Genomic DNA, 144,179 nt, shown 5'->3' with positions numbered 1-144,179 from the left:
ATTAAAAATAATTATTGATATATATATATATATATATATATATATATATATATATATATATATATATATATATATATATATATATATCTCCATCCATCCATCCATCTTCCCAAGAAATAGATCAAATGACACTGAGGGAAAAAACTGTGGTTATTTTGGAGAGGGTGCTGGCTGCAAAACCACAAAGGCGGAGCTGCACCCCGCCCATTCACGCAAACTCAGCCTAGCCCACTGACTTCCGTTTTTGTTTTCAACTTTATCGCAAACTGACCTGACCCACATGAATTACGGCTGTTACTAGTTTACAGTCATTAATGCTATGTTCTATACTCCAATTAAACAAGATAAATATAACTTGCTACATGACAAAGACTGAATATATCTCGAAATGAAAAGGTTTCTTTTAGCGAATATCTGCCTACAGCTGGTCTAATAAGAGTGGTGTACAACAGCACTTCAGTCTATTGAATGGCTTCTGGTAGTCTAGTGGTAAAATCGTCTGAGTTGGTTTTTGCTTTCCCCTCAGCTGATGCTGGTTCGATTCTCGGTGGGGTCATCAGCAGTCTATTTAGCCACATTCAATTTGTTTATATTTTAGTTGTAATGTTTCTTTTCAGCAAAATATTTATGTCGCTAAAAGTTCTTTGAATTTGGTCGTTCCTAAACAGCATTTAGTTGAAACTCTGCTCACAAATGGACTCACACTGGCTAAATAAACAAATAAATAAATAAATAAACAGATTATATGTTAAACGGTATACCAGTAAATTGTTGTAAACATAGTACTGGCAAGTGTAGCTAGAAATGAAGAAAAGAGGTTGTAAACTACCTAAAACTTACACTACTGGGAGGCGAAACAGCATGTCAACCTGACTCCATAACCACTACACCACCACATCTGTTATAAATCAAGTGGCGTTACATGTAATTGTGCTGCCCAGTGTGTCTCTGAGATGGGATGTATGGTTTATTGGCGGTGTCTCAGTAGAAGTCATTTCAGAAATAATTTGTCAGAAAATTCACAGAATATCCAGATTTGAGAACCAAGACCAGACCCGCTTCGGGGGAGGAGACCAAATTGAAGCTGAGATGGGAGGAAAATGCATGAATGAGGCTAAAAATGGCTTTGGCGTGTTTCTTATGAGGAAATGACAATATAACATGATTAAAAGTTCCAAAAGTTAGATTTTTAATTATATGGAACCTTTACAAAAACTGTTCAATTAACTTCTCAACTCCGTCCTCAATCTCGCATTTTTTAGCTACAACACCCTCTTTGGTTCCAGAATGCTATCAAGTCTGACAACTGGAAGGAATTAGACTGACTCTAATGGAATGGGCGGGGCTGATTCTGGAATGGGCGGCGCTGACTCTGGTGCAGCTCCACCTTCTGGTGCAGCTCCGCCTTTGTGGTTCTGCAGCGAGCACCACTTGTTATTTTGAGCTAGTACCAGAAGACAGTGTAACCTTTTTTAGTTCTCTCCAGTCAAAACAAAACTTTAGACTTTTTTCTTTTTTAAATTTAACAGGGAACAGCAATCAATTGAACAGGGAACTGCAACCAGTAGTCACACAACAAAATAAAATCACACAAACAAAATAAAGTTACTCTCCTTTTTTCTTGGTGTCTGAAAAGGGCAGGGAAAACCATCAGACTCCAGTCACCCATCGAATGGACTCTTCACCCTCCTGCCCTCTGGGAAGCGCTACAGGAGCCTATGGACTAAGACTACCAGGTCCCGAAACAGTTTCTTCCCCACAGCTGTCAGACTCCTAAACTCTGCCTGCTGACATAACACCCCAAACCAGCAGCACCCTACATAAACTCTGTAGAAACAAGAAAGCCCTGGAAATCGATGCAGAGCGTCGCGGGATATGCCTGACTGGTCATATATATTACCTCTCATGACACTGACCTCTGACCCTATGAACTTGTGTATGTGATGAGTTTATTTACCTTTGATAGGGAGTTATGACCTCTGATTTTGTCAAAATCCTTCAACCCGTTCAGGAGATATTGCACACAAAAGCCAAATTTTCATATATACGGCCTCACACAACCTTGACCTTTGACCCTATGAGGTTTTGTACCTCATGAGTTTATTTACCTTAGATAGGGAGTTCTCACCTGCGATTTGGTCAAAGTATTTCAACCTGTTCAGAAGATATTGCACACAAAAACCAATTTTTCATATATACGGCCTCACACGACCTTTACCTTTGACCCTATGAGGTTGTGACCTGATCAGTTTATCTACCTTTGATAGGGAGCTATCACCTCTGATTTGGTCAAAATCATTCAACCCGTTCAGGCAATTTTTGATATATATATGACCTCACACAACCTTGACCTTTGACCCTATGACATTGTGTTCCTAATCAGTTCATGTACCCTTCATAGTAATAAAATACACAGGCGAGGGTCCGACTCTCTGGAGGACGCCATGTTGGATTTTATGTTTATTTAGCTGTATTTATGGTTTTGCTGGTGGTTTTTGACTCCTTTGAAAACTGTGCAACAACACTCTTCTTCTTCCTTTTCTCGTGTGTTATTTGGCGGATGGCACTCAACATAAAAATATGCATTTCTCAAACAATTAATGTATTGGAGCGTGAACCTGAGTCATTAATCTCATATCCTAATTTGAGAGTTACAGCTAGAGTCCAGAGAGTTTTGTTGGCTTTATGAGCATTAGTTAGTAAGGTCCTCACTTGAACAAAAAATACAGCTTGTTTGCAGTGACTTTGGTATTTACTACCCCCTATTGCCAGAAATCTACACACTTTCCCTTTAAGCGCGTTGTCTCTTTAAGACTGGTCCTGGGTGACATTGGAGTTTACAGGAGGCCGTAGAAATTCTCTGTCTGGATATTTATTGTGGAGATTAATGGACTAAAATGGGTTGCTGCACCGTGACTGTCTTCTCCTTTTTTTGGAGAGTAAAAACTATATTTTGGTTTTTAAATGCTGCCGCTGCACCGTATTAAGAAATCATATTACTGGTTGGTTCGAAATGGGTTGAAATGTTCACATTTCTTCTTTGCTTTACATGCTGATCACTAAAGCGTGCTTTAATTAATATTGCGTTTTCGTAAAACGTAAGAGCAAACAAGGGGGATTTTAATTGACAAAAATAATAAAATCAGCACATTTCCAAGCCAACTGCGGTTAACATTGGCACGTCGGCTTGAAAAATATCTCCTTTTTGCCGTAAATAACACACATTTCATAGCTGTTGTGGGTTATGTATGTGTTCATCAGTGCTTGAGAACTGTAACTTTGGGGAGCGGGTCGTAATTGTGGGCTTTTAATGCGGTGCTGTCTGTGGCGAGGTGTTGGTAGGGTCTGATCGGAGCTGCAGCCAGAGCGTTTCTCCCGACCAGCGGCTGCTGGGAGCTGGTCCACGGTGAAGCAGCCCACGCAGCCGAACGAGGGCTTCCCGGCTAAGAGCTGACCGCAGCGGCCCCGACGACCGCGGGCCAGCGACCCGAGAAATAACATGGGGAGTCCTGCTGCTGCCTGCTGTTGTTTGTTTTCCGTAGTAAATACCTGAATATGCAGAGACTCAACAGGTCATTCAGTCGTGTGGTATCATTCAGATGATCAAATGAAATGTTGCAACATTAATATCAGTTTACCTGATCTTGATCAATAATCACATTGATGAATTGGTGCATGAATAACTACAGACCCTGCTTCCTGCAGCAGCTTTTTCTGCTCTAGATTTATGATCTGCTATTTGTATATTTCAACGAAAAAGACGGAAATGGCATTAATTATTTAGATTTATTTGTGGATTTTTTTGTCGATGTTAACCCTGTTGTGTCTCAGTTCATGAAGCTGTTTTCAATGTTTCCCGCGATGCGAGCAGCTGATTGTGCAGCAGATGGCCGCGGACATGATCAATTTCGAAGTGCTAGTTCTGGATCAAGAGAAAGCCTGCTGTGCTGTGCCGATGATTTTATTTTGCGAGGATGGATTGAGGAAGGGGGACACACATGCTTAAATATCGACTGTCGGCAATAATCAGATTCATACTCATAAAATACTTGTTTACATGTTTTGTGTGTGTGTGTGTGTGTGTGTGTGTGTGTGTAACTCTGCCCACTAATCCGTTACGTATTTTGTTTCTTGTTGACATAAATACAAAAATTATGCAAAAGAAAAGAAGTGAAATAATGTACACAACTAAAGTGTATGATCCAGTATCAAACCCGCAACCTTCACCATTGCAGGCAAACGCGTTAGTCACTAGACCACCAGCACTAGGTGCTACATCTCCTTGCAAATTCATAGCTTTAAAACACTATGAGTGCTGGCAGGCTTTACAGCAACGTATGTAAAATAGAGCCTTTTTTATTATTATAAACTTGTCGCTTCCGTACAAATGTGAAACAATATATCTGACGGAGATTTCTGCGGAGTTTCTGCACTTTCCTGTCAACAGAAACAGACATGCTGTCTGCCGCTGCCTTCCGCCTCCAGGCTTTTTCAGACTAATAACTGAAAACTAAAGACTGCACACGTTAACTGAACAAAGATTACAGCAATACACCACAACTTTCTCGCTACAAATATCGTCAAAACATATTTATGTGCTCAAACGATCTTAGTTTATCAAATTTTCTCTTAGAACAGCCTGAACAGAGTCCGCCATACTTTCTCTGTTTCTCAGTCCTACATGGACCAATCACATAGCTGTTCTGCATTTCTTCATTTGCATGTAAAGGCCGGATTTGCTCACTAGCTAACTAGTGAGCAGTACAGCGGTCGAACTAGTTAACATGTTACACAGAATGCCAGCCAAGTGTGTATTTATTCAAATTCCACAAATTTACTAGTTTTAGGGGCATTTTTCTGCAGCTAGTTAACTAGTGACAGTGTTTTGTGTTCACTACTTAACATGTAAGGCTCAGTTTGCCCTCTATAAGCTAGTGAGAAAAAATTATAATGCAGATATGCTCACTAGTTAACTAGTGAGTGCTTCCTGTCCCATTACAAGTGAACTAGAAAGGCCAAATATGTCAACTAGTTAACTAGTGAAGGTAAATTTGTCACTAGTTAACTAGTAAGAACACATTTTTACATAACAAGTAAACTAGATTGCTCCAAAAACAGCAACTAGTGTGCGTCTTGTGCGCACTAGTTAACTAGTGAGCATATCTGCACCTCACTAGTTAACTAGTGAGCATATCTGCACCTCACTAGTTAACTAGTGAGCAAATCCGCACCTCACTAGTTAACTAGTGAGCAAATCCGCACCTCACTAGTTAACTAGTGAGCAAATCCGCACTTCACTAGTTAACTAGTGAGCAAATCCGCGCCTCACTAGTTCGCTAGTAAGCAAATCCGCACTTCACTAGTTAACTAGTGAGCATATCTGTGCCTCACTAGTTAACTAGTGAGCAAATCCGCACCCTACTAGTTAACTAGTTGGCGTTTTGGGGCCCACTAGTTAACTAGTGAGCATATCTGCACTTTACAAGTTAACTAGTGATGCTTTTTTGCACCTTACTAGTTAACTAGTGGGTGCTTTAGGGCACACTAGTTAACTAGTGAGCAAATCTGCACCTCACTAGTTAACTAGTGAGCAAATCCGCACATCACTAGTTAACTAGTGAGCATATCTGTGCCTCTCTAGTTAACTAGTGAGCAAATCCGCACCCTACTAGTTAACATGTTGACATTTTGGGGCCCACTAGTTTACTAGTGAGCATATCTGCACTTTACAAGTTAACTAGTGATGCTTTTTTGCACCTTACTAGTTAACTAGTGGGCGCTTTAGGGCGCACTAGTTAACTAGTGAGCAAATCTGCACCTCACTAGTTAACTAGTGAGCATATCCGCACCTTACTAGTTAACTTGTGGGCGATTTGGGGCCCACTAGTGAACTAGTGACACTTATTTTGCACCTCACTAGTTAACTAGTGGACATTTGTACCCTCTCTAGTTAACTAGTGAGCAGTTCTGCCTTCACAAGTTTACATGTAAGTGTCACACTGAAGCCACTACTAGTTCACTAGCTGAGGTTCCTCTGGCCAGCATGTTAACTTGTGTGCCGCATGCAAATGTTTGGGGTGGGATTTTACGAAATTCCGCACTGTGATTGGTTGTCATATTTTATTTTGACACAGGGAGCCAATAGAGAGTCTTAATTTGAGAAATTCTCCGCCTCCTAATTAGAATTCTGCGCAACTAGCTAGCTAGTGTGAATGTAGACTTGAACTAGTTTACTAGTATACATTTATGTCCTCACTAGTTAACTAGTTTGGACAATGGATGCATCAACTAGGTAACTAGTGAGCCTGCTGCCATCAACTAGCTAGCTAGTGAGCCATTAATGGTTCACTAGTTAACTAGTGGCACTGACCTACTCAAACTAGTTAACTAGTTAGGAGTTAAGCCTTCACTAGTTAACTAGTGTGCACATTTTGGCCATCAATAGTTAACTAGTGAGACACAAAAAACCTTCAACTAGCTGACTGGTATGCACTTTGGCCTTTACTAGTTAACTAGTGAGCCATTTATGTGACAACTAGTTAACTAGTGAAGCCAAAATGTGTTCACTAGTTAACTAGTGCACATTTATGTCTACCACAAGTTAACTAGTGTGCACATTTTGGCCATCACTAGTTAACTAGTGAGACACAAAAACCTTCAACTAGCTGACTGGTATGCATTTTGGTCTTTACTAGTTAACTAGTGAGCCATTTATGTGTCAACTAGTTAACTAGTGAAGCCAAAATATGTTCACTAGTTAACTAGTGCGCATTTATGTCTACCACAAGTTAACTAGTGTGCACATTTTGACCCTCACTAGTTAACTAGTGAGACAAATACCTTCAAGTAGCTGACTGCTATGCATTTCTGCTTTTACTAGTTAACTAGTGAGCAGTTTTTGTGTCAACTAGTTAACTACTGAAGCCTAAATGTGTTCACTAGTTAACTAGTGCGCATTTCTGCTGTCACTAGTTAACTAGTGGGCACATTTTCACCCTCGATATTTAACTAGTTGACACAAACATGTCTAACTAGTTAACTAGTGGACAGAAATGGCTTACATGTTCATGACAATTCTGGCTGATATCCTGATATCAGAATAAATGCTCATTTGGCTTGCCATAGAGCAGGATCTTTCTGATATCATGTAGAAACAAGCAGTATCTTCCTGATATCATGTAGAAACAAGCAGTCTCTTTCTGATATCATGTAGAAACAAGCAGTCTCTTTCTGATATCATGTAGAAACAAGCAGTCTCTTTATGATATCATGTAGAAACAAGCAGTCTCTTTCTGATATCATAAAGAAACAAGCAGTCTCTTTCTGATATCATGTAGAAACAAGCAGTATCTTCCTGATATCATGTAGAGACAAGCAGTCTCTTCCTGATATCATGTAGAGACAAGCAGTCTCTTTCTTATATCATGTAGAAACAAGCAGTCTCTTTCTGATATCATGTAGAAACAAGCAGTCTCTTTCTGATATCATGTAGAAACAAGCAGTCTCTTTATGATATCATGTAGAAACAAGCAGTATCTTTCTGATATCATGTAGAAACAAGCAGTATCTTTCTGACATCATAAAGAAACAAGCAGTCTCTTTCTGATATCATGTAGAAACAAGCAGTCTCCTTCTGATATCATGTAGAAACAAGCAGTCTCCTTCTCATCATAAAGAAACAAGCTGTATCTTCCTGATATCATGCAGAAACAAGCAGTCTCCTTCTGACATCATGTACAAACAAGCAGTATCTTCCTGATATCATGTAGAAACAAGCAGTCTCCTCCTGATATCATGTAGAAACAAGCAGCCTCCTTCTGATATCATGTAGAAACAAGCAGTCTCCTTCTGATATCATGTAGAAACGAGCAGCCTCCTTCTGATATCATCAAGACAGAAGCAGTCTCCTTCTGACATCATGTAGAAACAAGCAGTCTCCTTCTGATATCATGTAGAAACAAGCAGCCTCCTTCTGATATCATGTAGAAACAAGCAGTCTCCTTCTGATATCATGTAGAAACGAGCAGCCTCCTTCTGATATCATGTAGAAACAAGCAGTCTCCTTCTGATATCATGTAGAAACAAGCAGTATCTTTCTGATATCATCAAGACAGAAGCAGTCTCCTTCTGACATCACGTAGAAACAAGCAGTCTCCTTCTGATATCATGTAGAAACAAGCAGTATCTTTCTGATATCATCAAGACAGAAGCAGTCTCCTTCTGACATCATGTAGAAACAAGCAGTCTCCTTCTGATATCATGTAGAAACAAGCAGTCTCCTTCTGATATCATGTAGAAACAAGCAGTCTCCTTCTGATATAATCAAGACAGAAGCAGTCTCCTTCTGATATCATGTAGAAACAAGCAGTCTCCTTCTGATATCATGTAGAAACAAGCAGTCTCCTTCTGATATCATCAAGACAGAAGCAGTCTCCTTCTGATATCATGTAGAAACAAGCAGTCTCCTTCTGATATCATGTAGAAACAAGCAGTCTCCTTCTGATATCATGTAGAAGCAAGCAGTCTCCTTCTGATATCATCAAGACAGAAGCAGTCTCCTTCTGACATCATAAAGAAACAAGCAGTCTCCTTCTGACATCATAAAGAAACAAGCAGTCTCCTTTTGACATCATAAAGAAACAAGCAGTCTCCTTCTGACATCATGTAGAAACAAGATATATATGTCTGATATATATCAGAATATATATATATATATATATATATATATATATATATATATATATATATATATATATATATATATATATATATATATATGCTTGTTGAATATAAATCTTCATTAAAACGTTTAAATGTTAATTAAAAAAAAAACGTTAAAATGTTCATTAAAACATTAAATTCTTCATTAAAACGTTTAAATGTTCATTTTTAAAAACGTTAAAATCTTCAATAAAATGTTTGAATGTCCATTAAAACATTAAATTCTTCATCAAAACCTTTAAAACTTCATTTTTAAATTGTTAAAATGTTCATTAAAACGTTAAAATCTTCATTAAAACGTTAAATTCTTCATTAAAACGTTAAAATGTTCATTAAAATGTTTAAAGGTTCATTAAAACGTTAAAATGTTAATTAAAACGTTTAAATGATCATTAAAACGTTAAAATGTTCATTAAAACGTTAAAATCTTCATTAAAACGTTAAATTCTTCATTAAAACGTTAAAATGTTCATTAAAATGTTTAAAGGTTCATTAAAACGTTAAAATGTTAATTGTAAGGTTATGAAGTTCATGGTTTTCAACTCCATACAGCTGGCCCCTGGGCACAATAACACCGTGTAGAAAAACCAAGGTCGGGTTGTTCCTCAGACTGTTTACATTCCAGGAGAAGAGTCCGAAGGAGAAGAAAAAGCTTTACCTAATCAAAGTACTTTATTTGTGATTAAAATTATTAAGCAAAACAGATGTTGATCAACAATAATCAAGTGAATGATCTGTGAAATAAATATGTCATGAATTATGTTTAATGAAACCAGGACTACGGTGCAGACATACTGATCCTCATCTCCATAGAAATGCATGACACATTGTTCCAACCAATCAGAGCTTTCGGCTGCCGCAGGAGAATCTGGTGTTGACTTCAAGTGTCCAATCTACTTTACTGAAACTTATCAACAATTCAGAGATATAAAACAAGGCAACGCCATTTTAAGTCAGTTCCATCTTGACTTCAGTTCTGTTCACCATCATCCTAAAGACAAGCGCAGCCTGGCCGGATGCGTTTTCTTTAAACTAAGAACTGTGAAACGGGAGATTTTCGTCGTTTAACAACCAGACGACGTCCTTTCAAAATAAGAGCACCTGCTGACGCCGCTCAACGGTACCGGGGTCAACCCTCCAGACGGGCTTTGAAACGTTGTGATCGCTGCACCGACAGCTCCACCGTACATCCGAGGTTTCCAGACCTGGCAATTCCTGATCTACTTGGGAGACCCCACTGGGTACGTACACGGCAAAATAGCGGCTCATGTCATCACTTTATAAGCCTCGTGATACCTAGTCATAACAAAGACGACCAGATTCGATACGTCATCCTAGAGAATCTGAACCAGACACACACACTCACACACACGCACCAACACAACATCCGAATCCATTCTCATCCATCACAGAGTAGTCCTGGTAGATTGTTTAGAATTTATAATTCAGAAATTAAAGATTCTCAAACGATCCCATCTCTCTCTCTTTTATTGTCTCAAAGTCAATACAGAGTGTTTAATTAAACTCCCTGATGATAAAAACAGCCTATTCTTCTGTTTATAAAAAGTGAACTACTAACACTGTATTAAAATACAACTTTGGTTAGTTACATCACTTTGATTCCGTTACATAATTAAAACATTTAAATGATCATTAAAACGTTAAAATGTTCATTAAAACGTTTAAACATTCATTAAAACGTTAAAATCTTCTTTAAAACGTTAAAATATTCATTAAAACATTAAAATTTTCATGTTTAAAAACGTTAAAATGTTCAGGAAAATGTTTAAATGTTCATTTTTTAAAAACGTCAAAATGTTCATTAAAACATAAAATTCTTCATTAAAACGTTTAAATATTCATTTTTTAACACGTGAAAATCTTCATTAAAACGTTTAAATGTCCATTAAAACATTAAATTCTTTATTAAAACATTTAAATCTTCATTTTTAAAATGTTAAAATGTTCATTAAAACGTTTAAATGTGCATTAAAACGTTAAAATGTTCATTAAAATGTTAAAATGTTCATTGTAAAAATGTAAAAATGTTCATTAAAAAGTTTAAAGGTTCATTAAAATGTTAAAATGTTCATTAAAATGTTTAAATGTTCATTAAAACGTTTAAACGTACATTAAAACGTTTAAATGTTCATTAAAACGTTTAAACGTTCATTAAAACATTAAAATCTTCATTAAAATGTTAAAATTTTCATTTTTAAAAATGTTAAAATTTTCATGAAAACGTTTAAATGTCCATTAAAATGTTAAATTCTTCATTAAAACGTTTAAATGTTCATTTTTAAAAACGTTAAAAGGTTAATTAAAACATTAAAATTTTCATGAAAACCTTAACATGTTCATTGAAACGTTAAAATGTTCCTTTTTAAAATGTTAAAATGTTCATTAAAACATTTAAAGGTTCATTGAAACGTTAAAATGTTCATTAAAACTTTAAAATGTTCATTTTTAAAATGTTAAAATGTTCATTAAAACATTAAAATGTTCTTTTTTAAAACGTTAAAATGTTCATTAAAACGTTAAAATTTTCATTTAAACGTTAAAATTTTCATTAAAACGTTAAAATGTTCATTAAAACCTTTAAATGTTCATTAAAACGTTAAAATGTTCCTCTAAAACGTTAAAATCTTCATTAAAATATTAAATTATTCATTAAAACGTTAAAATGTTCATTAAAACATTAAAATGTTCATTTTTCAAAACGTTAAAATGTTCATTAAAATGTTTAAAGTTTCATTAAAACGTTTAAATGTTCATTAAAAGGTTAAAATGTTCAGTAAAATGTTTAAATGTTCATTAAAATGTTAAAATCTTCATTAAAACGTTAAAATCTTCATTTCTAAAAACGTTAAAATGTTCATTAAAACGTTTAAATGTTCATGAAAAAGTTAAAAGGTTCATTTAAATGTTTAAATGTTCATTAAAACGTCAAAACCTTCATTAAAACATTAAAATCTTCATTTTTAAAAACGTTAAAATGTTCATTAAAATGTTTAAAAGATCATTAAAATGTTAAAATGTTCATTAAAATGTTTAAATTCATTAAAACGTTAAAATCTTCATTAAAACGTTGAAATCTTCATTTTTAAAAATGTTAAAATGTTCATTAAAACGTGAAAATTTTCGTTAAAACGTTAAAATGTTCATTAAAACCTTTAAATGTTCATTAAAACGTTAAAATGTTCATTAAAACGTCAAAATCTTCATTAAAATATTAAATTATTCATTAAAACGTTAAAATGTTCATTAAAACATTAAAATGTTCATTTTTCAAAACGTTAAAATGTTCATTGAAATGTTTAAAGTTTCATTAAAACGTTTAAATGTTCATTAAAAGGTTAAAATGTTCAGTAAAATGTTTAAATGTTCATTAAATGTTAAAATCTTCATTAAAACGTTAAAATCTTCATTTCTAAAAACGTTAAAATGTTCATTAAAACGTTTAAATGTTCATGAAAAAGTTAAAAGGTTCATTGAAACGTTTAAATGTTCATTAAAACGTCAAAACCTTCATTAAAACATTAAAATCTTCATTTTTAAAAACCTTAAAATGTTCATTAAAATGTTTAAAAGATCATTAAAATGTTAAAATGTTCATTAAAATGTTTAAATTCATTAAAACGTTAAAATCTTCATTAAAACGTTGAAATTTTCATTTTTAAAAATGTTAAAATGTTCATTAAAATGTGAAAATCTTCATTAAAAACGTTTAAATGTTCATTAAAACGTTAAAATCTTCATCAAAACGTTAAAATGTTCATTACAACATTAAAAACTTCATTTTTAAAAACGTTTAAATGTTCATTAAAACAATTAAATGTTCATTAAAACATTAAAATGTTCATCAAAACGTTAAAGTCTTCATTAAAAGGTTAAAATCTTCATTAAAACATTAAAATCTTCATTTTTTAGAAAGTTAAAATGTTCATTAAAACGTTAAAATATTCATTAAAAACATTTAAATGTTCATTAAAACGTTTAAATGAACATTAAAACGTTAATCTTCATTAAAACGTTAAAATCTTCATGTTTAAAAAATGTTAAAATGTTCATTAAAACCTTAAAATCTCCATTAAAACGTTTAAATGTTCATTAAAACGTTAAAATGTTCATTAAAACGTTAAAGTCTTCATTAAAACATTAAAATCTTCATTTTAAAAAAAGTTAAAATGTTCATTAAAACGTTAAAATATTCATTAAAAACATTTAAATGTTCATTAAAACGTTTAAATGAACATTAAAACGTTAATCTTCATTAAAATGTTAAAATCTTCATGTTTAAAAATGTTAAAATGTTCATTAAAATGTTAAAATCTTCATTAAAAACGTTTAAATTTTCATTAAAACGTTTAAATTTTCATTAAAACTTTAAAATGTTCATTGAAACGTTTAAATCTTCATTTTTTAAAAACGTTAAATGTTCATTAAAATGTTAAATTCTTGATTAAAAAGTTAAAATGTTCATTTTTTGAAAAAAGCAGTCTCCTTCTGACATCATAAAGAAACAAGCAGTCTCCTTCTGACATGTAGAAACAAGCAGTCTCTTTCTGACATCATACAGAAAAAAGCAGTCTCCTTCTGACATCATAAAGAAACAAGCAGTCTCCTTCTGACATCATAAAGAAACAAGCAGTATCCTTCTGACATCATAAAGAAACAAGCAGTCTACTTCTGACATCATAAAGAAACAAGCAGTCTCCTGATATCATGTAGAAACAAGCAGTATCTTTCTGATATCATGTAGAAACAAGCAGTCTCCTTCTGACATCATAAAGAAACAAGCAGTCTCCGTCTGACATCATACAGAAACAAGCAGTCTCCTTCTGACATCATAAAGAAACAAGCAGTCTCTTTCTGACATCATGTAGAAACAAGCAGTCTCCTTCTGACATCATGTAGAAACAAGCAGTCTCCTTCTGACATAAAAAAGAAACAAGCAGCATCCTTCTGACATCATAAAGAAACAAGCAGTCTACTTCTGATATCATGTAGAAACAAGCAGTCTCCTTCTGATATCATGTAGAAACAAGCAGTCTCCTCCTGACATCATAAAGAAACAAGCAGCCTCTTTCTGACATCATGTAGAAACAAGCAGTCTCCTTCTGACATAAAAAAGAAACGAGCAGCATCCTTCTGACATCATAAAGAAACAAGCAGTCTACTTCTGATATCATGTAGAAACAAGCAGTCTCCTTCTGACATCATGTAGAAACAAGCAGTCTCTTTCTGACATCATAAAGAAACAAGCAGTATCCTTCTGACATCATAAAGAAACAAGCAGTCTACTTCTGACATCATAAAGAAACAAGCAGTCTCCTTCTGATATCATGTAGAAACAAGCATTCTCCTTCGGACATCATAAAGAAACAAGCAGTCTCCTTCTGATATCATGTAGAAACAACCAGTCTCTTTCTGACATCATAAAGAAACAAGCAGTCTCCTTCTGATATGTAGAAACAAGATATATATGTCTGATATATCAGAATATATATATGCTTGTTGAATATAAATCTTCATTAAAACGTTTAAAGTTTCATTAAAATGTTAAAATGTTCATTAAAATGTTTAAATTCATTAAAACGTTAAAATCGTCATTAAATCGTTAAAATCTTCATTTTTAAAAATGTTAAAATGTTCATTAAAATGTTAAAATCTTACTTAAAAACATTTAAATGTTCATTAAATTGTTTAAATGTTCATTAAAACGTTAAAATCTTCATTAAAATGTTAAAATCTTCATTTCTAAAATGTTAAAATGTTCATTAAAACGTTAAAATCATCATTAAAAATGTTTAAATGTACATTAAAACATTTAAATGTTGATTAAACTTTTAAAATGTTCATTAAAACATTAAATTCTTCATTAAAATGTTTAAATGTTCATTTTTAAAAACGTTAAAATCTTCAATAAAATGTTTAAATGTCCATTAAAACATTAAATTCTTCATCAAAACCTTTAAAACTTCATTTTTAAATTGTTAAAATGTTCATTAAAACGTTAAAATCTTCATTAAAAAGTTAAATTCTTCATTAAAACGTTAAAATGTTCATTAAAATGTTTAAAGGTTCATTAAAATGTTAAAATGTTAATTAAAACGTTTAAATGATCATTAAAACGTTAAAATGTTCATTAAAACGTTTAAACATTCATTAAAACGTTAAAATCTTCTTTAAAACGTTAAAATATTCATTAAAACATTAAAATTTTCATGTTTAAAAACGTTAAAATGTTCAGGAAAATGTTTAAATGTTCATTTTTTAAAAACGTCAAAATGTTCATTAAAACATTAAATTCTTCATTAAAACGTTTAAATATTCATTTTTTAACACGTGAAAATCTTCATTAAAACGTTTAAATGTCCATTAAAACATTAAATTCTTTATTAAAACATTTAAATCTTCATTTTTAAAATGTTAAAATGTTCATTAAAACGTTTAAATGTGCATTAAAACATTAAAATGTTCATTAAAATGTTAAAATGTTCATTGTAAAAATGTTAAAATGTTCATTAAAAAGTTTAAAGGTTCATTAAAATGTTAAAATGTTCATTAAAATGTTTAAATGTTCATTAAAACGTTTAAACGTACATTAAAACGTTTAAATGTTCATTAAAACGTTTAAACGTTCATTAAAACATTAAAATCTTCATTAAAACGTTAAAATTTTCATTTTTAAAAATGTTAAAATTTTCATGAAAACGTTTAAATGTCCATTAAAATGTTAAATTCTTCATTAAAACGTTTAAATGTTCATTTTTAAAAACGTTAAAAGGTTAATTAAAACGTTAAAATTTTCATGAAAACCTTAACATGTTCATTGAAACGTTAAAATGTTCCTTTTTAAAATGTTAAAATGTTCATTAAAACATTTAAAGTTTCATTAAAACGTTAAAATCTTCATTAAAACATTTAAATTCATTAAAACGTTAAAATCTTCATTTTTAAAAATGTTAAAATTTTCATGAAAACGTTTAAATGTCCATTAAAATGTTAAATTCTTCATTAAAACGTTTAAATGTTCATTTTTAAAAACGTTAAAAGGTTAATTAAAACGTTACAATTTTCATGAAAACCTTAACATGTTCATTGAAACGTTAAAATGTTCCTTTTTAAAATGTTAAAATGTTCATTAAAACATTTAAAGGTTCATTGAAACGTTAAAATGTTCATTAAAACTTTAAAATGTTCATTTTTAAAATGTTAAAATGTTCATTAAAACATTAAAATGTTCTTTTTTAAAACGTTAAAATGTTCATTAAAACGTTAAAATCTTCATTTAAACGTTAAAATTTTCATTCAAACGTTAAAATGTTCATTAAAACCTTTAAATGTTCATTAAAACGTTAAAATGTTCATTAAAACGTTAAAATCTTCATTAAAATATTAAATTATTCATTAAAACGTTAAAATGTTCATTAAAACATTAAAATGTTCATTTTTCAAAACGTTAAAATGTTCATTAAAATGTTTAAAGTTTCATTAAAACGTTTAAATGTTCATTAAAAGGTTAAAATGTTCAGTAAAATGTTTAAATGTTCATTAAAATGTTAAAATCTTCATTAAAACGTTAAAATCTTCATTTCTAAAAACGTTAAAATGTTCATTGAAACGTTTAAATGTTCATGAAAAAGTTAAAAGGTTCATTTAAATGTTTAAATGTTCATTAAAACGTCAAAACCTTCATTAAAACATTAAAATCTTCATTTTTAAAAACGTTAAAATGTTCATTAAAATGTTTAAAAGATCATTAAAATGTTAAAATGTTCATTAAAATGTTTAAATTCATTAAAACGTTAAAATCTTCATTAAAACGTTGAAATCTTCATTTTTAAAAATGTTAAAATGTTCATTAAAACGTGAAAATTTTCATTAAAACATTAAAATGTTCATTAAAACCTTTAAATGTTCATTAAAACGTTAAAATGTTCATTAAAACATCAAAATCTTCATTAAAATATTAAATTATTCATTAAAACGTTAAAATGTTCATTAAAACATTAAAATGTTCATTTTTCAAAACGTTAAAATGTTCATTGAAATGTTTAAAGTTTCATTAAAACGTTTAAATGTTCATTAAAAGGTTAAAATGTTCAGTAAAATGTTTAAATGTTCATTAAAATGTTAAAATCTTCATTAAAACGTTAAAATCTTCATTTCTAAAAACGTTAAAATGTTCATTAAAACGTTTAAATGTTCATGAAAAAGTTAAAAGGTTCATTTAAACGTTTAAATGTTCATTAAAACGTCAAAACCTTCATTAAAACATTAAAATCTTCATTTTTAAAAACCTTAAAATGTTCATTAAAATGTTTAAAAGATCATTAAAATGTTAAAATGTTCATTAAAATGTTTAAATTCATTAAAACGTTAAAATCTTCATTAAAACGTTGAAATCTTCATTTTTAAAAATGTTAAAATGTTCATTAAAATGTGAAAATCTTCATTAAAAACGTTTAAATGTTCATTGAAACGTTAAAATCTTCATTTAAACGTTAAAATGTTCATTACAACATTAAAAACTTCATTTTTAAAAACGTTTAAATGTTCATTAAAACAATTAAATGTTCATTAAAACGTTAAAATGTTCATCAAAACGTTAAAGTCTTCATTAAAAGGTTAAAATCTTCATTAAAACGTTAAAATTTTCATTTTTAAAAATGTTAAAATTTTCATGAAAACGTTTAAATGTCCATTAAAATGTTAAATTCTTCATTAAAACGTTTAAATGTTCATTTTTAAAAACGTTAAAAGGTTAATTAAAACGTTAAAATTTTCATGAAAACCTTAACATGTTCATTGAAACGTTAAAATGTTCCTTTTTAAAATGTTAAAATGTTCATTAAAACATTTAAAGTTTCATTAAAACGTTAAAATCTTCATTAAAACATTTAAATTCATTAAAACGTTAAAATCTTCATTTTTAAAAATGTTAAAATTTTCATGAAAACGTTTAAATGTCCATTAAAATGTTAAATTCTTCATTAAAACGTTTAAATGTTCATTTTTAAAAACGTTAAAAGGTTAATTAAAACGTTACAATTTTCATGAAAACCTTAACATGTTCATTGAAACGTTAAAATGTTCCTTTTTAAAATGTTAAAATGTTCATTAAAACATTTAAAGGTTCATTGAAACGTTAAAATGTTCATTAAAACTTTAAAATGTTCATTTTTAAAATGTTAAAATGTTCATTAAAACATTAAAATGTTCTTTTTTAAAACGTTAAAATGTTCATTAAAACGTTAAAATCTTCATTTAAACGTTAAAATTTTCATTCAAACGTTAAAATGTTCATTAAAACCTTTAAATGTTCATTAAAACGTTAAAATGTTCATTAAAACGTTAAAATCTTCATTAAAATATTAAATTATTCATTAAAACGTTAAAATGTTCATTAAAACATTAAAATGTTCATTTTTCAAAACGTTAAAATGTTCATTAAAATGTTTAAAGTTTCATTAAAATGTTTAAATGTTCATTAAAAGGTTAAAATGTTCAGTAAAATGTTTAAATGTTCATTAAAATGTTAAAATCTTCATTAAAACGTTAAAATCTTCATTTCTAAAAACGTTAAAATGTTCATTAAAACGTTTAAATGTTCATGAAAAAGTTAAAAGGTTCAATTAAATGTTTAAATGTTCATTAAAACGTCAAAACCTTCATTAAAACATTAAAATCTTCATTTTTAAAAACGTTAAAATGTTCATTAAAATGTTTAAAAGATCATTAAAATGTTAAAATGTTCATTAAAATGTTTAAATTCATTAAAACGTTAAAATCTTCATTAAAACGTTGAAATCTTCATTTTTAAAAATGTTAAAATGTTCATTAAAACGTGAAAATTTTCATTAAAACATTAAAATGTTCATTAAAACCTTTAAATGTTCATTAAAACGTTAAAATGTTCATTAAAACGTCAAAATCTTTATTAAAATATTAAATTATTCATTAAAACGTTAAAATGTTCATTAAAACATTAAAATGTTCATTTTCCAAAACGTTAAAATGTTCATTGAAATGTTTAAAGTTTCATTAAAACGTTTAAATGTTCATTAAAAGGTTAAAATGTTCAGTAAAATGTTTAAATGTTCATTAAAATGTTAAAATCTTCATTAAAACGTTAAAATCTTCATTTCTAAAAACGTTAAAATGTTCATTAAAACGTTTAAATGTTCATGAAAAAGTTAAAAGGTTCATTTAAACGTTTAAATGTTCATTAAAACGTCAAAACCTTCATTAAAACATTAAAATCTTCATTTTTAAAAACCTTAAAATGTTCATTAAAATGTTTAAAAGATCATTAAAATGTTAAAATGTTCATTAAAATGTTTAAATTCATTAAAACGTTAAAATCTTCATTAAAACGTTGAAATCTTCATTTTTAAAAATGTTAAAATGTTCATTAAAATGTGAAAATCTTCATTAAAAACGTTTAAATGTTCATTAAAACGTTAAAATCTTCATTTAAACGTTAAAATGTTCATTACAACATTAAAAACTTCATTTTTAAAAACGTTTAAATGTTCATTAAAACAATTAAATGTTCATTAAAACGTTAAAAGGTTAATTAAAACGTTAAAATTTTCATGAAAACCTTAACATGTTCATTGAAACGTTAAAATGTTCCTTTTTAAAATGTTAAAATGTTCATTAAAACATTTAAAGTTTCATTAAAACGTTAAAATCTTCATTAAAACATTTAAATTCATTAAAACGTTAAAATCTTCATTTTTAAAAATGTTAAAATTTTCATGAAAACGTTTAAATGTCCATTAAAATGTTAAATTCTTCATTAAAACGTTTAAATGTTCATTTTTAAAAACGTTAAAAGGTTAATTAAAACGTTACAATTTTCATGAAAACCTTAACATGTTCATTGAAACGTTAAAATGTTCCTTTTTAAAATGTTAAAATGTTCATTAAAACATTTAAAGGTTCATTGAAACGTTAAAATGTTCATTAAAACTTTAAAATGTTCATTTTTAAAATGTTAAAATGTTCATTAAAACATTAAAATGTTCTTTTTTAAAACGTTAAAATGTTCATTAAAACGTTAAAATCTTCATTTAAACGTTAAAATTTTCATTCAAACGTTAAAATGTTCATTAAAACCTTTAAATGTTCATTAAAACGTTAAAATGTTCATTAAAACGTTAAAATCTTCATTAAAATATTAAATTATTCATTAAAACGTTAAAATGTTCATTAAAACATTAAAATGTTCATTTTTCAAAACGTTAAAATGTTCATTAAAATGTTTAAAGTTTCATTAAAACGTTTAAATGTTCATTAAAAGGTTAAAATGTTCAGTAAAATGTTTAAATGTTCATTAAAATGTTAAAATCTTCATTAAAACGTTAAAATCTTCATTTCTAAAAACGTTAAAATGTTCATTAAAACGTTTAAATGTTCATGAAAAAGTTAAAAGGTTCAATTAAATGTTTAAATGTTCATTAAAACGTCAAAACCTTCATTAAAACATTAAAATCTTCATTTTTAAAAACGTTAAAATGTTCATTAAAATGTTTAAAAGATCATTAAAATGTTAAAATGTTCATTAAAATGTTTAAATTCATTAAAACGTTAAAATCTTCATTAAAACGTTGAAATCTTCATTTTTAAAAATGTTAAAATGTTCATTAAAACGTGAAAATTTTCATTAAAACATTAAAATGTTCATTAAAACCTTTAAATGTTCATTAAAACGTTAAAATGTTCATTAAAACGTCAAAATCTTTATTAAAATATTAAATTATTCATTAAAACGTTAAAATGTTCATTAAAACATTAAAATGTTCATTTTCCAAAACGTTAAAATGTTCATTGAAATGTTTAAAGTTTCATTAAAACGTTTAAATGTTCATTAAAAGGTTAAAATGTTCAGTAAAATGTTTAAATGTTCATTAAAATGTTAAAATCTTCATTAAAACGTTAAAATCTTCATTTCTAAAAACGTTAAAATGTTCATTAAAACGTTTAAATGTTCATGAAAAAGTTAAAAGGTTCATTTAAACGTTTAAATGTTCATTAAAACGTCAAAACCTTCATTAAAACATTAAAATCTTCATTTTTAAAAACCTTAAAATGTTCATTAAAATGTTTAAAAGATCATTAAAATGTTAAAATGTTCATTAAAATGTTTAAATTCATTAAAACGTTAAAATCTTCATTAAAACGTTGAAATCTTCATTTTTAAAAATGTTAAAATGTTCATTAAAATGTGAAAATCTTCATTAAAAACGTTTAAATGTTCATTTAAACGTTAAAATGTTCATAACAACATTAAAAACTTCATTTTTAAAAACGTTTAAATGTTCATTAAAACAATTAAATGTTCATTAAAACGTTAAAATGTTCATCAAAACGTTAAAGTCTTCATTAAAACATTAAAATCTTCATTAAAACGTTAAAATTTTCATTTTTAAAAATGTTAAAATTTTCATGAAAACGTTTAAATGTCCATTAAAATGTTAAATTCTTCATTAAAACGTTTAAATGTTCATTTTTAAAAACGTTAAAAGGTTAATTAAAACGTTAAAATTTTCATGAAAACCTTAACATGTTCATTGAAACGTTAAAATGTTCCTTTTTAAAATGTTAAAATGTTCATTAAAACATTTAAAGTTTCATTAAAACGTTAAAATCTTCATTAAAACATTTAAATTCATTAAAACGTTAAAATCTTCATTTTTAAAAATGTTAAAATTTTCATGAAAACGTTTAAATGTCCATTAAAATGTTAAATTCTTCATTAAAACGTTTAAATGTTCATTTTTAAAAACGTTAAAAGGTTAATTAAAACGTTACAATTTTCATGAAAACCTTAACATGTTCATTGAAACGTTAAAATGTTCCTTTTTAAAATGTTAAAATGTTCATTAAAACATTTAAAGGTTCATTGAAACGTTAAAATGTTCATTAAAACTTTAAAATGTTCATTTTTAAAATGTTAAAATGTTCATTAAAACATTAAAATGTTCTTTTTTAAAACGTTAAAATGTTCATTAAAACGTTAAAATCTTCATTTAAACGTTAAAATTTTCATTCAAACGTTAAAATGTTCATTAAAACCTTTAAATGTTCATTAAAACGTTAAAATGTTCATTAAAACGTTAAAATCTTCATTAAAATATTAAATTATTCATTAAAACGTTAAAATGTTCATTAAAACATTAAAATGTTCATTTTTCAAAACGTTAAAATGTTCATTAAAATGTTTAAAGTTTCATTAAAACGTTTAAATGTTCATTAAAAGGTTAAAATGTTCAGTAAAATGTTTAAATGTTCATTAAAATGTTAAAATCTTCATTAAAACGTTAAAATCTTCATTTCTAAAAACGTTAAAATGTTCATTAAAACGTTTAAATGTTCATGAAAAAGTTAAAAGGTTCATTTAAATGTTTAAATGTTCATTAAAACGTCAAAACCTTCATTAAAACATTAAAATCTTCATTTTTAAAAACGTTAAAATGTTCATTAAAATGTTTAAAAGAACATTAAAATGTTAAAATGTTCATTAAAATGTTTAAATTCATTAAAACGTTAAAATCTTCATTAAAACGTTGAAATCTTCATTTTTAAAAATGTTAAAATGTTCATTAAAACGTGAAAATTTTCATTAAAACATTAAAATGTTCATTAAAACCTTTAAATGTTCATTAAAACGTTAAAATGTTCATTAAAACGTCAAAATCTTCATTAAAATATTAAATTATTCATTAAAACGTTAAAATGTTCATTAAAACATTAAAATGTTCATTTTTCAAAACGTTAAAATGTTCATTGAAATGTTTAAAGTTTCATTAAAACGTTCAAATGTTCATTAAAAGGTTAAAATGTTCAGTAAAATGTTTAAATGTTCATTAAAATGTTAAAATCTTCATTAAAACGTTAAAATCTTCATTTCTAAAAACGTTAAAATGTTCATTAAAACGTTTAAATGTTCATGAAAAAGTTAAAAGGTTCATTTAAACGTTTAAATGTTCATTAAAACGTCAAAACCTTCATTAAAACATTAAAATCTTCATTTTTAAAAACCTTAAAATGTTCATTAAAATGTTTAAAAGATCATTAAAATGTTAAAATGTTCATTAAAATGTTTAAATTCATTAAAACGTTAAAATCTTCATTAAAACGTTGAAATCTTCATTTTTAAAAATGTTAAAATGTTCATTAAAATGTGAAAATCTTCATTAAAAACGTTTAAATGTTCATTAAAACGTTAAAATCTTCATTTAAACGTTAAAATGTTCATTACAACATTAAAAACTTCATTTTTAAAAACGTTTAAATGTTCATTAAAACAATTAAATGTTCATTAAAACGTTAAAATGTTCATCAAAACGTTAAAGTCTTCATTAAAAGGTTAAAATCTTCATTAAAACATTAAAATCTTCATTTTTTTAGAAAGTTAAAATGTTCATTAAAACGTTAAAATATTCATTAAAAACATTTAAATGTTCATTAAAACGTTTAAATGAACATTAAAACGTTAATCTTCATTAAAACGTTAAAATCTTCATGTTTAAAAATGTTAAAATGTTCATTAAAACCTTAAAATCTTCATTAAAAACGTTTAAATGTTCATTAAAACGTTTAAACATTCATTAAAACGTTAAAATCTTCTTTAAAACGTTAAAATATTCATTAAAACATTAAAATTTTCATGTTTAAAAACGTTAAAATGTTCAGGAAAATGTTTAAATGTTCATTTTTTAAAAACGTCAAAATGTTCATTAAAACATTAAATTCTTCATTAAAACGTTTAAATATTCATTTTTTAACACGTGAAAATCTTCATTAAAACGTTTAAATGTCCATTAAAACATTAAATTCTTTATTAAAACATTTAAATCTTCATTTTTAAAATGTTAAAATGTTCATTAAAACGTTTAAATGTGCATTAAAACGTTAAAATGTTCATTAAAATGTTAAAATGTTCATTGTAAAAATGTTAAAATGTTCATTAAAAAGTTTAAAGGTTCATTAAAATGTTAAAATGTTCATTAAAACGTTTAAAATCTTCATTTTAAAAAAAGTTAAAATGTTCATTAAAACGTTAAAATATTCATTAAAAACATTTAAATGTTCATTAAAACGTTTAAATGAACATTAAAACGTTAATCTTCATTAAAATGTTAAAATCTTCATTTTTAAAAATGTTAAAATGTTCATTAAAACGTGAAAATCTTCATTAAAAACGTTTAAATGTTCATTAAAACGTTAAAATCTTCATTTAAACGTTAAAATGTTCATTACAACATTAAAAACTTCATTTTTAAAAACGTTTAAATGTTCATTAAAACAATTAAATGTTCATTAAAACGTTAAAATGTTCATCAAAACGTTAAAGTCTTCATTAAAAGGTTAAAATCTTCATTAAAACGTTAAAATTTTCATTTTTAAAAATGTTAAAATTTTCATGAAAATGTTTAAATGTCCATTAAAATGTTAAATTCTTCATTAAAACGTTTAAATGTTCATTTTTAAAAACGTTAAAAGGTTAATTAAAACGTTAAAATTTTCATGAAAACCTTAACATGTTCATTGAAACGTTAAAATGTTCCTTTTTAAAATGTTAAAATGTTCATTAAAACATTTAAAGTTTCATTAAAACGTTAAAATCTTCATTAAACATTTAAATTCATTAAAACGTTAAAATCTTCATTTTTAAAAATGTTAAAATTTTCATGAAAACGTTTAAATGTCCATTAAAATGTTAAATTCTTCATTAAAACGTTTAAATGTTCATTTTTAAAAACGTTAAAAGGTTAATTAAAACGTTACAATTTTCATGAAAACCTTAAAATGTTCATTAAAACATTAAAATGTTCTTTTTTAAAACGTTAAAATGTTCATTAAAACGTTAAAATCTTCATTTAAACGTTAAAATTTTCATTCAAACGTTAAAATGTTCATTAAAACCTTTAAATGTTCATTAAAACGTTAAAATGTTCATTAAAACGTCAAAATCTTAATTAAAATATTAAATTATTCATTAAAACGTTAAAATGTTCATTAAAACATTAAAATGTTCATTTTTCAAAACGTTAAAATGTTCATTGAAATGTTTAAAGTTTCATTAAAACGTTTAAATGTTCATTAAAAGGTTAAAATGTTCAGTAAAATGTTAAAATCTTCATTAAAACGTTAAAATCTTCATTTCTAAAAACGTTAAAATGTTCATTAAAACGTTTAAATGTTCATGAAAAAGTTAAAAGGTTCATTTAAACGTTTAAATGTTCATTAAAACGTCAAAACCTTCATTAAAACATTAAAATCTTCATTTTTAAAAACCTTAAAATGTTCATTAAAATGTTTAAAAGATCATTAAAATGTTAAAATGTTCATTAAAATGTTTAAATTCATTAAAACGTTAAAATCTTCATTAAAACGTTGAAATCTTCATTTTTAAAAATGTTAAAATGTTCATTAAAATGTGAAAATCTTCATTAAAAACGTTTAAATGTTCATTAAAACGTTAAAATCTTCATTTAAACGTTAAAATGTTCATTACAACATTAAAAACTTCATTTTTAAAAACGTTTAAATGTTCATTAAAACAATTAAATGTTCATTAAAACGTTAAAATGTTCATCAAAACGTTAAAGTCTTCATTAAAAGGTTAAGATCTTCATTAAAACGTTAAAATTTTCATTTTTAAAAATGTTAAAATTTTCATGAAAACGTTTAAATGTCCATTAAAATGTTAAATTCTTCATTAAAACGTTTAAATGTTCATTTTTAAAAACGTTAAAAGGTTAATTAAAACGTTAAAATTTTCATGAAAACCTTAACATGTTCATTGAAACGTTAAAATGTTCCTTTTTAAAATGTTAAAATGTTCATTAAAACATTTAAAGTTTCATTAAAACGTTAAAATCTTCATTAAAACATTTAAATTCATTAAAACGTTAAAATCTTCATTTTTAAAAATGTTAAAATTTTCATGAAAACGTTTAAATGTCCATTAAAATGTTAAATTCTTCATTAAAACGTTTAAATGTTCATTTTTAAAAACGTTAAAAGGTTAATTAAAACGTTACAATTTTCATGAAAACCTTAACATGTTCATTGAAACGTTAAAATGTTCCTTTTTAAAATGTTAAAATGTTCATTAAAACATTTAAAGGTTCATTGAAACGTTAAAATGTTCATTAAAACTTTAAAATGTTCATTTTTAAAATGTTAAAATGTTCATTAAAACATTAAAATGTTCTTTTTTAAAACGTTAAAATGTTCATTAAAACGTTAAAATCTTCATTTAAACGTTAAAATTTTCATTCAAACGTTAAAATGTTCATTAAAACCTTTAAATGTTCATTAAAACGTTAAAATGTTCATTAAAACGTTAAAATCTTCATTAAAATATTAAATTATTCATTAAAACGTTAAAATGTTCATTAAAACATTAAAATGTTCATTTTTCAAAACGTTAAAATGTTCATTAAAATGTTTAAAGTTTCATTAAAACGTTTAAATGTTCATTAAAAGGTTAAAATGTTCAGTAAAATGTTTAAATGTTCATTAAAATGTTAAAATCTTCATTAAAACGTTAAAATCTTCATTTCTAAAAACGTTAAAATGTTCATTAAAACGTTTAAATGTTCATGAAAAAGTTAAAAGGTTCATTTAAATGTTTAAATGTTCATTAAAACGTCAAAACCTTCATTAAAACATTAAAATCTTCATTTTTAAAAACGTTAAAATGTTCATTAAAATGTTTAAAAGATCATTAAAATGTTAAAATGTTCATTAAAATGTTTAAATTCATTAAAACGTTAAAATCTTCATTAAAACGTTGAAATCTTCATTTTTAAAAATGTTAAAATGTTCATTAAAACGTGAAAATTTTCATTAAAACATTAAAATGTTCATTAAAACCTTTAAATGTTCATTAAAACGTTAAAATGTTCATTAAAACGTCAAAATCTTCATTAAAATATTAAATTATTCATTAAAACGTTAAAATGTTCATTAAAACATTAAAATGTTCATTTTTCAAAACGTTAAAATGTTCATTGAAATGTTTAAAGTTTCATTAAAACGTTTAAATGTTCATTAAAAGGTTAAAATGTTCAGTAAAATGTTTAAATGTTCATTAAAATGTTAAAATCTTCATTAAAACGTTAAAATCTTCATTTCTAAAAACGTTAAAATGTTCATTAAAACGTTTAAATGTTCATGAAAAAGTTAAAAGGTTCATTTAAACGTTTAAATGTTCATTAAAACGTCAAAACCTTCATTAAAACATTAAAATCTTCATTTTTAAAAACCTTAAAATGTTCATTAAAATGTTTAAAAGATCATTAAAATGTTAAAATGTTCATTAAAATGTTTAAATTCATTAAAACGTTAAAATCTTCATTAAAACGTTGAAATCTTCATTTTTAAAAATGTTAAAATGTTCATTAAAATGTGAAAATCGTTAAAATCTTCATTTAAACGTTAAAATGTTCATTACAACATTAAAAACTTCATTTTTAAAAACGTTTAAATGTTCATTAAAACAATTAAATGTTCATTAAAACGTTAAAATGTTCATCAAAACGTTAAAGTCTTCATTAAAAGGTTAAAATCTTCATTAAAACGTTAAAATTTTCATTTTTAAAAATGTTAAAATTTTCATGAAAACGTTTAAATGTCCATTAAAATGTTAAATTCTTCATTAAAACGTTTAAATGTTCATTTTTAAAAACGTTAAAAGGTTAATTAAAACGTTAAAATTTTCATGAAAACCTTAACATGTTCATTGAAACGTTAAAATGATCCTTTTTAAAATGTTAAAATGTTCATTAAAACATTTAAAGTTTCATTAAAACGTTAAAATCTTCATTAAAACATTTAAATTCATTAAAACGTTAAAATCTTCATTTTTAAAAATGTTAAAATTTTCATGAAAACGTTTAAATGTCCATTAAAATGTTAAATTCTTCATTAAAACGTTTAAATGTTCATTTTTAAAAACGTTAAAAGGTTAATTAAAACGTTACAATTTTCATGAAAACCTTAACATGTTCATTGAAACGTTAAAATGTTCCTTTTTAAAATGTTAAAATGTTCATTAAAACATTTAAAGGTTCATTGAAACGTTAAAATGTTCATTAAAACTTTAAAATGTTCATTTTTAAAATGTTAAAATGTTCATTAAAACATTAAAATGTTCTTTTTTAAAACGTTAAAATGTTCATTAAAACGTTAAAATCTTCATTTAAACGTTAAAATTTTCATTCAAACGTTAAAATGTTCATTAAAACCTTTAAATGTTCATTAAAACGTTAAAATGTTCATTAAAACGTTAAAATCTTCATTAAAATATTAAATTATTCATTAAAACGTTAAAATGTTCATTAAAACATTAAAATGTTCCTTTTTCAAAACGTTAAAATGTTCATTAAAATGTTTAAAGTTTCATTAAAACGTTTAAATGTTCATTAAAAGGTTAAAATGTTCAGTAAAATGTTTAAATGTTCATTAAAATGTTAAAATCTTCATTAAAACGTTAAAATCTTCATTTCTAAAAACGTTAAAATGTTCATTAAAACGTTTAAATGTTCATGAAAAAGTTAAAAGGTTCATTTAAATGTTTAAATGTTCATTAAAACGTCAAAACCTTCATTAAAACATTAAAATCTTCATTTTTAAAAACGTTAAAATGTTCATTAAAATGTTTAAAAGATCATTAAAATGTTAAAATGTTCATTAAAATGTTTAAATTCATTAAAACGTTAAAATCTTCATTAAAACGTTGAAATCTTCATTTTTAAAAATGTTAAAATGTTCATTAAAACGTGAAAATTTTCATTAAAACATTAAAATGTTCATTAAAACCTTTAAATGTTCATTAAAACGTTAAAATGTTCATTAAAACGTCAAAATCTTCATTAAAATATTAAATTATTCATTAAAACGTTAAAATGTTCATTAAAACATTAAAATGTTCATTTTTCAAAACGTTAAAATGTTCATTGAAATGTTTAAAGTTTCATTAAAACGTTTAAATGTTCATTAAAAGGTTAAAATGTTCAGTAAAATGTTTAAATGTTCATTAAAATGTTAAAATCTTCATTAAAACGTTAAAATCTTCATTTCTAAAAACGTTAAAATGTTCATTAAAACGTTTAAATGTTCATGAAAAAGTTAAAAGGTTCATTTAAATGTTTAAATGTTCATTAAAACGTCAAAACCTTCATTAAAACATTAAAATCTTCATTTTTAAAAACGTTAAAATGTTCATTAAAATGTTTAAAAGATCATTAAAATGTTAAAATGTTCATTAAAATGTTTAAATTCATTAAAACGTTAAAATCTTCATTAAAACGTTGAAATCTTCATTTTTAAAAATGTTAAAATGTTCATTAAAACGTGAAAATTTTCATTAAAACATTAAAATGTTCATTAAAACCTTTAAATGTTCATTAAAACGTTAAAATGTTCATTAAAACGTCAAAATCTACATTAAAATATTAAATTATTCATTAAAACGTTAAAATGTTCATTAAAACATTAAAATGTTCATTTTTCAAAACGTTAAAATGTTCATTGAAATGTTTAAAGTTTCATTAAAACGTTTAAATGTTCATTAAAAGGTTAAAATGTTCAGTAAAATGTTTAAATGTTCATTAAAATGTTAAAATCTTCATTAAAACGTTAAAATCTTCATTTCTAAAAACGTTAAAATGTTCATTAAAACGTTTAAATGTTCATGAAAAAGTTAAAAGGTTCATTTAAACGTTTAAATGTTCATTAAAACGTCAAAACCTTCATTAAAACATTAAAATCTTCATTTTTAAAAACCTTAAAATGTTCATTAAAATGTTTAAAAGATCATTAAAATGTTAAAATGTTCATTAAAATGTTTAAATTCATTAAAACGTTAAAATCTTCATTAAAACGTTGAAATCTTCATTTTTAAAAATGTTAAAATGTTCATTAAAATGTGAAAATCGTTAAAATCTTCATTTAAACGTTAAAATGTTCATTACAACATTAAAAACTTCATTTTTAAAAACGTTTAAATGTTCATTAAAACAATTAAATGTTCATTAAAACGTTAAAATGTTCATCAAAACGTTAAAGTCTTCATTAAAAGGTTAAAATCTTCATTAAAACGTTAAAATTTTCATTTTTAAAAATGTTAAAATTTTCATGAAAACGTTTAAATGTCCATTAAAATGTTAAATTCTTCATTAAAACGTTTAAATGTTCATTTTTAAAAACGTTAAAAGGTTAATTAAAACGTTAAAATTTTCATGAAAACCTTAACATGTTCATTGAAACGTTAAAATGATCCTTTTTAAAATGTTAAAATGTTCATTAAAACATTTAAAGTTTCATTAAAACGTTAAAATCTTCATTAAAACATTTAAATTCATTAAAACGTTAAAATCTTCATTTTTAAAAATGTTAAAATTTTCATGAAAACGTTTAAATGTCCATTAAAATGTTAAATTCTTCATTAAAACGTTTAAATGTTCATTTTTAAAAACGTTAAAAGGTTAATTAAAACGTTACAATTTTCATGAAAACCTTAACATGTTCATTGAAACGTTAAAATGTTCCTTTTTAAAATGTTAAAATGTTCATTAAAACATTTAAAGGTTCATTGAAACGTTAAAATGTTCATTAAAACTTTAAAATGTTCATTTTTAAAATGTTAAAATGTTCATTAAAACATTAAAATGTTCTTTTTTAAAACGTTAAAATGTTCATTAAAACGTTAAAATCTTCATTTAAACGTTAAAATTTTCATTCAAACGTTAAAATGTTCATTAAAACCTTTAAATGTTCATTAAAACGTTAAAATGTTCATTAAAACGTTAAAATCTTCATTAAAATATTAAATTATTCATTAAAACGTTAAAATGTTCATTAAAACATTAAAATGTTCCTTTTTCAAAACGTTAAAATGTTCATTAAAATGTTTAAAGTTTCATTAAAACGTTTAAATGTTCATTAAAAGGTTAAAATGTTCAGTAAAATGTTTAAATGTTCATTAAAATGTTAAAATCTTCATTAAAACGTTAAAATCTTCATTTCTAAAAACGTTAAAATGTTCATTAAAACGTTTAAATGTTCATGAAAAAGTTAAAAGGTTCATTTAAATGTTTAAATGTTCATTAAAACGTCAAAACCTTCATTAAAACATTAAAATCTTCATTTTTAAAAACGTTAAAATGTTCATTAAAATGTTTAAAAGATCATTAAAATGTTAAAATGTTCATTAAAATGTTTAAATTCATTAAAACGTTAAAATCTTCATTAAAACGTTGAAATCTTCATTTTTAAAAATGTTAAAATGTTCATTAAAACGTGAAAATTTTCATTAAAACATTAAAATGTTCATTAAAACCTTTAAATGTTCATTAAAACGTTAAAATGTTCATTAAAACGTCAAAATCTTCATTAAAATATTAAATTATTCATTAAAACGTTAAAATGTTCATTAAAACATTAAAATGTTCATTTTTCAAAACGTTAAAATGTTCATTGAAATGTTTAAAGTTTCATTAAAACGTTTAAATGTTCATTAAAAGGTTAAAATGTTCAGTAAAATGTTTAAATGTTCATTAAAATGTTAAAATCTTCATTAAAACGTTAAAATCTTCATTTCTAAAAACGTTAAAATGTTCATTAAAACGTTTAAATGTTCATGAAAAAGTTAAAAGGTTCATTTAAACGTTTAAATGTTCATTAAAACGTCAAAACCTTCATTAAAACATTAAAATCTTCATTTTTAAAAACCTTAAAATGTTCATTAAAATGTTTAAAAGATCATTAAAATGTTAAAATGTTCATTAAAATGTTTAAATTCATTAAAACGTTAAAATCTTCATTAAAACGTTGAAATCTTCATTTTTAAAAATGTTAAAATGTTCATTAAAATGTGAAAATCTTCATTAAAAACGTTTAAATGTTCATTAAAACGTTAAAATCTTCATTTAAACGTTAAAATGTTCATTACAACATTAAAAACTTCATTTTTAAAAACGTTTAAATGTTCATTAAAACAATTAAATGTTCATTAAAACGTTAAAATGTTCATCAAAACGTTAAAGTCTTCATTAAAACATTAAAATCTTCATTAAAACGTTAAAATTTTCATTTTTAAAAATGTTAAAATTTTCATGAAAACGTTTAAATGTCCATTAAAATGTTAAATTCTTCATTAAAACGTTTAAATGTTCATTTTTAAAAACGTTAAAAGGTTAATTAAAACGTTAAAATTTTCATGAAAACCTTAACATGTTCATTGAAACGTTAAAATGTTCCTTTTTAAAATGTTAAAATGTTCATTAAAACATTTAAAGTTTCATTAAAACGTTAAAATCTTCATTAAAACATTTAAATTCATTAAAACGTTAAAATCTTCATTTTTAAAAATGTTAAAATTTTCATGAAAACGTTTAAATGTCCATTAAAATGTTAAATTCTTCATTAAAACGTTTAAATGTTCATTTTTAAAAACGTTAAAAGGTTAATTAAAACGTTACAATTTTCATGAAAACCTTAACATGTTCATTGAAACGTTAAAATGTTCCTTTTTAAAATGTTAAAATGTTCATTAAAACATTTAAAGGTTCATTGAAACGTTAAAATGTTCATTAAAACTTTAAAATGTTCATTTTTAAAATGTTAAAATGTTCATTAAAACATTAAAATGTTCTTTTTTAAAACGTTAAAATGTTCATTAAAACGTTAAAATCTTCATTTAAACGTTAAAATTTTCATTCAAACGTTAAAATGTTCATTAAAACCTTTAAATGTTCATTAAAACGTTAAAATGTTCATTAAAACGTTAAAATCTTCATTAAAATATTAAATTATTCATTAAAACGTTAAAATGTTCATTAAAACATTAAAATGTTCATTTTTCAAAACGTTAAAATGTTCATTAAAATGTTTAAAGTTTCATTAAAACGTTTAAATGTTCATTAAAAGGTTAAAATGTTCAGTAAAATGTTTAAATGTTCATTAAAATGTTAAAATCTTCATTAAAACGTTAAAATCTTCATTTCTAAAAACGTTAAAATGTTCATTAAAACGTTTAAATGTTCATGAAAAAGTTAAAAGGTTCATTTAAATGTTTAAATGTTCATTAAAACGTCAAAACCTTCATTAAAACATTAAAATCTTCATTTTTAAAAACGTTAAAATGTTCATTAAAATGTTTAAAAGATCATTAAAATGTTAAAATGTTCATTAAAATGTTTAAATTCATTAAAACGTTAAAATCTTCATTAAAACGTTGAAATCTTCATTTTTAAAAATGTTAAAATGTTCATTAAAACGTGAAAATTTTCATTAAAACATTAAAATGTTCATTAAAACCTTTAAATGTTCATTAAAACGTTAAAATGTTCATTAAAACGTCAAAATCTTCATTTAAATATTAAATTATTCATTAAAACGTTAAAATGTTCATTGAAACATTAAAATGTTCATTTTTCAAAACGTTAAAATGTTCATTAAAACATTAAAATGTTCCTTTTTCAAAACGTTAAAATGTTCATTAAAATGTTTAAAGTTTCATTAAAACGTTTAAATGTTCATTAAAAGGTTAAAATGTTCAGTAAAATGTTTAAATGTTCATTAAAATGTTAAAATCTTCATTAAAACGTTAAAATCTTCATTTCTAAAAACGTTAAAATGTTCATTAAAACGTTTAAATGTTCATGAAAAAGTTAAAAGGTTCATTTAAATGTTTAAATGTTCATTAAAACGTCAAAACCTTCATTAAAACATTAAAATCTTCATTTTTAAAAACGTTAAAATGTTCATTAAAATGTTTAAAAGATCATTAAAATGTTAAAATGTTCATTAAAATGTTTAAATTCATTAAAACGTTAAAATCTTCATTAAAACGTTGAAATCTTCATTTTTAAAAATGTTAAAATGTTCATTAAAACGTGAAAATTTTCATTAAAACATTAAAATGTTCATTAAAACCTTTAAATGTTCATTAAAACGTTAAAATGTTCATTAAAACGTCAAAATCTTCATTAAAATATTAAATTATTCATTAAAACGTTAAAATGTTCATTAAAACATTAAAATGTTCATTTTTCAAAACGTTAAAATGTTCATTGAAATGTTTAAAGTTTCATTAAAACGTTTAAATGTTCATTAAAAGGTTAAAATGTTCAGTAAAATGTTTAAATGTTCATTAAAATGTTAAAATCTTCATTAAAACGTTAAAATCTTCATTTCTAAAAACGTTAAAATGTTCATTAAAACGTTTAAATGTTCATGAAAAAGTTAAAAGGTTCATTTAAACGTTTAAATGTTCATTAAAACGTCAAAACCTTCATTAAAACATTAAAATCTTCATTTTTAAAAACCTTAAAATGTTCATTAAAATGTTTAAAAGATCATTAAAATGTTAAAATGTTCATTAAAATGTTTAAATTCATTAAAACGTTAAAATCTTCATTAAAACGTTGAAATCTTCATTTTTAAAAATGTTAAAATGTTCATTAAAATGTGAAAATCTTCATTAAAAACGTTTAAATGTTCATTTAAACGTTAAAATGTTCATAACAACATTAAAAACTTCATTTTTAAAAACGTTTAAATGTTCATTAAAACAATTAAATGTTCATTAAAACGTTAAAATGTTCATCAAAACGTTAAAGTCTTCATTAAAACATTAAAATCTTCATTAAAACGTTAAAATTTTCATTTTTAAAAATGTTAAAATTTTCATGAAAACGTTTAAATGTCCATTAAAATGTTAAATTCTTCATTAAAACGTTTAAATGTTCATTTTTAAAAACGTTAAAAGGTTAATTAAAACGTTAAAATTTTCATGAAAACCTTAACATGTTCATTGAAACGTTAAAATGTTCCTTTTTAAAATGTTAAAATGTTCATTAAAACATTTAAAGTTTCATTAAAACGTTAAAATCTTCATTAAAACATTTAAATTCATTAAAACGTTAAAATCTTCATTTTTAAAAATGTTAAAATTTTCATGAAAACGTTTAAATGTCCATTAAAATGTTAAATTCTTCATTAAAACGTTTAAATGTTCATTTTTAAAAACGTTAAAAGGTTAATTAAAACGTTACAATTTTCATGAAAACCTTAACATGTTCATTGAAACGTTAAAATGTTCCTTTTTAAAATGTTAAAATGTTCATTAAAACATTTAAAGGTTCATTGAAACGTTAAAATGTTCATTAAAACTTTAAAATGTTCATTTTTAAAATGTTAAAATGTTCATTAAAACATTAAAATGTTCTTTTTTAAAACGTTAAAATGTTCATTAAAACGTTAAAATCTTCATTTAAACGTTAAAATTTTCATTCAAACGTTAAAATGTTCATTAAAACCTTTAAATGTTCATTAAAACGTTAAAATGTTCATTAAAACGTTAAAATCTTCATTAAAATATTAAATTATTCATTAAAACGTTAAAATGTTCATTAAAACATTAAAATGTTCATTTTTCAAAACGTTAAAATGTTCATTAAAATGTTTAAAGTTTCATTAAAACGTTTAAATGTTCATTAAAAGGTTAAAATGTTCAGTAAAATGTTTAAATGTTCATTAAAATGTTAAAATCTTCATTAAAACGTTAAAATCTTCATTTCTAAAAACGTTAAAATGTTCATTAAAACGTTTAAATGTTCATGAAAAAGTTAAAAGGTTCATTTAAATGTTTAAATGTTCATTAAAACGTCAAAACCTTCATTAAAACATTAAAATCTTCATTTTTAAAAACGTTAAAATGTTCATTAAAATGTTTAAAAGATCATTAAAATGTTAAAATGTTCATTAAAATGTTTAAATTCATTAAAACGTTAAAATCTTCATTAAAACGTTGAAATCTTCATTTTTAAAAATGTTAAAATGTTCATTAAAACGTGAAAATTTTCATTAAAACATTAAAATGTTCATTAAAACCTTTAAATGTTCATTAAAACGTTAAAATGTTCATTAAAACGTCAAAATCTTCATTAAAATATTAAATTATTCATTAAAACGTTAAAATGTTCATTGAAACATTAAAATGTTCATTTTTCAAAACGTTAAAATGTTCATTGAAATGTTTAAAGTTTCATTAAAACGTTTAAATGTTCATTAAAAGGTTAAAATGTTCAGTAAAATGTTTAAATGTTCATTAAAATGTTAAAATCTTCATTAAAACGTTAAAATCTTCATTTCTAAAAACGTTAAAATGTTCATTAAAACGTTTAAATGTTCATGAAAAAGTTAAAAGGTTCATTTAAACGTTTAAATGTTCATTAAAACGTCAAAACCTTCATTAAAACATTAAAATCTTCATTTTTAAAAACGTTAAAATGTTCATTAAAATGTTTAAAAGATCATTAAAATGTTAAAATGTTCATTAAAATGTTTAAATTCATTAAAACGTTAAAATCTTCATTAAAACGTTGAAATCTTCATTTTTAAAAATGTTAAAATGTTCATTAAAACGTGAAAATTTTCATTAAAACATTAAAATGTTCATTAAAACCTTTAAATGTTCATTAAAACGTTAAAATGTTCATTAAAACGTCAAAATCTTCATTAAAATATTAAATTATTCATTAAAACGTTAAAATGTTCATTGAAACATTAAAATGTTCATTTTTCAAAACGTTAAAATGTTCATTGAAATGTTTAAAGTTTCATTAAAACGTTTAAATGTTCATTAAAAGGTTAAAATGTTCAGTAAAATGTTTAAATGTTCATTAAAATGTTAAAATCTTCATTAAAACGTTAAAATCTTCATTTCTAAAAACGTTAAAATGTTCATTAAAACGTTTAAATGTTCATGAAAAAGTTAAAAGGTTCATTTAAACGTTTAAATGTTCATTAAAACGTCAAAACCTTCATTAAAACATTAAAATCTTCATTTTTAAAAACCTTAAAATGTTCATTAAAATGTTTAAAAGATCATTAAAATGTTAAAATGTTCATTAAAATGTTTAAATTCATTAAAACGTTAAAATCTTCATTAAAACGTTGAAATCTTCATTTTTAAAAATGTTAAAATGTTCATTAAAATGTGAAAATCTTCATTAAAAACGTTTAAATGTTCATTAAAACGTTAAAATCTTCATTTAAACGTTAAAATGTTCATTACAACATTAAAAACTTCATTTTTAAAAACGTTTAAATGTTCATTAAAACAATTAAATGTTCATTAAAACGTTAAAATGTTCATCAAAACGTTAAAGTCTTCATTAAAACATTAAAATCTTCATTAAAACGTTAAAATTTTCATTTTTAAAAATGTTAAAATTTTCATGAAAACGTTTAAATGTCCATTAAAATGTTAAATTCTTCATTAAAACGTTTAAATGTTCATTTTTAAAAACGTTAAAAGGTTAATTAAAACGTTAAAATTTTCATGAAAACCTTAACATGTTCATTGAAACGTTAAAATGTTCCTTTTTAAAATGTTAAAATGTTCATTAAAACATTTAAAGTTTCATTAAAACGTTAAAATCTTCATTAAAACATTTAAATTCATTAAAACGTTAAAATCTTCATTTTTAAAAATGTTAAAATTTTCATGAAAACGTTTAAATGTCCATTAAAATGTTAAATTCTTCATTAAAACGTTTAAATGTTCATTTTTAAAAACGTTAAAAGGTTAATTAAAACGTTACAATTTTCATGAAAACCTTAACATGTTCATTGAAACGTTAAAATGTTCCTTTTTAAAATGTTAAAATGTTCATTAAAACATTTAAAGGTTCATTGAAACGTTAAAATGTTCATTAAAACTTTAAAATGTTCATTTTTAAAATGTTAAAATGTTCATTAAAACATTAAAATGTTCTTTTTTAAAACGTTAAAATGTTCATTAAAACGTTAAAATCTTCATTTAAACGTTAAAATTTTCATTCAAACGTTAAAATGTTCATTAAAACCTTTAAATGTTCATTAAAACGTTAAAATGTTCATTAAAACGTTAAAATCTTCATTAAAATATTAAATTATTCATTAAAACGTTAAAATGTTCATTAAAACATTAAAATGTTCATTTTTCAAAACGTTAAAATGTTCATTGAAATGTTTAAAGTTTCATTAAAACGTTTAAATGTTCATTAAAAGGTTAAAATGTTCAGTAAAATGTTTAAATGTTCATTAAAATGTTAAAATCTTCATTAAAACGTTAAAATCTTCATTTCTAAAAACGTTAAAATGTTCATTAAAACGTTTAAATGTTCATGAAAAAGTTAAAAGGTTCATTTAAATGTTTAAATGTTCATTAAAACGTCAAAACCTTCATTAAAACATTAAAATCTTCATTTTTAAAAACGTTAAAATGTTCATTAAAATGTTTAAAAGAACATTAAAATGTTAAAATGTTCATTAAAATGTTTAAATTCATTAAAACGTTAAAATCTTCATTAAAACGTTGAAATCTTCATTTTTAAAAATGTTAAAATGTTCATTAAAACGTGAAAATTTTCATTAAAACATTAAAATGTTCATTAAAACCTTTAAATGTTCATTAAAACGTTAAAATGTTCATTAAAACGTCAAAATCTTCATTAAAATATTAAATTATTCATTAAAACGTTAAAATGTTCATTAAAACATTAAAATGTTCATTTTTCAAAACGTTAAAATGTTCATTGAAATGTTTAAAGTTTCATTAAAACGTTTAAATGTTCATTAAAAGGTTAAAATGTTCAGTAAAATGTTTAAATGTTCATTAAAATGTTAAAATCTTCATTAAAACGTTAAAATCTTCATTTCTAAAAACGTTAAAATGTTCATTAAAACGTTTAAATGTTCATGAAAAAGTTAAAAGGTTCATTTAAACGTTTAAATGTTCATTAAAACGTCAAAACCTTCATTAAAACATTAAAATCTTCATTTTTAAAAACCTTAAAATGTTCATTAAAATGTTTAAAAGATCATTAAAATGTTAAAATGTTCATTAAAATGTTTAAATTCATTAAAACGTTAAAATCTTCATTAAAACGTTGAAATCTTCATTTTTAAAAATGTTAAAATGTTCATTAAAATGTGAAAATCTTCATTAAAAACGTTTAAATGTTCATTAAAACGTTAAAATCTTCATTTAAACGTTAAAATGTTCATTACAACATTAAAAACTTCATTTTAAAAAACGTTTAAATGTTCATTAAAACAATTAAATGTTCATTAAAACGTTAAAATGTTCATCAAAACGTTAAAGTCTTCATTAAAAGGTTAAAATCTTCATTAAAACATTAAAATCTTCATTTTTTTAGAAAGTTAAAATGTTCATTAAAACGTTAAAATATTCATTAAAAACATTTAAATGTTCATTAAAACGTTTAAATGAACATTAAAACGTTAATCTTCATTAAAACGTTAAAATCTTCATGTTTAAAAATGTTAAAATGTTCATTAAAACCTTAAAATCTTCATTAAAAACGTTTAAATGTTCATTAAAACGTTTAAACATTCATTAAAACGTTAAAATCTTCTTTAAAACGTTAAAATATTCATTAAAACATTAAAATTTTCATGTTTAAAAACGTTAAAATGTTCAGGAAAATGTTTAAATGTTCATTTTTTAAAAACGTCAAAATGTTCATTAAAACATTAAATTCTTCATTAAAACGTTTAAATATTCATTTTTTAACACGTGAAAATCTTCATTAAAACGTTTAAATGTCCATTAAAACATTAAATTCTTTATTAAAACATTTAAATCTTCATTTTTAAAATGTTAAAATGTTCATTAAAACGTTTAAATGTGCATTAAAACGTTAAAATGTTCATTAAAATGTTAAAATGTTCATTGTAAAAATGTTAAAATGTTCATTAAAAAGTTTAAAGGTTCATTAAAATGTTAAAATGTTCATTAAAACGTTTAAAATCTTCATTTTAAAAAAAGTTAAAATGTTCATTAAAACGTTAAAATATTCATTAAAAACATTTAAATGTTCATTAAAACGTTTAAATGAACATTAAAACGTTAATCTTCATTAAAATGTTAAAATCTTCATTTTTAAAAATGTTAAAATGTTCATTAAAATGTGAAAATCTTCATTAAAAACGTTTAAATGTTCATTAAAACGTTAAAATCTTCATTTAAACGTTAAAATGTTCATTACAACATTAAAAACTTCATTTTTAAAAACGTTTAAATGTTCATTAAAACAATTAAATGTTCATTAAAACGTTAAAATGTTCATCAAAACGTTAAAGTCTTCATTAAAAGGTTAAAATCTTCATTAAAACGTTAAAATTTTCATTTTTAAAAATGTTAAAATTTTCATGAAAACGTTTAAATGTCCATTAAAATGTTAAATTCTTCATTAAAACGTTTAAATGTTCATTTTTAAAAACGTTAAAAGGTTAATTAAAACGTTAAAATTTTCATGAAAACCTTAACATGTTCATTGAAACGTTAAAATGTTCCTTTTTAAAATGTTAAAATGTTCATTAAAACATTTAAAGTTTCATTAAAACGTTAAAATCTTCATTAAAACATTTAAATTCATTAAAACGTTAAAATCTTCATTTTTAAAAATGTTAAAATTTTCATGAAAACGTTTAAATGTCCATTAAAATGTTAAATTCTTCATTAAAACGTTTAAATGTTCATTTTTAAAAACGTTAAAAGGTTAATTAAAACGTTACAATTTTCATGAAAACCTTAACATGTTCATTGAAACGTTAAAATGTTCCTTTTTAAAATGTTAAAATGTTCATTAAAACATTTAAAGGTTCATTGAAACGTTAAAATGTTCATTAAAACTTTAAAATGTTCATTTTAAAATGTTAAAATGTTCATTAAAACATTAAAATGTTCTTTTTTAAAACGTTAAAATGTTCATTAAAACGTTAAAATCTTCATTTAAACGTTAAAATTTTCATTCAAACGTTAAAATGTTCATTAAAACATTTAAATGTTCATTAAAACGTTAAAATGTTCATTAAAACGTCAAAATCTTAATTAAAATATTAAATTATTCATTAAAACGTTAAAATGTTCATTAAAACATTAAAATGTTCATTTTTCAAAACGTTAAAATGTTCATTGAAATGTTTAAAGTTTCATTAAAACGTTTAAATGTTCATTAAAAGGTTAAAATGTTCAGTAAAATGTTTAAATGTTCATTAAAATGTTAAAATCTTCATTAAAACGTTAAAATCTTCATTTCTAAAAACGTTAAAATGTTCATTAAAACGTTTAAATGTTCATGAAAAAGTTAAAAGGTTCATTTAAACGTTTAAATGTTCATTAAAACGTCAAAACCTTCATTAAAACATTAAAATCTTCATTTTTAAAAACCTTAAAATGTTCATTAAAATGTTTAAAAGATCATTAAAATGTTAAAATGTTCATTAAAATGTTTAAATTCATTAAAACGTTAAAATCTTCATTAAAACGTTGAAATCTTCATTTTTAAAAATGTTAAAATGTTCATTAAAATGTGAAAATCTTCATTAAAAACGTTTAAATGTTCATTAAAACGTTAAAATCTTCATTTAAACGTTAAAATGTTCATTACAACATTAAAAACTTCATTTTTAAAAACGTTTAAATGTTCATTAAAACAATTAAATGTTCATTAAAACGTTAAAATGTTCATCAAAACGTTAAAGTCTTCATTAAAAGGTTAAGATCTTCATTAAAACGTTAAAATTTTCATTTTTAAAAATGTTAAAATTTTCATGAAAACTTTTAAATGTCCATTAAAATGTTAAATTCTTCATTAAAACGTTTAAATGTTCATTTTTAAAAACGTTAAAAGGTTAATTAAAACGTTAAAATTTTCATGAAAACCTTAACATGTTCATTGAAACGTTAAAATGTTCCTTTTTAAAATGTTAAAATGTTCATTAAAACATTTAAAGTTTCATTAAAACGTTAAAATCTTCATTAAAACATTTAAATTCATTAAAACGTTAAAATCTTCATTTTTAAAAATGTTAAAATTTTCATGAAAACGTTTAAATGTCCATTAAAATGTTAAATTCTTCATTAAAACGTTTAAATGTTCATTTTTAAAAACGTTAAAAGGTTAATTAAAACGTTAAAATTTTCATGAAAACCTTAACATGTTCATTGAAACGTTAAAATGTTCCTTTTTAAAATGTTAAAATGTTCATTAAAACATTTAAAGTTTCATTAAAACGTTAAAATCTTCATTAAAACATTTAAATTCATTAAAATGTTAAAATCTTCATTTTTAAAAATGTTAAAATTTTCATGAAAACGTTTAAATGTCCATTAAAATGTTAAATTCTTCATTAAAACGTTTAAATGTTCATTTTTAAAAACGTTAAAAGGTTAATTAAAACGTTACAATTTTCATGAAAACCTTAACATGTTCATTGAAACGTTAAAATGTTCCTTTTTAAAATGTTAAAATGTTCATTAAAACATTTAAAGGTTCATTGAAACGTTAAAATGTTCATTAAAACTTTAAAATGTTCATTTTTAAAATGTTAAAATGTTCATTAAAACATTAAAATGTTCTTTTTTAAAACGTTAAAATGTTCATTAAAACGTTAAAATCTTCATTTAAACGTTAAAATTTTCATTCAAACGTTAAAATGTTCATTAAAACCTTTAAATGTTCATTAAAACGTTAAAATGTTCATTAAAACGTTAAAATCTTCATTAAAATATTAAATTATTCATTAAAACGTTAAAATGTTCATTAAAACATTAAAATGTTCATTTTTCAAAACGTTAAAATGTTCATTAAAATGTTTAAAGTTTCATTAAAACGTTTAAATGTTCATTAAAAGGTTAAAATGTTCAGTAAAATGTTTAAATGTTCATTAAAATGTTAAAATCTTCATTAAAACGTTAAAATCTTCATTTCTAAAAACGTTAAAATGTTCATTAAAACGTTTAAATGTTCATGAAAAAGTTAAAAGGTTCATTTAAATGTTTAAATGTTCATTAAAACGTCAAAACCTTCATTAAAACATTAAAATCTTCATTTTTAAAAACGTTAAAATGTTCATTAAAATGTTTAAAAGATCATTAAAATGTTAAAATGTTCATTAAAATGTTTAAATTCATTAAAACGTTAAAATCTTCATTAAAACGTTGAAATCTTCATTTTTAAAAATGTTAAAATGTTCATTAAAACGTGAAAATTTTCATTAAAACATTAAAATGTTCATTAAAACCTTTAAATGTTCATTAAAACGTTAAAATGTTCATTAAAACGTCAAAATCTTCATTAAAATATTAAATTATTCATTAAAACGTTAAAATGTTCATTGAAACATTAAAATGTTCATTTTTCAAAACGTTAAAATGTTCATTGAAATGTTTAAAGTTTCATTAAAACGTTTAAATGTTCATTAAAAGGTTAAAATGTTCAGTAAAATGTTTAAATGTTCATTAAAATGTTAAAATCTTCATTAAAACGTTAAAATCTTCATTTCTAAAAACGTTAAAATGTTCATTAAAACGTTTAAATGTTCATGAAAAAGTTAAAAGGTTCATTTAAACGTTTAAATGTTCATTAAAACGTCAAAACCTTCATTAAAACATTAAAATCTTCATTTTTAAAAACCTTAAAATGTTCATTAAAATGTTTAAAAGATCATTAAAATGTTAAAATGTTCATTAAAATGTTTAAATTCATTAAAACGTTAAAATCTTCATTAAAACGTTGAAATCTTCATTTTTAAAAATGTTAAAATGTTCATTAAAATGTGAAAATCTTCATTAAAAACGTTTAAATGTTCATTAAAACGTTAAAATCTTCATTTAAACGTTAAAATGTTCATTACAACATTAAAAACTTCATTTTTAAAAACGTTTAAATGTTCATTAAAACAATTAAATGTTCATTAAAACGTTAAAATGTTCATCAAAACGTTAAAGTCTTCATTAAAAGGTTAAAATCTTCATTAAAACATTAAAATCTTCATTTTTTTAGAAAGTTAAAATGTTCATTAAAACGTTAAAATATTCATTAAAAACATTTAAATGTTCATTAAAACGTTTAAATGAACATTAAAACGTTAATCTTCATTAAAACGTTAAAATCTTCATGTTTAAAAATGTTAAAATGTTCATTAAAACCTTAAAATCTTCATTAAAAACGTTTAAATGTTCATTAAAACGTTAAAATGTTCATTAAAACGTTAAAGTCTTCATTAAAACATTAAAATCTTCATTTTAAAAAAAGTTAAAATGTTCATTAAAACGTTAAAATATTCATTAAAAACATTTAAATGTTCATTAAAACGTTTAAATGAACATTAAAACGTTAATCTTCATTAAAATGTTAAAATCTTCATGTTTAAAAATGTTAAAATGTTCATTAAAATGTTAAAATCTTCATTAAAAACGTTTAAATTTTCATTAAAACGTTAAAATCTTCATTTCTAAAAACGTTAAAATGTTCATTAAAACGTTTAAATGTTCATGAAAAAGTTAAAAGGTTCATTTAAATGTTTAAATGTTCATTAAAACGTCAAAACCTTCATTAAAACATTAAAATCTTCATTTTTAAAAACGTTAAAATGTTCATTAAAATGTTTAAAAGATCATTAAAATGTTAAAATGTTCATTAAAATGTTTAAATTCATTAAAACGTTAAAATCTTCATTAAAACGTTGAAATCTTCATTTTTAAAAATGTTAAAATGTTCATTAAAACGTGAAAATTTTCATTAAAACATTAAAATGTTCATTAAAACCTTTAAATGTTCATTAAAACGTTAAAATGTTCATTAAAACGTCAAAATCTTCATTAAAATATTAAATTATTCATTAAAACGTTAAAATGTTCATTGAAACATTAAAATGTTCATTTTTCAAAACGTTAAAATGTTCATTGAAATGTTTAAAGTTTCATTAAAACGTTTAAATGTTCATTAAAAGGTTAAAATGTTCAGTAAAATGTTTAAATGTTCATTAAAATGTTAAAATCTTCATTAAAACGTTAAAATCTTCATTTCTAAAAACGTTAAAATGTTCATTAAAACGTTTAAATGTTCATGAAAAAGTTAAAAGGTTCATTTAAACGTTTAAATGTTCATTAAAACGTCAAAACCTTCATTAAAACATTAAAATCTTCATTTTTAAAAACCTTAAAATGTTCATTAAAATGTTTAAAAGATCATTAAAATGTTAAAATGTTCATTAAAATGTTTAAATTCATTAAAACGTTAAAATCTTCATTAAAACGTTGAAATCTTCATTTTTAAAAATGTTAAAATGTTCATTAAAATGTGAAAATCTTCATTAAAAACGTTTAAATGTTCATTAAAACGTTAAAATCTTCATTTAAACGTTAAAATGTTCATTACAACATTAAAAACTTCATTTTTAAAAACGTTTAAATGTTCATTAAAACAATTAAATGTTCATTAAAACGTTAAAATGTTCATCAAAACGTTAAAGTCTTCATTAAAAGGTTAAAATCTTCATTAAAACATTAAAATCTTCATTTTTTTAGAAAGTTAAAATGTTCATTAAAACGTTAAAATATTCATTAAAAACATTTAAATGTTCATTAAAACGTTTAAATGAACATTAAAACGTTAATCTTCATTAAAACGTTAAAATCTTCATGTTTAAAAATGTTAAAATGTTCATTAAAACCTTAAAATCTTCATTAAAAACGTTTAAATGTTCATTAAAACGTTAAAATGTTCATTAAAACGTTAAAGTCTTCATTAAAACATTAAAATCTTCATTTTAAAAAAAGTTAAAATGTTCATTAAAACGTTAAAATATTCATTAAAAACATTTAAATGTTCATTAAAACGTTTAAATGAACATTAAAACGTTAATCTTCATTAAAATGTTAAAATCTTCATGTTTAAAAATGTTAAAATGTTCATTAAAATGTTAAAATCTTCATTAAAAACGTTTAAATTTTCATTAAAACGTTTAAATTTTCATTAAAACTTTAAAATGTTCATTGAAACGTTTAAATCTTCATTTTTAAAAACGTTAAATGTTCATTAAAATGTTAAATTCTTGATTAAAAAGTTAAAATGTTCATTTTTTGAAAAAAGCAGTCTCCTTCTGACATCATAAAGAAACAAGCAGTCTCCTTCTGACATGTAGAAACAAGCAGTCTCTTTCTGACATCATACAGAAAAAAGCAGTCTCCTTCTGACATCATAAAGAAACAAGCAGTCTCCTTCTGACATCATAAAGAAACAAGCAGTATCCTTCTGACATCATAAAGAAACAAGCAGTCTACTTCTGACATCATAAAGAAACAAGCAGTCTCCTGATATCATGTAGAAACAAGCAGTATCTTTCTGATATCATGTAGAAACAAGCAGTCTCCTTCTGACATCATAAAGAAACAAGCAGTCTCCGTCTGACATCATACAGTAACAAGCAGTCTCCTTCTGACATCATAAAGAAACAAGCAGTCTCTTTCTGACATCATGTAGAAACAAGCAGTCTCCTTCTGACATCATGTAGAAACAAGCAGTCTCCTTCTGACATAAAAAAGAAACAAGCAGCATCCTTCTGACATCATAAAGAAACAAGCAGTCTACTTCTGATATCATGTAGAAACAAGCAGTCTCCTTCTGATATCATGTAGAAACAAGCAGTCTCCTCCTGACATCATAAAGAAACAAGCAGCCTCTTTCTGACATCATGTAGAAACAAGCAGTCTCCTTCTGACATAAAAAAGAAACGAGCAGCATCCTTCTGACATCATAAAGAAACAAGCAGTCTACTTCTGATATCATGTAGAATCAAGCAGTCTCCTTCTGACATCATGTAGAAACAAGCAGTCTCTTTCTGACATCATAAAGAAACAAGCAGTATCCTTCTGACATCATAAAGAAACAAGCAGTCTACTTCTGACATCATAAAGAAACAAGCAGTCTCCTTCTGATATCATGTAGAAACAAGCAGTCTCCTTCGGACATCATAAAGAAACAAGCAGTCTCCTTCTGATATCATGTAGAAACAACCAGTCTCTTTCTGACATCATAAAGAAACAAGCAGTCTCCTTCTGATATGTAGAAACAAGATATATATGTCTGATATATCAGAATATATATATGCTTGTTGAATATAAATCTTCATTAAAACGTTTAAAGTTTCATTAAAATGTTAAAATGTTCATTAAAATGTTTAAATTCATTAAAACGTTAAAATCGTCATTAAATCGTTAAAATCTTCATTTTTAAAAATGTTAAAATGTTCATTAAAATGTTAAAATCTTACTTAAAAACATTTAAATGTTCATTAAATTGTTTAAATGTTCATTAAAACGTTAAAATCTTCATTAAAATGTTAAAATCTTCATTTTTAAAATGTTAAAATGTTCATTAAAACGTTAAAATCATCATTAAAAATGTTTAAATGTTCATTAAAACGTTAAATTCTTGATTAAAACATTAAAATGTTCATTTTTAAAAACGTTTAAATCTTCATTTTTAAAAATGTTAAATGTTCATTAAAACGTTAAATCCTTGATTAAAACGTTAAAATGTTCATTTTTAAAAACGGTTAAATGTTCATTTTTAAAAATGTTTAAAGGTTCATTAAAAAGTTAAAATGTTCATTTTTTTAAACAAGCAGTCTCCTTCTGACATCATAAAGAAACAAGCAGTCTCCTTCTGACATTTAGAAACAAGCAGTCTCTTTCTGATATCATGTAGAAACAAGATATATATGTCTGATATATCTGAATATATATATGCTTGTTGAATATAAATCTTCATTAAAACGTTTAAAGTTTCATTAAAATGTTCATTAAAATGTTTAAATTCATTAAAACGTTAAAATCGTCATTAAAACGTTAAAATCTTCATTTTTAAAAATGTTAAAATGTTCATTAAAACATTAAAATCCTCATTAAAAACGTTTAAATGTTCATTAAATTGTTTAACTGTTCATTAAAACGTTAAAATCTTCATTAAAACGTTAAAATCTTCATTTTTAAAAATGTTAAAATGTTCATTAAAACATTAAAATCTTCATTAAAAACGTTTAAATGTTCATTAAAACGTTTAAATGTTCATTAAAACTTTAAAATGTTCATTAAAACGTTAAATTCTTGATTAAAACGTTAAAATGTTCATTTTTAAAAATGTTTAAATCTTCATTTTTAAAAATGTTAAATGTTCATTAAAAAGTTAAAATGATCACTTTTTTAAACAAGCAGTCTCCTTCTGACGTCATAAAGAAACAAGCAGTCTCTTTCTGATATCATGTAGAAACAAGCAGTCTCCTTCTGACATCATACAGAAACAAGCAGTCTCCTTCTGACATCATAAAGAAACAAGCAGTCTCCTTCTGACATCATACAGAAAAAAGCAGTCTCCTTCTGACATCATAAAGAAACAAGCAGTCTCCTTCTGACATCAAAAAGAAACAAGCAGTCTCCTTCTGACATCATACAGAAACAAGCAGTCTCTTTCTGACTTCTTAAAGAAACAAGCAGAATCCTTCTGACATCATACATAAACAAGCAGTCTCCTTCTGACATCATAAAGAAACAAGCAGTCTCCTTCTGACATGTAGAAACAAGCAGTCTCTTTCTGACATCATAAAGAAACAAGCAGTCTCTCTCTGATGTCATGTAGAAACAAGCAGTCTCCTTCTGACATCATAAAGAAACAAGCAGTCTCCTTCTGATATCATAAAGAAACAAGCAGTCTCCTTCTGACATGTAGAAACAAGCAGTCTCTTTCTGACATCATAAAGAAACAAGCAGTCTCTCTCTGATGTCATGTAGAAACAAGCAGTCTCCTTCTGACATCATAAAGAAACAAGCAGTCTCTTTCTGATATCATGTAGAAACAAGCAGTCTCTTTCTGACATCATAAAGAAACAAGCAGTATCCTTCTGATATCATACAGAAACAAGCAGTCTCCTTCTGACATCATAAAGAAACAAGCAGTCTCCTTCTGACATCATAAAGAAACAAGCAGTCTCCGTCTGACATCATAAAGAAACAAGCAGTCTCTTTCTGATATCATGTAGAAACAAGCAGTCTCTTTCTGACATCATAAAGAAACAAGCAGTCTCCTTCTGACATCATAAAGAAACAAGCAGTCTCCATCTGACATCATAAAGAAACAAGCAGTCTCTTTCTGATATCATGTAGAAACAAGCAGTCTCTTTCTGACATCATAAAGAAACAAGCAGTATCCTTCTGACATCATACAGAAACAAGCAGTCTCCTTCTGATATCATGTAGAAACAAGCAATCTCTTTCTGATATCATAAAGAAACAAGCAGTCTCCTTCTGACATCATGTAGAAACAAGCAATCTCTTTCTGATATCATAAAGAAACAAGCAGTCTCTTTCTGATATCATGTAGAAACAAGCAATCTCTTTCTGATATCATAAAGAAACAAGCAGTCTCTTTCTGATATCATGTAGAAACAAGCAATCTCTTTCTGATATCATAAAGAAACAAGCAGTCTCTTTCTGATATCATGTAGAAACAAGCAATCTCTTTCTGATATCATAAAGAAACAAGCAGTCTCTTTCTGATATCATGTAGAAACAAGCAATCTCTTTCTGATATCATAAAGAAACAAGCAGTCTCTTTCTGATATCATGTAGAAACAAGCAATCTCTTTCTGACATCATACAGAAACAAGCAGTCTCCTTCTGATATCATGTAGAAACAAGCAATCTCTTTCTGATATCATAAAGAAACAAGCAGTCTCTTTCTTATGGCAAGCCAAATGAGCATTTATTCTGATATCAGGATATCAGCCAGAATTGTCATGAACATGTAAGCCATTTCTGTCCACTAGTTAACTAGTTAGCCATGTCTGTGTCAACTAGTTAAATAGTCACAGCCTAAATGTCAACTAGTTAACTAGTAAGGCCTAAATTTTCTCTAGTTAACTAGTTAAAATGTTTCATGTCTTACTAGTTAACTAGTATTGCTTAGTGTGTTCACTAGTTAACTAGTGGACAAATCAATGTCCACTAGTTAACTAGTTAAAACACATTTAGTTTTTACTAGTCAACTAGTAAGGTACAAAAACTCGTACTAGCTGACTACTGAATGTAAAAATCCCACTTGTTAACTTTGCCCAATTTGGCCAGCCGCTTGAGCATTAATTCTGATATCTTGTCAACAGGTCAACTAGTTAACTAGTGAGGGTCAAAATGTACACACTAGTTAACTAGTGAACACATTTTGACCTTCACTAGTTAAATAGTTGACACAAAAATGGCTCATTAGTTAACTAGTAAAGGCCAAAATGCATACCAGTCAGCTAGTTGAAGGTATTTGTGTCTCACTAGTTAACTAGTCAGGGTCAAAATGAGCCCTCCAGTTAACTAGTGGGAGACGGAAATGTTCACTAGTTAACACATTTTGGCTTCACTAGTTAACTAGGTGACACAAAAATGGCTCACTAGTTAACTAGTAAAGGCCAAAATGCATACCAGTCAGCTAGTTGAAGGTTTTTGTGTCTCACTAGTTAACTAGTGATGGCAAAAATGTGCACACCAGTTAACTAGTGACAGAAGAAATGCCCACTAGTTGACAAGTGAACACATTTTGGCTTCCTAGTTAACTAGGTGACACAAAAATGGCTCACTAGTTAACTAGTAAAGGCTAAAATGCATACCAGTCAGCTAGTTGAAGGTTTTTGTGTCTCACTAGTTAACTAGTGACAGTTCAAAGTGTCCACATGTTCACTAGTGAAGGCATAACTCCTAACTAGTTAACCAGTTGGAGTAGGTCAGTGCCACTAGTTAACTAGTGAACCATTAATGGCTCACTAGCTAGCTAGTTGATTGTAGCAGGCTCACTAGTTACCTAGTTGATGCATCCATTGTCCAAACTAGTTAACTAGTGAGGACATAAATGTATACTAGTAAACTAGTTCAACACTACATTCACACTAGTTAGCTAGTTGCGCAGAATTCTAATTAGGAGGCGGAGAATTTCTCAAATTAAGACTCTCTATTGGCTCCCTGTGTCAAAATAAAATATGACAACCAATCACAGTGCGGAATTTTGCAAAATCCCACCCCAAACATTTGCATGCGGCACACAAGTTAACATGCTGGCCAGAGGAACCTCAGCTAGTGAACTAGTGGCTTCAGTGTGACACTTACATGTAAACTTGTGAAGGCGGAACTGCTCACTAGTTAACTAGTGAGGGTACAAATGTCCACTAGTTAACTAGTGAGGTGCAAAATAAGTGTCACTAGTTCACTAGTGGGTCCCAAAACGCCCACAAGTTAACTAGTAAGGTGCGGATATGCTCACTAGTTAACTAGTGAGATGCAGATTTGCTCACTAGTTAACTAATGCGCTCTAAAGCGCCCACTAGTTAACTAGTAAGGTGCAAAAAAGCATCACTAGTTAACTTGTAAAGTGCAGATATGCTCACTAGTTAACTAGTGGGCCTCAAAAGGCCAACTAGTTAACTAGTAGGGTGCAGATTTGCTCACTAGTTAACTAGTGAGGCGCAGATATGCTCACTAGTTAACTAGTGAAGTGCGGATTTGCTTACTAGTTAACTAGTGAGGTGCGGATATGCTCACTAGTTAACTAGTGAGGTGCGGATTTGCTCACTAGTTAACTAGTGAGGCGCGGATTTGCTCACTAGTTAACTAGTGAGGTGCGGATTTGCTCACTAGTTAACTAGTGAGGTGCGGATTTGCTCACTAGTTAACTAGTGAGGTGCGGAATTGCTCACTAGTTAACTAGTGAGGTGCAGATATGCTCACTAGTTAACTAGTGAGCATATCTGCACCTCACTAGTTAACTAGTGAGGTGCGGATTTGCTCACTAGTTAACTAGTTACACCTAAAAACACATACAAGCTGACCATTTTTGTCCACTAGTTAACTAGTGGAACAATTGAAGTTTCACCACTTTACATGTGTGGCAGTGCAGCAGCTCACTAGTTAACTAGTGCCTGAAACACAAATTATGCATATTCTAATGAGAAGGCGGGCAGAAGACTCCTGTTGGGTATAAGAATCCCACCCAGTCTAAAACTTATGTGCTGTGGCCTCGCAATCACATATTGATGGGTGCCCCTGAGCGCCAAGGCTTGCACTCCTAAGTCATGGTTTGACACCTACTGCTTGGTCGTTGCGGCGTGTTCGAATCCCGCAGATGGCATTCCGCAATTGCCGTAACATTATTTATTTTCTCTTTGTGTTGTAATGTTCAAAGTTTTATTGTTTTACTGCTTTTATTCCCCCCTCCCGAATCAAGTAAAGCACCTCGTTTGGTGTCGTGTAAGGGAGATCAGATGGCGAGTTCAAGTCCCATTGAGGAGAATTGGAATTTAGTGTGCCAGTTATCTATTTTATTGTAGTTCATTATATATATATATATATATATATATATATATATATATATATATATATATATATATATATATATATATATATATATACATCCATCCATCTTCCCAAGAAATAGATCAAATGACACTGAGGGAAAAAACTGAGGTTATTTTGAGCTAGCACCAGAAGGCAAGTTCTCTAATTTTGTTTAAAATACAATATATTAAGTGAACTGTCCATACGTTTTTCCTATTTGTAACAAATTGTGTACTCCAGAAAAACCTCCCTTTGGAAGTCACCATATTCGCACAACTAAAAACTTTTCTAATGTGTTGATTAGAACCTTTCTTATCCAGTATTTCAATCCCCCCAAGTTTTAGAGAAGGCATCTGTACATTAAGTAACACATAAGTAGAGTGAGCTCTCATTAAGTCAATGATACCCAAGGGTATGGCTTGGCTTTCACAACCGAAGCAAACTCTTTGTATTTCAACAGAATGTAATTTTTTCATAAAGTTTTCAGAGCTATAAAGGTTACCATTACCATCCAAAAATACACCAATGAAAATGATGCCTCTCTCAATCAAGTTTGTTTTGTATAAACTTTTGTTATTTATGGTGATTTTACTGATATTCCATAGCCTTTCTTTGTGTTGGGAGAAATTGTGTGTATGATAGAATTTCAATGCAAGTAAAGCTTGTTGGTAAAACAATTAAAGTTTCACTGGCAATTTAGAGACAATGACATTATAACTTAGTAGAAATGTTAAGCCCCCTACCATTTTAACAATGTTATGTGTGATGAAATTCCACCGATTCAGACATTTCTAAACATTTTTGATCCATTTGGCTTTAATTTAGATTTAAAATTTAATCATGTATTGCTCATCAGTTTGTTTAGGCATAAAATTTCGCTTTTGTCAACATTTAACTTAAGTCCTGAGGCGTTGGAAAAATCCTGAATTGTATTTATGCCATTTGGAATCTGTGATTTATCTCTTAGGAACAAAACTGTGTCATCAGCTATTTGGGACATCTTCATTTCTTTATTAAACACTTCTAAGCCATGATTGAGGGAATATTTAAAAACATTAGTTCAGCAGCGATCAGAAACAAGAAACAGGAAATTGATCAGTCTTGTCTTGCACCTCTTAATATTAGAAACCTCACAGATATGTGGATATAAGATAATTGAGCTGTTATATCCTTAAAAAACATACCTTCAACCTTCGTAAAAGAGTCTCCAAAACCTCAAAGATTAAGGGCTTTTAAATTGAAGGTGTGCTCAGTAGAAATAAATGCTCTGTAAAAGTCAAGGAAAATCATTAAGGCATTGGTATTTATAAAATTTGAATAATCCACTAAATCTAAGACTAATCCGATGTTAGAACTGCTGTGATGTTTGAAATCCATTCTGGTTTTCACTTACTATTTAACCTATATCCTGTTTTAGTATTTTGGCATATACTAACAATAAAATTTTGTAATCAATGTTTAAAAGTGAAATGAGTCTCCAGTTTTCTATTTTCAAAGGATCTTTATCGGCCTTAGGCATCAACGTAATCAAACCCTGTTTCATAGTTGTTGTCATATCTTGCCTACATATACAGATCTTTCAGTTACCAGGCTCCCATTACCAATTAAATCACCAAAGATAAAACTCTGCCGAAAGACCGTCACTACCAGGTGATTTACCCAGCTTCATTGAACGCACAAACGCTGTAATTTCTTCAAGTGAAATTTCAACTTCACACCAATCTTTAAAGGTATCAGAGGAGCAAACAACTTAATATGTTTCAAGAATCTGTTTCATTTGTTTTGATCAAATTTTGAGGAATGCAATTCTCTATAAAAAGAAGTGGCATCATTGGCAACAGGGTCAGAATTTAATTTACCATTAATATTAAGGGCTACTATATTGTTTCTTTTTCTATTACTTTTATATAAAGCAAAAACGTAGCTAGAGTCCCCCCCCCCCTTCTCTAACCATTTAGCTCTAGACCTTGTAAACGCACCTATAGCTACTGTTCTTTTAGATTAGACAGGGTTTTCAGATCCTCTTCAGACGACATTTGCTCAGATATTAAGGGATGTAATTTAACAAGTAAGTTATGCATTTTATTGGTTTCTTTATTTCTTTACACCAAACTCTTGCTGATTCCCGAACTTTATATTCAAAAAATGCCCACTTTTGAATATAATTCATTTGCTTTTGCAAATTCATTTTCATTTTCAACCATCAAATTCACACTTTCTTTTAATTTTCTGCCATCCAAAAGATTGTTATTAAATTTCCAGTAGCGTCTAATACTTTTAACTCCTTTAATTTAAGACTTATTAATTTATGATCAGATAAAGGAGTATGAGAATGAGAAACCTCAGCGACACATTGTAATCCACATGCAGACATGAACCATAACTCAATTGGAGACAGAAAACTCCTACTTGTGTGTAACAGTAGGATTCCTATATCTCCACACATCGGTAAGGTAGAAGCAGATAATGACATCTGTAGCCACTTCACAAATCAAGCGCGCTTTAGACGAGACTTGCGCTTTTACGGTCATTTTATTGGCTGGAAGGTTGCTAGGCGACGGAACTCCTGGATCTGAGCACCAGCAGAAAGGAATCCGTGAGGAGACAAGGGTTTGCGAGCGGCAGTTTCAATCCGTGCAGAGAAGACAGTTTGCGCGTGAGGAGAAAATCTGAGAGAAAAAAGCATAGAATCTGAGTGGGAACACAAAGATTTAAGAGAGAAGGAGAAAATCTGAGAGCAAATGTCGGAGAAGCTCAAATGGAAAGAAAACACAAACGAGATTGTTCCAAAAGCACAGAAGCGTCTACATTTTCTGAGAGTGATAAAAAGGATTGAGCTGGACCAGAAGCTACTGGTGACATTCCACAGAGTCACCATAGAACAAGTGGTGTTCGCTGCAGAACCACAAAGGTGGAGCTGCACCAGAGTCAGCCCCGCCCATTCCATCAGAGTCAGTCCAATTCCTTCCAGTTGTCAGACTTGATAGCATTCTGGAACCAAAGAGGGTGTTATAACTAAAAAATGTAAGATTGAGGACGGAGTTGAGAAGTTAATTGAACAGTTTTTGTAAAGGTTCCATATAATTAAAAATCAAACTTTTGGAACTTTTAATCATGTTATATTGTCATTTCCTCATGAGAAACACGCCAAAGCCATTTTTGGCCTCATCCATGCATTTTCCTCCCATCTCAGCTTCAATTTGGTCTCCTCCCCCGAAGCGGGTCTGGTCTTGGTTCTCAAATCTGGATATTCTGTGAATTTTCGGACAAATTATTTCTGAAATGACTTCTACTGAGATACCGCCGAAAAATCATACATCCCATCTACAAAAACACACTAGATAGGACAACTAGATGTAACGCCGCTTCATTTTTATTTGATGTGGTGGTGTAGTGGTTATGGAGTAAGAATCACATATGCAGTTTTGCGCAGGTTCGCCTTCCAGCAGCGGGAGCAGTAGGTAGTTTACAATCCCCTTTCTTCATTTCTAGCTACACTTGTCAGTGCTATGTTTACAACAATTTACTGGTATACCGTTTAACATATGATGACTAATGTGTTTATTTATTTATTTGTTTATTTAGCCAGTGTGAGTCCATTTGTGAGCAGAGTTTCAACTAAAATGCTGTTTAGGAACGACCAAATTCAAAGAACTTTTAGAGACATAAATATTTTGCTAAAAATAAACATTACAACTAAAATATAAACAAATTAAATGTTTCAGCTGGATAAATAGATTGCTGCCGATCCAACAGAGAATCGAACTGGCATCAGCTGAGGGGAAAGCAAAATTCAGAAACAGACGACCTTACCACTGGACTACCATAACCAATTCAATAGTCGTCCATGCTGTTGTATGATACTATTGTTTGAGCGGATGCGGGTAGATATTCGCTAGAAGAAACCTTTTCATTTTGGGATATATTCAGGCTTTGTCATGTAGCAAGTTATATTTATCTTGTTTAATTGGAGCATAGAACATAGCATTAACGACTGAAATATAGAAACAGCCGTAATTCATGTGGGTCAGGTTAGTTTGCGATAAAGTTGAAAAACAAAAACGGAAGTCAGTGGGCTAGGCTGAGTTTGCGTGAATTGGCGGGGCTGACTCTGGTGCAGCTCCACCTTATGGTGCCTTTGTGGTTCTGCAGCGAGCACCCTCTCCCATAGAAAGCATCCTGACGTACTCCATCACAGCATGGTACGCAGGAAGTATGCAGAAGGATAAAATCAGGCTGCAGGGGGTGATCAACAAGGCACAGAAGATCATGCCCCCTATCGAACCTGGAGGAGATAGCCAGCTCCAGGTACCTCAGCAGAGCGGAAACGATCGCCAAAGATAAATCACACCCCTACTCCCACCTTTTTGAACTGATGCGGTCAGGCCGCAGACTCAGAGGACACACGACAGGGACGGAGAGATTTAAACGGAGCTTCTTCCCGAGAGCGATCACGGCGATCAATGACTCTAAGAAACTGAGACCCAGTCGTAAAATCTCCAAGAAACCAGGGAATTCCAGAAAAAAGGCATAGACTGATGTTGTGCATCATTGACTGCATAATGAGAATACGTGAACAATGTGTGTTAATATGTATACGTGTGCATTATTACTACTGATTTTCTTCTCTATCCTGTACTTTGCAACATGGGATTGCCACTCAAATTTCGTTATACTTTGTATAATGACAATAAAGCCTTTCTGACTTATGACATTCAGAAACAGCCTCAGATTTCTGATGCTCAAGTTCTCAAATTGTATCTACAAGTGTTCTTATCAAAAGCTACAACTTTTGGCACATATTTATCTCGCTGGCCGAGCTCATCCCTCCTCTGCACACACAGCAGCACTATTAATTCATCAGCTGCTGTGCGCACTAACGATCATTGTGTTTTTCTGTTGAGCAGTATGAAGATTAACGAAGTAACTCTGCCCACTAATCCGTTACATATTTTGTTTCTTGTTGACATAAATACAAAAATTATGCAAAAGAAAAGAAGTAAAATAATGTACAAAACAATAGTGTATCAACCAGGATTGAACCCGCGACATTCACCATTGCAGGCGAATGCTTAGCTTACTAGACCACCAGCTCTGGATGTCAGACCTACTTTGCAAATTCATACCTTCAAAACACCATGACTGCTGGCAGGCTTTACAGCAACGTCTGTAAAATAGAGCCTTTTTTATTATTATAAACTTGTCGCTTCCGTACAAATGTGAAACAATATATCTGACGGAGATTTCTGCAGAGTTTCTGCACTTTCCTGTCAACAGAAACAGACATGCTGTTTGCCGCTGCCTTCCGCCTACAGGCTTTTTCAGACTAATAACTGAAAAACTAAAGACTGTACACGTTAACTGAACAAAGATTGCAGCAATACACCACAACTTTCTCGCTACAAATGTCGTCAAAATATATTTATATGCTCAAACGATCTTAGTTTATCAAATTTTCTCTTAGAACAGCCTGAACAGAGTCCGCCATACTTTCTCTGTTTCTCAGTCCTAAATGGACCAATCACATTGCTGTTCTGCATTTCTTCATTTGCATGTAAAGGCCGGATTTGCTCACTAGTTAACTAGTAGGCAGTACGGCAGTCGAACTAGTTAACATGTTACACAGAATGCCAGCCGAGTGTGTATTTATTCAAATTCCACTAATTTACTAGTTTTAGGGGCATTTTTCTGCAGCTAGTTAACTAGTGACAGTGCTTTGTGTTCACTAGTTAACATGCAAGGCTCAGTTTGCCCTCTATAAGCTACTGAGAAAAAATTATAATGCAGATATGCTCACTAGTTAACTAGTGAGTGCGTCCAGTCCCATTACAAGTGAACCAGAAAGGCCAAATATGTCAACTAGTTAACTAGTGAATGTAAATTTGTCACTAGTTAACTAGTAAGAACACATTTTTACATAACAAGTAAACTAGATTGCTCCAAAAACAGCAACTAGTGTGCGTCTTGTGCGCACTAGTTAACTAGTGAGCAAATCCGCTTGCTCACTAGTTAACTAGTGAGCAAATCCGCACCTCACTAGTTAACTAGTGAGCAAATCCGCACCTCACTAGTTAACTAGTGAGCAAATCCGCGCCTCACTAGTTAACTAGTGAGCAAATCCGCGCCTCACTAGTTAACTAGTGAGCAAATCCGCACTTCACTAGTTAACTAGTGAGCAAATCCGCACCTCACTAGTTAACTAGTAAGCAAATCCGCACTTCACTAGTTAACTAGTGAGCATATCTGCACCTCACTAGTTAACTAGTGAGCAAATCCGCACCCTACTAGTTAACTAGTTGGCGTTTTAGGGCCCACTAGTTAACTAGTGAGCAAATCCGCACCTCACTAGTTAACTTGTGAGCAAATCCGCACCTCACTAGTTAACTAGTGAGCAAATCCGCACTTTACTAGTTAACTAGTGAGCATATCTGCGCCTCACTAGTTAACTAGTAAGCAAATCCGCACTTTACTAGTTAACTAGTGAGCATATCTACGCCTCACTAGTTAACTAGTGAGCAAATCCGCACCCTACTAGTTAAGTAGTTGGCGTTTTGGGGCCCACTAGTTAACTAGTGAGCATATCTGCACTTTACAAGTTAACTAGTGATGCTTTTTTGCACCTTACTAGTTAACTAGTGGGTGCTTTAGGGCGCACTAGTTAACTTGTGAGCAAATCTGCACCTCACTAGTTAACTAGTGAGCATATCCGCACCTTACTAGTTGACTTATGGGCGTTTTGGGGCCCACTAGTGAACTAGTGACACTTATTTTGCACCTCACTAGTTAACTAGTGGACATTTGTACCCTCTCTAGTTAACTAGTGAGCAGTTCCGCCTTCACAAGTTTACATGTAAGTGTCACACTGAAGCCACTACTAGTTCACTAGCTGAGGTTCCTCTGGCCAGCATGTTAACTTGTGTGCCGCATGCAAATGTTTGGGGTGGGATTTCACGAAATTCCGCGCTGTGATTGGTTGTCATATTTTATTTTGACACAGGGAGCCAATAGAGAGTCTTAATTTGAGAAAGTCTCCGCCTCCTGATTAGAATTCTGCGCAACTAGCTAACTAGTGTGAATGTAGTGTTGAACTAGTTTACTAGTATACATTTATGTCCTCACTAGTTAACTAGTTTTGACAATGGATGCATCAACTAGGTGACTAGTGAGCCTGCTGCCATCAACTAGCTAGCTAGTGAGCCATTAATGGTTCACTAGTTAACTAGTGGCACTGACCTACTCCAACTAGTTAACTAGTTAGGAGTTATGCCTTCACTAGTTAACTAGTGTGCACATTTTGGCCATCACTAGTTAACTAGTGAGACACAAAAACCTTCAACTAGCTGACTGGTATGCACTTTGGACTTTACTAGTTAACTAGTGAGCCATTTATGTGTCACCTAGTTAACTAGTGAAGCCAAAATGTGTTCACTAGTTAACTAGTGCACATTTATGTCTACCACAAGTTAACTAGTGTGCACATTTTGGCTATCACTAGTTAACTAGTGAGACACAAAAACCTTCAACTAGCTGACTGGTATGCATTTTGGTCTTTACTCGTTAACTAGTGAGCCATTTATGTGTCAACTAGTTAACTAGTGAAGCCAAAATGTGTTCACTAGTTAACTAGTGCGCATTTATGTCTACCACAAGTTAACTAGTGTGCACATTTTGACCCTCACTAGTTAACTAGTGAGACAAATACCTTCAAGTAGCTGACTGGTATGCATTTCTGCCTCTACTAGTTAACTAGTGAGCAGTTTTTGTGTCAACTAGTTAACTACTGAAGCCTAAATGTGTTCACTAGTTAACTAGTGCGCATTTCTGCTGTCACTAGTTAACTAGTGGGCACATTTTCACCCTCGATATTTAACTAGTTGACACAAACATGGCTAACTAGTTAACTGGTGGACAGAAATGGCTTACATGTTCATGACAATTCTGGCTGATATCCTGATATCAGAATAAATGCTCATTTGGCTTGCCATATTATCATGTAGAAACAAGCAGCCTCCTTCTGACATCATAAAGAAACAAGCAGTCTCCTTCTGACATCATAAAGAAACAAGCAGTCTCCTTCTGACATGTACAAACAAGCAGTCTCTTTCTGATATCATGTAGAAACAAGCAGTCTCTTTCTGATATCATGTAGAAACAAACAGTCTCTTTCTGATATCATAAAGAAACAAGCAGTATCCTTCTGACATCATAAAGAAACAAGCAGTCTCCTTCTGATATCATTCAGAAACAAGCAGTCTCCGTTAGAGCTGAGGAAAATAATCAAATAATCGATGCATCGGGATGCGGACATAAACGATTCTGCATCGTAGAGGAGTACGCCATAATCCATTATTGTGGAATGTAGTTTTGTTTTTTTAACGGCGGCACAAGCGCCGTATCCAAATCTGTCAGAGTGAGCGTCCTCCACATTTACCTCCGCCTCAATGTGGTACTGCAGGGCTTAGCGCTGGAGTTGTAACCCGAGACCAAACCGGAACCGAATCAGCCCAACCGGTTCTGTTGGATTTGGGCCGTGAATTATGTTAATTGAGTGGGATGTCACGCGGCGCGCTCCGCTCGCTCGATCAACGACCAACAGAGAGAGAGAGAGAGAGAGAGACACTGACTGCTCACACAAGAGAGGATCGGAGGACGCTCCTCCAAACCGATGCTCCAAACACGCGTTATTATTTTCATAATTTAATTATTATTTCTCCTGGAAGCGCTCAGTCAGACTGCTTGTTGTACTGTAGGGAGATCCGGTCTTGGGGGAGGGGGCGGGGTCAGTGACTGCGGCTGCAGCGTGATCATCTGTCTTTTATTTAGGGACTCGGAGAAGTTAAAAGGAGAGAGAAATAGAAGTTCTTGTTCCACTTTATTCTTTTGTTTCATGATGATAAACTGATGTTAAATTCAGCTTAAAGAGAAACTGGGAGGAAGCTTTGGTTCATTTTAGGTTACAGGAGATCTTGTTTCCTATCTGCTCCTCCAGAGACAGCATGGACATTATAGGGTTACACGGTGAGGGTCACACAGGACAGGTTAGTGGAAAGGTTTGTAGTTAGCTGGTTAGTGAAGGAGATCCATCAGGTGGGTAATTTAATCCTAATCCAGCCCACAGCCTTCTGCTGGTGTTATTATCAGAAAGAATAAAACACACATCTTAAATATTATTGGAAGTGTAGAATTTGTTTTATGTTTTATTATTTTCTGCATCAAACAGAACTTGATTCATTCTCCAACATTTCAGAAATGAACCACTGGGTTCAAATAAAATAACAAACTAAGTCAAACATTTCATTTGGTGTTATTTCTGACACCCTTCAACTGTGGCATAAATATTGGACTCTAGAGCTGCTCAGAGACATTAAACACTCATATATGAACCCATTATGGATTTTATTATTACATTATGTGTCCTGTAGGTTTTCAGTACTTTTTTAGATTTTGTGAGTTTTTGCAAAGCGTGTTTTTCTCAGCCTGAGGCGTGGTGTTGAACGAGGAAACAGATGTTTTACTTTGTTAAATCTTCTTAAATGTTTAAATGTTTTGTCCTAACCTGTTGTGAATGGAGAGCTTTTGAGGGCTGGCAGGTTGTGTCACTTACGTTATAGATAAAAAAATAAAAAGCAATTAACTGACATCTTCTATTTATCGATGAAAACAAATCAATATGAAATAATCGTGATGCATCGGGATATCGAATCGAATTGAATCGTTGACCCAATAATCGAAATCGAATCGAATCGGGAGACAAGTGAAGATTCACACCTCTAGTCTCCTTCTGACATCATAAAGAAGCAAGCAGTCTACTTCTGATATCATGTAGAAACAAGCAGTCCCCTTCTGATATCATGTAGAAACAAGCAGTCTCCTTCTGATATCATGTAGAAACAAGCAGTCTACTTCTGATATCATGTAGAAACAAGCAGTCTCCTTCTGGTATCATGTAGAAACAAGCAGTCTCTTTCTGATATCATGTAGAAACAAGCAGTCTCCGTCTGACATAATAAAGAAACAAGCAGTCTCCTTCTGATATCATGTAGAAACAAGCAGTCTCTTTCTGACATCATAAAGAAACAAGCAGTATCCTTCTGACATCATAAAGAAACAAGCAGTCTCTTTCTGACATCATAAAGAAACAAGAAGTATCCTTCTGACATCATAAAGAAACAAGCAGTCTACTTCTGACATCATAAAGAAACAAGCAGTCTCCTTCTGATATCATGTAGAAACAAGCAGTCTCCTTCGGACATCATAAAGAAACAAGCAGTCTCCTTCTGATATCATGTAGAAACAACCAGTCTCTTTCTGACATCATAAAGAAACAAGCAGTCTCCTTCTGATATGTAGAAACAAGATATATATGTCTGATATATCAGAATATATATATGCTTGTTGAATATAAATCTTCATTAAAACGTTTAAAGTTTCATTAAAATGTTAAAATGTTCATTAAAATGTTTAAATTCATTAAAACGTTAAAATCGTCATTAAATCGTTAAAATCTTCATTTTTAAAAATGTGAAAATGTTCATTAAAATGTTAAAATCTTACTTAAAAACATTTAAATGTTCATTAAATTGTTTAAATGTTCATTAAAACGTTAAAATCTTCATTAAAATGTTAAAATCTTCATTTTTAAAATGTTAAAATGTTCATTAAAACGTTAAAATCATCATTAAAAATGTTTAAATGTTCATTAAAACATTTAAATGTTGATTAAACTTTTAAAATGTTCATTAAAACGTTAAATTCTTGATTAAAACATTAAAATGTTCATTTTTAAAAACGTTTAAATCTTCATTTTTAAAAATGTTAAATGTTCATTAAAACGTTAAATCCTTGATTAAAACGTTAAAATGTTCATTTTTAAAAACGGTTAAATGTTCATTTTTAAAAATGTTTAAAGGTTCATTAAAAAGTTAAAATGTTCATTTTTTTAAACAAGCAGTCTCCTTCTGACATCATAAAGAAACAAGCAGTCTCCTTCTGACGTTTAGAATCAAGCAGTCTCTTTCTGATATCATGTAGAAACAAGATATATATGTCTGTTATATCTGAATATATATATGCTTGTTGAATATAAATCTTCATTAAAACGTTTAAAGTTTCATTAAAATGTTCATTAAAATGTTTAAATTCATTAAAACGTTAAAATCGTCATTAAAACGTTAAAATCTTCATTTTTAAAAATGTTAAAATGTTCATTAAAACATTAAAATCCTCATTAAAAATGTTTAAATGTTCATTAAATTGTTTAAATGTTCATTAAAACGTTAAAATCTTCATTAAAACGTTAAAATCTTCATTTTTAAAAATGTTAAAATGTTCATTAAAACATTAAAATCTTCATTAAAAACGTTTAAATGTTCATTAAAACGTTTAAATGTTCATTAAAACTTTAAAATGTTCATTAAAACGTTAAATTCTTGATTAAAACGTTAAAATGTTCATTTTTAAAAATGTTTAAATCTTCATTTTTAAAAATGTTAAATGTTCATTAAAAAGTTAAAATGATCACTTTTTTTAAACAAGCAGTCTCCTTCTGACGTCATAAAGAAACAAGCAGTCTCTTTCTGATATCATGTAGAAATAAGCAGTCTCTTTCTGATATCATAAAGAAACAAGCAGTCTCCTTCTGATATCATGTAGAAACAAGCAGTCTCTTTCTGACATCATAAAGAAACAAGCAGTCTCTTTCTGATATCATGTAGAAACAAGCAGTCTCCTTCTGACATCATACAGAAACAAGCAGTCTCCTTCTGACATCATAAAGAAACAAGCAGTCTCCTTCTGACATCATACAGAAAAAAGCAGTCTCCTTCTGACATCATAAAGAAACAAACAGTCTCCTTCTGACATCAAAAAGAAACAAGCAGTCTCCTTCTGACATCATAGAGAAACAAGCAGTCTCTTTCTGACTTCTTAAAGAAACAAGCAGAATCCTTCTGACATCATACATAAACAAGCAGTCTGCTTCTGACATCATAAAGAAACAAGCAGTCTCCTTCTGAAATCATAAAGAAACAAGCAGTCTCCTTCTGACATGTAGAAACAAGCAGTCTCTTTCTGACATCATAAAGAAACAAGCAGTCTCTTTCTGATGTCATGTAGAAACAAGCAGTCTCCTTCTGACATCATAAAGAAACAAGCAGTCTCCTTCTGATATCATAAAGAAACAAGCAGTCTCCTTCTGACATGTAGAAACAAGCAGTCTCTTTCTGACATCATAAAGAAACAAGCAGTCTCTTTCTGATATCATGTAGAAACAAGCAGTCTCTTTCTGACATCATAAAGAAACAAGCAGTATCCTTCTGACATCATACAGAAACAAGCAGTCTCCTTCTGACATCATAAAGAAACAAGCAGTCTCCTTCTGACATCATAAAGAAACAAGCAGTCTCCTTCTGACAGGTAGAAACAAGCAGTCTCTTTCTGACATCATAAAGAAACAAGCAGTCTCTTTCTGATGTCATGTAGAAACAAGCAGTCTCCTTCTGACATCATAAAGAAACAAGCAGTCTCCTTCTGATATCATAAAGAAACAAGCAGTCTCCTTCTGACATGTAGAAACAAGCAGTCTCTTTCTGACATCATAAAGAAACAAGCAGTCTCTTTCTGATATCATGTAGAAACAAGCAGTCTCTTTCTGACATCATAAAGCAACAAGCAGTATCCTTCTGACATCATACAGAAACAAGCAGTCTCCTTCTGACATCATAAAGAAACAAGCAGTCTCCTTCTGACATCATAAAGAAACAAGCAGTCTCCGTCTGACATCATAAAGAAACAAGCAGTCTCTTTCTGATATCATGTAGAAACAAGCAGTCTCTTTCTGACATCATAAAGAAACAAGCAGTCTCCGTCTGACATCATAAAGAAACAAGCAGTCTCTTTCTGATATCATGTAGAAACAAGCAGTCTCTTTCTGACATCATAAAGAAACAAGCAGTATCCTTCTGACATCATACAGAAACAAGCAGTCTCCTTCTGACATCATAAAGAAACAAGCAGTATCCGTCTGACATCATAAAGAAACAAGCAGTATCCTTCTGACATCATAAAGAAACAAGCAGTCTCTTTCTGACATCATAAAGAAACAAGCAGTCTCCTTCTGACATGTACAAACAAGCAGTCTCTTTCTGACATCATAAAGAAACAAGCAGTCTCCTTCTGACATGTACAAACAAGCAGTCTCTTTCTGATATCATGTAGAAACAAGCAGTCTCTTTCTGATATCATGTAGAAACAAGCAGTCTCTTTCTGATATCATAAAGAAACAAGCAGTATCCTTCTGACATCATACAGAAACAAGCAGTCTCCGTCTGACATCATAAAGAAACAAGCAGTCTCCTTCTGATATCATTCAGAAACAAGCAGTCTCCGTTAGAGCTGAGGAAAATAATCAAATAATCGATGCATCGGGATGCGGACATAAACGATTCTGCATCGTAGAGGAGTACGCCATAATCCATTATTGTGGAATGTAGTTTTGTTTTTTTAACGGCGGCACAAGCGCCGTATCCAAATCTGTCAGAGTGAGCGTCCTCCACATTTACCTCCGCCTCAATGTGGTACTGCAGGGCTTAGCGCTGGAGTTGTAACCCGAGACCAAACCGGAACCGAATCAGCCCAACCGGTTCTGTTGGATTTGGGCCGTGAATTATGTTAATTGAGTGGGATGTCACGCGGCGCGCTCCGCTCGCTCGATCAACGACCGACAGAGAGAGAGAGAGAGAGAGACACTGACTGCTCACACAAGAGAGGATCGGAGGACGCTCCTCCAAACCGATGCTCCAAACACGTGTTATTATTTTCATAATTTAATTATTATTTCTCCTGGAAGCGCTCAGTCAGACTGCTTGTTGTACTGTAGGGAGATCCGGTCTTGGGGGAGGGGGCGGGGTCAGTGACTGCGGCTGCAGCGTGATCGTCTGTCTTTTATTTAGGGACTCGGAGAAGTTAAAAGGAGAGAGAAATAGAAGTTCTTGTTCCACTTTATTCTTTTGTTTCATGATGATAAACTGATGTTAAATTCAGCTTAAAGAGAAACTGGGAGGAAGCTTTGGTTCATTTTAGGTTACAGGAGATCTTGTTTCCTATCTGCTCCTCCAGAGACAGCATGGACATTAGGGTTACACGGTGAGGGTCACACAGGACAGGTTAGTGGAAAGGTTTGTAGTTAGCTGGTTAGTGAAGGAGATCCATCAGGTGGGTAATTTAATCCTAATCCAGCCCACAGCCTTCTGCTGGTGTTATTATCAGAAAGAATAAAACACACATCTTAAATATTATTGGAAGTGTAGAATTTGTTTTATGTTTTATTATTTTCTGCATCAAACAGAACTTGATTCATTCTCCAACATTTCAGAAATGAACCACTGGGTTCAAATAAAATAACAAACTAAGTCAAACATTTCATTTGGTGTTATTTCTGACACCCTTCAACTGTGGCATAAATATTGGACTCTAGAGCTGCTCAGAGACATTAAACACTCATATATGAACCCATTATGGATTTTATTATTACATTATGTGTCCTGTAGGTTTTCAGTACTTTTTTAGATTTTGTGAGTTTTTGCAAAGCGTGTTTTTCTCAGCCTGAGGCGTGGTGTTGAAGGAGGAAACAGATGTTTTACTTTGTTAAATCTTCTTAAATGTTTAAATGTTTTGTCCTAACCTGTTGTGAATGGAGAGCTTTTGAGGGCTGGCAGGTTGTGTCACTTACGTTATAGATAAAAAAATAAAAAGCAATTAACTGACATCTTCTATTTATCGATGAAAACAAATCAATATGAAATAATCGTGATGCATCGGGATATCGAATCGAATTGAATCGTTGACCCAATAATCGAAATCGAATCGAATCGGGAGACAAGTGAAGATTCACACCTCTAGTCTCCTTCTGACATCATAAAGAAGCAAGCAGTCTACTTCTGATATCATGTAGAAACAAGCAGTCCCCTTCTGATATCATGTAGAAACAAGCAGTCTCTTTCTGATATCATGTAGAAACAAGCAGTCTCCGTCTGACATAATAAAGAAACAAGCAGTCTCCTTCTGACATCATAAAGAAGCAAGCAGTCTCTTTCTGATATCATGTAGAAACAAAAAATCTCCTTCTGACATCATAAAGAAACAAGCAGTCTCCTTCTGATATCATGTAGAAACAAGCAGTCTCTTTCTGATATCATGTAGAAACAAGCAGTCTCCGTCTGACATCATAAAGAAATAAGCAGTCTCCTTCTGATATCATGTAGAAACAAAAAGTCTCCTTCTGACATCATAAAGAAACAAGCAGTCTCCTTCTGATATCATGTAGAAACAAGCAGTCTCTTTCTGATATCATGTAGAAACAAGCAGTCTACTTCTGGTATCATGTAGAAACAAGCAGTCTCTTTCTGATATCATGTAGAAACAAGCAGTCTCTTTCTGATATCATGTAGAGAAACAAGCAGTCTCCGTCTGACATCATAAAGAAACAAGCAGTCTCCTTCTGACATCATAAAGAAGCAAGCAGTCTCTTTCTGATATCATGTAGAAACAAAAAGTCTCCTTCTGACATCATAAAGAAACAAGCAGTCTCCTTCTGATATCATGTAGAAACAAGCAGTCTCTTTCTGATATCATGTAGAAACAAGCAGTCTCCGTCTGACATCATAAAGAAATAAGCAGTCTCCTTCTGATATCATGTAGAAACAAAAAGTCTCCTTCTGACATCATAAAGAAACAAGCAGTCTCCTTCTGATATCATGTAGAAACAAGCAGTCTCTTTCTGATATCATGTAGAAACAAGCAGTCTACTTCTGGTATCATGTAGAAACAAGCAGTCTACTTCTGGTATCATGTAGAAACAAGCAGTCTCTTTCTGATATCATGTAGAAACAAGCAGTCTCCGTCTGACATCATAAAGAAACAAGCAGTCTCCTTCTGACATCATAAAGAAGCAAGCAGTCTCCTTCTGACATCATAAAGCAACAAGCAGTCTCTTTCTGATATCATGTAGAAACAAGCAATCTCTTTCTGATATCATACAGAAACAAGCAGTCTCCTTCTGACATCATAAAGAAACAAGCAGTCTCCTTCTGATATCATGTAGAAACAAGCAGTCTCCTTCTGACATCATAAAGAAACAAGCAGTCTCTTTCTGATATCATGTAGAAACAAGCAGTCTCCTTCTGACATCATAAAGAAACAAACAGTCTACTTCTGATATCATGTAGAAACAAGCAGTCTCCTTCTGACATCATAAAGAAACAAACAGTCTACTTCTGATATCATGTAGAAACAAGCAGTCTCTTTCTGATATCATGTAGAAACAAGCAGTCTCCTTCTGACATACAGAAACAAGCAGTCTCCTTCTGACATCATAAAGAAACAAACAGTCTCTTTCTGATATCATACAGAAACAAGCAGTCTCCGTCTGGCATCATAAAGAAACAAGCAGTCTCCTTCTGACATCATACAGAAACAAGCAGTCTCTTTCTGATATCATGTAGAAACAAGCAGTCTCCTTCTGACATCATAAAGAAACAAGCAGTCTCCTTCTGATATCATGTAGAAACAAGCAGTCTCCTTCTGGTATCATGTAGAAACAAGCAGTCTCCGTCTGACATCATAAAGAAACAAGCAGTCTCCTTCTGACATCATAAAGAAACAAGCAGTCTCTTTCTGATATCATGTAGAAACAAGCAGTCTCCTTCTGACATACAGAAACAAGCAGTCTCCTTCTGACATCATAAAGAAACAAACAGTCTACTTCTGATATCATGTAGAAACAAGCAATCTCTTTCTGATATCATACAGAAACAAGCAGTCTCCTTCTGACATCATAAAGAAACAAACAGTCTACTTCTGATATCATGTAGAAACAAGCAATCTCTTTCTGATATCATAAAGAAACAAGCAGTCTCCTTCTGATATCATAAAGAAACAAGCAGTCTCCTTCTGATATCATGTAGAAACAAGCAGTCTCCTTCTGACATCATACAGAAACAAGCAGTCTCCTTCTGACATCATAAAGAAACAAGCAGTCTCCTTCTGATATCATGTAGAAACAAGCAGTCTCCGTCTGACATAATAAAGAAACAAGCAGTCTCCTTCTGACATCATAAAGAAACAAGCAGTCTCCTTCTGATATCATGTAGAAACAAGCAGTCTCCGTCTGACATAATAAAGAAACAAGCAGTCTCCTTCTGACATCATAAAGAAACAAGCAGTCTCCTTCTGATATCATGTAGAAACAAGCAGTATCTTTCTGATATCATGTAGAAACAAGCAGTCTCTTTCTGATATCATGTAGAAACAAGCAGTCTCTTTCTGATATCATGTAGAAACAAGCAGTCTCCTTCTGATATCATGTAGAAACAAGCAATCTCTTTCTGATATCATAAAGAAACAAGCAGTATCCTTCTGACATCATGTAGAAACAAAAAGTCTCCTTCAGACATCATGTAGAAACAAGCAGTCTCTTTCTGATACCATGTAGAAACAAGCAGTCTCCTTCTGATATCATACAGAAACAAGCAGTCTCCGTCTGACATCATAAAGAAACAAGCAGCATTCTTCTGACATCAAAAAGAAACAAGCAGTCTCCGTCTGACATAATAAAGAAACAAGCAGTCTCCTTCTGACATCATAAAGAAGCAAGCAGTCTCCTTCTGATATCATACAGAAACAAGCAGTCTCCGTCTGACATCATAAAGAAACAAGCAGCATTCTTCTGACATCAAAAAGAAACAAGCAGTCTCCTTCTGATATCATGTAGAAACAAGCAGTCTCCGTCTGACATAATAAAGAAACAAGCAGTCTCCTTCTGACATCATAAAGAAGCAAGCAGTCTCCTTCTGATATCATGTAGAAACAAGCAGTCTCCGTCTGACATCATAAAGAAACAAGCAGTCTCCTTCTGACATCATAAAGAAGCAAGCAGTCTCCTTCTGATATCATGTAGAAACAAGCAGTCTCTTTTTGATATCATAAAGAAACAAGCAGTATCCTTCTGACATCATAAAGAAACAAGCAGCATTCTTCTGACATCAAAAAGAAACAAGCAGTCTCCTTCTGACATCATGTAGAAACAAGCAGTCTCCGTCTGACATAATAAAGAAACAAGCAGTCTCCTTCTGACATCATAAAGAAACAAGCAGCATTCTTCTGACATCAAAAAGAAACAAGCAGTCTCCGTCTGACATCATAAAGAAACAAGCAGTCTCCGTCTGACATCATAAAGAAACAAGCAGTCTCCTTCTGACATCAAAAAGAAACAAGCAGTCTCCTTCTGACATCATGTAGAAACAAGCAGTCTCCGTCTGACATAATAAAGAAACAAGCAGTCTCCTTCTGACATCATAAAGAAACAAGCAGCATTCTTCTGACATCAAAAAGAAACAAGCAGTCTCCTTCTGATATCATGTAGAAACAAGCAGTCTCCGTCTGACATCATAAAGAAACAAGCAGTCTCCTTCTGACATCATAAAGAAGCAAGCAGTCTCCTTCTGATATCATGTAGAAACAAGCAATCTCTTTCTGACATCATAAAGAAACAAGCAGTCTCCTTCTGACATCATAAAGAAACAAGCAGTATCCTTCTGACATCATACAGAAACAGGCAGTCTCCGTCTGACATCATAAAGAAACAAGCAGTCTCCTTCTGATATCATGTAGAAACAAGCAGTCTACTTCTGATATCATGTAGAAACAAGCAGTATCTTTCTGATATCATGTAGAAACAAAAAGTCTCCTTCAGACATCATAAAGAAACAAGCAGTCTCCTTCTGATATCATGTAGAAACAAGCAGTATCTTTCTGATATCATGTAGAAACAAGCAGTCTCCTTCTGATATCATGTAGAAACAAAAAGTCTCCTTCAGACATCATAAAGAAACAAGCAGTCTCCTTCTGATATCATGTAGAAACAAGCAGTATCTTTCTGATATCATGTAGAAACAAGCAGTCTCCGTCTGACATCATAAAGAAACAAGCAGTCTCCTTCTGACATCATAAAGAAGCAAGCAGTCTCCTTCTGACATCATAAAGAAACAAAAAGTCTCCTTCAGACATCATAAAGAAACAAGCAGTCTCCTTCTGATATCATGTAGAAACAAGCAGTCTCTTTCTGATACCATGTAGAAACAAGCAGTCTCCTTCTGATATCATGTAGAAACAAGAAGTCTCCTTCTGATATCATGTAGAAACAAGCAGTCTCTTTCTGATACCATAAAGAAACAAGCAGTCTCCTTCTGACATGTAGAAACAAGCAGTCTCCTTCTGATATCATGTAGAAACAAGCAGTCTCTTTCTGATACCATGTAGAAACAAGCAGTCTCCTTCTGATATCATAAAGAAACAAGCAGTCTCCTTCTGACATGTAGAAACAAGCAGTCTCCTTCTGATATCATGTAGAAACAAGCAGTCTCCTTCTGACATGTAGAGACAAGCAGTCTCCTTCTGATATCATAAAGAAACAAGCAGTCTCCTTCTGACATGTAGAAACAAGCAGTCTCTTTCTGATATCATGTAGAAACAAGCAGTCTCCTTCTGACATGTAGAGACAAGCAGTCTCCTTCTGATATCATGTAGAAACAAGCAGTCTCTTTCTGATATCATGTAGAAACAAGCAGTCTCCTTCTGACATGTAGAAACAAGCATTATCCTTCTGACATCATAAAGAAACAAGCAGTCTCCTTCTGACATGTAGAAACAAGCAGTCTCCTTCTGACATCATAAAGAAACAAGCAGTCTCGTTCTGACATGTAGAGACAAGCAGTCTCCTTCTGATATCATGTAGAAACAAGCAGTCTCCTTCTGACATCATAAAGAAACAAGCAGTCTCCTTCTGACATGTAGAGACAAGCAGTCTCCTTCTGATATCATGTAGAAACAAGCAGTCTCCTTCTGACATCATAAAGAAACAAGCATTATCCTTCTGACATCATACAGAAACAGGCAGTCTCCGTCTGACATCATAAAGAAACAAGCAGTCTCCTTCTGATATCATGTAGAAACAAAAAGTCTCCTTCAGACATCATAAAGAAACAAGCAGTCTATTTCTTATATCATGTAGAAACAAGCAGTCTCCTTCTGATATCATGTAGAAACAAGCAGTATCTTTCTGATATCATGTAGAAACAAGCAGTCTCCGTCTGACATCATAAAGAAACAAGCAGTCTCCTTCTGACATCATAAAGAAGCAAGCAGTCTCCTTCTGACATCATAAAGAAACAAGCAGTCTCTTTCTGATATCATGCAGAAACAAAAAGTCTCCTTCAGACATCATAAAGAAACAAGCAGTCTAATTCTGATATCATGTAGAAACAAGCAGTCTCCTTCTGATATCATGTAGAAACAAGCAGTCTCCTTCTGATATCATGTAGAAACAAGCAGTCTCTTTCTGATACCATGTAGAAACAAGCAGTCGCCTTCTGACATCATAAAGAAACAAGCAGTCTCCTTCTGACATGTAGAAACAAGCAGTCTCCTTCTGATATCATGTAGAAACAAGCAGTCTCTTTCTGATACCATGTAGAAACAAGCAGTCTCTTTCTGACATGTAGAAACAAGCAGTCTCCTTCTGATATCATGTAGAAACAAGCAGTCTCTTTCTGATATCATATAGAAACAAGCAGTCTCCTTCTGACATCATAAAGAAACAAGCAGTCTCCTTCTGACATGTAGAAACAAGCAGTCTCTTTCTGATATCATGTAGAAACAAGCAGTCTCCTTCTGATATCATGTAGAAACAAGCAGTCTCTTTCTGATATCATGTAGAAACAAGCAGTCTCCTTCTGACATCATAAAGAAACAAGCAGTCTCCTTCTGACATGTAGAAACAAGCAGTCTCCTTCTGATATCATGTAGAAACAAGCAGTCTCTTTCTGATATCATGTAGAAACAAGCAGTCTCCTTCTGACATCATAAAGAAACAAGCAGTCTCCTTCTGACATGTAGAAACAAGCAGTCTCCTTCTGATATCATGTAGAAACAAGCAGTCTCTTTCTGATATCATGTAGAAACAAGCAGTCCGTCTGACATCATAAAGAAACAAGCAGTCTCCTTCTGACATCATAAAGAAGCAAGCAGTCTCCTTCAGACATCATAAAGAAACAAGCAATCTACTTCTGATATCATGTAGAAACAAGCAGTCTCCTTCTGATATCATGTAGAAACAAGCAGTCTCCGTCTGACATCATAAAGAAACAAGCAGTCTCCTTCTGACATCATAAAGAAGCAAGCAGTCTCCTTCTGACATCATAAAGAAACAAGCAGTCTCTTTCTGATATCATGTAGAAACAAGCAGTCTCCTTCTGACATCATAAAGAAACAAGCAGTCTCCTTCTGACATGTAGAAACAAGCAGTCTCCTTCTGATATCATGTAGAAACAAGCAGTCTCCTTCTGATATCATGTAGAAACAAGCAGTCCGTCTGACATCATAAAGAAACAAGCAGTCTCCTTCTGACATCATAAAGAAGCAAGCAGTCTCCTTCTGACATCATAAAGAAACAAGCAGTCTCTTTCTGATATCATGTAGAAACAAAAAGTCTCCTTCAGACATCATAAAGAAACAAGCAGTCTACTTCTGATATCATGTAGAAACAAGCAGTCTCCTTCTGATATCATGTAGAAACAAGCAGTCTCTTTCTGATATCATGTAGAAACAAAAAGTCTCCTTCAGACATCATAAAGAAACAAGCAGTCTACTTCTGATATCATGTAGAAACAAGCAGTCTCCGTCTGACATCATAAAGAAACAAGCAGTCTCCTTCTGACATCATAAAGAAGCAAGCAGTCTCCTTCTGACATCATAAAGAAACAAGCAGTCTCTTTCTGATATCATGTAGAAACAAAAAGTCTCCTTCAGACATCATAAAGAAACAAGCAGTCTCCTTCTGATATCATGTAGAAACAAGCAGTCTCCTTCTGATATCATGTAGAAACAAGCAGTCTCTTTCTGATACCATGTAGAAACAAGCAGTCTCCTTCTGATATCATGTAGAAACAAGCAGTATCTTTCTGATATCATGTAGAAACAAGCAGTCTCCTTCTGACATCATAAAGAAACAAGCAGTCTCCTTCTGACATGTAGAAACAAGCAGTCTCCTTCTGATATCATGTAGAAACAAGATTTATATGTCTGATATATATCGGAATATATATATATATATATATATGCTTGTTGAATATAAATCTTCATTAAAATGTTTAAATGTTAATTTTTTTAAAACGTTAAAATGTTCATTAAAACATTAAATTCTTCATTAAAACGTTTAAATGTTCATTTTTAAAAACGTTAAAATCTTCATTAAAATGTTTAAATGTCCATTAAAACATTAAATTCTTCATTAAAACCTTTAAAACTTCATTTTTAAAACGTTCAAATGTTCATTAAAACGTTAAAATGTTCATTAAAACATTAAATTCTTCATTAAAACGTTTAAATCTTCAATTTTAAAATGTTAAAATGTTCATTAAAACGTTAAAATATTCATTAAAACGTTAAAATGTTCATTGTAAAAATGTTAAAATGTTCATTAAAATGTTTAAAGGTTCATTAAAACGTTAAAATGTTCATTAAAACGTTTAAATGTTCATTGTAAAAATGTTAAAATGTTCATTAAAATGTTTAAAGGTTCATTAAAACGTTAAAATGTTCATTAAAACGTTTAAACGTTCATTAAAACGTTTAAATGTTCATTAAAACGTTTAAACGTTCATTAAAACGTTAAAATGTTCATTAAAACGTTTAAACGTTCATTAAAACGTTTAAATATTCATTAAAACGTTTAAACGTTCATTAAAACGTTAAAATCTTAATTAAAACGTTAAAATGTTCATTTTTAAAATGTTAAAATGTTCATTAAAGCATTTAAAGGTTCAGTAAAACATTAAAATCTTCATTAAACATTAAAATTTTCATTTTTAAACACGTTAAAGTGTTCATGAAGCGTTTAAATGTCCATCAAAACATTAAATTCTTGATTAAAACGTTAAAATGTTCATTAAAACATTAAAATGTTCTTTTTTAAAACGTTAAAATCTTCATTAAAACGTTAAACTGTTCATTAAAACCTTTAAATGTTCATTAAAACGTTAAAATCTTCATTAAAACGTTAAAATCTTCATTAAAATATTAAAATCTTCATTAAAATATTAAATTCTTCATTAAAACGTTAATGTTCATTAAAACATTAAAATGTTCATTTTTCAAAACGTTAAAATGTTCATTAAAATGTTTAAAGGTTCATTAAAACGTTTAAATGTTCATTAAAAGGTTAAAATCTTCATTTTTAAAAATGTTAAAATGTTCATTAAAACGTTTAGATGTTCATTAAAACGTTAAAATCTTCATTAAAATGTTAAAATCTTCATTTTCCAAAATGTTAAAATGTTCATTAAAACGTTTAAATGTTCATGAAAAAGTTAAAATGTTCATTTAAACGTTTAAATGTTCATTAAAACGTCAAAACCTTCATTAAAACATTAAAATCTTCATTTTTAAAAACGTTAAAGTGTTCATTAAAACGTTTAAAGTTTCATTAAAATGTTAAAATGTTCATTAAAATGTTTAATTTCATTAAGATGTTAAAATTTTCATTAAAACGTTAAAATCTTCATTTTTAAAAATGTTAAAATGTTCATTAAAACGTGAAAATCTTCATTAAAAACGTTTAAATGTTCATTAAAACGTTAAAATCTTCATTAAAAGGTTAAAATCTTCATTTTTAAAAATGTTAAAATGTTCATTAAAACGTTTAAATGTTCATTACAACGTTAAAATCTTCATTAAACTGTTAAAATCTTCATTTTTAAAAATGTTAAAATGTTCATTAAAACGTTTAAATGTTCGTTAAAACGTCAAAACCTTCATTAAAACATTAAAATCTTCATTTTTAAAAACGTTAAAATGTTCATTAAAACGTTTAGTTTCATTAAAATGTTAAAATGTTCATTAAAATGTTTAAATTCATTAAGACGTTAAAATCTTCATTAAAACGTTAAAATCTTCATTTTTAAAATTGTTAAAATGTTCATTAAAACGTGAAAATCTTCATTAAAAACGTTTAAATGTTCATTAAAACGTTAAAATCTTCATTAAAACGTCAAAATGTTCATTTTTAAAAACGTTTTAAGGTTCATTAAAACATTTAAATGTTCATTAAAACGTTAAAATGTTCATTAAAACGTTAAAGTCTTCATTAAAACGTTAAAGTCTTCATTAAAACGTTAAAATCTTCATTAAAACATTAAAATCTTCATTTTTAAAAATGTTAAAATGTTCATTAAAACGTTAAAATATTCATTAAAAACATTTAAATGTTCATTAAAACGTTTAAATGAACATTAAAACATTAATCTTCATTAAAACGTTAAAATCTTCATTTTTAAAAATGTTAAAATGTTCATTAAAACGTTAAAATCTTCATTAAAACGTTAAAATCTTTATTTTTAAAAATGTTAAAATGTTCATTAAAACGTTAAAATCTTCATTAAAAACGTTTAAATGTTCATTAAACTTTAAAATGTTCATTAAAACGTTTAAATCTTCATTTTTAAAAATGTTAAATGTTCATTAAAACGTTAAATTCTTGATCAAAAAGTTAAAATGTTCATTTTTTGAAAAAAGCAGTCTCCTTCTGACATCATGCAGAAACAAGCAGTCTCTTTCTGACATCATAAAGAAACAAGCAGTCTCCTTCTGACATCATAAAGAAACAAGCAGTCTCCATCTGACATGTAGAGACAAGCAGTCTCTTTCTGACATCATAAAGAAACAAGCAGTATCCTTCTGACATCATACAGAAACAAGCAGTCTCCTTCTGACATCATAAAGAAACAAGCAGTCTCCTTCTGACATCATAAAGAAACAAGCAGTATCCTTCTGACATCATAAAGAAACAAGCAGTCTACTTCTGATATCATGTAGAAACAAGCAGTCTCCGTCTGACATCATACAGAAACAAGCAGTCTCTTTCTGACATCATGTAGAAAACAGCAGTCTCTTTCTGGCATCATACAGAAACAAGCAGTCTCTTTCTGACATCATAAAGAAACAAGCAGTATCCTTCTGACGTCATAAAGAAACAAGAAGTCTCCTTCTGACATCATACAGAAACAAGCAGTCTCTTTCTGACATCATGTAGAAAACAGCAGTCTCTTTCTGATGTCATGTAGAAACAAGCAGCATCCTTCTGACATCATAAAGAAACAAGCAGTCTCCTTCTGGTATCATGTAGAAACAAGCAGTCTCCTTCTGACATCATGTAGAAAACAGCAGTCTCCTTCTGACATCATAAAGAAACAAGCAGTCTCTTTCTGATATCATGTAGAAACAAGCAGTCTCTTTCTGATATCATGTAGAAACAAGCAGTCTCTTTCTGACATAAAGAAACAAGCAGTCTCTTTCTGACGTCATAAAGAAACAAGCAGTCTCCTTCTGACATCATGTAGAAACAAGCAGTCTCCTTCTGACATCATAAAGAAACAAGCAGTCTCCTTCTGACATAAAGAAACAAGCAGTCTCTTTCTGATATCATGTAGAAACAAGCAGTCTCCTTCTGATATCATGTAGAAACAAGCAGTCTCCTTCTGATATCATGTAGAAACAAGCAGTCTCCTTCTGACATCTGTTGTGATTTGAAGTTGTATATATACTGTAATTAGATCATTTAATTATCTGATTTTGTATATTATACACTTTAATTAGGTCATCAGAAGTGGTTGTTTTTATCATCAGGGAGTTTACTTAAACACTCTGTGTTGACTGAGAGACAAGAAAAGAGAGAGAGAGAGTTGGGATCGTTTAGGAATCTTTAATTTCTATAATTATAAATTCTTACAATCTACCAGGACTATCTCAATGATGAATGCATATGGATTTAGATGTTTTGTGTTAGTGTGTGTGTGTTTTGTTCAGAATCTCTAGGCTGACGTAGCGAATCTGGTTTGTTATGACTAGGCTACCACGAGGCTGCAGAAGCTGATGACATGAGCCGCTATATTGCCGTGACCACGTTACCGTATATGGAGTCTCCCGTGTAGATCAGGAAATGCCAGGTCCTGGGACCCTCGGTTGTACTGGAGCTGGTGAAACAGCGGTCGCAGCACTACAAAGCCCGTCTGAGGATGACTCCGGTAGTAGTCGGCAGGCGTCAGCAAGTTCACTCTTACCCCGGGTTTCCACGGGAGCCGTCAGCAGCACGTTACTGCAGCAGCACGTCAAGCTGCTGCTTGGCCCTTCCCACGAGACGCGACGCAGCAGAGGAGCAGCTGTCACCGACAGGGCACGAAGTCACACGAGTGACTTCGTCAGTAAACACAACAACAAGCAGGAGAAAACTACAACATGGCTCCAAAATGTTTGTGTTTTTATATTCTGTCCGTTTTATAATCGCCAATACGGACCTGAAAAACAAAGGAGACCGCTAGCTAGGTGATAACTTCTCACGGGGCCGCACAGTTAGTAACCTTTTTTAAAGTAAAGCGACCAGAAGGCAGTACGTTCTTTATTCTGAAAATCTCGGGAGCTTCTCTCCATTTCCGCGTCTGATTTCCTGTCTTTCCTTCCCCAAAAATGTCGAACTTGACCCGTTTCAGAGGCGTCGCGCGTAGGAAATAGAACCGGCGCGTAAAGGCCGCGACATGCTGCTCCTGAGACGCGGCCGACTCGCGCTGCCGACGGCTCCTGTGGAAAAGGTTCTGTTGACCACAGCCGTTCCTATCAGCAGCTATGACGTGCTGCTGCAGTAACGTGCTGCTGACGGCTGCTGTGGAAAGCCGGGGTTATTTTGAAAGAACGTAGTCTCGTTGGTACAAACGACGGAAATCTCCATCTTGAACAGTTCTCAGCTTAAAACAGGAAATACAGCTGGCCAGCCTGTATTCCTCTTTGCGGTGATGGACTGAGAGCTGGTTGAAAACAATGTTGAGAGTATGATGTAACTCCTTGGAGCTCGGATCGAACAGAGCTGATGTCAACGTGGAACTTAACGTGGAATTGACATAAAATGGCGTTCTTTTATATCTCCTAATTGTTTACCAATCTTAGTAAACCGGATTGGACACATTAAGTAAACATCCCAGATTCTCTCTACGACAGACGAAATTTCTGATTGGTTGAAAACAATGTGTCATGCGTTTCCATGGTAATGTAGATCAGTCTGTCTGGTGCAGCCCTGTTTATTCATTTAAACACATAACTCATGACATCTTTATTTCACAGATCATTCACCTGATTATTAATGATCAACAAATGCTTTGATTAGCTTATCACAAATAAAGTACTTTGATTAATCAATGAAAAGCGTTCTTCTTCTGTTCTTCTGTCTCTTCTCCTGGAATGTAAACATACTGAACCAAGCGTCCGACCTTGGCGATGTTACTGTGTGAAGGGGCAGCTGTTAAGGGCAGACCATTATTAACTTCCTAACGCTACACATCAAAAAGAAACAAGCAGTCTCTTTCTGATATCATGTAGAAACAAGCAGTATCTATCATGTAGAAACAAGCAGTCTCCATCTGATATCACCAAGAAACAAGCAGTCTCCTTCTGACATCATAAATAAACAAGCAGTCTCCTTTTGACATCATAAAGAAACAAGCAGTCTCCTTCTCACATCATAAAGAAACAAGCAGTCTCTTTCTGACATCATAAAGAAACAAGCAGTCTCCTTCTGACATCATAAAGAAACAAGCAGTCTCCTTCTGATATCATGTAGAAACAAGATATATATGTCTGATATATCAGAATATATATATGCTTGTTGAATATAAATCTTCATTAAAACGTTTAAATGTTCATTTTAAAAAACATTAAAATCATCATTAAAATGTTTAAATGTTCATTTTTTTAAAAACGTTAAAATGTTCATTAAAACGTTTAAATGATCATTAAAACGTTAAAATGTTCATTAAAACGTTTAAATGTTCATTAAAACGTTAAAATGTTCATTAAAACGTTAAAATTTTCATTTTTAAAAACGTTAAAATGTTCATTAAAAAGTTTAAATGTCCATTAAAACGTTAAATTCTTCATTAAAACGTTTAAATGTTCATTTTAAAAACGTTAAAAGGTTAATTAAAACGTTAAAATATTCATGAAAACGTTAATGTGTTCATTAAAACGTTAAAATATTCATTTTTAAAATGTTAAAATGTTCATTAAAACGTTAAAATGTTAATGAAAACATTAAAATGTTCATTAAAACGTTAAAACCTTCATTAAAACATTAAAATCTTCATTTTTAAAAATGTTAAAATGTTCATTAAAACGTTAAAATCTTCATTAAAACGTTAAAATCTTCATTAAAACGTTTAAAATCATTAAAACGTTAAAATCTTCATTAAAACGTTAAAATCTTCATTTTTAAAAATGTTAAAATCTTCATTAAAACGTTAAAATCTTCATTTTTTAAAATGTTAAAATGTTCATTAAAAACGTTTCAATGTTCATTAAAATGTTTAAAAGTTCATTAAAACGTTTAAATCTTCATTTTTAAAAATGTTAAATGTTCATTAAAACGTTAAATTCTTGATTAAAACGTTAAAATCTTCATTTTTAAAAACGTTAAAATCTTCATTAAAAACGTTTCAATGTTCATTAAAATGTTTAAAAGTTCATTAAAACGTTTAAATCTTCATTTTTAAAAATGTTAAATGTTCATTAAAACGTTAAATTCTTGATTAAAACGTTAAAATGTTCATTTTTAAAAATGTTTAAAGTTTCATTAAAAAGTTAAAATGTTCATTTTTTGAAACAAGCAGTCTCCTTCTGACATCATAAAAAAACAAGCTGTCTCCTTCTGACATCATGTAGAAACAAGCAGTATCTTTCTGATATCATGTAGAAACAAGCAGTCTCCTTCTGACATCATAAAGAAACAAGCAGTCTCTTTCTGACATCATAAAGAAACAAGCAGTCTCTTTCTGACATCATAAAGAAACAAGTAGTCTCTTTCTGACATCATAAAGAAACAAGCAGTCTCTTTCTGACATCATAAAGAAACAAGCAGTCTCCTTCTGATATCATGTAGAAACAAGATATATATGTCTGATATATCAGAATCTATATATGCTTGTTGAATATAAATCTTCATTAAAACGTTTAAATGTTCATTTTAAAAAACATTAAAATCACCATTAAAATGTTTAAATGTTCATTTTTTTAAAATGTTAAAATGTGCATTAAAACATTTAAATGTTCATTAAAACGTTAAAATCTTCATTAAAATGTTAAAATTTTCATTTTAAAAAATGTTAAAATGTTCATGAAAACGTTTAAATGTCCATTAAAATGTTAAATTCTTCATTAAAATGTTTAAATGTTCATTTTTAAAAACGATAAAAGGTTAATAAAAACATTAAAATTTTCATGAAAACGTTAACGTGTTGATTAAAACGTTAAAATGTTCATTTTTATGATGTTAAAATGTTCATTAAAACATTTAAAGGTTCATTAAAACATTAAAATGTTCATTAAAACGTTAAAATGTTCATTTTTAAAATGGTAAAATGGTTATTAAAACGTTTAAATGTTCATTAAAACATTAAAATCTTCATTAAAACGTTAAAATTTTCATTTTTAAAAATGTTAAAATGTTCATGAAAACGTTTAAATGTCCATTAAAATGTTAAATACTTCATTTAAACGTTAAAATGTTCATTAAAACATTAAAATGTTCTTTTTAAAACGTTACAATGTTCATTAAAACATTAAAATGTTCATTAAAACTTTAAAATCTTCATTAAAATATTAAATTCTTCATTAAAACGTTAAAATATTCATTAAAACATTAAAATGTTTATTTTTAAAAACTTAAAATGTTCATTAAAACGTTTAAATGTTCATGAAAACGTTAAAATGTTCATTAAAACGTTAAAATTTTCATTTTTAAAAATGTTAAAATGTTCAAGAAAACGTTAAAATGTTCATTAAAACGTTAAAATGTTCATTAAAACATTAAAATGTTCTTTTTTTAAATGTTAAAATGTTCATTAAAACGTTAAAATGTTCATTAAAACGTTAAAATGTTCATTAAAACGTTAAAATGTTCATTAAAACGTTAAAATGTTCATTAAAACGTTAAAATGTTCATTAAAACGTTAAAATGTTCATTAAAACATTTAAATCTTCATTAAAACGTTAAAATCTTCATTAAAACGTTAAAATCTTCATTAAAATGTTAAATTCTTCATTAAAACGTTAAAATGTTCATTAAAACGTTTAAATGATCATTAAAACGTTTAAATGATCATTAAAACGTTAAAATGTTCATTAAAACGTTAAAATTTTCATTTTTAAAAACGTTAAAATGTTCATTAAAAAGTTTAAATGTCCATTAAAACGTTAAATTCTTCATTAAAACGTTTAAATGTTCATTTTAAAAACGTTAAAAGGTTAATTAAAACGTTAAAATATTCATGAAAACGTTCATGTGTTCATTAAAACGTTAAAATATTCATTTTTAAAATGTTAAAATGTTCATTAAAACGTTAAAATGTTAATGAAAACGTTAAAATGTTCATTAAAACGTTAAAACCTTCATTAAAACATTAAAATCTTCATTTTTAAAAATGTTAAAATGTTCATTAAAACGTTAAAATGTTCATTAAAACGTTAAAATCTTCATTAAAACGTTTAAAATCATTAAAATGTTAAAATCTTCATTAAAACGTTAAAATCTTCATTTTTAAAAATGTTAAAATCTTCATTAAAACGTTAAAATCTTCATTTTTTAAAATGTTAAAATGTTCATTAAAACGTTTAAATCTTCATTTTTAAAAATGTTAAATGTTCATTAAAACGTTGAATTCTTGATTAAAACGTTAAAATCTTCATTTTTAAAAACGTTAAAATCTTCATTAAAAACGTTTCAATGTTCATTAAAATGTTTAAAAGTTCATTAAAACGTTTAAATCTTCTTTTTTAAAAATGTTAAATGTTCATTACAACGTTAAATTCTTGATTAAAACGTTAAAATGTTCATTTTTAAAAATGTTTAAAGTTTCATTAAAAAGTTAAAATGTTCATTTTTTGAAACAAGCAGTCTCCTTCTGACATCATAAAGAAACAAGCTGTCTCCTTCTGACATCATGTAGAAACAAGCAGTCTCCTTCTGACATCATAAAGAAACAAGCAGTCTCTTTCTGACATCATAAAGAAACAAGCAGTCTCTTTCTGACATCATAAAGAAACAAGCAGTCTCTTTCTGACATCATAAAGAAACAAGCAGTCTCTTTCTGACATCATAAAGAAACAAGCAGTCTCTTTCTGACATCATAAAGAAACAAGCAGTCTCCTTCTGATATCATGTAGAAACAAGATATATATGTCTGATATATCAGAATCTATATATGCTTGTTGAATATAAATCTTCATTAAAACGTTTAAATGTTCATTTTAAAAAACATTAAAATCATCATTAAAATGTTTAAATGTTCATTTTTTTAAAACGTTAAAATGTGCATTAAAACATTTAAATGTTCATTAAAACGTTAAAATCTTCATTAAAATGTTAAAATTTTCATTTTAACAAATGTTAAAATGTTCATGAAAACGTTTAAATGTCCATTAAAATGTTAAATTCTTCATTAAAATGTTTAAATGTTCATTTTTAAAAACGATAAAAGGTTAATTAAAACATTAAAATTTTCATGAAAACGTTAACGTGTTGATTAAAACGTTAAAATGTTCATTTTTATGATGTTAAAATGTTCATTAAAACGTTTAAAGGTTCATTAAAACATTAAAATGTTCATTAAAACGTTAAAATGTTCATTTTTAAAATGGTAAAATGGTTATTAAAACGTTTAAATGTTCATTAAAACGTTAAAATCTTCATTAAAACATTAAAATTTTCATTTTTAAAAACGTTAAAATGTTCATGAAAACGTTTAAATGTCCATTAAAACGTTAAATACTTCATTTAAATGTTAAAATGTTCATTAAAACATTAAAATGTTCTTTTTAAAACGTTAAAATGTTCATTAAAACATTAAAATGTTCATTAACACTTTAAAATCTTCATTAAAATATTAAATTCTTCATTAAAACGTTAAAATATTCATTAAAACATTAAAATGTTTATTTTTAAAAACTTAAAATGTTCATTAAAACGTTTAAATGTTCATGAAAACGTTAAAATGTTCATGAAAACGTTAAAATGTTCATTGAAACGTTAAAATGTTCATTAAAACGTTAAAATTTTCATTTTTAAAAATGTTAAAATGTTCATGAAAACGTTTAAATGTCCATTAAAACGTTAAATACTTCATTAAAACGTTAAAATGTTCATTAAAACATTAAAATGTTCTTTTTTTAAATGTTAAAATGTTCATTAAAACGTTAAAATGTTCATTAAAACGTTAAAATGTTCATTAAAATGTTAAAATGTTCATTAAAACGTTAAAATGTTCATTAAAACGTTAAAATGTTCATTAAAACTTTAAAATCTTCATTAAAACGTTAAAATCTTCATTAAAACGTTAAAATCTTCATTAAAATGTTAAATTCTTCATTAAAACGTTAAAATGTTCATTAAAACATTAAAATGTTTATTTTTAAAAATGTTTAAATGTTCATTAAAACGTTAAAATCTTCATTAAAAATGTTTAAATGTTCATTAAAACGTTTAAATGTTCATTAAAACAGTAAAATCTTCATTAAAACGTTAAAATCTTCATTTTTAAAAATGTTAAAATGTTCATTTAACGTTAAAATCTTCATTAAAAATTATAAATGTTCGTTAAAATGTTTAAAAGTTCATTAAAACTTTAAAATGTTCATTAAAACGTTTAAATCTTCATTTTTAAAAATGTTAAATGTTCATTAAAACGTTAAATTCTTGATTAAAACGTTAAAATGTTCATTTTTAAAAACGTTTAAATGTTCATTTTTAAAAACATTTAAAGGTTCATTAAAAAGTTAAAATGATCAATTTTTGAAACAAGCAGTCTCCTTCTGACATCATAAAGAAACAAGCAGTCTCCTTCTGACATCATGTAGAAACAAGCAGTTTCTTTCTGACATCATAAAGAAACAAGCAGTCTCCTTCTGACATCATAAAGAAACAAGTAGTCTCTGTCTGATGTCATGTACAAACAAGCAGTCTTTTTCTGATATCATAGAAAAAAGCAGTCTCCTTCTGACATCATAAAGAAACAAGCAGTCTGTTACGACACCTGGGTTTTACAATGGCTGGTCGTATTATTATTACTGTTTAGTCAGAATTTTTTCACCTGTTTTGGTAGTTTTCTTCCCTTTGTTATGTTTTCTTTTGGAGTGACAACACCAGACCCAGATACAAGATGGCTGCCTCCCTGCTGTTGTCCAGTAACCATGGAAACCACAATGAGCACCGGCAGTCTCATCACCACTGGATCCCTCCACAGTTCTTCAGGTGGAAGCAATTGGACTAATCATTTTCTCTGGATCTGGAAAGGATACAAGGCTGGAAGAACTTTCATTCTGGGAGCTATACTTGTAACCAAGTAGACTCCATTTGGCTGGTTTCAGGGTTTTAGAAGTTTAAACATCTTGAAAGAAAATAATTCCTCAGCTTGTATTAAGTCTCTCTTTGGGTGTAGTAATTACTCTTGGTAAAAGAACTACAGTGGCCACTGTTAGAGTTTGAGAGTCATTTGTGGTTAAGTCGCTGAATTATTATGTAGAAGGTGAAAGCTTCTTTAGGTTTTGGAAATAACCCTGAGTCTTCTAGTTAATCCATCCCAAATCTTTCTTTTGTACCAACCTGTTGGACACTTAGGTCTGAATGGTTTTCTTTTGGTGCTGCCAGTTAAAAGATCTGAGCCTTAGTCTCCTGCTTTATTTTATACAAACATTGGACTCTCTGAGATTTATGGGCTGTGTTAGTGAATTGCTGTAAGGATTTCCAGCCCTTGGTTTTGTGTTGTCCTCTAATATTTTAATAAATTTGTTTTTCTTTACACAAGTTCCTTCTTGCCTCCCTGGTTTCCCCTCCCTGAAGAAGGTAAAACGTAACACAGTCTCCTTCTGATATCATGTAGAAACAAGCAGTCTCCTTCTGATATCAAGAAACAAGCAGTCTTTTTACGGCCCCCAGCTCGTCTAGGAGATGATGGTAAAGGGGGCGTAAAGAAATATATGTGAAATACCGGACAAACCAAGATTCACTCTCTCAGAGAAGTTTAACTAAAAATCACTGCATTATGCAGGCAAAGACAAAATGAATACAAAACCAAAACGACATCCACACTGGGGAATCACTAATAATACTAAACACAAAGATCATCCAATACTGGGAATATCAATAAACACAAAACGCCAGTACTAATCCGGGAAAACTAAAGGAATGAGCTAAACACAAAAAGCTCCACCAGAAGGGTGAGCTGAACTCTGTAACGAGTATTCTAACAAAGACAAACAACGAGCTCTGGACTAGGAAGTGTACCACACAGGTAATCAAAACGAAGACTCTATGGTCTGGGTTACTAGGAGGGAAAAAGAGGAACACTCGTTTTAACACAAGGCCTCTGCTAAGCTTCCCTCCTCGAATGACAGAGGGAGCTGCCTTTTATAGGAAGCTCCCTGATTGAATGATTAGCGACACCTGGCTCAGTTAGAGCCAAGAAAACAGGAGGAGCTCTGAGGCCATCTTGTGGCCACAAAACAGACAGCGTCTGTAACACCCTTCCCCTCAAAACAACTAAAATCTTTTTTGTTGTTGCCACAAAAACAAGAGCGCTCCCTCTAACTAACTAGAACAAAAAAAAAAACACAGCTAACTAACTAACTAAAATCCCTGGATCTCGGAAGGCGGGCTGATTAAACACATAAAATCACGCTGCACTGACCCTCAGTGCTGCGGAGTGTCCCTGAGATGGTAGCTTTCGCTACCAACACTAGCCTTAAAGGGAGATCCTCACAGCTAAACAAAACAATTTCCACTAGGGAGCCTCAGTCTGTGTGGCATCGGGATAGCGCGTCAGCCATCATGTTGTCTGTTCCTTTCTTGTGGCGGACTTCAATGTTGAACTCCTGGAGGAGGAGAGCCCATCTCATGAGACGTTGGTTGGCGTTGAACATGCGGTGGAGGAAGGTCAGCGGATTATGATCTGAGAAAACAAATGTGGTGAAATGGCTGCAGACATACACGTGAAAATGTTGTAGGGACCAAATTAAAGCTAGAGTTTCCTTTTCTATTGTAGAGTAGTTGCGTTGTGACTGGTTGAACTTCCTGGAGAAATAGCAGACGGGGTGATCAAGTCCGTTAGCATCCTCCTGGAGAAGAACAGCTCCTGCTCCGGCGTCAGAGGCGTCCACCTCGATTTTAAAGGGCCGCGACAGATCAGGAGCAGCCAGGATCGGTGCGCAACAAAGCAGGTTTCTGAGAGAAAGGAAAGCCTGGTGACAGTCTGGGGTCCAAGAAAAGGGAATATTAGTGGACAGCATGTCAGTTAATGGTTTAGCGACAGTTGAAAAGTTTCTACAGAAACATATATAATATCCCGTAATGCCCAGGAACCGACGCAGTTCCCTCCGAGTGGTAGGAGGAGGACAAGAAACGATGGCCTGGATTTTGTCAACAAGGGCCCTTACTTGACCTTGACCCACTTCTTTTCCTAGGTACCGGACAGTAGCTCTAACAAACTCACATTTTGCCAGATTCAACGTGAGGTTAGCGAACTTGAGTCTGTCAAACACACGTTCCAAAGTCTGAATGTGGAGGTCCCAAGAATTAGTGTAAACAACGATGTCATCCAGATAAGCACTGCAGTGGGGGATGTCAGATAAAACTTGATTGACTAACCTTTGGAATGTAGCTGGAGCGTTCCTTAAACCAAAAGGTAGCACGGTATATTGCAGGAGATTATCAGGGGTAACAAAGGCAGAAACTTTTGAAGCGAAAGGGGTCAAAGGCCAGTAACCTTTTAGTAAGTCCAGTTTGGTAACAAAGGTAGCAGAACCAACACTGTCAACACAATCTTCTACACGGGGCAGAGAAAACGAGTCAGGAACCGTTTTTGCGTTTAATTTTCTGTAGTCTGTAACAAACCGGTAGGTTCCATCAGGCTTATTTTCCAATAAGCAGGGCGAGCTCCAGTAGCTGGAGCTGGTTTTGGCCAAGCCGTGTTCCAAGAGGTAGTTTACCTCAGCTTTCATCAAGTCTCTTTTCAGGGGGCTAGCCCTGTAGGGATGCAAACGAACAGGGACGGAATCAGTCAATGTTATATCATGAGTTATGAGATGAGTTTGGCTGGGAACATCAGAGAACAGTTCAGGGAAGGAATGAATCAGTAGCAAGAGCTCCCTCTGTTGGGACGAGGCGAAATGACCCAAACTGGAGGTTAGGTTAGCGAGCGCTTCTGAATTACAGAGGCGTGGAGTAATCGGAGGAGCTGGACTCCACGGCACACGATCATCTGAGGAAACCTCAGATTTCTGAGGAGCGACTTCGGTAGAGACGAGACAAGGCTGGATCACAGGGTTTCGAACACAAAATAGTTTTAATCTATTTATGTGGCAGACCATGGTTTTCTTTCTCATAAGGGGAGTTTTAATCACATAATTACATTCATTCAGTTTGGAGTGAATGACAAATGGGCCTTCGAATTTCGGAGCTAATGAAGATCCAACAACAGGACTTAGAAGCAAGACCTGGTCCCCTGGTTGCAAGGTTCTGGGTACAGCCTTTCTATCAAAGGTTCTTTTCATCTTAAGTTTTGCGTCTTCGAGGTGCTGTTGAGCAAAGAGATTTGATTCTCTCAGTCTCTTTTTAAAGGTTTCCACATATAGAGGAACATTGGTCCCGGTTTGAGGAACGGGCCACAAAAACTTTTCTTTTAGAGCCTTTAGGGGCCCCCGAGGAGTGTGACCGAACACGAGCTGATGGGGGCTGAAACCGGTGGACTCCTGAACAGCGTCTCTGGCGGCAAACAGGACAAAAGGAAGTCCATCTTCCCAAGATCGTCCGGTGGAGAGACAATATTTTCTCAACATACTTTTTAGTGTTTGATGCCACCGTTCAACAACTCCCAGACTTTCAGGGTGATAACTAGAAGATTTCAGGTGCTGTATTTTTAGGGTCTTAGCCACCTGAGCAAAAATGCGTGAGGTAAAGTTGGTACCTTGATTGGACTGAATGATTTTAGGTAAACCAAATACAGAGAAGAAACCGGTCAGCGCTTTAATTACATTAGCTGTAGTAATGGAGGACAGAGGCACGGCTTCAGGAAAGCGGGTAGCAGAACAGATGATGGTTAATAGATATTTCTTTCTGGTTCGGGAGGGAGGAAGAGGTCCTACACAATCAATAGCAATGTGGTCAAAAGGAGTGCTTATGACAGGAGTAGGATGTAACGGAGCAGGCCGAATGGTCTGATTCGGGTTCCCTACTTTTTGACAGATCGGGCAGCTTTTACAAAAGCCTGAGACGTATTTCTTTAAACCAGGCCAAAAGAAATGGCACAATATAGCGTCATAGGTTTTGTTTATGCCTAAGTGGCCGGACCACTCACATTCATATGCTAACGCCAAAATGGGAGAGCGGAACTTTTCAGGCACAACTATCTGCTTTGTTTTTCCCCATTCGGCGCCTTCAGCAGAAGGCCGGTCCCAACATCGGAGCAGAACCTCATTTCCTATTATGTAGCTAGCTTTCCCTATTGAGGGCTTAGCGTCACCAGCAGCGAGTGAAAAATAAGGCTGGAGAGTTTTGTCCATTTTCTGAGCTGCTACCAAAGCATCATAGCTTATAGGGAAGTTCACAGCAACCTGGAGCTTCATAACAGCAGTGGTATCTGCAACGGAGGTGTCGTCTGACAGGAAAGGATGTAACACAGAATCTCGGAGAGTTATCTTCGGATCCTTTTTAGCTTGCGCTCTAGTCAGCACACAAGCAGGCAGAGGGCCTTCATTATCATGAACTTCGGGCTCTAAAATGAGTTCAGGCAGAGGTACGACCAAACCTCCAGCAGCATTGTTTCCTAAAATCAAATCAACTCCCTTTGTAGGGAGTTCGTCCAACACACCAACCAGAAAATCACCTGAGACTAAGGGACAGGTCATTTTAATGTGGTGCATTTCGGCCGAGACAGCTCCCATCTCGATACCTTGTAGCAACACCGAATAGCCGGCTTGGCTATTTTCAGAAAACGGCAACAAGCTTCTTTTTATTAAAGTCAGGGAAGCTCCTGTATCTCTCAAGATAACAACTTTTGTGTCAGCTTCAGAAACCCGGAAGAGACACAAAACCCTCTGAAAGGAATGGCTTAAAGCAGAGATTTGGCTTTTTAATACTGGGTTTTTCACAGCAAGCTTTTTCCGTTCTGTCCTTATTTGGAGAACTTCTGGTTCTACGGTTCTTCTGTTTCAAGGAATAACAATCACGGATGACGTGGCAACGTTTATGGCAGTAAAAACACTCTGGTTTTTCAGGATTTAAGTTTGGAGTTAATCTTACACTGGGTCTGAATGCACGGTTCACGTCAGTACGAATCTCTCTGACCCGGTGAGTGAGGGAGAACTCATCGGCGAGGAGAGCAGCCTCAGAGAAGGAATTCACCTTCTGCTCATTTAAATAGAGAACCAGTTTTTCAGGAAGATGTCGCTTGAACTCTTCTATCAAAATGAGCTCCTTTAGATCAGCCAATGAGTAAATATGAGAAACAGAACACCATTTCTCAAACAACACAGACTTTAAGTGAGCATACTCAACATACGACTGATTTAACTTAGGTTTCTCGAATCTGAACCATTGCCTGTAGGCTTCAGGAACTAGTTCATAAGCCGTGAGCACTGCGGACTTTACCTTGTCGTAATCTGCATCGTCTGTTGGAGACAGAGCGGATACCACCTGAAGGGCCTTACCTGTTAACCTGCAAGTCAAGAGGAGAGGCCAGACCTCGCGAGGCCACTGCAGCGTCGCAGCGATCCGCTCAAAGGCAAGGAAGTAGCCGTCCACTTCTGTCTACCGGAACTGGGGCAGCAGTGTGATGCATTTACTGACATCAAAGGGTGTCGTTCGCAACGGTGAACTGGCGGGTGTCACTGGATCTGGGCAAACCTCCGCATGGGAGGCAGATGAGTCATCAGGTTCCTGGGAGGAAGTCCAAGCCGCTTCAGGAACGGGCTTCTTGTTGCATAGCTCGATCTCGAGCATCTTAAGCTGAGTTTCGGCATCCAGTCTCTTTAAGTCCAACTCATGGCGTAACCACCGTTCGAGAGCGCGTTCATCAGCCTCAATGCACAGGCGAGCGAGCCGGAGTTTCAGGCGAGCTCCACTGAGTGGCGAATTCGAAGGACTCTGATCTGGTGACGGTGAGCCGGAAGAGGATTCTTTTGGTTTGACCTCTTTCTCTGGAGTCACTGGAGGCGATGAAGGGCGTGAGCCGGTTTCGGAAGGAGGCGGAAGGATCTCTTGAGCCTCCAAATAGTCCACAACGAACTTCTGTAGAGGGTCTTTTGGGAGCGATTTCGGGACAACCAGGTCGAAGTGGGCAGCTACTTCCTGCAGGTCGGCTTTTCTGCAACGCTCCAGCAGCCGGCGCGAGGGAGCCTCCACAAAAGCCCGCAAATCAAAGGTTGCCATGGTGACGTCCGCTCCACCTCCAAGAGAGGAAACAAGGTTAGTCCAGAAAACACAAAATAGATGTTAAACCGGGAATAAATGCACAAAAAATGACAAAGATCCCGGACGAGCCCCCACTCTTTTACGGCCCCCAGCTCGTCTAGGAGATGATGGTAAAGGGGGCGTAAAGAAATATATGTGAAATACCGGACAAACCAAGATTCACTCTCTTAGAGAAATTTATTAACTAAAAATCACTGCTTTATGCAGGCAAAGACAAAATGAATACAAAACCAAAAGGACGTCCACACTGGGGAATCACTAATAATACTAAACACAAAGATCATCCAATACTGGGAAAATAATATCAATAAACACAAAACGCCGGTACTAATCCGGGGAAACTAAAGGAATGAACTAAACACAAAAAGCTCCACCAGAAGGGTGAGCTGAACTCTGTAACGAGTATTAAGAAACACAAAAGCTCCACCAAAAGGGTGAGCTGAACTCTTTAACGAGTATTCTAACAAAGACAAACAACGAGCTCTGGACTAGGAAGTGTACCACACAGGTAATCAAAACGAAGACTCTATGATCTGGGTTACTAGGAGGGAAAAAGAGGAACACTCGTTTTAACACAAGGCCTCTGCTAAGCTTCCCTCCTCGAATGACAGAGGGAGCTGCCTTTTATAGGAAGCTCCCTGATTGAATGATTAGCGGCACCTGGCTCAGTTAGAGCCAGGAGAACAGGAGGAGCTCTGAGGCCATCTTGTGGCCACAAAACAGACAGCGTCTGTAACAAGTCTCATTTTGACATCATAAAGAAACAAGCAGTATCTTGGTGACATCATAAAGAAACAAGCAGTATCTTGGTGACATCATAAAGAAACAAGCAGTCTCTTTCTGACATCATAAAGAAACAAGCAGTATCTTGGTGACATCATAAAGAAACAAGCAGTCTCTTTCTGACATCATAAAGAAACAAGCAGTCTCCTTCTGATATCATGTAGAAACAAGATATATATGTCTGATATATCAGAATATATATATGCTTGTTGAATATAAATCTTCATTAAAACGTTTAAATGTTCATTTTAAAAAACATTAAAATCATCATTAAAATGTTTAAATGTTCATTTTTTAAAACGTTAAAATGTTCATTAAAACGTTTAAATGATCATTAAAATGTTAAAATGTTCATTAAAACGTTTAAATGTTCATTAAAACGTTAAAATCTTCATTAAAACGTTAAAATTTTCATTTTTAAAAACGTTAAAATCTTCATTAAAACGTTAAAATTTTCATTTTTAAAAACGTTAAAATGTTCATGAAAACGTTTAAATGTCCATTAAAACGTTAAATTCTTCATTAAATCGTTTAAATGTTCATTTTTAAAAACGTTAAAAGGTTAATTGAAACGTTAAAATTTTCATGAAAACGTTAACGTGTTCATTAAAACGCTAAAATATTCATTTTTAAAATGTTAAAATGTTCATTAAAACGTTTAAAGGTTCATTAAAACGTTAAAATGTTCAATAAAACGTTAAAATGTTCATTTTTAAAATGTTAAAATGTTCATTAAAACGTTTAAAGGTTCATTAAAACTTTAAATTCTTCATTAAAACGTTTAAATGTTCATTTTTAAAAACGTTAAAAGGTTAATTAAAACGTTAAAATTTTCATGAAAACGTTAACGTGTTCATTAAAACGTTAAAATATTCATTTTTAAAATGTTAAAATGTTCATTAAAACGTTTAAAGGTTCATTAAAACCTTAAAATGTTCATTAAAATGTTAAAATGTTCATTTTTAAAATGTTAAAATGTTCATTAAAACGTTTAAAGGTTCATTAAAACGTTAAAATCTTCATACAAACATTAAAATTTTCTTTTTGAAAAACGTTAAAATGTTCATGAAAACGTTTAAATGTCCATTAAAACGTTAAATTCTTCATTAAAATGTTTAAATGTTCATTTTTAAAAACGTTAAAAGGTTAATTAAAACGTTAACATTTTCATGAAAACATTAACGTGTTCATTAAAACGTTAAAATGATCATTTTTAAAATGTTAAAATGTTCATTAAAATGTTTAAAGGTTCATTAAAATGTTAAAATGCTCATTAAAACGTTAAAATGTTAACTTTTTAAAATGTTAAAATGTTCATTAAAACGTTTAAAGGTTCATTAAAACGTTAAAATCTTCATTAAAACGTTAAAATGTTCATTAAAAAATTAAAATGTTCATTTTTAAAAACGTTAAAATGTTCATTAAAAGGTTTAAATGTTCATAAAAATGATAAAATGTTCATTTAAACATTTAAATGTTCTTCAAAACGTTAAAACCTCTATTAAAACATTAAAATCTTCATTTTTAAAAACGTTAAAATGTTCATTAAAACGTTTAAAGTTTCATTAAAACGTTCAAATGTTCATTAAAACGTTTAAATTCATTAAAACGTTAAAATCTTCATTAAAACTTTAAAATCTTCATTTTTAAAAATGTTAAATATTCATTAAAACGTTAAACTCTTGATTAAAAAGTTAAAATGTTTATTTTTTGAAAAAAGCAGTCTCCTTCTGATATCATGTAGAAACAAGCAGTCTCTTTCTGACATCATAAAGAAACAAGCAGTCTCCTTCTGACATCATAAGAAACAAGCAGTCTCTTTCTGACATCATAAAGAAACAAGCAGTATCCTTCTGACATTATAAAGAAACAAGCAGTCTCTTTCTGACATCATACAGAAACAAGCAGTCTCCTTCTGATATCATGTAGAAACAAGCAGTCTCCTTCTGACATCATAAAGAAACAAGCAGTCTCCTTCTGACATCATAAAGAAACAAGCAGTCTCTTTCTGATATCATGTAGAAACAAGCAGTCTCCTTCTGACGTCTCCTTCTGACATCATAAAGAAACAAGCAGTCTCTTTCTGATATCATGTAGAAACAAGCAGTCTTTCTGATATCATGTAGAAACCAGCAGTCTCTTTCTGATATCATGTAGAAACAAGCAGTCCCTTTCTGATATCATGTAGAAACAAGCAGTCTCTTTCTGATATCATGTAGAAACAAGCAGTCTCCGTCTGACATCATAAAGAAACAAGCAGTCTCCTTCTGACATCATAAAGAAGCAAGCAGTCTCCTTCTGACATCATAAAGAAACAAGCAGTCTCTTTCTGATATCATGTAGAAACAAAAAGTCTCCTTCAGACATCATAAAGAAACAAGCAGTCTCCTTCTGATATCATGTAGAAACAAGCAGTCTCCTTCTGATATCATGTAGAAACAAGCAGTCTCTTTCTGATACCATGTAGAAACAAGCAGTCTCCTTCTGATATCATGTAGAAACAAGCAGTATCTTTCTGATATCATGTAGAAACAAGCAGTCTCCTTCTGACATCATAAAGAAACAAGCAGTCTCCTTCTGACATGTAGAAACAAGCAGTCTCCTTCTGATATCATGTAGAAACAAGATTTATATGTCTGATATATATCGGAATATATATATATATATATGCTTGTTGAATATAAATCTTCATTAAAATGTTTAAATGTTAATTTTTTTAAAACGTTAAAATGTTCATTAAAACATTAAATTCTTCATTAAAACGTTTAAATGTTCATTTTTAAAAACGTTAAAATCTTCATTAAAATGTTTAAATGTCCATTAAAACATTAAATTCTTCATTAAAACCTTTAAAACTTCATTTTTAAAACGTTCAAATGTTCATTAAAACGTTAAAATGTTCATTAAAACATTAAATTCTTCATTAAAACGTTTAAATCTTCAATTTTAAAATGTTAAAATGTTCATTAAAACGTTAAAATATTCATTAAAACGTTAAAATGTTCATTGTAAAAATGTTAAAATGTTCATTAAAATGTTTAAAGGTTCATTAAAACGTTAAAATGTTCATTAAAACGTTTAAATGTTCATTGTAAAAATGTTAAAATGTTCATTAAAATGTTTAAAGGTTCATTAAAACGTTAAAATGTTCATTAAAACGTTTAAACGTTCATTAAAACGTTTAAATGTTCATTAAAACGTTTAAACGTTCATTAAAACGTTAAAATGTTCATTAAAACGTTTAAACGTTCATTAAAACGTTTAAATGTTCATTAAAACGTTTAAACGTTCATTAAAACGTTAAAATCTTAATTAAAACGTTAAAATGTTCATTTTTAAAATGTTAAAATGTTCATTAAAGCATTTAAAGGTTCAGTAAAACATTAAAATCTTCATTAAACATTAAAATTTTCATTTTTAAACACGTTAAAGTGTTCATGAAGCGTTTAAATGTCCATCAAAACATTAAATTCTTGATTAAAACGTTAAAATGTTCATTAAAACATTAAAATGTTCTTTTTTAAAACGTTAAAATCTTCATTAAAACGTTAAACTGTTCATTAAAACCTTTAAATGTTCATTAAAACGTTAAAATCTTCATTAAAACGTTAAAATCTTCATTAAAATATTAAAATCTTCATTAAAATATTAAATTCTTCATTAAAACGTTAATGTTCATTAAAACATTAAAATGTTCATTTTTCAAAACGTTAAAATGTTCATTAAAATGTTTAAAGGTTCATTAAAACGTTTAAATGTTCATTAAAAGGTTAAAATCTTCATTTTTAAAAATGTTAAAATGTTCATTAAAACGTTTAGATGTTCATTAAAACGTTAAAATCTTCATTAAAACGTTAAAATCTTCATTTTCCAAAATGTTAAAATGTTCATTAAAACGTTTAAATGTTCATGAAAAAGTTAAAATGTTCATTTAAACGTTTAAATGTTCATTAAAACGTCAAAACCTTCATTAAAACATTAAAATCTTCATTTTTAAAAACGTTAAAGTGTTCATTAAAACGTTTAAAGTTTCATTAAAATGTTAAAATGTTCATTAAAATGTTTAATTTCATTAAGATGTTAAAATTTTCATTAAAACGTTAAAATCTTCATTTTTAAAAATGTTAAAATGTTCATTAAAACGTGAAAATCTTCATTAAAAACGTTTAAATGTTCATTAAAACGTTAAAATCTTCATTAAAAGGTTAAAATCTTCATTTTTAAAAATGTTAAAATGTTCATTAAAACGTTTAAATGTTCATTACAACGTTAAAATCTTCATTAAACTGTTAAAATCTTCATTTTTAAAAATGTTAAAATGTTCATTAAAACGTTTAAATGTTCGTTAAAACGTCAAAACCTTCATTAAAACATTAAAATCTTCATTTTTAAAAACGTTAAAATGTTCATTAAAACGTTTAGTTTCATTAAAATGTTAAAATGTTCATTAAAATGTTTAAATTCATTAAGACGTTAAAATCTTCATTAAAACGTTAAAATCTTCATTTTTAAAATTGTTAAAATGTTCATTAAAACGTGAAAATCTTCATTAAAAACGTTTAAATGTTCATTAAAACGTTAAAATCTTCATTAAAACGTCAAAATGTTCATTTTTAAAAACGTTTTAAGGTTCATTAAAACATTTAAATGTTCATTAAAACGTTAAAATGTTCATTAAAACGTTAAAGTCTTCATTAAAACGTTAAAGTCTTCATTAAAACGTTAAAATCTTCATTAAAACATTAAAATCTTCATTTTTAAAAATGTTAAAATGTTCATTAAAACGTTAAAATATTCATTAAAAACATTTAAATGTTCATTAAAACGTTTAAATGAACATTAAAACATTAATCTTCATTAAAACGTTAAAATCTTCATTTTTAAAAATGTTAAAATGTTCATTAAAACGTTAAAATCTTCATTAAAACGTTAAAATCTTTATTTTTAAAAATGTTAAAATGTTCATTAAAACGTTAAAATCTTCATTAAAAACGTTTAAATGTTCATTAAACTTTAAAATGTTCATTAAAACGTTTAAATCTTCATTTTTAAAAATGTTAAATGTTCATTAAAACGTTAAATTCTTGATCAAAAAGTTAAAATGTTCATTTTTTGAAAAAAGCTGTCTCTTTCTGACATCATAAAGAAACAAGCAGTCTCCTTCTGACATCATAAAGAAACAAGCAGTCTCCATCTGACATGTAGAGACAAGCAGTCTCTTTCTGACATCATAAAGAAACAAGCAGTATCCTTCTGACATCATACAGAAACAAGCAGTCTCCTTCTGACATCATAAAGAAACAAGCAGTCTCCTTCTGACATCATAAAGAAACAAGCAGTATCCTTCTGACATCATAAAGAAACAAGCAGTCTACTTCTGATATCATGTAGAAACAAGCAGTCTCCGTCTGACATCATACAGAAACAAGCAGTCTCTTTCTGACATCATGTAGAAAACAGCAGTCTCTTTCTGGCATCATAAAGAAACAAGCAGTCTCTTTCTGACATCATAAAGAAACAAGCAGTATCCTTCTGACGTCATAAAGAAACAAGAAGTCTCCTTCTGACATCATACAGAAACAAGCAGTCTCTTTCTGACATCATGTAGAAAACAGCAGTCTCTTTCTGATGTCATGTAGAAACAAGCAGTCTCCTTCTGACATAAAAAAGAAACAAGCAGCATCCTTCTGACATCATAAAGAAACAAGCAGTCTCCTTCTGGTATCATGTAGAAACAAGCAGTCTCCTTCTGACATCATGTAGAAAACAGCAGTCTCCTTCTGACATCATAAAGAAACAAGCAGTCTCTTTCTGATATCATGTAGAAACAAGCAGTCTCTTTCTGATATCATGTAGAAACAAGCAGTCTCTTTCTGACATAAAGAAACAAGCAGTCTCTTTCTGACGTCATAAAGAAACAAGCAGTCTCCTTCTGACATCATGTAGAAACAAGCAGTCTCCTTCTGACATCATAAAGAAACAAGCAGTCTCCTTCTGACATAAAGAAACAAGCAGTCTCTTTCTGATATCATGTAGAAACAAGCAGTCTCCTTCTGATATCATGTAGAAACAAGCAGTCTCCTTCTGATATCATGTAGAAACAAGCAGTCTCCTTCTGACATCTGTTGTGATTTGAAGTTGTATATATACTGTAATTAGATCATTTAATTATCTGATTTTGTATATTATACACTTTAATTAGGTCATCAGAAGTGGTTGTTTTTATCATCAGGGAGTTTACTTAAACACTCTGTGTTGACTGAGAGACAAGAAAAGAGAGAGAGAGAGTTGGGATCGTTTAGGAATCTTTAATTTCTATAATTATAAATTCTTACAATCTACCAGGACTATCTCAATGATGAATGCATATGGATTTAGATGTTTTGTGTTAGTGTGTGTGTGTTTTGTTCAGAATCTCTAGGCTGACGTAGCGAATCTGGTTTGTTATGACTAGGCTACCACGAGGCTGCAGAAGCTGATGACATGAGCCGCTATATTGCCGTGACCACGTTACCGTATATGGAGTCTCCCGTGTAGATCAGGAAATGCCAGGTCCTGGGACCCTCGGTTGTACTGGAGCTGGTGAAACAGCGGTCGCAGCACTACAAAGCCCGTCTGAGGATGACTCCGGTAGTAGTCGGCAGGCGTCAGCAAGTTCACTCTTACCCCGGGTTTCCACGGGAGCCGTCAGCAGCACGTTACTGCAGCAGCACGTCAAGCTGCTGCTTGGCCCTTCCCACGAGACGCGACGCAGCAGAGGAGCAGCTGTCACCGACAGGGCACGAAGTCACACGAGTGACTTCGTCAGTAAACACAACAACAAGCAGGAGAAAACTACAACATGGCTCCAAAATGTTTGTGTTTTTATATTCTGTCCGTTTTATAATCGCCAATACGGACCTGAAAAACAAAGGAGACCGCTAGCTAGGTGATAACTTCTCACGGGGCCGCACAGTTAGTAACCTTTTTTAAAGTAAAGCGACCAGAAGGCAGTACGTTCTTTATTCTGAAAATCTCGGGAGCTTCTCTCCATTTCCGCGTCTGATTTCCTGTCTTTCCTTCCCCAAAAATGTCGAACTTGACCCGTTTCAGAGGCGTCGCGCGTAGGAAATAGAACCGGCGCGTAAAGGCCGCGACATGCTGCTCCTGAGACGCGGCCGACTCGCGCTGCCGACGGCTCCTGTGGAAAAGGTTCTGTTGACCACAGCCGTTCCTATCAGCAGCTATGACGTGCTGCTGCAGTAACGTGCTGCTGACGGCTGCTGTGGAAAGCCGGGGTTATTTTGAAAGAACGTAGTCTCGTTGGTACAAACGACGGAAATCTCCATCTTGAACAGTTCTCAGCTTAAAACAGGAAATACAGCTGGCCAGCCTGTATTCCTCTTTGCGGTGATGGATTGAGAGCTGGTTGAAAACAATGTTGAGAGTATGATGTAACTCCTTGGAGCTCGGATCGAACAGAGCTGATGTCAACGTGGAACTTAACGTGGAATTGACATAAAATGGCGTTCTTTTATATCTCCTAATTGTTTACCAATCTTAGTAAACCGGATTGGACACATTAAGTAAACATCCCAGATTCTCTCTACGACAGACGAAATTTCTGATTGGTTGAAAACAATGTGTCATGCGTTTCCATGGTAATGTAGATCAGTCTGTCTGGTGCAGCCCTGTTTATTCATTTAAACACATAACTCATGACATCTTTATTTCACAGATCATTCACCTGATTATTAATGATCAACAAATGCTTTGATTAGCTTATCACAAATAAAGTACTTTGATTAATCAATGAAAAGCGTTCTTCTTCTGTTCTTCTGTCTCTTCTCCTGGAATGTAAACATACTGAACCAAGCGTCCGACCTTGGCGATGTTACTGTGTGAAGGGGCAGCTGTTAAGGGCAGACCATTATTAACTTCCTAACGCTACACATCAAAAAGAAACAAGCAGTCTCTTTCTGATATCATGTAGAAACAAGCAGTATCTATCATGTAGAAACAAGCAGTCTCCATCTGATATCACCAAGAAACAAGCAGTCTCCTTCTGACATCATAAATAAACAAGCAGTCTCCTTTTGACATCATAAAGAAACAAGCAGTCTCCTTCTCACATCATAAAGAAACAAGCAGTCTCTTTCTGACATCATAAAGAAACAAGCAGTCTCCTTCTGACATCATAAAGAAACAAGCAGTCTCCTTCTGATATCATGTAGAAACAAGATATATATGTCTGATATATCAGAATATATATATGCTTGTTGAATATAAATCTTCATTAAAACGTTTAAATGTTCATTTTAAAAAACATTAAAATCATCATTAAAATGTTTAAATGTTCATTTTTTTAAAAACGTTAAAATGTTCATTAAAACGTTTAAATGATCATTAAAACGTTAAAATGTTCATTAAAACGTTTAAATGTTCATTAAAACGTTAAAATGTTCATTAAAACGTTAAAATTTTCATTTTTAAAAACGTTAAAATGTTCATTAAAAAGTTTAAATGTCCATTAAAACGTTAAATTCTTCATTAAAACGTTTAAATGTTCATTTTAAAAACGTTAAAAGGTTAATTAAAACGTTAAAATGTTAATGAAAACGTTAAAATGTTCATTAAAACGTTAAAACCTTCATTAAAACATTAAAATCTTCATTTTTAAAAACGTTAAAATCTTCATTAAAACGTTAAAATCTTCATTAAAACGTTTAAAATCATTAAAACGTTAAAATCTTCATTAAAACGTTAAAATCTTCATTTTTAAAAATGTTAAAATCTTCATTAAAACGTTAAAATCTTCATTTTTTAAAATGTTAAAATGTTCATTAAAAACGTTTCAATGTTCATTAAAATGTTTAAAAGTTCATTAAAACGTTTAAATCTTCATTTTTAAAAATGTTAAATGTTCATTAAAACGTTAAATTCTTGATTAAAACGTTAAAATCTTCATTTTTAAAAACGTTAAAATCTTCATTAAAAACGTTTCAATGTTCATTAAAATGTTTAAAAGTTCATTAAAACGTTTAAATCTTCATTTTTAAAAATGTTAAATGTTCATTAAAACGTTAAATTCTTGATTAAAACGTTAAAATGTTCATTTTTAAAAATGTTTAAAGTTTCATTAAAAAGTTAAAATGTTCATTTTTTGAAACAAGCAGTCTCCTTCTGACATCATAAAGAAACAAGCTGTCTCCTTCTGACATCATGTAGAAACAAGCAGTATCTTTCTGATATCATGTAGAAACAAGCAGTCTCCTTCTGACATCATAAAGAAACAAGCAGTCTCTTTCTGACATCATAAAGAAACAAGCAGTCTCTTTCTGACATCATAAAGAAACAAGCAGTCTCTTTCTGACATCATAAAGAAACAAGCAGTCTCCTTCTGATATCATGTAGAAACAAGATATATATGTCTGATATATCAGAATCTATATATGCTTGTTGAATATAAATCTTCATTAAAACGTTTAAATGTTCATTTTAAAAAACATTAAAATCATCATTAAAATGTTTAAATGTTCATTTTTTTAAAACGTTAAAATGTGCATTAAAACATTTAAATGTTCATCAAAACGTTAAAATCTTCATTAAAATGTTAAAATTTTCATTTTAAAAAATGTTAAAATGTTCATGAAAACGTTTAAATGTCCATTAAAATGTTAAATTCTTCATTAAAATGTTTAAATGTTCATTTTTAAAAACGATAAAAGGTTAATTAAAACATTAAAATTTTCATGAAAACGTTAACGTGTTGATTAAAACGTTAAAATGTTCATTTTTATGATGTTAAAATGTTCATTAAAACATTTAAAGGTTCATTAAAACATTAAAATGTTCATTAAAACGTTAAAATGTTCATTTTTAAAATGGTAAAATGGTTATTAAAACGTTTAAATGTTCATTAAAACATTAAAATCTTCATTAAAACGTTAAAATTTTCATTTTTAAAAATGTTAAAATGTTCATGAAAACGTTTAAATGTCCATTAAAACGTTAAATACTTCATTTAAACGTTAAAATGTTCATTAAAACATTAAAATGTTCTTTTTAAAACGTTACAATGTTCATTAAAACATTAAAATGTTCATTAAAACTTTAAAATCTTCATTAAAATATTAAATTCTTCATTAAAACGTTAAAATATTCATTAAAACATTAAAATGTTTATTTTTAAAAACTTAAAATGTTCATTAAAACGTTTAAATGTTCATGAAAACGTTAAAATGTTCATTAAAACGTTAAAATTTTCATTTTTAAAAATGTTAAAATGTTCAAGAAAACGTTAAAATGTTCATTGAAACGTTAAATACTTCATTAAAACGTTAAAATGTTCATTAAAACATTAAAATGTTCTTTTTTTAAATGTTAAAATGTTCATTAAAACGTTAAAATGTTCATTAAAACGTTAAAATGTTCATTAAAATGTTAAAATGTTCATTAAAACGTTAAAATGTTCATTAAAACGTTAAAATGTTCATTAAAACGTTAAAATCTTCATTAAAACGTTAAAATCTTCATTAAAACGTTAAAATGTTCATTAAAACGTTTAAATGATCATTAAAACGTTTAAATGATCATTAAAACGTTTAAATGATCATTAAAACGTTAAAATGTTCATTAAAACGTTAAAATGTTCATTAAAACATTTAAATGTTCATTAAAACGTTAAAATGTTCATTAAAACGTTAAAATTTTCATTTTTAAAAACGTTAAAATGTTCATTGAAAAGTTTAAATGTCCATTAAAACGTTAAATTCTTCATTAAAACGTTTAAATGTTCATTTTAAAAACGTTAAAAGGTTAATTAAAACGTTAAAATATTCATGAAAACGTTAATGTGTTCATTAAAACGTTAAAATATTCATTTTTAAAATGTTAAAATGTTCATTAAAACGTTAAAATGTTAATGAAAACGTTAAAATGTTCATTAAAACGTTAAAACCTTCATTAAAACATTAAAATCTTCATTTTTAAAAATGTTAAAATGTTCATTAAAACGTTAAAATCTTCATTAAAACGTTAAAATCTTCATTAAAACGTTTAAAATCATTAAAATGTTAAAATCTTCATTAAAACGTTAAAATCTTCATTTTTAAAAATGTTAAAATCTTCATTAAAACGTTAAAATCTTCATTTTTTAAAATGTTAAAATGTTCATTAAAACGTTTAAATCTTCATTTTTAAAAATGTTAAATGTTCATTAAAACGTTAAATTCTTGATTAAAGCGTTAAAATCTTCATTTTTAAAAACGTTAAAATCTTCATTAAAAACGTTTCAATGTTCATTAAAATGTTTAAAAGTTCATTAAAACGTTTAAATCTTCATTTTTAAAAATGTTAAATGTTCATTACAACGTTAAATTCTTGATTAAAACGTTAAAATGTTCATTTTTAAAAATGTTTAAAGTTTCATTAAAAAGTTAAAATGTTCATTTTTTGAAACAAGCAGTCTCCTTCTGACATCATAAAGAAACAAGCTGTCTTCTTCTGACATCATGTAGAAACAAGCAGTATCTTTCTGATATCATGTAGAAACAAGCAGTCTCCTTCTGACATCATAAAGAAACAAGCAGTCTCTTTCTGACATCATAAAGAAACAAGCAGTCTCTTTCTGACATCATAAAGAAACAAGCAGTCTCTTTCTGACATCATAAAGAAACAAGCAGTCTCTTTCTGACATCATAAAGAAACAAGCAGTCTCTTTCTGACATCATAAAGAAACAAGCAGTCTCCTTCTGATATCATGTAGAAACAAGATATATATGTCTGATATATCAGAATCTATATTTGCTTGTTGAATATAAATCTTCATTAAAACGTTTAAATGTTCATTTTAAAAAACATTAAAATCATCATTAAAATGTTTAAATGTTCATTTTTTTAAAACGTTAAAATGTGCATTAAAACATTTAAATGTTCATTAAAACGTTAAAATCTTCATTAAAATGTTAAAATTTTCATTTTAAAAAATGTTAAAATGTTCATGAAAACGTTTAAATGTCCATTAAAATGTTAAATTCTTCATTAAAATGTTTAAATGTTCATTTTTAAAAACGATAAAAGGTTAATTAAAACATTAAAATTTTCATGAAAACGTTAACGTGTTGATTAAAACGTTAAAATGTTCATTTTTATGATGTTAAAATGTTCATTAAAACGTTTAAAGGTTCATTAAAACATTAAAATGTTCATTAAAACGTTAAAATGTTCATTTTTAAAATGGTAAAATGGTTATTAAAACGTTTAAATGTTCATTAAAACGTTAAAATCTTCATTAAAACATTAAAATTTTCATTTTTAAAAACGTTAAAATGTTCATGAAAACGTTTAAATGTCCATTAAAACGTTAAATACTTCATTTAAACGTTAAAATGTTCATTAAAACATTAAAATGTTCTTTTTAAAACGTTAAAATGTTCATTAAAACATTAAAATGTTCATTAAAACTTTAAAATCTTCATTAAAATATTAAATTCTTCATTAAAACGTTAAAATATTCATTAAAACATTAAAATGTTTATTTTTAAAAACTTAAAATGTTCATTAAAACGTTTAAATGTTCATGAAAACGTTAAAATGTTCATGAAAACGTTAAAATGTTCATTGAAACGTTAAAATGTTCATTAAAACGTTAAAATTTTCATTTTTAAAAATGTTAAAATGTTCATGAAAACGTTTAAATGTCCATTAAAACGTTAAATACTTCATTAAAACGTTAAAATGTTCATTAAAACATTAAAATGTTCTTTTTTTAAATGTTAAAATGTTCATTAAAACGTTAAAATGTTCATTAAAACGTTAAAATGTTCATTAAAATGTTAAAATGTTCATTAAAACGTTAAAATGTTCATTAAAACGTTAAAATGTTCATTAAAACATTTAAATCTTCATTAAAACGTTAAAATCTTCATTAAAACGTTAAAATCTTCATTAAAATGTTAAATTCTTCATTAAAACGTTAAAATGTTCATTAAAACATTAAAATGTTTATTTTTAAAAATGTTTAAATGTTCATTAAAACGTTAAAATCTTCATTAAAAATGTTTAAATGTTCATTAAAACGTTTAAATGTTCATTAAAACAGTAAAATCTTCATTAAAACGTTAAAATCTTCATTTTTAAAAATGTTAAAATGTTCATTTAACGTTAAAATCTTCATTAAAAATTATAAATGTTCGTTAAAATGTTTAAAAGTTCATTAAAACTTTAAAATGTTCATTAAAACGTTTAAATCTTCATTTTTAAAAATGTTAAATGTTCATTAAAACGTTAAATTCTTGATTAAAACGTTAAAATGTTCATTTTTAAAAACGTTTAAATGTTCATTTTTAAAAACATTTAAAGGTTCATTAAAAAGTTAAAATGTTCAATTTTTGAAACAAGCAGTCTCCTTCTGACATCATAAAGAAACAAGCAGTCTCCTTCTGACATCATGTAGAAACAAGCAGTTTCTTTCTGACATCATAAAGAAACAAGCAGTCTCCTTCTGACATCATAAAGAAACAAGTAGTCTCTGTCTGATGTCATGTACAAACAAGCAGTCTTTTTCTGATATCATAGAAAAAAGCAGTCTCCTTCTGACATCATAAAGAAACAAGCAGTCTGTTACGACACCTGGGTTTTACAATGGCTGGTCGTATTATTATTACTGTTTAGTCAGAATTTTTTCACCTGTTTTGGTAGTTTTCTTCCCTTTGTTATGTTTTCTTTTGGAGTGACAACACCAGACCCAGATACAAGATGGCTGCCTCCCTGCTGTTGTCCAGTAACCATGGAAACCACAATGAGCACCGGCAGTCTCATCACCACTGGATCCCTCCACAGTTCTTCAGGTGGAAGCAATTGGACTAATCATTTTCTCTGGATCTGGAAAGGATACAAGGCTGGAAGAACTTTCATTCTGGGAGCTATACTTGTAACCAAGTAGACTCCATTTGGCTGGTTTCAGGGTTTTAGAAGTTTAAACATCTTGAAAGAAAATAATTCCTCAGCTTGTATTAAGTCTCTCTTTGGGTGTAGTAATTACTCTTGGTAAAAGAACTACAGTGGCCACTGTTAGAGTTTGAGAGTCATTTGTGGTTAAGTCGCTGAATTATTATGTAGAAGGTGAAAGCTTCTTTAGGTTTTGGAAATAACCCTGAGTCTTCTAGTTAATCCATCCCAAATCTTTCTTTTGTACCAACCTGTTGGACACTTAGGTCTGAATGGTTTTCTTTTGGTGCTGCCAGTTAAAAGATCTGAGCCTTAGTCTCCTGCTTTATTTTATACAAACATTGGACTCTCTGAGATTTATGGGCTGTGTTAGTGAATTGCTGTAAGGATTTCCAGCCCTTGGTTTTGTGTTGTCCTCTAATATTTTAATAAATTTGTTTTTCTTTACACAAGTTCCTTCTTGCCTCCCTGGTTTCCCCTCCCTGAAGAAGGTAAAACGTAACACAGTCTCCTTCTGATATCATGTAGAAACAAGCAGTATCTTTCTGATGTCATGTAGAAACAAGCAGTCTCCTTCTGATATCAAGAAACAAGCAGTCTTTTTACGGCCCCCAGCTCGTCTAGGAGATGATGGTAAAGGGGGCGTAAAGAAATATATGTGAAATACCGGACAAACCAAGATTCACTCTCTCAGAGAAGTTTAACTAAAAATCACTGCATTATGCAGGCAAAGACAAAATGAATACAAAACCAAAACGACATCCACACTGGGGAATCACTAATAATACTAAACACAAAGATCATCCAATACTGGGAATATCAATAAACACAAAACGCCAGTACTAATCCGGGAAAACTAAAGGAATGAGCTAAACACAAAAAGCTCCACCAGAAGGGTGAGCTGAACTCTGTAACGAGTATTCTAACAAAGACAAACAACGAGCTCTGGACTAGGAAGTGTACCACACAGGTAATCAAAACGAAGACTCTATGGTCTGGGTTACTAGGAGGGAAAAAGAGGAACACTCGTTTTAACACAAGGCCTCTGCTAAGCTTCCCTCCTCGAATGACAGAGGGAGCTGCCTTTTATAGGAAGCTCCCTGATTGAATGATTAGCGACACCTGGCTCAGTTAGAGCCAAGAAAACAGGAGGAGCTCTGAGGCCATCTTGTGGCCACAAAACAGACAGCGTCTGTAACACCCTTCCCCTCAAAACAACTAAAATCTTTTTTGTTGTTGCCACAAAAACAAGAGCGCTCCCTCTAACTAACTAGAACAAAAAAAAAAACACAGCTAACTAACTAACTAAAATCCCTGGATCTCGGAAGGCGGGCTGATTAAACACATAAAATCACGCTGCACTGACCCTCAGTGCTGCGGAGTGTCCCTGAGATGGTAGCTTTCGCTACCAACACTAGCCTTAAAGGGAGATCCTCACAGCTAAACAAAACAATTTCCACTAGGGAGCCTCAGTCTGTGTGGCATCGGGATAGCGCGTCAGCCATCATGTTGTCTGTTCCTTTCTTGTGGCGGACTTCAATGTTGAACTCCTGGAGGAGGAGAGCCCATCTCATGAGACGTTGGTTGGCGTTGAACATGCGGTGGAGGAAGGTCAGCGGATTATGATCTGAGAAAACAAATGTGGTGAAATGGCTGCAGACATACACATGAAAATGTTGTAGGGACCAAATTAAAGCTAGAGTTTCCTTTTCTATTGTAGAGTAGTTGCGTTGTGACTGGTTGAACTTCCTGGAGAAATAGCAGACGGGGTGATCAAGTCCGTTAGCATCCTCCTGGAGAAGAACAGCTCCTGCTCCGGCGTCAGAGGCGTCCACCTCGATTTTAAAGGGCCGCGACAGATCAGGAGCAGCCAGGATCGGTGCGCAACAAAGCAGGTTTCTGAGAGAAAGGAAAGCCTGGTGACAGTCTGGGGTCCAAGAAAAGGGAATATTAGTGGACAGCATGTCAGTTAATGGTTTAGCGACAGTTGAAAAGTTTCTACAGAAACATATATAATATCCCGTAATGCCCAGGAACCGACGCAGTTCCCTCCGAGTGGTAGGAGGAGGACAAGAAACGATGGCCTGGATTTTGTCAACAAGGGCCCTTACTTGACCTTGACCCACTTCTTTTCCTAGGTACCGGACAGTAGCTCTAACAAACTCACATTTTGCCAGATTCAACGTGAGGTTAGCGAACTTGAGTCTGTCAAACACACGTTCCAAAGTCTGAATGTGGAGGTCCCAAGAATTAGTGTAAACAACGATGTCATCCAGATAAGCACTGCAGTGGGGGATGTCAGATAAAACTTGATTGACTAACCTTTGGAATGTAGCTGGAGCGTTCCTTAAACCAAAAGGTAGCACGGTATATTGCAGGAGATTATCAGGGGTAACAAAGGCAGAAACTTTTGAAGCGAAAGGGGTCAAAGGCCAGTAACCTTTTAGTAAGTCCAGTTTGGTAACAAAGGTAGCAGAACCAACACTGTCAACACAATCTTCTACACGGGGCAGAGAAAACGAGTCAGGAACCGTTTTTGCGTTTAATTTTCTGTAGTCTGTAACAAACCGGTAGGTTCCATCAGGATTATTTTCCAATAAGCAGGGCGAGCTCCAGTAGCTGGAGCTGGTTTTGGCCAAGCCGTGTTCCAAGAGGTAGTTTACCTCAGCTTTCATCAAGTCTCTTTTCAGGGGGCTAGCCCTGTAGGGATGCAAACGAACAGGGACGGAATCAGTCAATGTTATATCATGAGTTATGAGATGAGTTTGGCTGGGAACATCAGAGAACAGTTCAGGGAAGGAATGAATCAGTAGCAAGAGCTCCCTCTGTTGGGACGAGGCGAAATGACCCAAACTGGAGGTTAGGTTAGCGAGCGCTTCTGAATTACAGAGGCGTGGAGTAATCGGAGGAGCTGGACTCCACGGCACACGATCATCTGAGGAAACCTCAGATTTCTGAGGAGCGACTTCGGTAGAGACGAGACAAGGCTGGATCACAGGGTTTCGAACACAAAATAGTTTTAATCTATTTATGTGGCAGACCATGGTTTTCTTTCTCATAAGGGGAGTTTTAATCACATAATTACATTCATTCAGTTTGGAGTGAATGACAAATGGGCCTTCGAATTTCGGAGCTAATGAAGATCCAACAACAGGACTTAGAAGCAAGACCTGGTCCCCTGGTTGCAAGGTTCTGGGTACAGCCTTTCTATCAAAGGTTCTTTTCATCTTAAGTTTTGCGTCTTCGAGGTGCTGTTGAGCAAAGAGATTTGATTCTCTCAGTCTCTTTTTAAAGGTTTCCACATATAGAGGAACATTGGTCCCAGTTTGAGGAACGGGCCACAAAAACTTTTCTTTTAGAGCCTTTAGGGGCCCCCGAGGAGTGTGACCGAACACGAGCTGATGGGGGCTGAAACCGGTGGACTCCTGAACAGCGTCTCTGGCGGCAAACAGGACAAAAGGAAGTCCATCTTCCCAAGATCGTCCGGTGGAGAGACAATATTTTCTCAACATACTTTTTAGTGTTTGATGCCACCGTTCAACAACTCCCAGACTTTCAGGGTGATAACTAGAAGATTTCAGGTGCTGTATTTTTAGGGTCTTAGCCACCTGAGCAAAAATGCGTGAGGTAAAGTTGGTACCTTGATTGGACTGAATGATTTTAGGTAAACCAAATACAGAGAAGAAACCGGTCAGCGCTTTAATTACATTAGCTGTAGTAATGGAGGACAGAGGCACGGCTTCAGGAAAGCGGGTAGCAGAACAGATGATGGTTAATAGATATTTCTTTCTGGTTCGGGAGGGAGGAAGAGGTCCTACACAATCAATAACAATGTGGTCAAAAGGAGTGCTTATGACAGGAGTAGGATGTAACGGAGCAGGCCGAATGGTCTGATTCGGGTTCCCTACTTTTTGACAGATCGGGCAGCTTTTACAAAAGCCTGAGACGTATTTCTTTAAACCAGGCCAAAAGAAATGGCACAATATAGCGTCATAGGTTTTGTTTATGCCTAAGTGGCCGGACCACTCACATTCATATGCTAACGCCAAAATGGGAGAGCGGAACTTTTCAGGCACAACTATCTGCTTTGTTTTTCCCCATTCGGCGCCTTCAGCAGAAGGCCGGTCCCAACATCGGAGCAGAACCTCATTTCCTATTATGTAGCTAGCTTTCCCTATTGAGGGCTTAGCGTCACCAGCAGCGAGTGAAAAATAAGGCTGGAGAGTTTTGTCCATTTTCTGAGCTGCTACCAAAGCATCATAGCTTATAGGGAAGTTCACAGCAACCTGGAGCTTCATAACAGCAGTGGTATCTGCAACGGAGGTGTCGTCTGACAGGAAAGGATGTAACACAGAATCTTGGAGAGTTATCTCCGGATCCTTTTTAGCTTGCGCTCTAGTCAGCACACAAGCAGGCAGAGGGCCTTCATTATCATGAACTTCGGGCTCTAAAATGAGTTCAGGCAGAGGTACGACCAAACCTCCAGCAGCATTGTTTCCTAAAATCAAATCAACTCCCTTTGTAGGGAGTTCGTCCAACACACCAACCAGAAAATCACCTGAGACTAAGGGACAGGTCATTTTAATGTGGTGCATTTCGGCCGAGACAGCTCCCATCTCGATACCTTGTAGCAACACCGAATAGCCGGCTTGGCTATTTTCAGAAAACGGCAACAAGCTTCTTTTTATTAAAGTCAGGGAAGCTCCTGTATCTCTCAAGATAACAACTTTTGTGTCAGCTTCAGAAACCCGGAAGAGACACAAAACCCTCTGAAAGGAATGGCTTAAAGCAGAGATTTGGCTTTTTAATACTGGGTTTTTCACAGCAAGCTTTTTCCGTTCTGTCCTTATTTGGAGAACTTCTGGTTCTACGGTTCTTCTGTTTCAAGGAATAACAATCACGGATGACGTCGCAACGTTTATGGCAGTAAAAACACTCTGGTTTTTCAGGATTTAAGTTTGGAGTTAATCTTACACTGGGTCTGAATGCACGGTTCACGTCAGTACGAATCTCTCTGACCCGGTGAGTGAGGGAGAACTCATCGGCGAGGAGAGCAGCCTCAGAGAAGGAATTCACCTTCTGCTCATTTAAATAGAGAACCAGTTTTTCAGGAAGATGTCGCTTGAACTCTTCTATCAAAATGAGCTCCTTTAGATCAGCCAATGAGTAAATATGAGAAACAGAACACCATTTCTCAAACAACACAGACTTTAAGTGAGCATACTCAACATACGACTGATTTAACTTAGGTTTCTCGAATCTGAACCATTGCCTGTAGGCTTCAGGAACTAGTTCATAAGCCGTGAGCACTGCGGACTTTACCTTGTCGTAATCTGCATCGTCTGTTGGAGACAGAGCGGATACCACCTGAAGGGCCTTACCTGTTAACCTGCAAGTCAAGAGGAGAGGCCAGACCTCGCGAGGCCACTGCAGCGTCGCAGCGATCCGCTCAAAGGCAAGGAAGTAGCCGTCCACTTCTGTCTACCGGAACTGGGGCAGCAGTGTGATGCATTTACTGACATCAAAGGGTGTCGTTCGCAACGGTGAACTGGCGGGTGTCACTGGATCTGGGCAAACCTCCGCATGGGAGGCAGATGAGTCATCAGGTTCCTGGGAGGAAGTCCAAGCCGCTTCAGGAACGGGCTTCTTGTTGCATAGCTCGATCTCGAGCATCTTAAGCTGAGTTTCGGCATCCAGTCTCTTTAAGTCCAACTCATGGCGTAACCACCGTTCGAGAGCGCGTTCATCAGCCTCAATGCACAGGCGAGCGAGCCGGAGTTTCAGGCGAGCTCCACTGAGTGGCGAAGTCGAAGGACTCTGATCTGGTGACGGTGAGCCGGAAGAGGATTCTTTTGGTTTGACCTCTTTCTCTGGAGTCACTGGAGGCGATGAAGGGCGTGAGCCGGTTTCGGAAGGAGGCGGAAGGATCTCTTGAGCCTCCAAATAGTCCACAACGAACTTCTGTAGAGGGTCTTTTGGGAGCGATTTCGGGACAACCAGGTCGAAGTGGGCAGCTACTTCCTGCAGGTCAGCTTTTCTGCAACGGCGCGAGGGAGCCTCCACAAAAGCCCGCAAATCAAAGGTTGCCATGGTGACGTCCGCTCCACCTCCAAGAGAGGAAACAAGGTTAGTCCAGAAAACACAAAATAGATGTTAAACCGGGAATAAATGCACAAAAAATGACAAAGATCCCGGACGAGCCCCCACTCTTTTACGGCCCCCAGCTCGTCTAGGAGATGATGGTAAAGGGGGCGTAAAGAAATATATGTGAAATACCGGACAAACCAAGATTCACTCTCTTAGAGAAGTTTATTAACTAAAAATCACTGCTTTATGCAGGCAAAGACAAAATGAATACAAAACCAAAAGGACGTCCACACTGGGGAATCACTAATAATACTAAACACAAAGATCATCCAATACTGGGAAAATAATATCAATAAACACAAAACGCCGGTACTAATCCGGGGAAACTAAAGGAATGAACTAAACACAAAAAGCTCCACCAGAAGGGTGAGCTGAACTCTGTAACGAGTATTAAGAAACACAAAAGCTCCACCAAAAGGGTGAGCTGAACTCTTTAACGAGTATTCTAACAAAGACAAACAACGAGCTCTGGACTAGGAAGTGTACCACACAGGTAATCAAAACGAAGACTCTATGATCTGGGTTACTAGGAGGGAAAAAGAGGAACACTCGTTTTAACACAAGGCCTCTGCTAAGCTTCCCTCCTCGAATGACAGAGGGAGCTGCCTTTTATAGGAAGCTCCCTGATTGAATGATTAGCGGCACCTGGCTCAGTTAGAGCCAGGAGAACAGGAGGAGCTCTGAGGCCATCTTGTGGCCACAAAACAGACAGCGTCTGTAACAAGTCTCATTTTGACATCATAAAGAAACAAGCAGTATCTTGGTGACATCATAAAGAAACAAGCAGTATCTTGGTGACATCATAAAGAAACAAGCAGTCTCTTTCTGACATCATAAAGAAACAAGCAGTATCTTGGTGACATCATAAAGAAACAAGCAGTATCTTGGTGACATCATAAAGAAACAAGCAGTCTCTTTCTGACATCATAAAGAAACAAGCAGTATCTTGGTGACATCATAAAGAAACAAGCAGTCTCTTTCTGACATCATAAAGAAACAAGCAGTCTCCTTCTGATATCATGTAGAAACAACATATATATGTCTGATATATCAGAATATATATATGCTTGTTGAATATAAATCTTCATTAAAACGTTTAAATGTTCATTTTAAAAAACATTAAAATCATCATTAAAATGTTTAAATGTTCATTTTTTAAAACGTTAAAATGTTCATTAAAACGTTTAAATGATCATTAAAATGTTAAAATGTTCATTAAAACGTTTAAATGTTCATTAAAACGTTAAAATCTTCATTAAAACGTTAAAATTTTCATTTTTAAAAACGTTAAAATCTTCATTAAAACGTTAAAATTTTCATTTTTAAAAACGTTAAAATGTTCATGAAAACGTTTAAATGTCCATTAAAACGTTAAATTCTTCATTAAATCGTTTAAATGTTCATTTTTAAAAACGTTAAAAGGTTAATTGAAACGTTAAAATTTTCATGAAAACGTTAACGTGTTCATTAAAACGCTAAAATATTCATTTTTAAAATGTTAAAATGTTCATTAAAACGTTTAAAGGTTCATTAAAACGTTAAAATGTTCAATAAAACGTTAAATTGTTCATTTTTAAAATGTTAAAATGTTCATTAAAACGTTTAAAGGTTCATTAAAACTTTAAATTCTTCATTAAAACGTTTAAATGTTCATTTTTAAAAACGTTAAAAGGTTAATTAAAACGTTAAAATTTTCATGAAAACGTTAACGTGTTCATTAAAACGTTAAAATATTCATTTTTAAAATGTTAAAATGTTCATTAAAACGTTTAAAGGTTCATTAAAACCTTAAAATGTTCATTAAAACGTTAAAATGTTCATTTTTAAAATGTTAAAATGTTCATTAAAACGTTTAAAGGTTCATTAAAACGTTAAAATCTTCATACAAACATTAAAATTTTCATTTTGAAAAACGTTCAAATGTTCATGAAAACGTTTAAATGTCCATTAAAACGTTAAATTCTTCATTAAAATGTTTAAATGTTCATTTTTAAAAACGTTAAAAGGTTAATTAAAACGTTAACATTTTCATGAAAACATTAACGTGTTCATTAAAACGTTAAAATGATCATTTTTAAAATGTTAAAATGTTCATTAAAATGTTTAAAGGTTCATTAAAATGTTAAAATGCTCATTAAAACGTTAAAATGTTCACTTTTTAAAATGTTAAAATGTTCATTAAAACGTTTAAAGGTTCATTAAAACGTTAAAATCTTCATTAAAACGTTAAAATGTTCATTAAAAATTTAAAATGTTCATTTTTAAAAACGTTAAAATGTTCATTAAAAGGTTTTAATGTTCATAAAAACGGTAAAATGTTCATTTAAACATTTAAATGTTCTTCAAAACGTTAAAACCTCTATTAAAACATTAAAATCTTCATTTTTAAAAACGTTAAAATGTTCATTAAAACATTTAAAGTTTCATTAAAACGTTCAAATGTTCATTAAAACTTTAAAATCTTCATTTTTAAAAATGTTAAATATTCATTAAAACGTTAAACTCTTGATTAAAAAGTTAAAATGTTTATTTTTTGAAAAAAGCAGTCTCCTTCTGATATCATGTAGAAACAAGCAGTCTCTTTCTGAAATCATAAAGAAACAAGCAGTCTCCTTCTGACATCATAAAGAAACAAGCAGTCTCTTTCTGACATCATAAAGAAACAAGCAGTATCCTTCTGACATTATAAAGAAACAAGCAGTCTCTTTCTGACATCATACAGAAACAGTCTCTTTCTGACATCATAAAGAAACAAGCAGTCTCCTTCTGACATCATACAGAAACTAGCAGTCTCTTTCTGATATCATGTAGAAACAAGCAGTCTCCTTCTGACATCATAAAGAAACAAGCAGTCTCCTTCTGACATCATAAAGAAACTAGCAGTCTCTTTCTGATATCATGTAGAAACAAGCAGTCTCCTTCTGACGTCTCCTTCTGACATCATAAAGAAACAAGCAGTCTCTTTCTGATATCATGTAGAAACAAGCAGTCTCTTTCTGATATCATGTAGAAACAAGCAGTCTCTTTCTGATATCATGTAGAAACAAGCAGTCTCCTTCTGATATCATGTAGAAACAAGCAGTCTCTTTCTTATATCATGTAGAAACAAGCAGTCTCTTTCTGATATCATGTAGAAACAAGCAGTCTCCTTCTGACATCATAAAGAAACAAGCAGTCTCTTTCTGATATCATGTAGAAACAAGCAGTCTCCTTCTGACATCATAAAGAAACAAGCAGTCTGTTACGACACCTGGCTTTTACAATGGTTGGTCGTATTATTATTACTGTTTAGTCAGAATTTTTTCTCCTGTTTTGGTAGTTTTCTTCCCTTTGTTTTGTTTTCTTTTGGAGTGACAACACCAGACCCAGATACAAGATGGCTGCCTCGTGCTGTTGTCCAGTAACCATGGAAACCACAATGAGCACCGGCAGCCTCATCACCACTGGATCCCTCCACAGTTCTTCAGGTGGAAGCAATTGGACTAATCGTTTTCTCTGGATCTGGAAAGGATACAAGGCTGGAAGAACTTTCATTCTGGGAGCTACTTGTAACCAAGTAGACTCCCTTTGGGCTGGTTTCAGAGTTTTAGAAGTTTAAACATCTTGAAAGAAAATAATTCCTCAGCTTGTATTAAGTCTATCTTTGGGTGTAGTAATTACTCTTGGTAAAAGAACTACAGTGGCCACTGTTAGAGTTTGAGAGTCTTTTGTGGTTAAGTCGCTGAATTATTATGTAGAAGGTGAAAGCTTCTTTAGGTTTTGGAAATAACCCTGAGTCTTCTAGTTAATCCATCCCAAATCTTTCTTTTGTACCAACCTGTTGGACACTTAGGTCTGAATGGTTTTCTTTTGGTGCTGCCAGTTAAAAGATCTGAGCCTTTGTCTCCTGCTTTATTTTATACAAACATTAGACTCTCTGAGATTTATGGGCTGTGTTAGTGAATTGCTGTAAGGATTTCCAGCCCTTGGTTTTGTGTTATCCTCTAATATTTTAATAAATTTGTTTTTCTTTACACAAGTTCCTTCTTGCCTCCCTGGTTTCCCCTCCCTGAAGAAGGTAAAACGTAACACAGTCTCCTTCTGATATCATGTAGAAACAAGCAGTCTCCTTCTGATATCATGTAGAAACAAGCGGTCTCCTTCTGATATCATCAAGAAACAAGCAGTGTCCTTCTGACATCACATAGAAACAAGCAGTCTCCTTTTGACATCATAAAGAAACAAGCAGTATCTTGGTGACATCATAAAGAAACAAGCAGTCTCTTTCTGACATCATAAAGAAACAAGCAGTCTCCTTCTGATATCATGTAGAAACAAGATATATATGTCTGATATATCAGAATATATATATATTCTTGTTGAATATAAATCTTCATTAAAACATGTTCATTTAAAAAAAACATTAAAATCATCATTAAAATGTTTAAATGTTCATTTTTTTAACGTTAAAATGTTCATTAAAACGTTTAAATGATCATTAAAACATTAAAATGTTCATTAAAACGTTTAAATGTTCATTAAAACGTTAAAATCTTCATTAAAACGTTAAAATTTTCATTTTAAAATGTTAAAATGTTCATTAAAATGTTTAAAGGTTCATTAAAATGTTAAAATGCTCATTAAACATAAAAATGTTCATTTTTAAAATGTTAAAATGTTCATTAAAACGTTTAAAGGTTCATTAAAACTTTAAAATCGTCATTAAAACGTTAAAATGTTCATTTTTAAAAACGTTCAAATGTTCATTAAAACGTTTTAATTCATTAAAACGTTAAAATCTTCATGAAAATGTTAAAATCTTCATTTTTAAAAACGTTAAATGTTCATTAAAACCTTAAATTCTTGATTAAAAAGTTAAAATGTTCATTTTTTGAAAAAAGCAGTCTCCTTCTGATATAAAGAAACAAGCAGTCTCCTTCTGACATCATGTAGAAACAAGCAGTCTCTTTCTGACATGATAAAGAAACAAGCAGTCTCCTTCTGACATCATAAAGAAACAAGCAGTCTCCTTCTGACATCATAAAGAAACAAGCAGTCTCTTTCTGACATCATAAAGAAACAAGCAGTATCCTTCTGACATCATACAGAAACAAGCAGTCTCCTTCTGACATCATAAAGAAACAAGCAGTCTCCTTCTGACATCATAAAGAAAGAAGCAGTCTACTTCTGACATCATAAAGAAACAAGCAGTCTCCTTCTGATATCATGTAGAAAGAAGCAGTCTCTTTCTGATATCATGTAGAAACAAGCAGTCTCCTTCTGATATCATCAAGAAACAAGCAGTGTCCTTCTGACATCATAAAGAAACAAGCAGTCTCCTTTTGACATCATAAAGAAACAAGCAGTATCTTGGTGACATCATAAAGAAACAAGCAGTATCTTGGTGACATCATAAAGAAACAAGCAGTCTCTTTCTGACATCATAAAGAAACAAGCAGTCTCCTGATATCATGTAGAAACAAGATATATATGTCTGATATATCAGAATATATATATGCTTGTTGAATATGAATCTTCATTAAAACATTGAAATGTTCATTTTAAAAAACATTAAAATCATCATTAAAATGTTTAAATGTTCAATTTTTTGAAAACGTTAATATGTTCATTAAAACATTTAAATTATCATTAAAATGTTAAAATGTTCATTAAAAGATTTAAATGTTCATTAAAACTTTAAAATCTTCATTAAAACGTTAAAATTTTCATTTTTAAAAATGTTAAAATGTTCATGAAAACGTGTAAATGTCAATTAAAACGTTAAATTCTTCATTAAAATGTTTAAATGTTCATTTTTAAAAACGTTAAAAGGTTAATTAAAACATTAAAATTTTCATGAAAACGTTAACGTGTTCATTAAAATGTTAAAATATTCACTTTTAAAATGTTAAAATGTTCATTACAACGTTAAAATGTTCGTTTTTAAAACGTTAAAATGTTCATGAAAACGTTTAAATGTCCATCAAAACGTTAAATTCTTCATTAAAACGTTTAAATGTTCATTTTTGAAAACGTTAAAAGGTTAATTAAAACGTTGACATTTTCATGAAAACATTAACGTGTTCATTAAAACGTTAAAATGTTCATTTTTAAAATGTTAAAATGTTCATTAAAATGTTTAAAAGTTCATTAAAACGTTAAAATGCTCATTAAAACGTTAAAATGTTCATTTTTAAAATGTTAAAATGTTCATTAAAACGTTTAAAGGTTCATTAAACCTTTAAAATCTTCATTAAAACGTTAAAATCTTCATTAAAACATTAAAATGTTCATTTTTAAAAATGTTAAAATGTTCATTAAAACGTTTAAATGTTCATGAAAACGTTAAAATGTTCATTTAAACATTTAAATGTTCATTAAAACGTTAAACCCTTCATTAAAACATTAAAATCTTCATTTTTAAAAATGTTAAAATGTTCATTAAAATGTTTAAAGTTCCATTAAAACATTCAAATGTTCATTTTTAAAAATGTTAAAATGTTCATTAAAACGTTTAAATGTTCATGAAAATGTTAAAATGTTCATTTAAACGTTTAAATGTTCATTAAAACGTTAAACCCTTCATTAAAACATTAAAATCTTCATTTTTAAAAACGTTAAAATGTTCATTAAAACGTTTAAAGTTTCATTAAAACATTCAAATGTTCATTAAAACTTTAAAATCTTCATTAAAACGTTAAAATCTTCTAAAAAACATTAAAATCTTCATTTTTAAAAACGTTAAATGTTCATTAAGACATTAAATTCTTGATTAAAAAGTTAAAATGTTCATTTTTTGAAAAAAGCAGTCTCCTTCTGATATCATAAAGAAACAAGCAGTCTCCTTCTGACATCATGTAGAAACAAGCAGTCTCTTTCTGACATCAAAAAGAAACAAGCAGTCTCCTTCTGACATCATAAAGAAACAAGCAGTCTCTTTCCGACATCATAAAGAAACAAGCTGTATCCTTCTGACATCATAAAGAAACAAGCAGTCTCCTTCTGATATCATGTAGAAACAAGCAGTCTCCTTCTGACATCATAAAGAAACAAGCAGTCTCTTTCTGATATCATGTAGAAACAAGCAGTCTCTTTCTGATATCATGTAGAAACAAGCAGTCTCCTTCTGATATCATCAAGAAACAAGCAGTGTCCTTCTGACATCATAAAGAAACAAGCAGTCTCCTTTTGACATCATAAAGAAACAAGCAGTATCTTGGTGACATCATAAAGAAACAAGCAGTATCTTGGTGACATCATAAAGAAACAAGCAGTCTCTTTCTGACATCATAAAGAAACAAGCAGTCTCCTGATATCATGTAGAAACAAGATTATATGTCTGATATATCAGAATATATATATATGCTTGTTGAATATGAATCTTCATTAAAACATTGAAATGTTCTTTTAAAAAAACATTAAAATCATCATTAAAATGTTTAAATGTTCAATTTTTTGAAAACGTTAATATGTTCATTAAAACGTTTAAATGATCATTAAAACGTTAAAATGTTCATTAAAACGTTTAAATGTTCAGTTAAACGTTAAAATCTTCATTAAAACGTTAAAATTTTCATTTTTAAAAATGTTAACATGTTCATGACAACGTTTAAATGTCAATTAAAACGTTAAATTCTTCGTTAAAATGGTTAAATGTTCATTTTTAAAAACGTTAAAAGGTTAATTAAAACGTTAAAATTTTCATGAAAACCTTAAAATGTTCATTAAAACGTTAAAATGTTCATTTTTAAAATGTTAAAATGTTCATTAAAACGTTTAAAGGTTCATTAAAACGTTAAAATCTTCATACAAACATTAAAATTTTCATTTTGAAAAACGTTAAAATTTTCATGAAAATGTTTAAATGTCCATTAAAACGTTAAATTCGTCATTAAAATGTTTAAATGTTCATTTTTAAAAACGTTAAAAGGTTAATTAAAACGTTAACATTTTCATGAAAACATTAACGTGTTCATTAAAACGTTAAAATGATCATTTTTAAAATGTTAAAATGTTCATTAAAATGTTTAAAGGTTCATTAAAATGTTAAAATGCTCATTAAAACGTTAAAATGTTCACTTTTTAAAATGTTAAAATGTTCATTAAAACGTTTAAAGGTTCATTAAAACGTTAAAATCATCATTAAAACGTTAAAATGTTCATTAAAAAATTAAAATGTTCATTTTTAAAAACGTTAAAATGTTCATTAAAAGGTTTAAATGTTCATAAAAATGATAAAATGTTCATTTAAACATTTAAATGTTCTTCAAAACGTTAAAACCTCTATTAAAACATTAAAATCTTCATTTTTAAAAACGTTAAAATGTTCATTAAAACGTTTAAAGTTTCATTAAAACGTTCAAATGTTCATTAAAACGTTTAAATTCATTAAAACGTTAAAATCTTCATTAAAACTTTAAAATCTTCATTTTTAAAAATGTTAAATATTCATTAAAACGTTAAACTCTTGATTAAAAAGTTAAAATATTTATTTTTTGAAAAAAGCAGTCTCCTTCTGATATCATGTAGAAACAAGCAGTCTATGGCAAGCCAAATGAGCATTTATTCTGATATCAGGATATCAGCCAGAATTGTCATGAACATGTAAGCCATTTCTGTCCACTAGTTAACTAGTTAGCCATGTTTGTGTCAACTAGTTAAATAGTGACAGCCTAAATGTCAACTAGTTAACTAGTAAGGCCTAAATTCTCTCTAGTTAACTAGTTAAAATGTTTCATATCTTACTAGTTAACTAGTATTGCTCAGTGTGTTCACTAGTTAACTAGTGGACAGATCAATGTCCACTAGTTAACTAGTTAAAACACATTTAGTTTTTACTAGTCAACTAGTAAGGTACAAAAACTCGTACTAGCTGACTACTGAATGTAAAAATCCCACTTGTTAACTTTGCCCAATTTGGCCAGCCGCTTGTGCATTAATTCTGATATCTTGTCAACAGGTCAACTAGTTAACTAGTGAGGGTCAAACTGTACACGCTAGTTAACTAGTGAACACATTTTGACCTTCACTAGTTAACTAGTTGACACAAAAATGGCTCATTAATTAACTAGTAAAGGCCAAAATGCATACCAGTCAGCTAGTTGAAGGTATTTGTGTCTCACTAGTTAACTAGTCAGGGTCAAAATGAGCCCACCAGTTAACTAGTGGGAGACGGAAATGTTCACTAGTTAACTAGTGAACACATTTTGGCTTCACTAGTTAACTAGGTGACACAAAATGGCTCACTAGTTAACTAGTAAAGGCCAAAATGCATACCAGTCAGCTAGTTGAAGGTTTTTGTGTCTCACTAGTTAACTAGTGATGGCCAAAATGTGCAAACCAGTTAACTAGTGACAGAAGAAATGCCCACTAGTTGACAAGTGAACACATTTTGGCTTCCTAGTTAACTAGGTGACACAAAAATGGCTCACTAGTTAACTAGTAAGGGCTAAAATGCATACCAGTCAGCTAGTTGAAGGTTTTTGTGTCTCACTAGTTATCTAGTGACAGTTCAAAGTGTCCACATGTTCACTAGTGAAGGCAAAACTCCTAACTAGTTAAGTAGTTGGAGTAGGGCAGTGCCACTAGTTAACTAGTGAACCATTAATGACTCACTAGCTAGCTAGTTGATTGTAGCAGGCTCACTAGTTAACTAGTTGATGCATCCATCGTCCAAACTAGTTAACTAGTGAGGACATAAATGTATACTAGTAAACTAGTTCAAGCCTACATTCACACTAGCTAGCTAGTTGCACAGAATTCTAATTAGGAGGCAGAGAATTTCTCAAATTGAGGCTTTCTATTGGCTCACTATGTTAAAATAAAATATGACAACCAATCACAGTGTGGAATTTTGCAAAATCCCACCCCAAACATTTGCATGCGGCACACAAGTTAACATGCTGGCCAGAGGAACCTCAGCTAGTAAACTAGTAGTGGCTTCAGTGTGACACTTACATGTAAACTTGTGAAGGCGGAACTGCTCACTAGTTAACTAGAGAGGGTACAAATGTCCACTAGTTAACTAGTGAGGTGCAAAATAAGTGTCACTAGTTCACTAGTGGGCCCCAAAACGCCCACTAGTTAACTAGTAAGGTGCGGATATGCTCACTAGTTAACTAGTGAGGTGCAGATTTGCTCACTAGTTAACTAGTGCACCCTTAAGCACCCACTAGTTAACTAGTAAGGTGCAAAAAAGCATCACTAGTTAACTAGTAAGGTGCAGATATGCTCACTAGTTAACTAGTGGGCCCCAAAACGCCAACTAGTTAACTAGTAGGGTGCGGATTTGCTCACTAGTTAACTAGTGAGGCGCAGATATGCTCACTAGTTAACTAGTGACGTGCGGATTTGCTTACTAGTTAACTAGTGAGGTGCGGATTTGCTCACTAGTTAACTAGTGAGGTGCGGATTTGCTCACTAGTTAACTAGTGAGGTGCGGATTTGCTCACTAGTTAACTAGTGAGGTGCAGATTTGCTCACTAGTTAACTAGTGAGGTGCGGATTTGCTCACTAGTTAACTAGTGAGGTGCGGATTTGCTCACTAGTTAACTAGTGAGGTGCAGATATGCTCACTAGTTAACTAGTGAGCATATCTGCACCTCACTAGTACCTCACTAGTTAACTAGTGAGCATATCTGCACCTCACTAGTTAACTAGTGAGGTGCGGATTTGCTCACTAGTTAACTAGTTACATCTAAAAACACATACAAGCTGACCATTTTTGTCCACTAGTTAACTAGTGGAACAATTGAAATTTCACCAGTTTACATGTGTGGCAGTGCAGCAGCTCACTAGTTAACTAGTGCCTGAAACACAAATTATGCATATTCTAATGAGAAGGCGGGCAGAAGACTCCTGTTGGGTATAAGAATCCCACCCAGTCTAAAACGTATGTGCTGTGGCCTCTCAATCACATACTGATGGGTGTCCCTGAGCGCCAAGGCTTGCACTCATTAGTCATGGTTTGACACCTACTGGTTGGTCGTTGCGGCGGGTTCGAATCCCGCAGATGGCATTCCGCAATTGCTGTAACATTATTTATTTTCTCTTTGTGTTGTAATGTTCAAAGTTTTATTGTTTTACTGCTTTTATTCCCCCCTCCCAAATCAAGTAAAGCACCTCGTTTGGTGTCGTGTAAGGGAGATCAGTTGGCGAGTTCAAGTCCCATTGGAATTTAGTGTGCCAGTAATTTTATTGTAGTTCATTTTTGTTTGGTAATGAAAGTTTGGTATTGAAAAAGGCTATCTCCATCCATCCATCCATCTTCCCAAGAAATAGATCAAATGACACTGAGGGAAAAAACTGTGGTTATTTTGGAGAGGGTGCTTGCTGCAAAACCACAAAGGCGGAGCTGCACCCCGCCCATTCACGCAAACTCAGCCTAGCCCACTGACTTCCGTTTTTGTTTTCAACTTTATCGCAAATTGACCTGACCCACATGAATTACGGCTGTTACTAGTTTACAGTCGTTAATGCTATGTTCTATGCTCCAATTAAACAAGATAAATATAACTTGCTACATGACAAAGACTGAATATATCTCGAAATGAAAAGGTTTCTTTTAGCGAATATCTGCCTACAGCTGGTCTAATAAAACTGGTGTCTAACAGCACTTCGGTTTATTGAATGGCCTCTGGTAGTCTAGTGGTAAAATCGTCTGAGTTGGTTTTTGCTTTCCCCTCAGCTGATGCTGGTTCGATTCTCGGTGGGGTCATCAGCAGTCTATTTAGCCACATTCAATTTGTTCATATTTTAGTTGTAATGTTTATTTTCAGCAAAATATTTATGTCGCTAAAAGTTCTTTGAATTTGGTCGTTCCTAAACAGCATTTTAGTTGAAACTCTGCTCACAAATGGACTCACACTGGCTAAATAAACGAATAAATAAATAAATAAACACATTATATGTTAAACGGTATACCAGTAAATTGTTGTAAACATAGTACTGGCAAGTGTAGCTAGAAATGAAGAAAAGAGGTTGTAAACTACCTAAAACTTACACTACTGGGAGGCGAAACAGCATGTCAACCTGACTCCATAACCACTACACCACCACATCTGTTATAAATCAAGTGGTGTTACATGTAATTGTGCTGCCCAGTGTGTCTCTGAGATGGGATGTATGGTTTATTGGCGGTGTCTCAGTAGAAGTCATTTCAGAAATAATTTGTCAGAAAATTCACAGAATATCCAGATTTGAGAACCAAGACCAGACCCGCTTCGGGGGAGGAGACCAAATTGAAGCTGAGATGGGAGGAAAATGCATGAATGAGGCTAAAAATGGCTTTGGCGTGTTTCTTATGAGGAAATGACAATATAACATCATTAAAAGTTCCAAAAGTTAGATTTTTAATTATATGGAACCTTTACAAAAACTGTTCAATTAACTTCTCAACTCCGTCCTCAATCTCGCATTTTTTAGCTACAACACCCTCTTTGGTTCCAGAATGCTATCAAGTCTGACAACTGGAAGGAATTAGACTGACTCTAATGGAATGGGCGGGGCTGATTCTGGAATGGGTGGGGCTGACTCTGGTGCAGCTCCACCTTCTGGTGCAGCTCCGCCTTTGTGGTTCTGCAGCGATCACCACTTGTTATTTTGAGCTAGTACCAGAAGACAGTGTAACCTTTTTTAGTTCTCTCCAGTCAAAACAAAACTTTAGACTTTTTTCTTTTTTAAATTTAACAGGGAACAGCAATGAATTGAACAGGGAACTTTAACCAGTAGTCACACAACAAAATAAAATCACACAAACAAAATAAAGTTACTCTCCTTTTCTCTTGGTGTCTGAAAAGGGCAGGGAAAACCATCAGACTCCAGTCACCCATCGAATGGACTCTTCACCCTCCTGCCCTCTGGGAAGCGCTACAGGAGCCTATGGACTAAGACTACCAGGTCCCGAAACAGTTTCTTCCCCACAGCTGTCAGACTCCTAAACTCTGCCTGCTGACATAACACCCCAAACCAGCAGCACCCTACATAAACTCTGTAGAAACAAGAAAGCCCTGCAAATCGATGCAGAGCGTCGCGGGATATGCCTGACTGGTCATATATATTACCTCTCATGACACTGACCTCTGACCCTATGAACTTGTGTATGTGATGAGTTTATTTACCTTTGATAGGGAGTTATGACCTCTGATTTTGTCAAAATCCTTCAACCCGTTCAGGAGATATTGCACACAAAAGCCAAATTTTCATATATACGGCCTCACACAACCTTGACCTTTGACCCTATGAGGTTTTGTACCTCATGAGTTTATTTACCTTAGATAGGGAGTTCTCACCTGCGATTTGGTCAAAGTATTTCAACCTGTTCAGAAGATATTGCACACAAAAACCAATTTTTCATATATACGGCCTCACACGACCTTTACCTTTGACCCTATGAGGTTGTGACCTGATCAGTTTATCTACCTTTGATAGGGAGCTATCACCTCTGATTTGGTCAAAATCATTCAACCCGTTCAGGCAATTTTTGATATATATATGACCTCACACAACCTTGACCTTTGACCCTATGACATTGTGTTCCTAATCAGTTCATGTACCCTTCATAAAATACACAGGCGAGGGTCCGACTCTCTGGAGGACGCCATGTTGGATTCTATGTTTATTTAGCTGTATTTATGGTTTTGCTGGTGGTTTTTGACTCCTTTGAAAACTGTGCAACAACACTCTTCTTCTTCCTTTTCTTGTGTGTTATTTGGCGGATGGCACTCAACATAAAAAGATGCATTTCTCAAACAATTAATGTATTGGAGCGTGAACCTGAGTCATTAATCTCATATCCTAATTTGAGAGTTACAGCTAGAGTCCAGAGGGTTTTGTTGGCTTTATAAGCATTAGTTAGTAAGGTCCTCACTTGAACAAAAAATACAGCTTGTTTGCAGTGACTTTGGTATTTACTACCCCCTATTGCCAGAAATCTACACACTTTCCCTTTAAGCGCGTTGTCTCTTTAAGACTGGTCCTGGGTGACATTGGAGTTTACAGCGAGGCCTTAGAAATTATCTGTCTGGATATTTATTGTGGAGATTAATGGACTAAAATGGGTTGCTGCACCGTGACTGTCTTCTCCTTTTTTTGGAGAGTAAAAACTATATTTTGGTTTTTAAATGCTGCCGCTGCACCGTGTTAAGAAATCATATTACTGGTTAGTTCGAAATGGGTTGAAATGTTCACATTTCTTCTTTGCTTTACATGCTGATCACTAAAGCGTGCTTTAATTAATATTGCGTTTTCGTAAAACGTAAGAGCAAACAAGGGGGATTTTAATTGACAAAAATAATAAAATCAGCACATTTCCAAGCCAACTGCGGTTAACATTGGCACGTCGGCTTGAAAAATATCTCCTTTTTGCCGTAAATAACACACATTTCATAGCTGTTGTGGGTTATGTATGTGTTCATCAGTGCTTGAGAACTGTAACTTTGGGGAGCGGGTCGTAATTGTGGGCTTTTAATGCGGTGCTGTCTGTGGCGAGGTGTTGGTAGGGTCTGATCGGAGCTGCAGCCAGAGCGTTTCTCCCAACCAGCGGCTGCTGGGAGCTGGTCCACGGTGAAGCAGCCCACGCAGCCGAACGAGGGCTTCCCGGCTAAGAGCTGACCGCAGCGGCCCCGACGACCGCGGGCCAGCGACCCGAGAAATAACATGGGGAGTCCTGCTGCTGCCTGCTGTTGTTTGTTTTCCGTAGTAAATACCTGAATATGCAGAGACTCAACAGGTCATTCAGTTGTATGGTATCATTCAGATGATCAAATGAAATGTTGCAACATTAATATCAGTTTACCTGATCTTGATCAATAATCGCATTGATGAATTGGTGCATGAATAACTACAAACCCTGCTTCCTGCAGCAGCTTTTTCTGCTCTAGATTTATGATCTGCTATTTGTATATTTCAACGAAAAAGACGGAAATGGCATTAATTATTTAGATTTATTTGTGGATTTTTTTTTTTGTCGATGTTAACCCTGTTGTGTCTCAGTTCATGAAGCTGTTTTCAATGTTTCCCGCGATGCGAGCAGCTGATTGTGCAGCAGATGGCCGCGGACATGATCAATTTCGAAGTGCTAGTTCTGGATCAAGAGAAAGCCTGCTGTGCTGTGCCGATGATTTTATTTTGCGAGGATGGATTGAGGAAGGGGGACACACATGCTTAAATATCGACTGTCGGCAATAATCAGATTCATACTCATAAAATACTTGTTTACATGTTTTGTGTGTGTGTGTGTGTGTGTGTGTGTGTGTGTGTGTGTGTGTGTGTGTGTGTGTAACTCTGCCCACTAATCCGTTACGTATTTTGTTTCTTGTTGACATAAATACAAAAATTATGCAAAAGAAAAGAAGTGAAATAATGTACAAAACTAAAGTGTATGAACCAGGATCGAACCCGCGACCTTCACCATTGCAGGCGAACGCGTTAGGCACTAGACCACCAGCATCAGGTTCTAAATCTCTTCGCAAATTTATACCTTTAAAACACTATTAAAATATATGAGTGCTGGCAGGCTTTACAGCAACGTATGTAAAATCGAGCCTTTTTTATTATTATAAACTTGTCGCTTCCGTACAAATGTGAAACAATATATCTGACGGAGATTTCTGCGGAGTTTCTGCACTTTCCTGTCAACAGAAACAGACATGCTGTCTGCCGCTGCCTTCCGCCTCCAGGCTTTTTCAGACTAATAACTGAAAACTAAAGACTGCACACGTTAACTGAACAACGATTACAGCAATACACCACAACTTTCTCGCTACAAATATCGTCAAAACATATTTATGTGCTCAAACGATCTTAGTTTATCAAATTTTCTCTTAGAACAGCCTGAACAGAGTCCGCCATACTTTCTCTGTTTCTCAGTCCTACATGGACCAATCACATTGCTGTTCTGCATTTCTTCATTTGCATGTAAAGGCCGGATTTGCTCACTAGCTAACTAGTGAGCTGTACAGCGGTCGAACTAGTTAACATGTTACACAGAATGCCAGCCAAGTGTGTATTTATTCAAATTCCACAAATTTACTAGTTTTAGGGGCATTTTTCTGCAGCTAGTTAACTAGTGACAGTGTTTTGTGTTCACTACTTAACATGTAAGGCTCAGTTTGCCCTCTATAAGCTAGTGAGAAAAAATTATAATGCAGATATGCTCACTAGTTAACTAGTGAGTGCTTCCTGTCCCATTACAAGTGAACTAGAAAGGCCAAATATGTCAACTAGTTAACTAGTGAAGGTAAATTTGTCACTAGTTAACTAGTAAGAACACATTTTTACATAACAAGTAAACTAGATTGCTCAAAAAACAGCAACTAGTGTGCGTCTTGTGCGCACTAGTTAACTAGTGAGCATATCTGCACCTCACTAGTTAACTAGTGAGCATATCTGCACCTCACTAGTTAACTAGTGAGCAAATCCGCACCTCACTAGTTAACTAGTGAGCAAATCCGCACCTCACTAGTTAACTAGTGAGCAAATCCGCACCTCACTAGTTAACTAGTGAGCAAATCCGCACTTCACTAGTTAACTAGTGAGCAAATCCGCGCCTCACTAGTTAGCTAGTAAGCAAATCCGCACTTCACTAGTTAACTAGTGAGCATATCTGTGCCTCACTAGTTAACTAGTGAGCAAATCCGCACCCTACTAGTTAACTAGTTGGCGTTTTGGGGCCCACTAGTTAACTAGTGAGCATATCTGCACTTTACAAGTTAACTAGTGATGCTTTTTTGCACCTTACTAGTTAACTAGTGGGTGCTTTAGGGCACACTAGTTAACTAGTGAGCAAATCTGCACCTCACTAGTTAACTAGTGAGCAAATCCGCACATCACTAGTTAACTAGTGAGCATATCTGTGTCTCACTAGTTAACTAGTGAGCAAATCCGCACCCTACTAGTTAACTAGTTGGCGTTTTGGGGCCCACTAGTTAACTAGTGAGCATATCTGCACTTTACAAGTTAACTAGTGATGCTTTTTTGCACCTTACTAGTTAACTAGTGGGTGCTTTAGGGCGCACTAGTTAACTAGTGAGCAAATCTGCACCTCACTAGTTAACTAGTGAGCAAATCCGCACATCACTAGTTAACTAGTGAGCATATCTGTGTCTCACTAGTTAACTAGTGAGCAAATCCGCACCCTACTAGTTAACTTGTTGACATTTTGGGGCCCACTAGTTAACTAGTGAGCATATCTGCACCTTACTAGTTAACTAGTGATGCTTTTTTGCACCTTACTAGTTAACTAGTGGGCGCTTTAGGGCGCACTAGTTAACTAGTGAGCAAATCTGCACCTCACTAGTTAACTAGTGAGCATATCCGCACCTTACTAGTTAACTTGTGGGCGATTTGGGGCCCACTAGTGAACTAGTGACACTTATTTTGCACCTCACTAGTTAACTAGTGGACATTTGTACCCTCTCTAGTTAACTAGTGAGCAGTTCTGCCTTCACAAGTTTACATGTAAGTGTCACACTGAAGCCACTACTAGTTCACTAGCTGAGGTTCCTCTGGCAAGCATGTTAACTTGTGTGCCGCATGCAAATGTTTGGGGTGGGATTTTACGAAATTCCGCACTGTGATTGGTTGTCATATTTTATTTTGACACAGGGAGCCAATAGAGAGTCTTAATTTGAGAAATTCTCCGCCTCCTAATTAGAATTCTGCGCAACTAGCTAGCTAGTGTGAATGTAGACTTGAACTAGTTTACTAGTATACATTTATGTCCTCACTAGTTAACTAGTTTGGACAATGGATGCATCAACTAGGTAACTAGTGAGCCTGCTGCCATCAACTAGCTAGCTAGTGAGCCATTAATGGTTCACTAGTTAACTAGTGGCACTGACCTACTCCAACTAGTTAACTAGTTAGGAGTTAAGCCTTCACTAGTTAACTAGTGTGCACATTTTGGCCATCAATAGTTAACTAGTGAGACACAAAAAACCTTCAACTAGCTGACTGGTATGCACTTTGGCCTTTACTAGTTAACTAGTGAGCCATTTATGTGACAACTAGTTAACTAGTGAAGCCAAAATGTGTTCACTAGTTAACTAGTGCACATTTATGTCTACCACAAGTTAACTAGTGTGCACATTTTGGCCATCACTAGTTAACTAGTGAGACACAAAAACCTTCAACTAGCTGACTGGTATGCATTTTGGTCTTTACTAGTTAACTAGTGAGCCATTTATGTGTCAACTAGTTAACTAGTGAAGCCAAAATATGTTCACTAGTTAACTAGTGCGCATTTATGTCTACCACAAGTTAACTAGTGTGCACATTTTGACCGTCACTAGTTAACTAGTGAGACAAATACCTTCAAGTAGCTGACTGGTATGCATTTCTGCTTTTACTAGTTAACTAGTGAGCAGTTTTTGTGTCAACTAGTTAACTACTGAAGCCTAAATGTGTTCACTAGTTAACTAGTGCGCATTTCTGCTGTCACTAGTTAACTAGTGGGCACATTTTCACCCTCGATATTTAACTAGTTGACACAAACATGTCTAACTAGTTAACTAGTGGACAGAAATGGCTTACATGTTCATGACAATTCTGGCTGATATCCTGATATCAGAATAAATGCTCATTTGGCTTGCCATAGCAGTCTCTTTCTGACATCATAAAGAAACAAGCAGTCTCCTTCTGACATCATAAAGAAACAAGCAGTCTCTTTCTGACATCATAAAGAAACAAGCAGTATCCTTCTCACATTATAAAGAAACAAGCAGTCTCTTTCTGACATCATACAGAAACAAGCAGTCTCCTTCTGATATCATGTAGAAACAAGCAGTCTCCTTCTGACATCATAAAGAAACAAGCAGTCTCTTTCTGATATCATGTAGAAACAAGCAGTCTCCTTCTGACGTCTCCTTCTGACATCATAAAGAAAGAAGCAGTCTACTTCTGACATCATAAAGAAACAAGCAGTCTCCTTCTGACATCATAAAGAAACAAGCAGTCTCTTTCTGATATCATGTAGAAACAAGCAGTCTCCTTCTGACGTCTCCTTCTGACATCATAAAGAAACAAGCAGTCTCTTTCTGATATCATGTAGAAACAAGCAGTCTCCTTCTGACGTTTACTTCTGACATCATAAAGAAACAAGCAGTCTCCTTCTGACATCATAAAGAAACAAGCAGTCTCTTTCTGATATCATGTAGAAACAAGCAGTCTCCTTCTCACGTCTCCTTCTGACATCATAAAGAAACAAGCAGTCTTTTTCTGATATCATGTAGAAACAAGCAGTCTTTCTGATATCATGTAGAAACAAGCAGTCTCTTTCTGATATCATGTAGAAACAAGCAGTCTCTTTCTGATATCATGTAGAAACAAGCATTCTCTTTCTGATATCATGTAGAAACAAGCAGTCTCTTTCTGATATCATGTAGAAACAAGCAGTCTCCGTCTGATATCATGTAGAAACAAGCAGTCTCTTTCTTATATCATGTAGAAACAAGCAGTCTCTTTCTGATATCATGTAGAAACAAGCAGTCTCCTTCTGACATCATAAAGAAACAAGCAGTCTCTTTCTGATATCATGTAGAAACAAGCAGTCTCCTTCTGACATCATAAAGAAACAAGCAGTCTGTTACGACACCTGGCTTTTACAATGGTTGGTCGTATTATTATTACTGTTTAGTCAGAATTTTTTCTCCTGTTTTGGTAGTTTTCTTCCCTTTGTTTTATTTTCTTTTGGAATGATAACACCAGACCCAGATACAAGATGGCTGCCTCGTGCTGTTGGCCAGTAACCATGGAAACCACAATGAGCACCGGCAGCCTCATCACCAATGGATCCCTCCACAGTTCTTCAGGTGGAAGCAATTGGACTAATCGTTTTCTCTGGATCTGGAAAGGATACAAGGCTGGAAGAACTTTCATTCTGGGAGCTATACTTGTAACCAAGTAGACTCCCTTTGGGCTGGTTTCAGGGTTTTAGAAGTTTAAACATCTTGAAAGAAAATAATTCCTCAGCTTGTATCAAGTCTATCTTTGGGTGTAGTAATTACTCTTGGTAAAAGAACTACAGTGGCCACTGTTAGAGTTTGAGAGTCTTTTGTGGTTAAGTCGCTGAATTATTATGTAGAAGGTGAAAGCTTCTTTAGGTTTTGGAAATAACCCTGAGTCTTCTAGTTAATCCATCCCAAATCTTTCTTTTGTACCAACCTGTTGGACACTTAGGTCTGAATGGTTTTCTTTTGGTGCTGCCAGTTAAAAGATCTGAGCCTTAGTCTCCTGCTTTATTTTATACAAACATTGGACTCTCTGAGATTTATGGGCTGTGTTAGTGAATTGCTGTAAGGATTTCCAGCCCTTGGTTTTGTGTTATCCTCTAATATTTTAATAAATTTGTTTTTCTTTACACAAGTTCCTTCTTGCCTCCCTGGTTTCCCCTCCCTGAAGAAGGTAAAACGTAACACAGTCTCCTTCTGATATCATGTAGAAACAAGCAGTCTCCTTCTGATATCATGTAGAAACAAGCGGTCTCCTTCTGATATCATCAAGAAACAAGCAGTGTCCTTCTGATATCATCAAGAAACAAGCAGTGTCCTTCTGACATCACATAGAAACAAGCAGTCTCCTTTTGACATCATAAAGAAACAAGCAGTCTCCTTCTGATATCATGTAGAAACAAGATATATATGTCTGATATATCAGAATATATATATGCTTGTTGAATATAAATCTTCATTAAAACATTTAAATGTTCATTTAAAAAAACATTAAAATCATCATTAAAATGTTTAAATGTTCATTTTTTTTAATGTTAAAATGTTCATTAAAACGTTTAAATGATCATTAAAACATTAAAATGTTCATTAAAACGTTTAAATGTTCATTAAAACGTTAAAATCTTCATTAAAACGTTAAAATTTTCATTTTTAAAATGTTAAAATGTTCATTAAAATGTTTAAAGGTTCATTAAAACGTTAAAATGCTCATTAAACATAAAAATGTTCATTTTTAAAATGTTAAAATGTTCATTAAAACGTTTAAAGGTTCATTAAAACTTTAAAATCTTCATTAAAACGTTAAAATGTTCATTTTTAAAAACGTTCAAATGTTCATTAAAACGTTTTAATTCATTAAAACGTTAAAATCTTAATTAAAACGTTAAAATCTTCATTTTTAAAAACGTTAAATGTTCATTAAAACCTTAAATTCTTGATTAAAAAGTTAAAATGTTCATTTTTTGAAAAAAGCAGTCTCCTTCTGATATCATAAAGAAACAAGCAGTCTCCTTCTGACATCATGTAGAAACAAGCAGTCTCTTTCTGACATCATAAAGAAACAAGCAGTCTCCTTCTGACATCATAAAGAAACAAGCAGTCTCCTTCTGACATCATAAAGAAACAAGCAGTCTCTTTCTGACATCATAAAGAAACAAGCAGTATCCTTCTGACATCATACAGAAACAAGCAGTCTCCTTCTGACATCATAAAGATACAAGCAGTCTCCATCTGACATCAAACAGAAACAAGCAGTCTCCTTCTGATATCATGTAGAAACAAGCAGTCTCCTTCTGACATCATAAAGAAAAAGGCAGTCTCCTTCTGACATCATAAAGAAAGAAGCAGTCTACTTCTGACATCATAAAGAAACAAGCAGTCTCCTTCTGATATCATGTAGAAAGAAGCAGTCTCTTTCTGATATCATGTAGAAACAAGCAGTCTCTTTCTGATATCATGTAGAAACAAGCTGTCTCCTTCTGATATCATCAAGAAACAAGCAGTGTCCTTCTGACATCATAAAGAAACAAGCAGTCTCCTTTTGACATCATAAAGAAACAAGCAGTATCTTGGTGACATCATAAAGAAACAAGCAGTCTCTTTCTGACATCATAAAGAAACAAGCAGTCTCCTGATATCATGTAGAAACAAGATATATATGTCTGATATATCAGAATATATATATGCTTGTTGAATATGAATCTTCATTAAAACATTGAAATGTTCATTTTAAAAAACATTAAAATCATCATTAAAATGTTTAAAAGTTCAATTTTTTGAAAACGTTAATATGTTCATTAAAACGTTTAAATGATCATTAAAACGTTAAAATGTTCATTAAAACATTTAAATGTTCATTAAAACGTTAAAATCTTCATTAAAACGTTAAAACTTTCATTTTTAAAAATGTTAAAATGTTCATGAAAACGTTTAAATGTCAATTAAAACGTTAAATTCTTCATTAAAATGTTTAAATGTTCATTTTTAAAAATGTCAAAAGGTTAATTAAAACGTTAAAATTTTCATGAAAACGTTAACGTGTTCATTAAAATGTTAAAATATTCACTTTTAAATTGTTAAAATGTTCATTACAACGTTAAAATGTTCGTTTTTAAAACGTTAAAATGTTCATGAAAACGTTTAAATGTCCATCAAACCGTTAAATTCTTCATTAAAACGTTTAAATGTTCATTTTTGAAAACGTTAAAAGGTTAATTAAAACGTTGACATTTTCATGAAAACATTAACGTGTTCATTAAAACGTTAAAATGTTCATTTTTAAAATGTTAAAATGTTCATTAAAATGTTTAAAGGTTCATTAAAACGTTAAAATGCTCATTAAAACGTTAAAATGTTCATTTTTTAAATGTTAAAATGTTCATTAAAACGTTTAAAGGTTCATTAAAACTTTAAAATCTTCATTAAAACGTTAAAATCTTCATTAAAACATTAAAATGTTCATTTTTAAAAATTTTAAAATGTTCATTAAAACGTTTAAATGTTCATGAAAACGTTAAAATGTTCATTTAAACGTTTAAATGTTCATTAAAACGTTAAACCCTTCATTAAAACATTAAAATCTTCATTTTTAAAAACTTTAAAATGTTCATTAAAACGTTTAAAGTTTCATTAAAACATTCAAATGTTCATTAAAACTTTAAAATCTTCATTAAAACGTTAAAATCTTCTAAAAAACATTAAAATCTTCATTTTTAAAAACGTTAAATGTTCATTAAGACATTAAATTCTTGATTAAAAAGTTAAAATGTTAATTTTTTGAATAAAGCAGTCTCCTTCTGATATCATAAAGAAACAAGCAGTCTCCTTCTGACATCATGTAGAAACAAGCAGTCTCTTTCTGACATCATAAAGAAACAAGCAGTCTCCTTCTGACATCAAAAAGAAACAAGCAGTCTCCTTCTGGCATCATAAAGAAACAAGCAGTCTCTTTCTGACATCATAAAGAAACAAGCAGTATCCTTCTGACATCATACAGAAACAAGCAGTCTCCTTCTGACATCATACAGAAACAAGCAGTCTCCTTCTGACATCATAAAGAAACAAGCAGTCTCCGTCTGACATCATACAGAAACAAGCAGTCTCCTTCTGATATGTAGAAACAAGCAGTCTCCTTCTGACATCATAAAGAAACAAGCAGTCTCCTTTTGACATCATAAAGAAACAAGCAGTATCTTGGTGACATAATAAAGAAACAAGCAGTATCTTGGTGACATCATAAAGAAACAAGCAGTCTCTTTCTGACATCATAAAGAAACAAGCAGTCTCCTGATATCATGTAGAAACAAGATATATATGTCTGATATATCAGAATATATATATATGCTTGTTGAATATGAATCTTCATTAAAACATTGAAATGTTCATTTTAAAAAACATTAAAATCATCATTAAAATGTTTAAATTTTCAATTTTTTGAAAATGTTAATATGTTCATTAAAATGTTTAAATGATCATTAAAACGTTAAAATGTTCATTAAAACATTTAAATGTTCATTAAAACGTTAAAATCTTCATTAAAACGTTAAAATTTTCATTTTTAAAAATGTTAAAATGTTCATGAAAACGTTTAAATGTCAATTAAAACGTTAAATTCTTCATTAAAATGTTTAAATGTTCATTTTTAAAAACGTTAAAAGGTTAATTAAAACGTTAAAATTTTCATGAAAACGTTAACGTGTTCATTAAAATGTTAAAATATTCACTTTTAAAATGTTAAAATGTTCATTACGACGTTAAAATGTTCGTTTTTAAAACGTTAAAATGTTCATGAAAATGTTTAAATGTCCATCAAAACGTTAAATTCTTCATTAAAACGTTTAAATGTTCATTTTTGAAAACGTTAAAAGGTTAATTAAAACGTTGACATTTTCATGAAAACATTAACGTGTTCATTAAAACGTTAAAATGTTCATTTTTAAAATGTTAAAATGTTCATTAAAATGTTTAAAGGTTCATTAAAACGTTAAATGCTCATTAAAACGTTAAAATGTTCATTTTTAAAATGTTAAAATGTTCATTAAAACGTTTAAAGGTTCATTAAAACTTTAAAATCTTCATTAAAACGTTAAAATCTTCATTAAAACATTAAAATGTTCATTTTTAAAAATGTTAAAATGTTCATTAAAACGTTTAAATGTTCATGAAAACGTTAAAATGTTCATTTATACGTTTAAATGTTCATTAAAACGTTAAACCCTTCATTAAAACATTAAAATCTTCATTTTTAAAAACGTTAAAATGTTCATTAAAACGTTTAAAGTTTCATTAAAACATTCAAATGTTCATTAAAACTTTAAAATCTTCATTAAAACGTTAAAATCTTCTAAAAACATTAAAATCTTCATTTTTAAAAACGTTAAATGTTAATTAAGACATTAAATTCTTGATTAAAAAGTTAAAATGTTCATTTTTTGAATAAAGCAGTCTCCTTCTGATATCATAAAGAAACAAGCAGTCTCCTTCTGACATCATGTAGAAACAAGCAGTCTCTTTCTGACATCATAAAGAAACAAGCAGTCTCCTTCTGACATCAAAAAGAAACAAGCAGTCTCCTTCTGACATCATAAAGAAACAAGCAGTCTCTTTCTGACATCATAAAGAAACAAGCAGTATCCTTCTGACATCATACAGAAACAAGCAGTCTCCTTCTGACATCATAAAGAAACAAGCAGTCTCCGTCTGACATCATACAGAAACAAGCAGTCTCCTTCTGATATCATGTAGAAACAAGCAGTCTCCTTCTGACATCATAAAGAAACAAGCAGTCTCTTTCTGATATCATGTAGAAACAAGCAGTCTCTTTCTGATATCATGTAGAAACAAGCAGTCTCCTTCTGATATCATCAAGAAACAAGCAGTGTCCTTCTGACATCATAAAGAAACAAGCAGTATCCTTTTGACATCATAAAGAAACAAGCAGTATCTTGGTGACATCATAAAGAAACAAGCAGTATCTTGGTGACATCATAAAGAAACAAGCAGTCTCTTTCTGACATCATAAAGAAACAAGCAGTCTCCTGATATCATGTAGAAACAAGATATATATGTCTGATATATCAGAATATATATATATATGCTTGTTGAATATGAATCTTCATTAAACATTGAAATGTTCATTTTAAAAAACATTAAAATCATCATTAAAATGTTTAAATGTTAAATTTTTTGAAAACGTTAATATGTTCATTAAAACGTTTAAATGATCATTAAAACGTTAAAATGTTCATTAAAACATTTAAATGTTCATTAAAACGTTAAAATCTTCATTAAAACGTTAAAATTTTCATTTTTAAAAATGTTAAAATGTTCATGAAAACGTTTAAATGTCAATTAAAACGTTAAATTCTTCATTAAAATGTTTAAATGTTCATTTTTAAAAACGTTAAAAGGTTAATTAAAACGTTAAAATTTTCATGAAAACGTTAACGTGTTCATTAAAATGTTAAAATATTCACTTTTAAAATGTTAAAATGTTCATTACAACGTTAACATGTTCGTTTTTAAAATGTTAAAATGTTCATGAAAACGTTAAATTCTTCATTAAAACATTTAAATGTTCATTTTTCAAAACGTTAAAAGGTTAATTAAAACGTTGACATTTTCATGAAAACATTAACGTGTTCATTAAAACGTTAAAATGTTCATTTTTAAAATGTTAAAATGTTCATTAAAATGTTTAAAGGTTCATTAAAACGTTAAAATGCTCATTAAAACGTTAAAATGTTCATTTTTAAAATGTTAAAATGTTCATTAAAACGTTTAAAGGTTCATTAAAACTTTAAAATCTTCATTAAAACGTTAAAATCTTCATTAAAACATTAAAATGTTCATATTTAAAAATGTTAAAATGTTCATTAAAACGTTTAAATGTTCATGAAAACGTTAAAATGTTCATTTAAACGTTAAAATTTTCATTTTTAAAAATGTTAAAATGTTCATGAAAACGTTTAAATGTCAATTAAAACGTTAAATTCTTCATTAAAATGTTTAAATGTTCATTTTTAAAAACGTTAAAAGGTTAATTAAAACGTTAAAATTTTCATGAAAACGTTAACGTGTTCATTAAAATGTTAAAATATTCACTTTTAAAATGTTAAAATGTTCATTACAACGTTAACATGTTCGTTTTTAAAATGTTAAAATGTTCATGAAAACGTTAAATTCTTCATTAAAACATTTAAATGTTCATTTTTCAAAACGTTAAAAGGTTAATTAAAACGTTGACATTTTCATGAAAACATTAACGTGTTCATTAAAACGTTAAAATGTTCATTTTTAAAATGTTAAAATGTTCATTAAAATGTTTAAAGGTTCATTAAAACGTTAAAATGCTCATTAAAACGTTAAAATGTTCATTTTTAAAATGTTAAAATGTTCATTAAAACGTTTAAAGGTTCATTAAAACTTTAAAATCTTCATTAAAACGTTAAAATCTTCATTAAAACATTAAAATGTTCATTTTTAAAAATGTTAAAATGTTCATTAAAACGTTTAAATGTTCATGAAAACGTTAAAATGTTCATTTAAACGTTTAAATGTTCATTAAAACGTTAAACCCTTCATTAAAACATTAAAATCTTCATTTTTAAAAACGTTAAAAGGTTAATTAAAACGTTAAAATGTTCATTTAAACGTTTAAATGTTCATTAAAACGTTAAACCCTTCATTAAAACATTAAAATCTTCATTTTTAAAAACGTTAAAAGGTTAATTAAAACGTTAAAATTTTCATGAAAACGTTAACGTGTTCATTAAAATGTTAAAATATTCATTTTTAAAATGTTAAAATGTTCATTACAACGTTAAAATGTTCGTTTTTAAAATGTTAAAATGTTCATTAAAACGTTTAAAGGTTCATTAAAACGTTAAAATCATTAAAACGTTAAAATTTTCATTTTTAAAAACGTTAAAATGTTCATGAAAACATTTAAATGTCCATCAAAACGTTAAATTCTTCATTAAAACGTTTAAATATTCTTTTTTGAAAACGTTAAAAGGTTAATTAAAATGTTGACATTTTCATGAAAACATTAACGTGTTCATTAAAACGTTAAAATGTTCATTTTTAAAATGTTAAAATGTTCATTAAAATGTTTAAAGGTTCATTAAAACGTTAAATTGCTCATTAAAACGTTAAAATGTTCATTTTTAAAATGTTAAAATGTTCATTAAAACGTTTAAAGGTTCATTAAAACTTTAAAATCTTCATTAAAACGTTAAAATCTTCATTAAAACATTAAAATGTTCATTTTTAAAAATGTTAAAATGTTCATTAAAACGTTTAAATGATCATGAAAACGTTAAAATTTTCATTTAAACGTTTAAATGTTCATTAAAACGTTAAACCCTTCATTAAAACATTAAAATCTTCATTTTTAAAAACGTTAAAATGCTCATTAAAACGTTTAAAGTTTCATTAAAACATTCAAATGTTCATTAAAACGTTAAAATCTTCTAAAAAACATTAAAATCTTCATTTTTAAAATGTTAAAATGTTCATTAAAACATTTAAAGGTTCATTAAAACGTTAAAATATTCAATAAAACGTTAAAATGTTCATTTTTAAAATGTTAAAATGTTCATTAAATCGTTTAAAGGTTCATTAAAACTTTATTCTTCATTAAAACGTTTAAATGTTCATTTTTAAAAACATTAAAAGGTTAATTAAAACGTTAAAATTTTCATGAAAACGTTAACGTGTTCATTAAAACGTTAAAATATTCATTTTTAAAATGTTAAAATGTTCATTAAAACGTTTAAAGGTTCATTAAAACCTTAAAATGTTCATTAAAACGTTAAAATGTTCATTTTTAAAATGTTAAAATGTTCATTAAAACGTTTAAAGGTTCATTAAAATGTTAAAATCTTCATACAAACATTAAAATTTTCATTTTGAAAAACGTTAAAATCTTCATGAAAACGTTTAAATGTCCATTAAAACGTTAAATTCTTCATTAAAATGTTTAAATGTTCATTTTTAAAAACGTTAAAAGGTTAATTAAAACGTTAACATTTTCATGAAAACATTAACGTGTTCATTAAAATGTTAAAATGATCATTTTTAAAATGTTAAAATGTTCATTAAAATGTTTAAAGGTTCATTAAAACGTTAAAATGCTCATTAAAACGTTAAAATGTTCACTTTTTAAAATGTTAAAATGTTCATTAAAACGTTTAAAGGTTCATTAAAACGTTAAAATCTTCATTAAAACGTTAAAATGTTCATTAACAAATTAAAATGTTCATTTTTAAAAACGTTAAAATGTTCATTAAAATGTTTAAATGTTCATGAAAACGATAAAATGTTCATTTAAACATTTAAATGTTCATTAAAACGTTAAAACCTTTATTAAAACATTAAAATCTTCATTTTTAAAAACGTTAAAATGTTCATTAAAACGTTCAAAGTTTCATTAAAACGTTCAAATGTTCATTAAAACGTTTAAATTCATTAAAACATTAAAATCTTCATTAAAACTTTAAAATCTTCATTTTTAAAAATGTTAAATATTCATTAAAACGTTAAACTCTTGATTAAAAAGTTAAAATGTTTATTTTTTGAAAAAAGCAGTCTCCTTCTGATATCATAAAGAAACAAGCAGTCTCCGTCTGACATCATACAGAAACAAGCAGTCTCCTTCTGATATCATGTAGAAACAAGCAGTCTCCTTCTGACATCATAAAGAAACAAGCAGTCTCTTTCTGATATCATGTAGAAACAAGCAGTCTCTTTCTGATATCATGTAGAAACAAGCAGTCTCCTTCTGATATCATCAAGAAACAAGCAGTGTCCTTCTGACATCATAAAGAAACAAGCAGTATCCTTTTGACATCATAAAGAAACAAGCAGTATCTTGGTGACATCATAAAGAAACAAGCAGTATCTTGGTGACATCATAAAGAAACAAGCAGTCTCTTTCTGACATCATAAAGAAACAAGCAGTCTCCTGATATCATGTAGAAACAAGATATATATGTCTGATATATCAGAATATATATATATGCTTGTTGAATATGAATCTTCATTAAACATTGAAATGTTCATTTTAAAAAACATTAAAATCATCATTAAAATGTTTAAATGTTAAATTTTTTGAAAACGTTAATATGTTCATTAAAACGTTTAAATGATCATTAAAACGTTAAAATGTTCATTAAAACATTTAAATGTTCATTAAAACGTTAAAATCTTCATTAAAACGTTAAAATTTTCATTTTTAAAAATGTTAAAATGTTCATGAAAACGTTTAAATGTCAATTAAAACGTTAAATTCTTCATTAAAATGTTTAAATGTTCATTTTTAAAAACGTTAAAAGGTTAATTAAAACGTTAAAATTTTCATGAAAACGTTAACGTGTTCATTAAAATGTTAAAATATTCACTTTTAAAATGTTAAAATGTTCATTACAACGTTAACATGTTCGTTTTTAAAATGTTAAAATGTTCATGAAAACGTTAAATTCTTCATTAAAACATTTAAATTTTCATTTTTCAAAACGTTAAAAGGTTAATTAAAACGTTGACATTTTCATGAAAACATTAACGTGTTCATTAAAACGTTAAAATGTTCATTTTTAAAATGTTAAAATGTTCATTAAAATGTTTAAAGGTTCATTAAAACGTTAAAATGCTCATTAAAACGTTAAAATGTTCATTTTTAAAATGTTAAAATGTTCATTAAAACGTTTAAAGGTTCATTAAAACTTTAAAATCTTCATTAAAACGTTAAAATCTTCATTAAAACATTAAAATGTTCATTTTTAAAAATGTTAAAATGTTCATTAAAACGTTTAAATGTTCATGAAAACGTTAAAATGTTCATTTAAACGTTTAAATGTTCATTAAAACGTTAAACCCTTCATTAAAACATTAAAATCTTCATTTTTAAAAACGTTAAAAGGTTAATTAAAACGTTAAAATGTTCATTTAAACGTTTAAATGTTCATTAAAACGTTAAACCCTTCATTAAAACATTAAAATCTTCATTTTTAAAAACGTTAAAAGGTTAATTAAAACGTTAAAATTTTCATGAAAACGTTAACGTGTTCATTAAAATGTTAAAATATTCATTTTTAAAATGTTAAAATGTTCATTACAACGTTAAAATGTTCGTTTTTAAAATGTTAAAATGTTCATTAAAACGTTTAAAGGTTCATTAAAACGTTAAAATCATTAAAACGTTAAAATTTTCATTTTTAAAAACGTTAAAATGTTCATGAAAACATTTAAATGTCCATCAAAACGTTAAATTCTTCATTAAAACGTTTAAATATTCATTTTTGAAAATGTTAAAAGGTTAATTAAAATGTTGACATTTTCATGAAAACATTAACATGTTCATTAAAACGTTAAAATGTTCATTTTTAAAATGTTAAAATGTTCATTAAAATGTTTAAAGGTTCATTAAAACGTTAAATTGCTCATTAAAACGTTAAAATGTTCATTTTTAAAATGTTAAAATGTTCATTAAAACGTTTAAAGGTTCATTAAAACTTTAAAATCTTCATTAAAACGTTAAAATCTTCATTAAAACATTAAAATGTTCATTTTTAAAAATGTTAAAATGTTCATTAAAACGTTTAAATGATCATGAAAACGTTAAAATTTTCATTTAAACGTTTAAATGTTCATTAAAACGTTAAACCCTTCATTAAAACATTAAAATCTTCATTTTTAAAAACGTTAAAATGTTCATTAAAACGTTTAAAGTTTCATTAAAACATTCAAATGTTCATTAAAACGTTAAAATCTTCTAAAAAACATTAAAATCTTCATTTTTAAAATGTTAAAATGTTCATTAAAACATTTAAAGGTTCATTAAAACGTTAAAATATTCAATAAAACGTTAAAATGTTCATTTTTAAAATGTTAAAATGTTCATTAAATCGTTTAAAGGTTCATTAAAACTTTATTCTTCATTAAAACGTTTAAATGTTCATTTTTAAAAACATTAAAAGGTTAATTAAAACGTTAAAATTTTCATGAAAACGTTAACGTGTTCATTAAAACGTTAAAATATTCATTTTTAAAATGTTAAAATGTTCATTAAAACGTTTAAAGGTTCATTAAAACCTTAAAATGTTCATTAAAACGTTAAAATGTTCATTTTTAAAATGTTAAAATGTTCATTAAAACGTTTAAAGGTTCATTAAAATGTTAAAATCTTCATACAAACATTAAAATTTTCATTTTGAAAAACGTTAAAATCTTCATGAAAACGTTTAAATGTCCATTAAAACGTTAAATTCTTCATTAAAATGTTTAAATGTTCATTTTTAAAAACGTTAAAAGGTTAATTAAAACGTTAACATTTTCATGAAAACATTAACGTGTTCATTAAAATGTTAAAATGATCATTTTTAAAATGTTAAAATGTTCATTAAAATGTTTAAAGGTTCATTAAAACGTTAAAATGCTCATTAAAACGTTAAAATGTTCACTTTTTAAAATGTTAAAATGTTCATTAAAACGTTTAAAGGTTCATTAAAACGTTAAAATCTTCATTAAGACG

Source organism: Nothobranchius furzeri, chromosome 5, assembly GCF_043380555.1.
Source record: "Nothobranchius furzeri strain GRZ-AD chromosome 5, NfurGRZ-RIMD1, whole genome shotgun sequence".
Lineage (NCBI taxonomy): Eukaryota > Metazoa > Chordata > Actinopteri > Cyprinodontiformes > Nothobranchiidae > Nothobranchius > Nothobranchius furzeri.
This window is presented reverse-complemented; position numbering follows the sequence as displayed.